The 121,351-nt window shown below is 33.4% G+C and overlaps 5 protein-coding genes and 1 long non-coding RNA gene across 18 annotated transcripts in view; 4 read left to right on the forward strand and 2 right to left on the reverse strand.

Moving 5' to 3' along the window:
* The window catches only part of LOC119632148, a 44,631-nt gene extending 36,047 nt beyond the window's left edge, over window positions 1–8,584 (reverse strand). For all 3 annotated transcript variants that reach the window (XR_005246744.1, XR_005246742.1, XR_005246743.1), the window contains exons 1-2: window positions 8,407–8,584; window positions 6,884–7,211 (exon numbers count right to left, since the gene is read on the reverse strand). This is a non-coding gene — a long non-coding RNA (uncharacterized LOC119632148). The remainder of the gene's footprint in view (window positions 1–6,883; window positions 7,212–8,406) is intronic.
* Window positions 8,585–17,465: 8,881 nt separating this feature from the next.
* Window positions 17,466–21,167, reverse strand: LOC119631530 (group XIIB secretory phospholipase A2-like protein). The gene is made up of 2 exons (XM_038023829.1): window positions 20,853–21,167; window positions 17,466–18,660 (listed from the first exon to the last, which is right to left on the reverse strand). The coding sequence occupies exons 1-2, from the start codon at window positions 21,097–21,099 to the stop codon at window positions 18,200–18,202; spliced, it is 708 nt and encodes a 235-aa protein (XP_037879757.1). The 5' UTR covers window positions 21,100–21,167; the 3' UTR covers window positions 17,466–18,199.
* A 1,460-nt stretch (window positions 21,168–22,627) lies between these two features.
* LOC119632500 lies at window positions 22,628–23,395 on the forward strand. Its single transcript, XM_038025432.1, has 2 exons — window positions 22,628–22,692; window positions 22,961–23,395. Exons 1-2 carry the CDS (start codon window positions 22,628–22,630, stop codon window positions 23,157–23,159), a joined length of 264 nt encoding a protein of 87 aa, XP_037881360.1. The 3' UTR covers window positions 23,160–23,395.
* A 1,276-nt stretch (window positions 23,396–24,671) lies between these two features.
* On the forward strand, window positions 24,672–25,253 carry LOC119632507 (cytosol aminopeptidase-like). The gene has a single exon (XM_038025442.1). It carries the CDS (start codon window positions 24,777–24,779, stop codon window positions 25,251–25,253), a length of 477 nt encoding a protein of 158 aa, XP_037881370.1. The 5' UTR covers window positions 24,672–24,776.
* Window positions 25,254–30,427: 5,174 nt separating this feature from the next.
* Window positions 30,428–71,005, forward strand: LOC119645369 (cAMP-dependent protein kinase catalytic subunit 3). 4 transcript variants are annotated; one of them, XM_038045553.1, is made up of 8 exons: window positions 30,428–30,560; window positions 39,044–39,540; window positions 59,997–60,165; window positions 61,384–61,493; window positions 61,587–61,832; window positions 61,928–62,109; window positions 65,796–65,873; window positions 70,568–71,005. In XM_038045553.1, the coding sequence occupies exons 2-8, from the start codon at window positions 39,084–39,086 to the stop codon at window positions 70,691–70,693; spliced, it is 1,368 nt and encodes a 455-aa protein (XP_037901481.1). In that variant the 5' UTR covers window positions 30,428–30,560; window positions 39,044–39,083; the 3' UTR covers window positions 70,694–71,005. The 4 variants fall into 4 exon arrangements, with proteins under 4 accessions (XP_037901481.1, XP_037901479.1, XP_037901477.1 ...); XM_038045551.1 differs by lacking the exon at window positions 30,428–30,560 and adding an exon at window positions 30,618–30,807; XM_038045549.1 differs by lacking the exon at window positions 30,428–30,560 and adding an exon at window positions 30,618–30,803.
* A 6,198-nt stretch (window positions 71,006–77,203) lies between these two features.
* LOC119631276 (serine/threonine-protein kinase BRSK2) lies at window positions 77,204–100,232 on the forward strand. 8 transcript variants are annotated; one of them, XM_038023337.1, is made up of 16 exons: window positions 77,204–77,220; window positions 87,099–87,864; window positions 92,412–92,506; window positions 94,879–95,105; window positions 95,183–95,333; window positions 95,517–95,732; window positions 95,967–96,166; window positions 96,241–96,465; window positions 97,324–97,793; window positions 97,849–98,028; window positions 98,104–98,270; window positions 98,358–98,462; window positions 99,343–99,418; window positions 99,478–99,647; window positions 99,729–99,865; window positions 99,939–100,232. In XM_038023337.1, the coding sequence occupies exons 2-16, from the start codon at window positions 87,771–87,773 to the stop codon at window positions 100,024–100,026; spliced, it is 2,601 nt and encodes an 866-aa protein (XP_037879265.1). In that variant the 5' UTR covers window positions 77,204–77,220; window positions 87,099–87,770; the 3' UTR covers window positions 100,027–100,232. The 8 variants fall into 8 exon arrangements, with proteins under 8 accessions (XP_037879265.1, XP_037879263.1, XP_037879266.1 ...); XM_038023335.1 differs by lacking the exon at window positions 77,204–77,220 and adding an exon at window positions 77,276–77,374; XM_038023338.1 differs by lacking the exon at window positions 77,204–77,220 and adding an exon at window positions 77,276–77,374 and having other exon boundaries at window positions 99,942–100,232.
* The last annotated feature ends 21,119 nt before the right edge of the window (window positions 100,233–121,351 follow it).

The raw sequence follows: 121,351 nt of genomic DNA on the forward strand, positions 1-121,351 counted from the left end.
TGTGTATGTATGTATGTATGTATGTATGTATGTATGTATGTATGTATATATGTATGTATGTATGTGTGTGTGTGTATCTTTGACAGCTCGAAATAATGAAAGCTAAGCAAACCTATTGTTACATTTTTCAATGTAATTTTTGTTTTACTTTTTGTCCTATGTTCTGGTTTTACACATATACATATATGGGAAAAGTGACAATAAGCAAAAAAGCGAATGTTAAGGAAATGGCAAACAAGGTGCGAGCCTTCCGATAACGAAAGATGAACCTACCCCTGAATTATACTTAGTGAATTCCTATGGCTTTGACGATGGAAGTGCCTTCAACCTGCCCCATGCCGATAAAATTTTGAAGCCAAACTAGTTAGTAGCGAAATACTGCAGAGTAAGATCGAGCAAGCCAAGACCAAGAATTAATATATGCTCAACACTAAAAAATTACTGCAGCAATGGTATTAAAGTCATTACGCTTATAAAAAGGCCTGCAAAGCACGAGCTATATACGAGTCCAGTGTTATTTGGCAAAACTTTCGACGCAGAACAAAAGTTGTTTGTTCCCGTTTGATTTTTGGTTTTCGTTTTTTTTTTTTTCAATTTTTTTTCTTCTCATTTCGAATTTGATTTAGAGTTTTATTAGGTAGGTTGCAAAGCTCTTCTCGCTGTAAAATTACAGTCGCACACATATATCTATATATGCATATATATGTATATACTGGCGACGCAATATTTAACTATGGTTCCGGAGAGAGGATTACCGTCAGACGTGGCGAGGGTTTATGTGCGGTGCAAGTCCTATACTAACTTAAGCTATTAATGTGAGAAAAAGAATAAAACATATATATAAGGATAAGGATTCTTCAAACTTTTATATATGTATTATTAAAGATATTGTCTGTTTAAATAAATTTATGCACTTCGTTTCGGAAGTATACAGGCATTAAATATTATGCGTTCGCATTACATGAATTACATTATATACACACGGATATATTTACATTCATATGTATGCATATGTGCGATATAATATTCATTAACGATGAACAATAAAATTTAATTAGCTATGTGCGCCTATTTTAACGCTACGCTATGGAGGCTGTTTGTTACAAGAACGTTTTCTTTCCATGCAATACGTCCGTGCATGTTAGAAGTAGGCTCAAGTTAGGCAAGAATAGTATTTAAGCTCGTCATTCGTCAGCTCGTAAAAGCCGTAAGTCTTTCTTCTTAGATAAAAAGTTCTCTCAATAAAAATTGAGTCCGTTGTTTAAGTAGCAAAGAGACCAAAATAAAAATATCAATAGTTTTAGTAATCTCACGTCAGCAGTCGATCCTGTCGTTGACGAACTATAAATTCCCTTATAGTTATCAAACTACGCAGTAAATTCTATGTTATATACGAGTCGTTCTCTTTACGAATATGTTCTCTGCAATGCCTCTGCACAGCTTATTTTGGATATTTTATCATAGTAATAACTCAAAACTGGTATGCGAGAATTAAAATGCTGCCTGCATGCCATTATGCCTGCGCCTGCCATATTCCGCTTACCTTGCTTAACTTTGTTTATTAAGGAAACACGAATCTCGATAAATGCTTGATTTAAACGAAATGCAATCGTATCCCATATTATTTACGTATGCCGAACGATTTATGAGAGATCCATCTTTTATTATACCGCTCGATATGGAATTATTTGCTGACCAATTGAAGTCAGTGTGTTCGCTTGTTTCTCTTATATCTGTCTATAGACATTTGTGTTCAAGCTATAGGCCACAATTCTCTAGATATTTGAATGCATTTTTATACAAATAAATGTTTCGACTTAGGGACGAATTCCGTTGAAAGTGTAATAAATGTAAAAATTTTTACGACCCTACCTCAGGTAAATTGCTATATTGAAAAAATCGTAGCGTAAAAAAAAAAAAAAATTCAATTCGAATAGTTGCCCAACGAAAATCATAGAAAGTTAATACTTCGACATACTAAAAAATTTATATGGAATGGGAACATTTTTCCTCCGTACAATTCCATAGAATTTTTCTGATAAGAAAATTAGGCTTTTTACAATCACAAGGTCCAAAATAGTGTTATCGTATATAAACATGCCGTGACCAGTTTGTCATGTATAAAGGAGTACTTCTTGGCCCTGACATGTTAAGAAGGTGTAAGTTTTAGTATTTTACTAGTTGGAAACAACGTGAAACAACGTTGCGGATTAAGCCCGTCCTTTAAGTAACCTAATAATTTTTTTCATTTCTTTTCTTCACACGGTATCAATAATAACATAATTTTCTCCAATATATTCTTCATGAGAACCGTTACATGAAAGGTGATCCAAAATGGGAAAAATTTAACAAAGTTAATTGAATTGTTGCGTCGAGATATGTACATTTACGAAATTATATTTAAACGCCTGGAAAATGGTAGCCTTTGGGCTAATAGATATCAGAGGGACAAGTGAATGAATAAGAGGACAGACAGGCTTAGAAAATGAAAATGTATTGGGCATGATTATATATTGGGCATGAAACGGTATGGGTCTATCGCAAAATTTCCTCAGTGTTCCACAGTCATTCACCCGCACAAACCTGAGATACCTATACCATAAATGGCACAAGGTCTATAAACGGATGGAAAATGCATAGAACTTTTTTGAGAGTAAAATATCGGTATTATAAATTTGGATCGCATAATGTTTTGGATCTTCTTTCACTTCAACTTTACGTGCAGTTATTTTTGTAAAATTTTATTTTTCATTACCATTACGAAAATCAAAGGCACTCAATGTAAATTGTGTGTATCAGAATCAAAAAACTAAGAAATTTTTGCCATCTGCACTTCCGACTGTACTTTAACTGAATCATGCGAGATCTGCAATTATCTTAGTAAAAAGGGATAGGAATATTCCTATGACAGTGGCCCCTTTTTCAGTGTCTTCATCGAAAATGAGAGAATTCCAATTTCTCTATTTAAATCTGATCCTATTGACAGATGCGCTATATTCTGGGAAATTCGTACATCAGCCTTAGAACTGGAAGCTGTCCCGAAATCTAAAAATGTCTCAATCGCGTAGACCTATTGTCCTCCAATATCTCTACTACTTTGTCTCTCAAAGTTTTTGCAAAATTTATCTCTGTTACTTGAAATCAACACCTTGACCAGAAAATTGTATCGATTACTTCACAACCAACCCAATTTCTGAATAAAGTCATATCGCAATTTTTTCAAACGACTTTGAGGCAACATGTGACAGGACGTGTCGTTATGATGTTTTAGGCCTCATGAAATTATGTAATCTTGGATCCAAACTCTTCCACGATTTAAAGTGAGAGTCAACAATTATATCCGAAACTTAGCGCCATAATGAGTGATAATCAAAAAAAAAAGAAGAAAATGCACATTTGTAGAAAGCGTCTACGTAATGCAGAAAATCGGCTGATGCATATAAATACAATTTGGCAATACAAAATGTGCGGACGTTCAACACTCTGGGGCTCGCGTTCTCCCTCAGATACCGCTGAAAACTACACTGCCTCAAGTTGAAGAATTCCATTTTAGCTAAGGTGAATTTTATGCAACACATTGCTTGGAAAGGGCATTCATAGCAAAGTCATTGCCAAACTTCTTAGCTCACAAAAGTCTATTGCCGGCGAGGATGTGTGTCGACCAAGAAAATCAAAAGATCGCCGTCTATTGTTTTTGTTTATATATTATTTTACTCAAACATTATTTTATTTATTTATTTATTTATTCCACTTATACAAGAAACTCAACTAAAACAAAATGGCAGTCGAGTTCAATTGACTCTTAAGTAAATCTTAAAATTATTTAATAATAAAACTTAGTATAAGTACAATAAAACAAATAAGGAGGAAAAAAAAAAAAAAGCATGTACACAATTAGCATAGAGCCACGCCCACAACCGATACAGGTCCAAATTGCAAGTGAACCCCTAAGCCATCGCAAACATGCATAAGCTTGGCAACCGATAATTGTTAACAACAAATTAATTTTCGACTCATAATGACAAAATCTAAGGTTAAATCAGTTTAAGTACGACATAGGTAAATCGCGCTTGTTGAGCAATATTGCTTTAATAGACTTTAAAGAGTCCGTTAATGAGAATAGATGATAGACATCATTTAGGTTCTTGCAAACAACTCTGAGCGGGTTAAACAGTTCAAAGTTATATTTGCATTGACTAAGCTTTATCAACATAAAGTACCTAGAGAAGCGGTTAGGGACATTAAAGCAAATCTCACGAAGTAATGCGGGCGAATCAATTGCACCATTTATTAATTTGATTAGGAAGGAAACCCCAAGAACAAATCTACGTTTCTCGAGTGACGGTAAGGATAACAGAAGCAACCTATTTTCATAGGGTGGAAGAGGGGAAATCGGGTCCCAAGCCAAATTCCTAAGTGCAAACAGCAAGAATTGCTTTTGTATAGATTCAATTGAACCAACGTAGCATCTATATGAAGGAGACCACACAACAGAGGCATACTCAAGAATAGGTCTAACCAAACACGTGTAAAGCCTTTTAGTAATATAAGGATCATCAAGCTCTTTGGACCACCTCTTTATAAAACCAAGAGCGGACCTAGCTTTGCTTAACGAGGACTCAATATGCAAATTGAAACGTAACCTATAATCGAATAGAACGCCTAAATCAATGAACGAATCGACGTCTTCCAACCTGTGCGAATCAATGAAGTATTGGGTACTAAACGACTTCCTTCTTAAGAAAGAAAGCTTCTTACATTTATTTAGATTTAGCTTCAGAAGATTGAGAGAGCACCATGCAACCAAATTGTTCAAATCACTTTGAAGATGATGTGATTGCGATTCTACGGAAAAAGAAGTAAACAGTTTCACATCATCAGCATACATTAAAATCTTACTGAATTTAATCACGGAGGGCAAATCATTGATGTAAAGATTAAATAAAATAGGTCCCAAGTGGCTACCTTGAGGTACGCCAGACGTCACGGGAAATTCATCCGAGGTAATGAGGTTAAACAAAACCCTGAATGATCTACCATACAGATAAGAGCTTAACCATTCAACTAAGAAGAGAGGAAAGCCAGAGGTCTGGATTTTAAATCTAAGAAGTCTATGATTAACCATATCAAACGCCTTGCTAAAGTCAGTGTAAATGACATCAGTGCGAGAACCACTAGAAAAAGCCTTGAAAACATGAGAAGTAAACTCCAACAGATTGGTCACCGTAGATCTTCCCTTTCGAAAACCATGCTGGAAAGGAGAAATATACAATTTCATGGAAAAGGCTATATGCTGAGCCACAATTCGCTCGAACAGTTTAGGTAAGACACTCAACTTGGCGATGCCTCTGTAGTTCTCTACAAGTTGCCTACTACCACTTTTGTGAATAGGAATAAGGAAAGAAGTCTTCCAACACAAAGGGAAAACACCTAAATTCAAAGACTTATTAAAAATCTTTGAGATAACATCACAAAGCTCGCCAGCACAAGATATAAGTACACATGAGGGGATGCCATCGGGTCCAGGCGAACAATTATATTTCAGAGAGTTCAATCCGTCATTTCAAACGTCATTTTCCGATATAACAAAGTTAGGAATTGAAACCGAATTAGAAATCGAATATGGATAATTTTCCGATAAATCAAAATTGGCAGTTGAAAAGTTCTGTCGGAAGTATTCCGCAAAGAGATTTGAGGATTCAAAATCATCCGAGGACTCGGAGCCATTAAAAGACACAAACGACGGGTTTATGGAGATTTTTCTTTTGGAATTAACGAACTTAAAAAAGTATTTAGGGTTAGCAAACAAGGAGGATTTAACAAACTGAAGGTATCTGCAGTAGTATTGGCGGTTGAGGGAATTAAATTTATGCCTTGCAACAGAGTAAGCGAACCTAAAATTGAATATTTGGCTTTAACCTACGCAATTTTTAAAATGTTAATCTGATGGCATTTTCCTCTGTATGTAGAAAAAGAAAAGAAAACACTCCAAACTATATGTTCAGGAATCTAATTAAAAAAAAAAAAAAATTTAAGTGCCGTAAAATGACGGTTGTCATCTTCTGCATATGGGCGGCTCTGTCACCTGCTTATGAAGTGGTAGTCGTTTCAGGGCAAGTTCCGCTTAATCGCATCGTTCACGACGATCTTTCAACCTAAGAAATTTGCTTTCAAGAAAAAACTCAAAACTGTTATTATCACCGACGGCCGACGGTTGTGTTCAAAGCTATCCGGAATCTCTCGACTTTCAGCTGGGACGCCATTAACAAGTCAGGGAATAGGATCGAGACGCTTTGGGTGCCTAATCGTATCGAGCAATTTATTGGGAAATGACCAAGCTGATCGAGTGAGATGAGTCTACCAATTTTACACCTCTGTTTATGGGCGGTATGTTGGACTTTCAGAGACAAAATTAAGGAAACAACCCTACAATACTATCGTCAGGACTACTCTGCGGTTAACATCCATCTGGCACCCAAATTATATCGCATTAATATTGAAAAACTGAACGCAAATCAAATCAAATCAAATCATTAACTTGAATCGACTTCTCCTGCCAGAAGTTATTGATTGACAAAACTTGGATTTTCGATAGGAAATTATGCATAAATTGAAAGGATCATCTTTTTATATAGTCTGTCCGGTGAACGAGTTAATACAATGTAAATGCATATTAGTTCATGTCAGCACAACTCAAATGGATAGCTTTAACCAATGGATAGCTTTAACATAATCAATGACCTGATACACGAACTTATTTCATTTTCTTACAAGCAAGATTGCGTCGCACAAGAAAGATTGCGTTTGAAATAGTTTTTCACAATTATTTTAAAAATAATAAAATTTTATTAAGACAATGCAAGCATGGTCGTAATGCACTTACCTTCATAAGACAACACCGTTAAAACAATGTCTTCGTTTATTTATTGACAACAAATTTGTTTTCTTTGGTTTTATTTGCACAATTTAACGCAGAGCCAATTATGATCACTACAAACAGTATTTGATTGTTTTCCTTTTTTTCTTTTTCTTTTTTCCTTTTAACAAAACAGCGATTTAATAATAGGGAGAAGCACGCTTACAGTTGCTGTGGTGGTTGATTATAGTATAGGTCGTTTTTTCAAACGAAATTTACATGTGTTTAAGGGTATTGTGCAGGCAACGCGATTAGCAGCAGCAGCACACAGCATAATAACACATGGCACTGCAACCTAGGAATCGCAAACATAATATTTCGAAATATATTGCATTAATTGCATGCTACACGTACAGCATATTTAAAGGGACAGCTTTAATAATTGAATGTCTAATAGATAAAAATGAAAAAAATAAATAAATAAATAAAAAAAATACACCCGCCAACGGGAAATAATTTTATTATTAGCAACAAACTCTACGCTAATTCAATTGAGAAAAAGGATCCATTTACTGAGATAACAACATGTGTTTGTGATGATGTTTTTAATAAACGCAAATACATGCATACGCATACTGATACCTATGCCCATATTATATATAATGCGATAAATATATATGTATACATGAATGGACGTGTTAAAGGTTAAGCATTTGCACGATAAGCTCATAGGATTAAACTGTATTTTCTCTATAAGTGACTAAATGTTTGAATGTATGCATCGATATACATATATATATATATGTATAGCTGGCATTTTAGTTAAGAATACAATTCGTATACAATTACGAAATGCATCACATATGCAACCTACATGCATTTTATCCGATATCTAATTATCTTAAATGCCTTTGAGGCTGACTGCTCACCCACACATACACAAGCAATCTCGCATTTATACACACACACACACACACATTTTGACACAATTTGACAGTTAGCAATGATGTGGTGATGCGGTTTATTTCGGTATCTTAATTGCCTGTTATTTTAGGTTTCTTGGATGGGTCAGTCGAATGTTGCTGCACTTATGCCTTAGTATTTACGTGTCGTATTTAAGCACATTTGTGTGTCTGCATGTCGTCAGTCAGTTTAGTTGTGTATGGTTTATAATTTGGTTTAAGTATGCAATAGAAATGTTAGTAATAGTAAGGGTAAGCGTAAAAGAGAGAGAGAGAGAGAGAGAAAGGAATAGAGAGACAGAGAGAGAGAGAGAGAGAGATAGAGAAAGAGAGAACGAAAAAGATAGAAGATGGGGCAAGAGGACAGATATATATATATATATATATATATATATATAGGCAATAAGTGCACGTTTGCTTGCTTGATTGGTAGTAGTTTTGATAATGCTTTTTATTATTAATACTATTTTTACAAATTTTTTTTTCTTTTGTTTTGTATTTATTTATCGGCTTATTGTTTATTGTTGTTTTCGATCTTTTGTATTTGCTTTTTTTGTTTTTTTCTTATTTTTTTTTGTTTGCATTTACTTGCTTTGCTTAAGCGTGCCCTGATACTGAACTTGATAAAATTGCACAGCCAACTGTCGAATCAAGTCAAAACGAAACTATTTAGGCATACGGCAAATCATAAACTTTTGTCCGACAATATTCGTTTACTCACGCAATTTAATGCCAACGTTTAGTGAATGTTGCTTTTACACGCTTCTAAAGTCCATCTTACGAAAACGTATAAAGACAGAAAATGCACACTTATACGGTATATACCTGTACAACTACATATACATAAGAACATTGTACATGTAATGGCCTTTAGATTATTATGCTTTGCCGAATCATCGAAGAGAGTAAGAGCGTGAGAGGTAGTTGACGAAATGAAAAGAAGAAAAGAAAAAAAACGTTAGCTTAACTCTACATAAAGGGTGGCATTCGAGTGCATTTTAATTGATTTTTTTCTCATTTTACTGTCTACAAATGCATGCTTGCACTAATGCATGTACGTGTAAGCGTGCGTTTAAGCACATGTACGTTAACATTTACCACCTATATATGAACGCATTTGTGTGCATTGTCTGTGCATTTGCAAAAGTATGGGTTTTTTTGTTTTTAATAAAGTTCTCTCGTGTGCTTGTCATCATTTTCATCGCCGCGCCATCGTCATTACCATCATTATCATCACCATCATCATCATCATCATCATCATCATCATCCTGTGTAAGCAGCACGTACAGAGAATTACGTACACATGCATCGCATAATAATTTAGCTGAACTCTGGTGGCGTATAAGTATCAAAATATTATGTATACGTTCTGGGACTCAATTAACTAGTTTCTCTCTTTCAGTTACTCTCTCTCTCTCTCTCTCTCTCTCTCTCTCTCCTTCTCTTACGCTTTTTAACTAACTTGTTCGTATTTTCTTTCATTACAATTTTCTGATTGCCTTAGTTGTCAGAAATGAGTATGAGTTGAGTACATTCTATATACAGCGATGTATTTTTCCGTAAGATGGACATCCATTTTTAAAATATGCAAAATTTTATGTATAGATATGTACATGTGCAGACATATATAGGTTTAACTTGCAAATAGTTTTGGAGCTAAATAATAATTTGAGTGAGAGTTTTCCTTCATTTTATGCTTTTCATATATGCTATTAGAATGAAAGTTATTAGAATTAACTTTTTATGTTTTTATTGCACCCGTTACTTAGTCAACACATATTAACATGAAAAGTATAAGAAATTTTCAATTGATTCTCTTAATACTATGTATATTTTTCTGATATTGTTTTTATTCTTGAAATTAAGTAAATCAAAAAACAATACATACTTTTATTATTTATATTACATTAATATGTACATATATATATATATTTTTTTTTTTTGGTATGTTGAACAGAGATGGACTAAGCCAATAAATTTGTGGCTTATATGTATATGTACATATATACACCTAATTGGAATGAGCGACAACCACGATTGCAACATGTCGCTTTGCCCGCGCTGTCCTCTGTCTGCTGATAACGGTGCTCTATTTTAATAAGCAATAAACTTTTTGGGTTTTGATTGGCTCCCGTCGGTATTTGACAATGACGAAATGATTGGAGATAAACGAAATATTGGCAAATTAACAACTTACCTCTTACGGAAATCTAGAAAATATTTCAAATCAACAATTTATTTGTTATTGTCATTAATCAAAGCTATTTCTATTTAGAAACAAGAAAGATGCAGCCACTATCCTTAAGATAAATCAATGTAAAAAAAAACACTATCTGTGTACAAACACATTACGCATACCTGAGATCTAGAAGCGCGAGGTCATTTAGCGGTTAAAAGTTGCACACGTCTATTTTGTCAAAGTCCAACCTACCTACATATACATCGATTACTAGATATTTCAAAATTTTATAGAAGCGACGATTTCAAGCGCAATCTCGCAGATACATGCAATAGCCGGTAGGCGTATGTCTTAAGACTATATGTCGATATAGTATACATTGAATTTTTTACTTGTTGGCCTTATGTCATCTACAAGCCTAAGCTTAAGTATCATTGTAAACTGGATCCACAATTTCTATGCAAGTATTAAAGTTAAGTTTTTTATTTATCGTCTCGGCTTCGCTTCGGATATTAATTTTAAGATTGTGACTTTCCGTGAACTTTGCTTTCAAAACAGGCCAGAGAATAAAGTCTAGAGGCCATAGGACGATTTTGATTTTAATTCTGATGCAGTTAGATATCGATAGACCGCAAATAGTTCAAATTTCATTTTCAATTACAAATTTCAATATATGATGAGTTTCCGTGCTGAGAATGATGTGATGGCCTTAATCGTTAATTAAGTTGAATTTTGTAATTTGTAGCTTGTAGATCAACGCTAAACTTAAAATTTTTTAATTATTTTGCGTAATGGGATGTGCATCGCTCTGCAAGGCGCTTCGTGTAATGTCTTCCTTGTTTGTAGTTTGCTTGATCGCGCGTCTAACATATATTGATGATGCATTATTGCGCTCGCGCGCCTGCGAATTACGCTACAGTTTGTCGAAACCACGTTCAGTAGGAATTGTCTCAAAGTAGGTTTGATTCGTTATATTCTTAATGCCTTGACTTTATTGAATAAGTCAAAGGATACGTTATGTTTAATGTGTACATTAAACAAAAAGGAGAAAAAAAATCGTGCATAACATATCGAAGGAATTATTCCTGATTGAAAGAGGAAGTTGCTCACTCACTCTCTCTCTCTCTCTCTCTCTGTTAATAAATAATAAAATCTTATTGTTTTTTGAATTCTATTTATACAGAAAAACTTGTACTTGCACTGGTCTAATATTTTTGTAGGCACTTAAACAGGGAGAAAAACTACGTATTCACGTAGATGATATGACATTTACTCGGATAATGTTCAAACAAAAATAGAAACAAAACTTTACTTTAGAAACCTAATGGCTGAATAGTTAACGTGCATGCACAGAAACATAAACATGCAGACACACGAATACAATGTGCATGTGTATGCATACTGCCAAGATCTATGTAAATTTACTTTTGTCAAAGCATCTGTACATGTGTTACATGTACACTGGCCCGTTCGAAGGTACACATTCATGCCATACATTTATGCCTTCACTTGTGTAGATATACACAAAAATTTTTTACAAAACCTAAGTGCATACAATACCAAAAAAAAGAAAAAAAAGGTAAAAAGGAAGAGAAATGCAAAAAAAAAAATGAAAACAAACAAAAAATGGGTTCTTTCTGCCTGAAGATATATATATATATATATATATATATATATATATGTACATATATAATTTTTTTTTCGTTTGTATATAGTTCCTCGTTATCTGTCATATTTAACTTACAACAAAAGCACACGACAAGGATAATGTTAATACCCACATTATTGCAAGATAAAATATACTAATTTTCTCATTCTGTTGGTAACATCCATATTGCGTATTGCATAGGTTCGAGTCCATAATCAAGTCAATTGCAATAGCAGTTAGAGTTTCACATATTGCTTCTGTGCAAAAGATCACATCAACAGTTTCTATCTTAATGCAATTCTAAATGCAAGCTTGCGGTGGTTGCAATGTAAACAAAAAAAAAAAAAAAAAAAAAAAAAAAAAAAAACCCGCAACACTTGGCATTTTGAACAAAGGACTACAAAATGACGTACTTTCCCTGAATATGTGTGGTGGAAATAATAACAGATCCAATCAAGAGAGAGTTCAAACTAAAAAAAATACTCGTCGCCAGTCAAAGTTAGAGCGAATCTCCCGTTTATATGGCGGCAGTGTTCTAATCGTGCCTTAGGTACTCAATCTCCTCCAGTCAATGATCACAACTGCGAAATATGCGTTTCATACTACCGGTTCACTGAAGTATTAACGTACTGTGGAATCTGCTGTGTTACTACATAAGCTTTTCCACGATTCGTCCATTAATCAAGCCCTCTATCAATAGTCCCATAGGGAGCAATCATTGAAAAAAAAAAGGTAACGAAATAATTAATTAGTGGATGTTTTTGTTTTTTGTGTGTTGACTGGCTATTCAGGGGATGTCTCCTGTGCTTGCGAGCACGAGTGTTATAGGTAAATATACGGAACGGTCGAAAGGAGATATGCAGATGATTCACGGACGAGTAGGTAGGAATACCGCGGTGGACATATTTTTTTTTTAAATCTTTTTAGAACACTAGCGCTGGACGTACTTATACACAAACACCATATAACCCACATTGCGCCGATGCTCGAGAGTATCGAGCAGTTTTGAACATGCTTTCGTCACCCATGACCACCGGAACTTTTCGGTACACGCGGTCGAGCATCCCCAAAGACTATTTGCAGGCTTGCGCCCACACACGTGACGACAAAGGTTTATAGTCTTTACGATCATAGTCTTCACAAACGAATTGTCTTTGGAACAATTTAAAGCTGCACCATTCGTGACATCAATAGAGAACGGTCAACTGAAGCGAGAAGAGTGTTTTTGAGATCGACATTTTTTCAACTAAATTTCCCAAACTGTTTTCATAGCAATTGTCTCAATTAGCGCGTCCTGGCGTAAGAAGAGACGCACCTTTCCTAAAAACAATCAATAGTCTCTGATTAAGATTTTGACGTTAGTTATGAATTCGACTAGAGAGTGATAAATTTTCCTGCTACCGTCTGCCTATCTAAATTTGCAATAAGTAAAGTGCAATATGTTAGATATGACTTTTCAATACCGCACATAACGTATCCCCAACAATTTTCACTCTTTTCCTTCGGATAGTTCATAGTCTTTATGATCTAGTGAAGCACGAAAGAGGTTTTCCGTTAAAGTACTACCGTGTCCCAAAATATAGGACCGGTCTAATTTTCCCTTTTTCAAATCTATTCCGGTCTCTTTTTGCGAATAGGTTCATGCTAACGGCATAGAACACTCAAGCAATTTAACAGTTTGGCCCGGCGGAAGGAATTCATAGGGCACAACACCAGATATGACAGATGTCTGTCACAGTGCTACCAATATGCAAAAAAAAAGACAATATTTTCAACTTAAATATTGATCACAGTATTAATTGAAACAGTTTTTATTAACAACAGTTTGATTTTTTTTCTTTATTCTTTCCTTTTTTGGCGAAATGCTAACCAATCACATAAAAATCATATATTTTTTTATTAAATCCCTTAACTCCTTCCTCTACTTAGTTATTGGCACGCAGATTAAGTGATTTTTCTTTGGCTTTTGTAAATTGTCAAATTTGCATCAGTCATACAGCACGTGGCGTACAGCTCCTCTAGTTACACGGCTCCAGCGAGAAGGACCGCATTTCTCTAATATAATAAGAAAATAATATTTTTCCATAATTTTCCCAAATAATTACATGATCTGTTTTTGTTCAAAAATTTAGTTTCTCCGAAACTTTGGATTTAGCTTTCTCCTTTATTTGGCGCACCTGTATACGAATAATAAAAATAATTGTGAACTGCATCTGTTCGAGTTTACCCAATAATTTACGATTCGATCCGATGCGATTCGATGCGATGCGTTTCAATAGTTACGAATACTTTCAAAGTAATCCTAATGCTAATTGCAATAATGGCCATGTGGATCTAACTATATGAAAATTCTTCTTAATAAATATCTTTGGGCACTTAGCATTAAATATTATTTTATGAACTTAATTTAATTGGCTTATAATCTATTAATATGTTGTGGTTTACTTTATATATTAAACATTCTTAAAAGTCATTTAATAAGTTATGTAAATGTTTGTTTATATGTTTTTGTCACAACGTTAGCATTATTTTAACATTTCATTGAATGCGCTATACAATGCTTTATACAAAGATATGAACACAATTAAAATATGTACACATATATATATATATATATATATATATCTATTACATATATATACATGTTCTTGTCATCCTATTTATTGCCCATAAAGCTGATAAGTTATAACCATCGATTCATTCCATCATATCCGTTTCATAAATATTTTATGCAATCGTTGCATTTTCATTTTGCATTTATGAATTCATGAAAATGCTGCTATTCGATGACAAACGCTCCATAAAAATTATGTGCAATAAAATATTTACATAAATATTTGCATTTCCATTACACTTGTACAACTTAAGTGATGTTTTTCGTTTTCAAAAATAAAATATCAAACAATTGAAAAAATCCTCGAACTGAATATTCCTTACGCATAACATTGTCGCATTGTGACACATAACTCACTTATTAGTTAACGGTGCTTTTTTTCCCTCTTCATCGTCATTTCTGATCAAAAGATCTACCGGGTTAATGGAAATAGGATTTGTACAGCGCCATCTACAAAGAGGCCTGAGATATCGAAATTAAGCCAGTTTTTCTCATTAATTTTTAGCCAACTTGTTGAGGCCGTTTTATGGCGAAGCCTGTGAAAAAGAATAAGTAAACAAACCGTGAAAAAGCCTCTTAGAGCAAAAAAAAAAACCCTGTGTTTTGTAGCCCATTTGCGTAGGGAGTGGCATTTTATGGCATTATCTTACTTGGATTCGCAAGCACTTGCAACATCTGATGCACACCACGCGTCTTTGATTCAATCTTAATTTATTAAAGGATATCGCGAAATTTACCTAAGGTTTGCATAAAATACAATCTGGAGTTATTTTCTTTTTAATTGGGTTTTTTTTTTGTAATCGTAACGTAAATAGGATAGGGTTATGCATGAAATAGAACATCGGGGAAATGACCTTCACGACCTTGCTAACACATAGGCACTTTTTTATGAACGCTCTTCATGACCATTTTGCGTAAAAGTGGGCGAATTTTTGCTAATGAACCATCGGATGTCCCTCTTTAAAAATCCAGGTTGCTGGCATAAGCTTTTGACTTTGAACACCACTGTAACAAGAAATGCAACGTTGTCAATTACTCTCTTCACAGTTGACAATATTGCGACAATATTTTGCACGAAATGGACGAACTGTGGCTGCGAAGCTTTCATTATTATTTGAAATATTGTTCAGCGATGAAAAGGCTTCGTTTTTTACTAACCCTAAACAGTCAGCTGTCAGTTGGGTCTTTTCTTGATTGCCGATACTTTACCGCAAAAATGGCGGCAAATTCAAATGTCTCGTGTATTCGGGGATACCGCATGAAATAATAGCGGAGAAGAGAACTCGGCCTCACTGCTCTGTTCTATTCCGTTCTGATAAACTGAATTTCAAAATAATTCTGCTAAAGCTATAACCTTTTGTTGTTTTTGCTTGATATGACTACTCGCTTACTTTTCTTCTGAAACTACGGAGTTGCGTGAACTCGCTGAAATCATTTTCGGTGTTAACCGCACTATTGCATGTAAGTATGATATGCAATAAGATCGCAATTCTTGTTCGTAAAAATTTTTTATACTAGGTATTTACAAAAATTTTGAACCCCTTTGCACTTAAAAAAGGCATTTATTGTGGAAAATTGTTGGGATATATATGTTAATCAAAATAGTTTCCATCGTGTTCTACAACATTTTACAATATTTTTGGCAACACGGCAACTGACCTGTAGAAGCGGTAACCAGGAGACGCCATGTCCGGTACGTATGCTGGATGTGGCAGAGCTTCCCATTCGAGCTACGACGGCGTATCCAGGACAACTCTTGCAACGAGTAGTGAAAAAAAATTGGCATTTTCACTCAATTCGTGTCGCCAGTTTTAATCCGTTGAACCCAAAGCCGACAATTGCGATATGATGGACCAGCATCACCTCTGAACGTTTGATCATTTTATGTAGAGAAAGGTCATAGGTATTTCCCATCGCTGATCAAAACTTTTGCAAACAGCTAACAGATTTGAGATCGTCTTTTCTCCTAATCTGATAATGTGGTGTTCATCAGGCGGTATTCATATGCTTATAAGCAATAAGCCAATTATATATCCGATTCGATGCATAAATTGAATGATTTGAATCGATGACGCGGAGCATGTAGCGAATTGCCAAAAATGCCCAAAATAATTGACAAGTCAATGTGGGCCTTGCTAATATGTTCCCAAATTTTATTGAATAGTATAACTATATGCGGTATAACGGCGTGAACTTTCTTCAAGTGCTACGGTTCCTATTTTATGCACGATACCCCATAAATTGGAGGCACCCTTTGTTCTCTTGTTTCCCTTAAATTAATTCTTGACCTGTAATCTATGCATTTAATAGTGATGAGGTAGATGGTCTGCACAAAGAGAACAACACAGTACAACATTACATTTGTAATGCCATAATTACAACTTGATTAACATTAAAATAAGTAGGAATCCATTCGTTATTAGCATACATTTCTTTTTATAAGAAGCAAACGTGCAGCATAAAATAAAATTAGTTAGACATTTCCTGAACACTTTTACTCAATACCCAGATCAACACCGACTCTTGGAATGATGGACATAAGGCATTAATAATTTAGCACAAATTCCTCGAGGGATATTTTTGTAATATTTCAAGCTTTGAATCGGTGCCATTTATCACAATTACGCATGTGCCGATGGTTTGTAAAAGAGAACAAGTCGCAAGTCTGGTCGCATTAGTCAGTAACACCCCCTAACGACATTACCTTTAAAACAAACCATAGGAAGTATTTCACTTTGCGCGTTAACTGAACATTCCAGTTGTAAGGAAACATCCAAGCGCTGGATGACCTATTTGCGACCGCGAAAATCAACCATGAATGACATGTCTACTTGAGTTGCAGTATACGATTATGTACAGATAGAATCGGTTAGTTGAGATTTTGATTTTTCGGCTATTGAATTGACAAGGATGAGAGGAAGCAAAGTTTGAACAAATAATTTATAAAGAAGGAATGGAAAGGACGTTTGAGACAGAGTTCATTGTTTTCCCCTTAGCCATCCCTATAGGTTCTCTTAATTCGTTCACGTTAAGTTTTTTGTAGTGTTTTTATATCAAATAAACGAAAAATCTCATACCTGGGGAATTATTATTTTTACTTTATATATTTTTTTTTTCATTTTCCAAAGTTGTTAGTTTTTTAATTTTTTTTTTTTTTTTGTTGTTTTTAATTTATTAAATTTAGTTTAAACTATACTATGTATATGTATATAAATAAATACATTTTTCGCATATCTCTTTTATAAATATTCTAAAAAATCTTCGTGCTGCTCCTTATGATGAATCGTGCGCCTACTTATATATTCCTGCCTTTATGCACTCTATAGCGTTCCCATCGTACGACAGAAATACATTGAAAATCTTATAGTAATCTCTAGCGCCCTTAAAGACTACAAATAGAAAATTTACATTAGTAATATAAAAGATATGCGAATAATAAACAACATTACATCTAATCGTTTATCGCGCTTTAAAATTGTGATAAAATAAATTTTTTTATGAACCTAATGTTATCTTATATTTATTTTAGACTTGTTGTCGATGAATCAGCACAATGCTCTTTGTGCAACTTCTGTACCCCTGTAACCACAGCTTTTTGCAGAACATGTTTGCCATGCGTTAAAATATATATATATATACAGGTACATACTTTTTTGCGTTTTAAATGTCAATTTTCATATATATATATATATCTATAAAAGCTCTATTCTATCTATTTAACAAAATGTCTAGGCTTATGCATACATATATAAAGGTTCGCTTCGTTTAAAAAGTTTTTAATTATTTTTTCTTTTAGATTAAAATACATATCGCATTCCGTTTCTTTTAATACAATGATAATTATAATTGATGAGATGAAAAAGAATTTTTTTTTCTTTCTTTTCATATGCATATACAATAAAGAATAGAATACTATTTTGATGTTATTGCTACACACATACTAAACTTCATTTGGATCTTTCCATCCGTATTTCTGTTTTTTATTCTTACCATAGTGCTTATCACCATTGCTGTGATAACTTTTATGGTAATTTTTATCATCCCTTTGTCGATTACCAGCAGGCGGACAATAACAACTACGTTGCTGGGAGTCTAAATATGATTTACAACCTAACGTCAGGGTGCCGGTAAAAAGCATTTTGGCTGCGGCTTTACATCCTTTAATCATTAAATCGCTGGCAATTGATTTCTCGTAACTGTCACAGTACTTGTAAAGACAGCGTTTAAAATCTAAATCACAGAGTTCTTTGTCACTGTTGCAGGTATCGTAGCAGATGTCATGCTCATTACAGCAAACCTCCATTTCGGCAGCCGGTAAATATTCGGTGCTTATGCGTAAACCTAACGAACCGCAACCATCGGCCGTAGGCGTATAAAGCTTATTTTGAAGCGGGCGAATATCTAAAATTAAATAAAATCAAATAATAAGTACTGCTTATTAACATAGCATCCATGCATAATGGAGTAGAAACATTTCAATAAAGGATCACAACCACCTTTCAATCACATGCATAGCAAAGACCCCGACTATCGTACAACCCGAGTAAAGGCTGACATTCAAAGAAGTAATTTTCGTCAATTGGCCACATATTCGAATCGCGTAGAAATCTACATAGAAAATTTGAAATTGTTAACTAGCAAGAACAATCGAAACGCTCATCTTAGTCTGATTTTCTTTCGATTAAAAATTCGCCCACGACTTCACGACGTTATACAAAAGAACAAACTTAATATCAAAATTTGTTGTCAGTACTCTCGTTAATATTAAACTCGTAAAATAATTAAACAGTTCATCATTCTGTCGACAATTAACAGAATATCGTTCACAGTTCGCATTTTCTTAAGTCTTAAGTCTTGACCTTAAAAAACGTTGTAGAACTCTCTAAATAGGGCCGTAGATTGTTAATTAATAGAACGCAACAATCAGTTAAAACGGATCAAAAAGAGTTGACTAGCATTACTAAAATCTGCATTTAAATAGGGCCAAGTATGCAACATTTCTTTGATCAACTATCGTATTTCACAAGAATAGAATTCGAAGCATATACGTGCGCTACAATATGATACAATACATCAAAACAAAATATATCTTCAAAGCGAATGTAGCGAGAAGATGGCAAAATGAGAGCTGAAAGAAGATCGCGATATAATGATAAGGATAGATTGATCGTTGAAGTTCTTCACTCATGTCGGTCAGGTGCTACTACGACTCTTAACAATTAAAGAGATCGCATACTAGCCTTAGCAATAGCCAATCAATTACGAAATAAAGCTAGTGCATAATATGTTCGAGATTTATGCATAAAGGCAATATTGTATGCAGGATAACCCGAATGAGTATACACACATATACATCAATTACTATTATAACTTAAATCAGGTATAACGGTTGCTTTCGAAACTAGTCCAGATATTATGAATTTAAACAAAACTTAATTGACTTAATTTTAGTTCTACACATTGGATTCATCTGGTTCATTTGATCTTATGATCAAATAACGTTTTTGCGTGAAGGATTCATGCCTTAGTTTTTATTATTTATAAAAAGTCGCGCTTAACACTTTCTACAAGACTATAGCATATTCCTATCGCTTCGGAACTCTAACAAACTTACGTAGCAATGAACACAAATTTCAAATTAGGACTTCATTTGTAGGTGCGTCAGCCTGTAGCAAAAAAACTTTTAAGAATTTATTACTAATCGTGAAATATAACCCCATCGACAAGTAAAACCAATTTCAGTTAGACTAAAACCTTTTGTAACCATTAATATTATTGTTATTAATTTTTTTTTTTTTTTGGATGTTGAGTTGGAATGGACTAAGCCAATAATTATACTCCTTTAGAGTAACCAACACAATCTCACCATTTCTGTTCAACGTAAAATGCTTTGCAGCGATGGTGAATTTTCACAGAACTAAGGCAACAACTTTTATATATATATATATATATACTGCTTTTATCAGTATATGGCAACGCTGTATACTCCCGCTTAAATTTATATTTTCATAAATTGTGTTATATATCATAACCACCAAAAGTCTGGTAGCGATTTCTTCTTGAAATTAAAAGGGATTTCGGTTTTTAATTCGATCATATTAAGTCTAAGAATTCTCAGTCTTATTATTACGGTAACGCGCAACATAAGACATGAATTGCATTCACAATTTCTTTTCCATTTTTACTGCCATTTGGTTTAGCAAATCATAACGTCTCCGAAGTTGCCGATAGCGAGCTTGAGTGCAGACCTTATTTATCTTATACAAAAACCGCTGACGGTTTGTTGTTATATTCATAACGCGGCAGTTTCACACACACCGTCAGCTGTTAATCAGTTGCTACAGCATATTTTAATATGAGCGCAAGCAATAAGAAAAAAATATAAACAATTGACGTAGCACTTCAATTATTGAAAAAAGCAAAATTGCTACGCACACATGCAACTAACATATGCTTGTCTGCTCTTATTAAGATTTATAGAACAGTTCTTGTTGCCCTTAGTTGGCATTCTATAAATAATTTACGTAATTAATGTTGCTTGTTTTTCTTAATATTGTGAAATTTTAGAAAATTTAACTCAATCAACAGTTTACCTTGCCCGCCATTGTCTGTTGGACATTTGAAAATGCATGTTTCCTCGACAGCAGCATCGAATACTTCATGGACCGTGCGGAACTTCTTTGCTACTGTTATAAGATTCTTGAACACATCACCGAATATAGCTTCTGCCGCTATAATGGCGTCTCGTAAATGTGCAAGCGTATTAGAACCATATCCGGAATATGCGTACGTTAAAAACGTTAAAACGTATATTGCAATTTTCATGTACGTCGCTTGCATTCCGTACCGACTAAAATTTTGTTTTTTTTTCTTCACTTCAACTTAAAATTTGCCAGAGATGCCGTTAGTGCGATATGAGTACATTTTTAGGATATGATAACCATTCGTTGGCAACGAAAAAGTGTTTTCTTAAGAATTTATTGAAAAACGACAAATTGGGAGGTTAAATATTTTTTATAGCCTTCAATAGCAGTATGGAAGCTCGCAATTAATTTCACACATACCAAAATAATCAGCAGCACAGGGATGTTACTGCTAACATTGATAAATATAAAAATTAATTACATTGACTATGCATTTAGAAGTGTTTATAAATCAAGAGTATTTTTAAATAATATACTATTTCAAAACTTTATGTCAAATGAAAAAAAGAATTTTTAATTTAAATTTTAATGTTTGACATATGTTACGTTGTCGAAGAGCCTTGGAGATCGTTATCTGTAAAATCATTCAAAAGCCGTTTTAACTTGTTTTCCACTAACTTGAATCAATCTGATTACGGTGGGAAAAAAAGGTCGAGATTAAATTTCTTTAGGATAGTAACCATAATTTTTCTTTTTCTAATAATTAATCTAACACAATTAGATTGGTTTCAATATTCACGTCGATTATAAAGATGTACTTTGTGCCAATTGCAGGTATTTAACAAGCATCCTCTAGATCCTCTAGCGAAATGTAAAAATATGTTAACTGGGAGCTAGTTTGATTTATCTATGTAAGCGTTTTCACACTCTACATGGCTAAAATGGAAGATAGACGGTTGCAATTTTCATTTCAATTTTTCCCACAAAATTTCATTACACTCTAACCAATATTTTAATTAAACTATAAAATATTTTGCCATTAACTAGTAATTAGAAAATATTTCTTTGGAAAGATTTGAAAATGCCTTGTTTCTAATCAAATCAAATTTCTATTTTTTTTAACTCACGCCTTATAATTTGTTAAAAGACCATGATTTTTATTCAAATATGTATGAACTTGTGATTAAAGATTTTCCCTAAGTCGATTAACAATTTAGAAAATTTTCATTAGTTCTCAACTTTACATATTTAGCGGTTGTATTCGTATGAAAAGTACAATTTCAAATGAATACAGAAAACATTGCAATCAGCAATCAGTCAGCTGCGCAAAAAATTAGTGATGGAAAACATTCAATTATAAAAAGCCACTATACAAAAGTCCACTATTTTTATGTTGTTGCTGTAAAGCCTGTACCATGTGTGGCTGTTGCTGCACTTTACAATTGTTTATTTGCTTCCATTCTTTAGAGTTGTTGCTGTTCATAATTTTGATAATTATGCGAATTTTTTGTATTTGTCAATGTCAGTTTATATATGCGCAAATTGCAAAGCGAAGGCAACATAGATTTCTGTGCTTTTAAGTGAATATTTACTATACAAAGTTAGAAAAGTTGGTATTGAGAATCTGATATATGAATTCATTCAACATTTACATGTTAATGGTATGGTGCAACTGGGGGCGAAATCGTTCAGGCTAAGGAGGCTTGTTCCCACTAATTGCACTAATGAAATATTGGCGGACCGCTGTTGAGGATATTGTTCCAGATTTTCTGCCAGAGAAATACGTGAGGTGCGCAACGAACACCTAAGGAACACTTGAAGAAGAAGTTGGAGGTCGAAGCGCTAAGTAACAGATACAAATAGAATTCTTCTCTTACCATCTAGTTATTAACTTAAATAACTTTTAGGAACAACCTGTAGAAGCCTTACGGCGTTCTAGCGGTCGTTGAGCAAAAACTTATGATTGAAAATTAGGATGAACAAAAAGAAAGTTTGGCGGAAAGCAATGCAATAGGCTAAGTTAAACGAAAGAGTTGAAGGAGATAGTGTCCAAAAAGTGATAAACAAGTATTTAAAATGCTTGAAGAAGATGAGATGATGGAAGAACTGGAACCAGAATTGGACAGTTTGGAAATAACTGACATAACAGATCAAATAGTAAATAAGTTGACCAATGATGATATGGAAGTGCCAAGGGAAAAGGACCGAATTTCCCATGAAAAACAAGCCGAGGACAATGAAAAGTGCCTGACATGAGTAGAAAATAAGGAAAAACCAGGCATTGTTGAAAAGGACGACATTATTTATATCATGGTAGCCACTAATGATAACGTTCTACTTAATCCGAAATTAAGAACACGTGATCTATTGACTGATCGAAATTGAGATGACGACTTACAAGAGGAAATAGAAATTATCACCGAGCAAGCAAAATTCTTAACTCCTTTTGATCAGAATGGCTTCGGGGATTATCAAATGCAAATCATATGTTGAAAATAATCTACATTATCATTGAAAACGTCTGAACAGAGGCGTGAAAAAATACGTCTCTTAAGAGTATTAGAACATGTCTTAGAAGATGTCTTAGAAAGCGTAGAAGAATTTGATGAAGATAATATCCCTTTCAAGAAAATGAGGATTCTGATATTGATCGTAAGAGCCTGATAAATGAAAACAATCAATATTTTGATCAAAACTTCAGAAAAATGCCGAGTCTCTTTTGCTCTGAAAGATGAGACTTTGGAATTTCATAAAAATGAAGCAGCAACACAAACGCTAATTAAACCTTTACGCGATGTGATGCCGCTAGATAATATTCCAATAATTTAAACAAAATCGACAGTTTATTGAAGAAAATCGAAGTAAATAGGATTTTAATATGGTCGAACAAATGACCATTTTCAAATTCAGAATACAATGAAGTACGTCCGTCTATCAGTCTGTCCACTTATTCATGGGCCCAACTGTGGAGTATTTATGGTGCATATTCTCTCGTTCGCAAAGGAGAATATGTCGCATATAAATTTGCAAAAAGTTTGAATATGGCCCAAAGAGGTCAAAGAACATGTTTACAACGCCTACACGTCTAGACATTCGCAATTGCGAGCAACTTTGCTTTCCTTTTTTTCAATCTCCTATAGGATAACGGCGATAGGTACAAAAGATTCGGTCGCAATCGCATATGATTTTCTTATGTATCTTGTCAATTTTTTCACGTCTCTATGTACGGAACTACGTGTATTAAATTCTTGTCGAACTTTCTTGCCAGCATTGCCTTTTGTCATTCCATGCACCCGCGCCGACATTTTGCTTTCAATATCTTACTAGAATCTTCTGTGTTTTTCTCTGCTCTTTTTATATATTTTTGATTATACAAATATTTCTTCAGATAATCGTCCTCTTCCCAATGCTTTTCTCAGTTTATGCATCTCTTTGTCTGTTTGTTCAAAGTTTGTAAATAAATCGCCCAAAATCACCTTACACATTTCTCTGTAGCATCCTTGCTGTCAAATTTAATATACAAACCTATATCCTATAACCTAATATCAACGAATGCAGCCCTGCACTTATAGGAAAATGAGTAGGCGATTGTTTTTTTTTTTGTCAATCGACTCAGTTTTGATTTTATTTTTTGGTTTACATTTTTTGAGCAACAACACTTGCTCAAAAACATGCGCTTGAAACATTTCTTCCGAAAATTTGTATAAAATTAAAATAATAAATGATAAAAGAGTCTAAATTGTTTTTCAGTTTGCATTGAAAATTTGGAGTAAGAAAACAGTTTTTCAAGAAAAATTTGTATAAAATAATGAATATTAAATTATAATAAAGTCCGAAAAAGATATATTGCTAAAAATTGGGAATGACTTCTATATGCATGGCAAATTGGCTTGGCAGATCTTTTTTGAGATACGCAAACGTTGCGCAAATTTCCAGAGAAGGTTCTTGGCGTCCCATGACGATTCACGAGTCACTAAAGGGCTCGTTATTGGAGTGTACCAAAAGGAAGGAGGCAAGGATCCCAAACTGACACCAAGTGGAGAGAAATTTGATGACCGTGTACAAGACAAGGTGACCGAGCTTGTTAAAGAATTCAATATCACCGGTGCTCTTGGTAAAGGAAAAGTATCCAACAACATCGACCAAGAGTATAAGTTGATAGCTGTAATTGGATTAGGCCGTAGAAATGAATCACGAATGCATGGAAAATGTAAGAGTTGCGTCAGGGGTAGGAGCTCGCAGCTTGCAAATGTAAGGTTGTTACTAGCTGGCGAAATAAGTTTACACATTACACGATCATATACGCTACACTTCTACTTACTTCACACGCCAATTATAAAAATTATTTAGGGCAAATTTCTCTTATGAACCGACCAATTTCGGCGAGCTAGTCAGATTCTGTTTAGAGCCCTTTAAGCATGCTACACACTTTCAAAAAAAAAAAAACCAAATATCCTGAAAGTAAAAAAATTCAAAAATTAAAAATAATAATAGCAATAAATAAGTAAAAGTTTACAAAAAAAAAAAAAAAAAAAAAAAAATACGGAAATTGTTCATTGAAATGGAAAAAGAGGGTGGAGTACGTAAGAAAGTAAGAGAAAATGAACACAAAGCAACTTATGTTGATAAAGCAGCAAAAGAATCAAGCATCAGGCAACTAATCGCTAACCTTATTAATTATCCGACAAAGTATTTCCGATTCATATTGATCCTTTTCCAATGCAATTCGGCGAGCCCGTCGTACCCTTTTTTTATCGACTCTTTGAATGCTTTTCTAGAAGAAAAAGAAGAAGAACATGTGAACAGTAAGAAAGGAAGTAAAAAAGAAATGAAAAACTTGCAATTAGTTTTCGAAGCATGTGTTTGAAAGCGGTGAAAGATTGCTACAAACTATTCAAATATGTTATGAAGAACATCTGTAATAGTTACATTATGAATACACATTTCGAAAAATATTTAAGCTAAATAACTAAATAAAAATGTACACATTGGTTATATATAATGATAAGCAGTTTTCGATAGGCATATCTAAGCAAGTTGATAATCGGTTGGCTCTTGATGGGCGCTTGAATTATTGCATATCCGTTTGTTAAGTTTTGCAAGATTGCATGCTACATCGTATGCTACAGCGAAAAGTTCTCGGCTTCTTATGTTCCTAATGCAAAACTCTTTAGGGAATTGTGAGTTTGTTTAGTTTTCAGGTCTATCCGTTCATCATAAGCAAGGTCAGTTAAAATATGCTCTTATTAATTAAACTAATTAAATATTAAAAGGATCTAGTTTCACTTTTTATTTTCCTTTACCTTCGTTAAGCATATTCCCGCTGCCAAGTGAAGGTTTAGGCGGCATGCATTAATGCAATGAAATTGATTACAATAAAAATTACTTTATTACTTTATTCTAACGAGTTAAACTTTCTCAAACTTTTCTATCTATGGCTACTAATCATTTTCAGTTTGTAGATAAATTTTACCCGGCCAATAGACGGACGGACTAGTGGAAATGTATCGCTGAAAGGGCTCAGAATTTCACGTTATTAAATACAAATGCAATTAAAAATGGAATCGTCATGAACTTACTTACTAACACTAAAAATATCGGCGTTTGTAATTAAAAAAAAAAAAAAAAAAGAAAAAATCAAGCAAGAAAAAAGCAGCGAAACGGCATCTGTGATAATTTCGAAAACAATTTCGGTTTCGTGCTTAAACTTCAATATTATCCCTTATGTGTAAGGAGTAGCAATCAAATTGCTCAGATTTGATCGAGCCTAATTAAAATTCGTTCGCTCTCAGTAGAATGCGAACGCAAGAATTGAAATTGAGATACAAATCAAAGGATACATGACGATGGGGAGGATTGAAATCGGTAAGCATCGTTGAAAATTGTGGTACGAAATTGTGAATATTTAGAGAATAGAGGCGATCACCATTTCAAAAGCGTTCACAATTTAAAAAGCGAGTTCCCGCCCTCGTTAGTAATCAGCTTATTTCGCAGGCAACTACGATGACTTTTATACGCCTGGCACAGTATCTGTGTATTTATCCATCTATCTGTCTATATATATAAATGAAAACAATACTTTGGTGGTCATGAGGGCGAACATGAACACCATAATTTTTCGTTAAACAAATTACGTAAAAAAAATTTGAATATATGTGACGCACATGATCGTCGGAGAAATTGTGTTAACGCATACAAGAATTTTTTGTATAAACTCGGGAGAGTTTTTTTAAAAGGATTGTGTCAGATGAGAATATTATTGAGCGATGACAACAAGTTCAATACCTTTTGGCTGAACGCTTTCACCATGCAATACTTCGTTCCATGTCGATCTTGCAGATGACTAAGCAAGCATGTATTTGTATGCGTTCCTCTGAGAATTTATTATTGTAAAACGCTAATGGGTTTCATAATAAAAATATTTTTTTATCTTTTAATTGATAATCGTTGAGCAGGAATTGGCTAAACCGGCAATCGAAAACTCTTAGGAAACAAAAAAAGCGATTATTTTCAATTTATTCTCCACAAGCTTGAATCGCCTAATCGTTTTTTCATAAAAGCTCTGAAAAAATGCAACATGTTTCAGTTCACGTATTCATGTAGCGTATTTACGTAGCGTTGATAGCAAGTAACTCTTAATTTAATGAGTAATTATGCCCGTAGACCTTTGCTCATCGCTTAGGTGAGAAATTTTGAAAGAAGGTTACGCTTGAAACTGGAAGCGAAATTTGATTAAGCGTCAGAATGCAACTCTGATTCATAATTTATGCAACGTGCACGTCTCTGCGAAAATTTTTTGCGAAATTTTCCGTTACAAAAAATTAACCATTGCTTTTAAATCAAAATCTATGTTACTTCATGCTTATTACAATCGCGACCTTCGAACGTTTTAACTGGCGATTTGAAAAGTTGATCTTCTGATGAAAATACTTTTTATGCGATTGTAATCAATGGAATGGATATTCCAAACTACGGTAGAGGTATATGATTATATAATTTATCTGAAAGTGATTGACGTGATGACAAGCAATAAATGGCAAGCTTGTGCGTTAGTAACTACAAAGAATACAATTTGTTTCAGAACTATTATGTTTAAAAATATATAGCAGCACGTTTAACGTACACACATCTCTCAATTATATACATCAGAGCTTACCAAACAGTGTAAAGCAGCGAATTGCTTGAAGACGGTTTGCAAAATTTAATCCGTGCTTCGGTTCGTCCGCCTATCTTTCTTTTTTCAGCTAGTCTGCTATATTTAAAATACCCATTTAAGCCAAGGTGAGAATATTGATTGCAAGGAATTCTGCAAAACTAAGAACAAAATATATATTTATACTTATTGTAAAAATGACCTATGATCATTTTTCATGGCGTCTAGGTGTCTACTCTATCCTTGAATATTCTGTGCGTTTTTCAAGCTCATTGCTTTGTTACATATGCTGGGCATACTGACAAAATTTCGCGACTTTTGTAAAATTTTTTAGCCAATGTGTCACAAATTACATACTATATACACATACAATCCTGTTTTGCTTCTTTTTTCTTTTATACGTAATTTTAATGTTTATGGTTCGCCTTATTGCATTCTTAAAACTTGAGTCAAAAAAAAAAAAAAAAAAACAAAGAAAAATGCTTAGCAGGAGCATAGCACCTTCAAAAAAAATATTGATTTGCTCAACATATTTTCCTTTTGCATCAAAAATTAAAATCCCTACAACCGCAGTACTACGACACGATTGATGCTCGACCATTTAACAAACTATTACATGTTCATTTTTTTTTATAGCAAAATTTCCGAGATATTTCTATTGAGTTATACAGTCATCGATTTACGATTTTATCGACCCGCCGTCTATCAAGAGTCCTTTTGTCGCCGCCGCTCGATTGCCATGGTTATAAACCGTCTATTTGTGATTTACTATTAAGCCACAACTAGTTACTTCGCATAAGAATAGTATAGATACTCGGCGCGACATTCTAAATCAAAGCAGAATCGATGGGAGGAGGAGATTTTCAGGCCGGAAGCCAGATCGGCAAGGTGTTAATGCATAAAATTAAACAACCAAGACTTGCACACGCTACACTCGCACCTACAACTTACAATTCTCAGCATTTCAACAGATGGCATTTGCAATTATTTGTAGAACGTCGTACTCTAAGGGTAAGCTAAAAATTGAGACGATGCAAATTGCGACGCCAGCTATGTTTCATTAACATAACATTTTCCTCTCTCCGCAAGGGAAGAAAACCCGCCATGAACGATGTATGTATCCCCTTTGCATTGAGAGAAAGTAGCAAAATTATTATCGGCTCTGGTCGATATCTTTCGTATTCACCAACTTTATCTTAAAAAGTATAAAAAAGAATCACTTCAAAAATTCAATACTCTATAATAATGGATGGAGGCGACTGATCTTTTGGAGAGAATTTTATCGTTGCATCTGTGGCGCTTTATGAGCAAGAAGAAAGAAAATTCAATTTTCTTTTCGGCTTTCGAAAATAGACGTGTGCACAGCTTACGCTGTAATGTAGGTGTGCCTTCTGACCGAGAGAATGTTCGACATAGCCAAATCCACGAACAGACAAACAGGGAGGAGAAACGAGCACATCGTCTCTGAAGCTTGATTCGCTAGATGTGTGCAAATATGTATTGATATAGTGGGTATAATGGGTACAGTGGGTTTCCTTTTCGGCGATGCATATAAAAAGATGTCTAAGCGAAATCTAGTTAGAAGTGTTTTAAGGTTTTGTAATCCAAACTGTTCAGTTATTCCGTATTTGACATGTGGGTGAAGCTGCGGGTTTAATGATTGCTAGCCAGTATTTGGCGGGCAGGCTGTGGGAATTTAAACTTCAATATTTATGCCACTGATGGCAGCTTGTTAAATACTGACTGCAATTGAAAATTCATATCCAAATGGTAGAGAGCTTTCAATTATGGCAGCTGCTCTAGATTGCAATTTTTATTAGCCAAAAGTCATCGAATGCATGTAACACAAAGGGAATCTAAGTGAACGTAAAGTCGAACGAGAGCACTTCCTTAAAAAAACTTGAAGAAAATTATATGAGATTAATTAACTTCATCGGTATATTATGCGAAAGATTGGATTTAGAGCAGTTTTTTTTTTTTTTATTATCTATTATTATGATAGAAAGATATTTCGCGAATTTGTAAATGCGAAAATTTAAGTGTATTTAACAAAGTTGAGCATCTCTGATCTGTGCATAATAAGTAAATGCGGGAAATTGTAAGCATTTAAGCTTGTGTTATGCCTCGCGCAGTATTTTCTTGTTGTATAAATTGCGAACAGTAAGAAAAACCATCGCAAACCACAAAAACAACATCAGTAAAACACAACTAACAAACTAGCAAACGAACAATGAAGCGAACGCTTAGGCCAGACAAACACTAGCCATGAAGTAGTTATAGCGATAAAATAGAAAGAGAAATAAAAATAAACATAAAAGTAAAAATAAAAATAAGAAGCCAAAGCATAATACCCAGCATCACTTACCATTCATCCATCCATCCATCCATCCAGTCGAACATTTGGTAAATAATTTTGCTGATTGTGTGTGGTGGTGGCGGCACTTTTCCATATTTTTACAAATTAGTTTAAGACGGAACGTGAAACTGCACAGTTCGTCTAATCGGTACGAAAAACAAGAATTTTCTTATAAAATAAATGAAAATTAATTTTGTTACATAGAAAGGAGGAAAATACAAAATATATAAAAAAATCAATCTTAATATTAAAATCGTTTGTGTAAAAAGCAAACTGAAAAACAACAGCTGTAAGGTTGTCATTGATAAATTGCTTCAATTCGATATGAAATGTTCGTCTCGAGCAGCTGTTTATTGAGTAGTGATATGATGTTGTGACGGTGGTGCAAAGCGTGTGTAACGTATTTTCAAAAAATTTCCTTTTAGCCGCACCTAACGCACATACCTATATATATAAATACGTGAATATATATATATATATATATATATTTATTTATGCACACGGTGGCAATTGTCGTGAAAATGTTTTATTATTAAATGAAATATAGAAACAAATATGCAACAAATTATTTGCGTGTATTATACGTATACATATATGTACATGTTTATATATATATGATATGTATAATGAGGTCTAATAATAATATAAACGTGTAGAGATATACTGAATATCGAAAAACTCATAGACGATTAACACAAAATAAGCTATAGCGACTTTTGTTTATATATGCGGCTTGGTGCATACATGATAGTAACATATATAATCATCTTCGATGGATGGATGCTTTAATAACTGTGGTTGAATCAAATTTTAGTCTTGTGTGTTTTTTTTTTTTTTTTTTTTTTTTTTCTAAACCTAATCGTATTATGTATATTGTGTGTGTGTGTGTGTGTGTGTTCTCAATCACTAACCGACAAACAAACAAATAAACAAGCAAACAAATACACACATACACCCATGCGCGCACTTAGTCACAGACAGGCACATATGTAGATGCATACATATCTCCTTCAAACACTTAAACTATCTAAAAGAAGTTAAGAGTAAATGTTTTGCAATAAACCGGAAATTCTAGATCATTAGTTTATTACAATAACAACTAACGACGAATAAGAAAATCACTTTCGAAGCCGAATCTCGATAATTTTATATCCAGGTCCAAGTTCACATACGATTTTCATTTCCTCAACATATTCTTCAGCGTTTAACTAAGCAAGTATTTAGTCTGCGTTTGCACGGTCTTTCGCTCTGTAAAACATTTACATATATTTCAACCGTAAATATGTCGAACTGAGTAGCAGAAAGCGGCAAATGTAGCTCTCAGAGCTACATCTGATCTTCCCGAGATCACATACGCCTTTTTATATCTCTCTCTTTGTTCGTCAAAACAAAAAAAAAAAAACAAAAAAAAATTTAATTTCTCTGGATACAGTTACTTAACTTTGCATGCAGATTCCGGTCGGCCTAACCTTATGTTTACCCATCTAAATATCAAATTCCGATTGCAGCCGTCTAAAGTGTACATTTCATCGACATTAATAATGCTTTGTTAAACGGAGCATCGAGCATATTCGTTATGAAACTTACTTTGAAATAATTTCCGAGACATTCTTGCGCACTGTCTCTTTATATAATGAAAATAGCTTTGTGAGTTTATAGCCTACTATAGATACAAGTTGTTTGCTTTCCCAAGCTTCCCAATGATATTGACATTGAAATGGAATTGAATGGTTGCCCAAGTTTTATCATTATATTTATGTATGTATTATTCATTCATAGATTTTGTAAAATATAGACGTGATATTGTAGTAAGATTTCGCTTGTAGATAATATAAGAAATCGTGTTAAATATATAGAAAGGTCATGGATTCATTTTTGACCTAACGATTCTTGGGATGACAAACGTCGGGTATATCTCTAATATCTCTAATCCGACTTGTTTAGCTGAATTCACAAGTTTCGATTTTTCAATTCGAATTGTATCATCAGTTAGCGAAAGTTTTGACAGGTAACGTATCTTGGTATTGGGACGACATTGTTTAGATTGTGTTTTTCGATGTTGCAAACTGATTGACTTTATTAACATGTCTCGCTTCACTGTTGGATATAACAATGGACGGCATCTAAAATAAAAACAAAAACAATAACAACTACTATAACGATGTAAATTAAAAATGTAATCTATATAACGTTCTTTGACTTCATTATGAAGTCCATGTTACCAATACAATTTCATTAGACCCTGTTTATTTTTGTTCGAAAAACTGATCATTCAGTTAGTCAGGCAAACATTCAGCCAGCAGTGTAATTATCTCAACTCAATAGACTACTAAATTAGAAACGTTTATTTAGTGTTGTTGCCGCTGCTGCTGCTAGTGGCACTCGTTGTGTTATTCTCTTGTACGTAAACAAATCATAACTCATATATTAGACGGGTCAGTTCGCCGTTGATCGTTTGCTGGTGCAAGTAAGAAATTCGAATATAATCGAATAATATAAGTCTTGAGTTAAGAATTTTTAAGAAAAATTGTTATTATTTAGGAAAAAAAGTAAAAACAATTAACAAAAACACAGATTATTATAAATTAAAGTAAATCGTTACGATAACTTAAACATATTTAAAGTGTCACCAGCTGTATGGTAGTATGAAAGCGTCTTAAGAACAATAAAAATTATAATAGCCAATCAATATCTGTTTGCTATGAATTTGATGAAAAAAAACTTATTGATATTCGATCGATACACAATTTTACATTTCAAGTGAGATTTAATCTGGGGTCTGGGGTCATTTAGGCGCCTAATTGCAAATGCATCGAACATGTTTTATTAATTTTGTATTTTTTGTTCCCCGCACGTCAACTTGAAAAACTCTACTCAACTAAGTAAGAAGAAGGCTGTACGAATATGAACTTATATATGAATTTAGTTCAGAAGTTATCTTGCTATCGTGTTTATTTTAATTTAAAAAAAAAACGGAAAGACCTACATTTTTATACTCCATAGCATTGGACGGGCGTGACTGATTTTTCCTATTTTCAGAATAAAAATTCAAATCTATATGTCGTGTGTGTTATAAATCTTGTGCACATAACATGGAAAGCAAAGGTACTCACAGTTTGTGACGCATACGACTGTGGGCGTTGTGGGCGTATCCTTTGATCGATTTAGCTCGTTTGCAAGTTCTTTTGCAAATTTATAAGCGATATCTTCGTTTTTGCAGACAAGCACAGACAGCACATGCTTAGGTGCATTACGAAGCTGATACTAGCTAAGAATATAATATTATATAGGGCTGGTTAATTTTTCCCATTTTTGTACCGATTCTATAGCATCACCTACAGAATATGCGTTCTGCTCTATTTTAGAAGTAATGAACGAAAACGGATTTATTATTCGTTTTGAAGAAAGGGAGGTGTTCTCAACTTGCGTGCAAGAACTCTCAAGGTTTCTGCCAAATTTAAAGCCGTTACGTGATTTTAATCACAAATATATGTACTTTGTCGGGTCTCTGCAGCTTCCATGCGTGACGGATAAAAGAATATTTTAAATAGATTAGTGAATCCATTGCTAAACTCCTATGTACATGTGTTGATGTCGACATTTGATGTCATCTTATTCAAACCGATTGCCGTTTGAATCTTTCCAACTTATTCGTCCTTCGTCACTGTGGATCGATTTAACACAACCATTGTTACGATATAAACACATGAACTCCTTACTTTTCATTTCCTTTTATTGAATTGAAAATTATTTTATTAAATTTCTTATCAAAATTGATAACGCGTTCTATTCACAATGACGGGGTTAAGCATAACTCGGAGTATGGTAAATTTTCTCGAAGTCTGTTTCAAATTCAATTAAACAGAAGTGTGAGATGATTGCCTTTTAATATAAACGCTGAGTCTAGGTAGAGATTCATGGCGAAAGTCAAAGATCGACATATCTCAGCTTTAAGGTTAGATGATAACGGGCAAGACTGCATAGATTTAATACTCATGCGAGCGGAGAAGGACGTGCAAGCGAAGTCTATCGCAACTTGACTACGCTGTTATGCATAGAAGCAACATTGAGAAATCTCTCAGACTTTTGTTAATTTCAGGCGTGTTTAGGTTCCTTACCGAGAGCAATAACTTGTGTGTTACTTATAAGTCGTACGTTAAAATAATTCCAGTAATTTCTAGTTTTTTGCATGAGAAAGAGAAAGAAAGCAAGAAATAGAGAAGTGGCGGCCGGAACATAGTGGCTGTGTGCCCGATCGGTAAGTGTTATGCCGTTACCGTCAGAGTATTTGCTATAGTTACGATCGAAGTAAACTCTAGCGCACTGAGATTTGAATTCGCTAACACTCACTTGATAGCTCCGAGTTTCATCTGCTCGGCTACTCATGCAAAATCGTAATATTCAAGGATATAATAGAAGGTTATATGGGAAATTTTCTATTTGTTGATTTATCTCGAGCGCTTTGTAAAGCAGAATCATGTACAGACGTGATTGAAATGGCTTCGGGACGTCTTATAAATTTGGTGGTGATTTACTCCAACGTGCGATCTTATACTCGAAAATTTGAACTTGGAGCAACTATCTTATGAAATGCCATTATTTTATAGCATGCGAGAGTTTCAATAGCAAAGTCGCGCTTCTAGCAAATATAACCTGAATCTTAAACTTCTCGAACAGATGGATTTTCTCGCGGCACGTCGGTCGGGTGTTCATAAATGAATTTTATGTATTCTCATAGTTTAACTTAGCTGACAGTCGCGTATTTTATTAAAATTTTTGGAAATTTTGAATTGACTAAAATAAAATAAAAACACTTTTTTTTCTGCGATTTTGGCCACAAATACGAATTTTGTATTCTATGATTGCTTGTATGATCATGTGCGAGTCAATTATCATTAGCAAAATTAGGTCATAAGTACTGAAATAGAACGTTGTCATGTTTTCAGACGTCTATGTACATATGGCGCGGACAAAATTTAATGGAAAACATTTTTCATTTGGACACATCAATAAACCATTGAAAGGGTTGACATCTCTAAAAAACGTAAATCAATATTATTATAATATAATTTTAATATCTTTTTAACTGCCTACGAATAAATTGCCAAAGTTGACTGAACGTTCTCTTTGTAAAAGACTGCTTAATTCTAATAACTCAAGATTCTTATCAGAAGAAGCAGGGCTCAAATTATATGTACAAGTGAATGTGACAATGTGTGTGCTGTTATTTGAAACTAGGCGACACAAGTCGAACAAGCCGAACGTCGCATTGAACGTGAGTTCACCACGCTAGAAATGGTGAGGAGAATCGACAAATTCATATAGGATGATCACCAGTTGAAAATGCACGTGCAAAGCGATATAATAGGTCTTTCAAAAACTGCTCCTGACGATATATTGAGTAAAAGTTTCAATTTACGAAAACTGTATACCCGATCGGTGTCAAATTGCTTTATAAAAGAACAGCTACAGCTATCTGAAGGTGTCACAATAGGACATTTGGCGTTGTTTCAGAGAAATGTAATTGATTCATATCCGCATAGGGGTAAAACGAGTCTATTACTTCATGCCTAAGATGAACGAACTATCGATATAATAAAGTGAAACAACGCGATTCAGCTCCGAGGAAGGCAAAAGCACTTCCATCGGTTACCATGATATGATTTTTAGAGAATGTCCTGCAATGGGGACATTTCCACTGATCATATTCAAGTGAATATCACCGGCATTAGTCAAGCGAACAACAAACAAATCTCGCAAATTAACAAACATGGTGGAAGTTATACTCGATCGGAGCTTAATCTCTTTTCAATGCTCTCCGCTGAGTTTTCAATGATAGGTAGTTTTGAAAATTACCATACACTTCCTCTGCACCTTATCCACCACACATCGTGTTTTGCAAATGCGGTCTTGGAAAGAAAAAATTTAGGATTCAAGTTAACGTTCTAAACGAAAAGGTTCGCAATATTGAAGGTCATCACTTTGCAAAAGTTTTACTCAAACTTATCAACTTAATCAAAGTGTAAATGGAGAATATAATCCCAAAACCCATTAATGCGAGATATATATATATATATATATATGTTTTTAGTCATAACGCGGTCATGACATGTGTGCAACAAAGGCCCAAGATGATGAATAGCTTTAATGGTAAATGGTAACTCAAGCTGGATGGAATTTAGTTCTCACTAGAATTTGCAAATTTTTGCAAGATTAATTTAAACTAAATGCTTGATAGAGGTGCGCACATGTAAAAGATGCGCAAATGATTGATTGATTACACATATGCGACTCCAAAGATTATGGCTTTAATAAGTAGGCGCGTTAAGGGACAACGCTACGACCAGAGCCGCGTTGCAAAAGAAAGCGTGATTTTGAGCAAGAAGTGAGAGAAGAAAATAGTTTTGAAAAATATTGAAAAGTGACAACAGCGTAGCCAATGGGCCTTTGCCTCCCAGAGTATAACTCGTACAAATATAAGTTGCAAGGACACATTTTCTACGTTCCACTAGACAGCAAAGTATTGAGGATGTTTTCAAAATATTAATTATTTTGCATGATTGGCGGGTAATTGAAAAAAAAGTTTGATTGATTTTCGGCAAAAAGAAGGGAAACGCGTTGTTATCAGATAATGTGTAAATTAAAATTGACCCTTACCCATTGCTTTTCAATGTGATATTTCAACGATGTTGTAAAAAATTCGAATGAAAAGAATGTGAGGTCTTCGCGTCTAATTTGACGCGTGTCTTTATTGGAATACACAATTTTTTTCTCTTAATTTTCATTATTATTTTCATCATTCTTTGTTACCATAAAACTGCCGCCTCATTCATTTTCCTCAAACGTTTTTTTGCTAGAGTCTGCGGCCTTTACTGAATCTGCGAAAGACAGAATCCGACATTTTACACTTTGTGTGATGCGAAAAAGACGGCGGAAAATGCCAAGAAAATTCACAATTCTGCAGTCGAACGGATAATTAACATTGATATCTACGTCACGCATCATTTCTTCATTTGTTGACGGGAGCACTGACTCCTTTCGAAACGCTTTCACATGAACACTAGAATTGGATTAGGGAAGTTGGAAATTAATCTCTGCCTCTTGTCTGTAACCTCGGCTAGCACGGATTCGACTGATATAGCTAGACCTTTGGGAGCGTTTACGAAGGCATATCGAAATTTCAAAGGAAAAAAATGATTTTCTGAACAATTTACAGAAGCTCTTGCCCTTAGTTAGTGGAATCGTTATTCATAGTAATTTATGTCGGGTTACAGTAACTTAATCGGCAATTGTTTTGCATCCCTATAGGCATCTAGAACTGTGGTATGCAACTTTGTTGATTACTTAGAGCTTTTTCAATTCCATTTGATTTTCTTGGTTCATTTTACAGTCCAGTCAGAGCAAATGACTCGTAATAGTTGCACGTAAGAGTCCGTCTTTTGTTTATTCGCCCGCATAAGTTTCCATAAATGAAATAAGTTTTTTTCACTGTATATTCGCTCATATTGCTGTCCGCGAGAATAGATTTCAATTAATTTTAACAAAAACCAAAACAATATCATCGATCATATACCACAAAACCGACATCTTAAGTACATGTACACACATGTTTCTATTCTAAATATATATATATATATATATATATGTATATATATATAAAAGAGAAAAATAATAAAAAATGAAAATAAAATTAAACCAACCAACCAATATATGTTTGCATATATATACTTTATGTATACATGTTTAATTATAAATATTTTTGTTTTCCATCAATCAGTACATCATTATTCAATTTGGTTCAATAGGGTTGTAGAGGAACTAGAGCTCGAGATAGAGAAAGATAGAGAGAGAGGGGGAGAGTGAGGAGAGAGAGAGAGAGAGAGAGAAAGCATAACCAAGGTCGTCATTGCACTTGACATAGGTCGCACCGTTAATAGAGCGCATTTGATTGGCAAGCGATGAAATACCGATATGTACATTGCATTTGAACATTAGCAACGTATTTATGCACTTGAAATGTGGTATCAAAGGTTAAAGTAATTGGGAATGTTGATGTGTGGTTGTGGATGCTTTAACGCGGATACCGTAATAATTTGTTATTTTTTTTTTTTTTTTTTTTTTTTTTTTGTTTGTATTTAGTAAATAAATCGACATTTGACTTAATTGTCTACATTGCTGACCTTACTGTTAGTATCAATTTCATATGTGTGCACATGGTATATAAAATCTATGATAAGCTCGCCGATGTCATAAAAGCCCATAGAAAAATTCTAATGTACTCTGCTTATTTTTGCATTATGAATTTTGTAACAAATTTACCAGATACATAATTATTTTATTCGTCTAATGGTCAATCAATTGATATTATGAAAGAAGAGAGGCATAGGGATTATGTATGTTTACGTAGTTGAAAGGACTAAAAGTAGATTAAGTGGACGGGGTCGAAAGACTTTTTTGTTTAATTTTTTTTTTTATTATTACTTTCTTTTTTTTTTTGTTTTTTTATTGTTTTATTGTTTTACTCGAGAGAAAATCAATAATGTTTTATATAAGTGTGCGTATGTGTGTTTGTGTGCATCTATGCTTTAGAGCTATCGTTACATGCGTTTACTTTCGCTCTTTTTGTTACAGATTTTCTTATTTGTCATTTAAAATCATCTCGTGTGATAAAATGTCAGCTGCCACTTGTTCACGTATACGTACGACATCAACAACAAATTCAAATTTGAATGTTGTTGCCGAGACTACAGTAAATGTAAAATTGTGTAATATGGCTTGCAGTTTAACGAGCGGTAATAGTCTACGATCCAGTGAATCATCGGATCCCTTAGAATCCGATTATAGCGAAGACGCCGATGAAGAAGAGCCAGAGGATGGTGAAGATATAAAACACGAACATAACACTGACGATAGAGAGAATGATTACGATTATGACGAAAATGCTGCCGAAAATGAAGAAGACAATCAGAATGATGACGATAATAATGATGACACTGATGATGGCGGCGAAGATGTCAATGAAACAAGTAATGAAGGAGACGACAACACTGAAGATAATAGCGATACCGATACGGCAAGAAGTCTTAGAATATACAGTTTGGATGATTTCCAAATAATAAAAACTGTAGGTGAGTCTTACGATATCCCTTACGATGTTTTATCTCAATTATATTGTAACCCCATATATATATAGTAATTGTTAAAAGAAGAAATCCAGTGTTTGCTTGTTGTATTGAAATTGACTTGCACTAGATCGTTTTTGCGACAATTTGATATAAAAGTTAACTGCATCAAGTGGATCACCTCTTTGGATCATATTCCATCACATTTTAAACTTCTGACGGGAGAAAGCACTTTTTATAGCACCAAAGTGTACTTTTATGACGAAAATAGGTGAAGAATAATGGAGGAAATGTAGATTCAGTAAACTGGAAACGCGTCAGTGCGCTTAGTCAGTTAATCAATCAGTAAACAAGATAAAATTATTGGTATATTATCACGCAAAATAAATGAAGACTTTAATTAGTTGAGACGGTGCAGTGCGTTTAATGATCGGCATTGCCCGACTGTAAGTTGTCGACTTGTTTTTAAAAAAATAGGGTTATTAGAAAAAAAAAAAAAAAGAAATAAAAAGAAAAAGAAAACACAAGTTTTTCGGTTATTGATTGATTTTAATCATATCTTGTGTTTATTTCGTTCAGAATTATTTTGTTTACATTAAGTGATGCATGATGCATGATGCATAATGCATTTGTATGTGTGCTTATGTATGTGTATAGGAATATAATCCATTTCATTTTACAAATTTGTATTAAAATTTTCCGCCTCTATGCACACACATTTTCTCAATGCCATACAAAATTGTTTGATTTTTCTTCGAAATCGTAAAAAAGTAGAAAATTGATTACAAGAAAACATAATATTTCATTGCTTCAAAGTGCTCGCAGATATACACATTCATATATGTCGTAGATGTATTTACATGCATATCTATATATATATATATGTAAATGTAAATGTGCAAATGTATAAACAGATATACATTTTATAAAGACATTGGTTTATGTTCGTGTTCGTCGTCGGTCGATGCAGCTATTACTTTTACTGTTGCTGTTGTTGTTGTTGTTATTGTTTTCGTCATTTCTGTTGATGTTTTACTGTCTTAAATACCATAAGAGCTTGCCGCATTAAATATTAGCAGTAATGAGTCACAGTAACGATCGCTTTTCCTTTTACGAATTCTTCATACATTTATTTTTATTTGCTTGCTATATGCTCGGCTTTATATAGTATAGGCTTGTCTATTTATGGATTAGCTACATAACCGCCTTAAAGTGTGAAAATTACTTTCCACAAAAAGTACAAATCTTATCTGTTGCACGTAGATACACGGAGAAAAATAATTTAAGTGCAAAAATCAACTGTATTAACTTATACGACAGCAGTACATTACACCTGATTACAATACAGTTAGTTATTCGATTCGTAGTGTCGAATGCTATCATTTCGCGAATGCAGCAGATTTCAAATCGTGAACATATCGTTATTACAATATCTTAATCGTTTTCATTCGTTTCTTTCATGTTTGAAGTTTTGAAAAATTGAAATTTTAAAGCTAATCCTAAACGTTCTCAATATAACTATAGAGTTCTCAATATAACTATGCAACGATAGAGTGAGCGAAAAATTCATCTATAACTAACAACTTTCAAGCGGTGGCAGAAAATGTGAATTTATTTATTCCAATTAAAATTAATCAAAATCCTTGAGGATTTGGATATCGCCCAAAATCGATTTTATATTGAATGCATGCACAACTTTGCACTTCGATCACTTTTTGCCCCACCCACGTATAAGGGGTGTGGAACATTAAAGGAATTCGGAAGTCTATGCCAACGTTTTAAAAATACCATAAGTTCCTCGAACCGGGAAAGAATGAATGAAAGGAAAAAAGGTGCTTTTTGCGACTTGTATATGTTTTTTGCTGTCAGAAAGGTCAAAAGGCATTGCAAATTGAAACAAAAAAAAGAAAAAGGAAAGATAGATACAAAGATCTTTCGCTACTACATCTAACATCACCATCTGCGTCCATTAAGTGAAGGCGTCAAACCAATCGAGCCGGCTCGTCGTCAGTTTTTTCGTGCAATTAAAAATTAATCACACTCTCTTGCATCAAAAAAAAAAAAAAAAAAAGGGAGCTTTGGGAAATGATTTATGCATTTTCTTTTCGCAAAGAACACCGTCTCGAACCGGGAGCCACGGTAAGCAGCACCTAGCTGTGATAACTACTAAGTTCGGACATAATATTTTGAATTATTCCTTTATATTACATAAAACATTCATGATTTCATTATTTGTTATTAGTAAAGAGCTTTTCGTTTCCTCTTAATTTTTATGCCAAATCTGCTTAAGGTCATTGAAGGCAATTTCAAGTATTTACATGAATTACTTCCATCACATGTTAAGTTTCAATAATTTGACATAGAGTTCAGAGAATATATATTTTTTCATTACTGGCTACAATTATACTACTGGGTCCAAGCAAAAAAAAGGCGAATTTGCTTTTAGTCCGTAAAATCGTTGTTCTTTCAAATCAAATTTCACTTTAAAAATATTTCTTGGTAACAGTTTGCCCTGTTAAAATCGCCTTGATTTTTGAGTGACCTTGACGCGGTTTTTCCGCTCTTTTGCTTGCCTTTTGGGTGATATTCGCTTGATTGATTGATCCTTTGTTTCCGGGTCGTATGCGCAGATCTAAATCCCGTCTCTCGTCGTAATCGCTGATGAACTTTAAAACAATTCCTTTGCTCAGCACCAACATACAATGTAAAAATCGCGGAAAGAATAATTGTTTTATTTTTTTACTTATGTGTCGTACAAAATCAAACGCAGTCGAAGCATCAGTGATGTTCATGATGTGAAATGTGGCACAATGATTGTGTCTGGCATAGTGCTACCAGAATATGTAACATAAATAAAAAGTTTTCGAATTATAAGCAAACTCACCACATTTTTCGGACACGATGTACATTCAGCCGTATTAAGCAACACTCTTAAGATTAACGGTTTAAACTGCGCAAGCATAGAGAAGATCATCGCTTGAGAGCAGGGCAAAGTTAATTGTTCCTTTGCAATTTATTTCGTCTTCAAGTACTAATAAGCGAACTTCGGTCCAAGTGTGTTACACTGTGCCCTTATGGCCAAGAATTTCAATCAGAAAAGCATGGAGCAAAGGCAAAGTAAAGAGTACACAATTTTAGGCTGTTAAAGCTATTAAAAGCGAACGCAAGCCGAAGTAACTGTATATGCAGCGTATTATAAGGTATGATCTACTACACTGAGATTCGAAGTCGCGATCACAGACTTGGCTGTCGCGTGTCTTATTCCCTGGGCTGTGCGGTAAGCCAATATTGTCTTGAAGTCTCATCTTTCCGTTTGATTTTCTAGGTAATGTATAAAGGTCTCGTACAAAAAGAAATAAGAATTTTAGGTAAGAAGGATTAATTCGTGCAAGCAGAAGCATCAGTCAATTTACGGGTTCGATTATGTTTCTGTCGACGTTTATGTTAACTTCAATTAAGTGCAATGAGAAGTAAGTGAGAGAACTATTATGGAGGAGGGAGTGGGGATGGAATAGCAAGAGGACGCCGAAGGACTTGCATACTTGCATACTCTATAGTACAAATGTATATAATTGCGTTTGTGTTTTTATGCTTGTATGTTTTTATTGCATTATTACATATGCATATACCGTGCGTAGGGACCAACGTTAAGGTGACGCTCATATATCAAAAGATTTCTATTAATTGAAGGATTATGTCGATGATTCTTAACATACTTGGATGGATTGTTCTTCATAAATTACGGTCAACGTGTTTGTATACTTTTAAGCATTTTGTAGGTCAAATACCAACTTAAGAATAATAAATTAATCATTTACAACCTTAATAGACCTATGAATGGATAGATTATGGTAATAAATGTTTCAATGGGCGCATTTATGTCTGTTTAATCAAAGCAATAGCAAATGTATCGCGTACAGTGAATGCTTCGTTTCGATGAATTTGCTTTTAATTAAATAATTTTATATTTGCCATGAATGAATTCGTGAATGCCTGTATACGCATATAGTGACTATGATCATATATATGTAGATTCTTGCAACTTTTTCCAATGAACCAAATTGATATTTCGTAAACTTGAACAACAATTTAAGAGAACTGTGTAATGGTTTTTAATTTTTTTCGTTCGGTTTTTTTTCTGCATTTTCTTGCCTCTTTCAAGTATAGACGTTAATGAAATAATTAGTAAGTCATTGTCATAGCGTATTCAAAATTGAAAAGACGAATAGAAGAATTACAAAAAAAAAACAACATATAAGTATATGTATGTGTTATTAGGCAATTCTTGCCGTATGTTTTCCATCGCAAGTAAATATTTAAAAATCACAATTTTTCGTGCATTAGTTGGTCGATTGCTTATATTTTGGATCGGGCTGCGTTGCCTACTTTTAAAAAAGTGAAGTAGTTTTTCCATTTTTTTTTTTTTTTTTTTTCTCTTTTGAAAATATCTTTCCGTGTAATTTAACATTTATTTTTATATTAATTTCAAATGTTTTTTGTTTTTTGATTTTTAATATTTAAGCAATCATTCAGTGTGTGACTCCTATATAAGCAGGCAGGGTAGTGGCTGTAGGTTAAGGAATAGATAGATAGTTGTTGTAATGAAATAAGGTTAAATTTCTGCTTCATTTGTTTCTGATAGTAGTAAGTTCTTAGAAATTGTGTTTTCGGAATTATCTCGTTCGATATGAAAATACATCTGTGTCAAAGTGGATCTTCCTGTATCTTAGTTTGAAAGTTTCAAAGTGCAATTAAGCAGAGAAAGAGCGGACAGGTGAAGTCATAAAACCGATGAATTGATACGCGGATAAAGGAAGAAAGGAACGAGGAAATTAACGAGCGAGTAACCATAATAGATGCGCACATATGAAAGCGGAATTTCAGTATAGAACCTACACGTTCATTGAACAAAAATGATGAAAATAATTTATTCGTAACATTGGCTGTTCATCGTTGCTTATGCATATTTCCAATCAGTCTAGTAATTTGCGAATGCCGCGCCAAAAAAGCTTTCAACTCTTTTGGGGGAAACCGGTCATCGAGCCATCGGCCATTTTCCGTGTTTATATATATTTTGCATGCGAATGGTCCATCGATGCGAGCAAGTGGTAGTGAGAAAGTGGAGCAAGTGGAGCAAGTTCGCAGTTAAGTGCTTCCAACGTCTTGTAAAATGGTTTCGCAGTATGGATATGGAACGGATGGCATATAAAAAAGTTACTTTGGATTCACAGCGTTTCATTGGACTTTGACAGCTAATAACAAACTAAATTCTTCCGGTCCCAGCAAACACAGACTGTCGGCCTGTGATTCCCAAAATGAATCCATCTTGCTTCGCTAGTCAGAATAGGATAGAAAAAAGGATATGTTTGTCGATGAGTGTATTTAATTTGCCACAACACTCGAGGTTTTCGCTGTTAGAAAAGGTATTGTTGCGATATATGTTGGTATTACTACTGCTTATTATTGCCAGATGTTCGAACTAAAAAAAAAAGAAAAAAACACCACGTCAAGCATTTATTGCTCTATATGAGGTGTCAGCGACATCTACGGGCAAATTCCGGTTTCATATTCACATGCTTGGTAATGTCGGCCAGATAAATGTATCGAGGCGAGGGAAACATTTATGGATTGATGTCCAGTTATTCATAAGATTTCGAGTCAAACTATGATTTGCAATATGAAGCGTTCAATGCGTGCAAATGTTATGAGAAAATTAATGTAACTTTATTAATGTGTATAAAACTGGGCGGAATTTGCTTATCAGCGCACTACCAAAGCATAATGAAAAAACAAATAAGCTATTCAAGCTCACTTGAATTTCACATACAGCAAGCGTTATTTGTGGTATGTATAAAGGGTGTGCCAAAATAAGCTAACATTACTTTCGTTTGCTGTAGTGTTTGCAAGAGAAATCCTCTTTATCATAAGCGACAATAATTTTGCTTTCTTATAAAAAGTCGTAACACGAAGGTTAGATGAGAGAGAGAAAACATATGATAAATGTGTGCTCCGACCTTGAGACTTTTTTTTTTTTTTATTCTTTGTTGACACTTCTGATCACATTTTCCCAAATATGTTGAGATAGATGCTATTAAATGCCGAGAATTTTCCATTGCTTTTGACATATTAATGCCGATAAGGTCTTTGCGATGGCTCCATGGAAAACAAACATAAGACGCACTTTCCTGTGTTGTATTAATTTAAATTCACATATTCACGCACATTTTGACGCGCCCTGTTGGAATACCAGGTTAGGCATCAAGCGAAAATGGTTTTTATCATTGATTGATTTACTGGTTGAAAAATTCATTGCTTGTTTGTGTGTAGAGCTTCTAAACAAACAATATATCGGGTAACAGATATGGGTAATTATTTCAAATGTTCTTAAAAGTTACCATTCGAAGCATATCTCTCGGTGTGTTTAAGTTAGGCGATCGATCTAGCGCTGGTGTTGCTCAAATACGTTTAAAACTTTTGTTTGTTTATTTATTTATTTTATTTATTATTTTTTTATGAATTTGCTCAACTTGCGAAGCTATCTGTTTAAATGGCTTAATGCCAAGTTTTATCATATATATATATATATATATATATTTTATTTATTTTTTTTTTTTTCTCTACTTAATAATCTATTCGTCTTTTGCTTTTCTTAGTTTTTTGGTCTTGCGTTTGGCCAAAATGTCACAAATTATGAGATAGGTCGTATGGCTAAGGAGGCGTGCATATGTTATTTTTCATGTAATTTTGTCAGAGGATTTCTTAGAAAGTTTGACGACACAAAAACACACACATTCGCACACACATGCACGCATATACACTTTGTTTGATTTTTGATTTGGTCTGTGGCCATATGTTTATCTGTTCGTTTGTGCGTCTATATGCCGGTCTTTCCGTCTGTTAGTTCTCTTTTATCTATTTGTGCCTTTGTCTGCACAACTGTTCATATATCCGCTTCTAATTGGAACTATAAATGTCTTTTAAAAACTTCAATAAATGGTTGAGAACTTAAAGCGTATATCTTCCTTGAAGACTTTTCAGTTGTATTGACGAATGGTGTACAAGCCGTAGATAATATTTCCAAACCTTCAACGGGTACCCGTGCCCAATAATAAAAAACTTATAACCGTAAACCATTTTCGTCAAGACGATATATATATATATATATGTCAATATATTAATAAAAAATGTTGTAATTAGTTAGTCAATTTTGCCATTATTATTAATTAATTAATAAATTAATGATAAATAAAAAGCGAATAACGATACTATAATCGGGCATGGGCGACCATTAGACACTCTACACCATTGCATTTAATTAATAATATAGCAAAATGTGGGCACATGACTCCTAAATTTAGCATACTAAACTTGCTTGACAGAGATTTTTTTATTTTCAAGTTGTTTCCGTCACAATAAAATACGACAAATTAGGCCACGTCGCCATAGAAGGGTTTGATCTCTTGTGAATCTCTATGTATTGTACGATCTAAAAAATAGATCAATGGGATCCAAATTCCCTACGTTTAATTTACTAAGGACATATTGCAATCACAAATTATTAAAAATTAGTTCTTTTTGACATATAAAGTCTTATTTTTGATTAAAATCTTAACGTAGCCTGAGATCCTAAAAGTGAATCTGCGTGGTAAAATTATTATTGTGAAGGAATGAATTTTCATCAAGAAATATTGAAAATTTTGCTTTTTTACAATAAAGATTCCCAAGGAACATTTATATGACAAGGTATTCGAAAAATTACCCCATACGATCCAAAGTTTTCATAACAATTTAAAATAGTGAAATAATATTACTAAGCGATTTTTGTCGCGAAATTCTAAAAATTACAATATGAACAGTGGTCAAACAAGTGGTCCGATCCGAATTATTTTGAATAACGTTCATCCGTCAATAGGTTCAATAGAAGAACAGGTGAACAGACAGACAAACAAATTTACATCGATTTAATAAATGGGTTTCTCTCAAGTTCTTCTGGGTGTTACAATCTTACAAACCTACTGTACTCTGTACCACAAGTGGTGTAGCATATAGATCGGAATGTTTTATTAATTAAGTTAATCGATTAGTAAGGCGCACAGTAATAGGCATCGAATAGTGCTGAAATCAAATAGTTTTGCTGAATAAGAGCGGGGTTAGGTAATCGTTTAACAGATTTTTGCTTTATCTATTGACAGATTTATTAATAAAATAAGTAAAAGAAGAAGTGTACGTTTTCGTCTTGAACGTAATTGGTGTCCAGACGGAGGCATTTACGCGTAATTTGCTTTCACAATTTTAGTAAAAATTTGTGTTAAGAATTTGAAATTGAATTTTTGTGTAAATCAAATATTATTTGTGAACAAGACAAATTTACTAAAACTTTCAGAACATTTTCAAGGCTTTTTTCAATATGAATATCTATGCAAAACTAGTGAATTCTTTAGGAGATGGTAAGAACTATGCCGAAAATGGATTCACAAAAGATAATCCGTCACAGCAATACATATTCTATGTTGCACATTGCTTTAAAGTAATGTTGAAACAATTAGTAGCAAGACTTTTCAGAGTCAAATTTAAATTTCATTTATGAATTTATTAAAAAAAAAATATATATATATAATTACTTTCCAATTTTGCATAGGTACATATGCATATCGTATTGATTTTTATTATGTATGTAGGTACGCGAGATTCGAATCAAATTCAACTGAATGATGTTTTCTCTTGCTTTGCTTTTCTCAATTTGAAAAAAAAAAAAAAAAAAAAACAAAAAAAAAACATTCGCCTTTGGGGATACGAGCAAATATTGTGAACGTCTGTTAATGCATATAAATATGTCACTTGATTATACGTATATAGTAAAAAAAAATATTGTGAAAATCAAACCAGACATTCCGTCGTCATTAATTTGTTCAACTGACATACGACAATAATAATAATAATAATAATAATAAACTAATTTCAGTAAAATAGAGAAAATTTATGAAAAATTATGTTTGGAAATGTAATCTTTGTATGCAATGCACATGTAATACATCTTTTGTATTATTTTATCGAAAATAGGATAACGCACAAGAAGAAATGCCTTTAGGAATGGACGGCTTTTAATAATCAAGAATGTGTATGCATATGAATATGTACAATTTATAAGATAGTATGAAAAGCTTAAAATCCTCAATAGAAATATGGCCTGAATCGACTGTTTCCATTTTTTAACGGTACTCTACAATGACCCATAAAATATATGTACTTTGCCATTTTTTTCAAAATGTCTTGAATTTGCAATCTATGCACAATTAAACATTAAACAAATGAATTAACAATTTAAAAAAAATCCAATAATACACCATAATAGTTAGTTGGGTGCCAGTTAATTTAACCACCTACCTAAACTTGTTTAATTTTCGCCTTCAGGTTTTCAATATGGATTAAGGGTATCAGTAATGTGCCTATATGAAGGGAAGATTTAATATGTTGTGTCTTCTCAATCTTCTTACTTGATAATTATCATCTAATTAGTTTACGGAATATAAGTATGCAGGCTTCTTAATCTGTTTAAGTAATTACTGTCAAAACCGCTTTTATTTCACCTTAAACTTGGAGAAGATCAAGATCGGGACGTAAATTGTGATTACGCACAAGTCAACCGTATTGTAGGCGCACCCTTCTATTCGATTTGGCTATTTGAATACAAACGTACGTGCCAGACTCCCAGTACGAATTCGATATTTTAATTTTTGTCACCGGGAGAAAATTTCCCATAGGCATTTTCATACACGGACAGACGGACAGACGGACATTTCTAGACAGATTCAAGATCAAGAACTTTACAAATACTTTATAGCTATCCGCCTGAGTGGCCGAGTAAACAAGAGTCTCGACTAGCAAGTCAATGGTCGTGGGTTCGAATCTCAAGTGCGGTAGAGTTTTTAATAAAAGCCGATAGCCTTAGATGCTAGTGCTTTTAAGAGTTTAGTCTTAGAATTTATTTCTGTGGCGAAATTAATAATAATAATAGTAATAATACTTTATAGCTTCGGTGAGGCCACTTCATCCAACATTTGTTGGTTTGCTTGAATGCAGAATTACTTTTACATTTTGGAGATAAGTTAAAATTCTGGGAAAACTCGCCATATTGCACTGCAACCGAGGCGATAACGTTTCGAAAGTGTCGTAGGAGAACTCGTGGTGTTTATAGCGAACGTGCTCTATCGAAATCAGCAATGGCCATGTCGTTGACTTCTTTGCGATCTGGAAAATGCAACGCTAAGCGCTCTGCCGTCTAACCGTCCTGCTCTGATCGAGCGATAGTTCATAAAGTCGATAAAATTCTTCAGAAAATTAAATAGAGGCTGTCACATTTCATCCTCCGGCATCGTTGATGAATTAGATATTGACCGAAAAATAATTTTGAACTGTATTCATAAGGCTGGAAACAAGAAGAAGCTTATTATTTGGAAATCTCATGAATTAACAGTGAAAGAATTGATGGAAAGAATTTCTATCTGGCAATCGTTGTTGAAGGAAAAAGAATCCGAACCATAGTCGAATAGAGATTGATAATGGACTATGAAAAAATGTGGCAACACATTTAGCGAGGTTTGAGAAAGCTCGGTGTGGAATATTTTCATGCCTTCACAAAAATAATGCGAATCTTGCCTCTTCCAGTAGCTATTTGCTTCGCTCTCTTTGTGCAGCTTTTTTAATGCTTATATATAAAGCTTATCTCAAAAGACATGTGTGAAAATCAGTTGATTGGCTTTTTCGATCAGAGTCCCACGAGTTCTACGATAATGAGTTTAGAAGAAAAATTGCACAAAATTATCAATTAAAATGGCACATAATTGGTTGAATAGAATTTATATAATATACAGTGAAAGTTCCTTATTCGCGCTTCCTTTATTCGCGATTTCACTATTCGCGGATGCAAAAAAATGCGATCAATTCCCATATTCGCGGCTATAAATTTCTCTAATCGAGGTTTTTTTTGCGAACGTAAGCAAACAAAATGAAAGGAACTTTATTACTTAATGAATAAAGTATTGTTGTGAAAATCCCAAATTGCCTAAAGAGGGAACAACTAAATGCACATTCGCATGCAATTCAATTGATTTTTTTATATATTTGATTTTTTTTTTCAAATTTGTCACCTAGGAACGTATCCCCTATAATCCCATATAAATTACCATTCCGTATTCACGGTTTCTGTATTCACGGCATTTTTATGGAACGTATTCCCCACGAATAAGGAAGTTTTACTGTATATTAAAAATTTGTTTGACCTTGGGGTGAAAAAACGCCACGAGTTCTTTCCTTGATTTAGTATAATGCCTGATTATATCATAGCAATTATATTAATAGTGAAGCTTAAAAAGCCATGGTCAGGCAAGGTAGCCTTTTAAAAAACATACTGTACTGCGTCCAATACAATTTATCTAAGTGTCTTCGTCACAAAATATCAAAGTTTGTACCTTATAGTTTTTGTGAGTGCCCTTATATAGGGAGGAGCACAAAACGTAAACTTACGTAGTCCAAATTTATAACGGTATGTTGTTATGAAAAATCACTATCTTGCAGTAATTGTCAACTTGTAACAATAAAACTTATAATTTTTAACAAGACAAGCTTGTTTTTATTACGAATGATTGTGTAGTGGAGAGGGAGCCGAAGAGATGATCTGACTTCATCGAAAGTTCTAAAATGTTATCTTTCACCGATTTTTGCTAAAAAAGGATAAAAAATCGCACCTTCTTTTTTATATATAAGACGACTTCTTCAAAACAATTTTCCATATGGGGGATTTATCGTAAAAATAGTTCGATTCAATGCATTTTCAATACCGTCCGCCGTTGAGTCAAAACATGTTGGTGTATCACATCTCGTCTCAATATCTCAGCAAATATGCATACAGACATACGAAAAAGAGTGCCAAACTAATAGGTAAAAAAAAGAGCAGTCTATCTGAATTTTGGATTCCGATTTTATTATAGATGGAGTAGGGTATAACAATAGCGATAATAAAAATAATAATAATAGTAATGATGGTGATGGTGATGATGATGATGATGATGATGATGATGATGATGATGATGATATCAATAGTAGAAAGTACTTACATAAAATCGTCTCCTGCGATCGCTATGAAAATCTATAATTCATCCATCCATTTAAACATTGCCTTGTCCACTGTTTGCTGATGTCGATTAACTTGTTTTTTAACCACTTGAACTAACAACTTTTGCTATCATGCAACAATTGAAAAACTTTGCGCAAGTATAATACATACAAACATAAGCAATTATACTTACAAAAATACGTACACAGTTGTCATGGGCTTTGTTGTAATGCATCATTATCATTACCAGCAACATCGTAATGAAATGATGATTGAGATTAAAAAAACTTGTTTAGAGCAAAAAAAAAAGAAAAGAAGAAGAAGTGAAATTCACAAATGCATATACCAGAATCGTTCGAACTTTGCATCGGTATATTGCCCCAACGAAAGTCATTCGAGTCTTAGGTCGAAAATGTAGACAGATTTAGGATTGTCCCGAAACCTATATATGATTTTCTTTCGCTAATATTGCTCAATAAGTCGATAGGCTAAGTAAGAAAAAACAATTTTTTTCCTTCAAAAATCAGTCTGACGTTTCTCTTACATTTCAATGTCTTTTATGGCGATCCTCAATATACGCTTCGGTCTCTGCTACAGCCTCGTAATTTTAGCCTAGCGCATCCGTTTGACATATGCAAACCCTTGCTACCCTTGTTAGACGTCGGGAACTCGGTCGATGGGCCAGCAATTTGTCTTTCAATTCATACCGTTAGTTTTGCAACTGTAGTCATCGACATCTCTTGCAATTCCACTTTTCGATTGTGGAGAAAAAGTTAATCATTTCCTTTGGGCGTTCAACGTAATCGGCACCATATACAACGAACTGTTGTTCTTTTTGGCGGAGAAGAGTTGCCATTGCAACTTTTGGATTTTTTTAAAGACGACAGTTATGTGTTTGTCGCTGTAATTATTCATTGATGTGACATTTATATATGTGTATGTATATAGTAGTAGGCTTGTCAAGTCATGCGACGAATTTATTAAAAGTTTGAACGATTCATTCTTCAATATTTATATTGCAGTTGATCTTTTTAATCAGTTTGCATTTGATCGATATCAGAAGACTTTGGTCGATTAGAGCGGGGACGAAACTCTCTCCCATGAAATATCGTGAATCTTCCTCGATGCACTAGTTATTGGCGAATCCTGTATCGATTTTTTCTTTGCTTTAATCACTAGTTTTTGCGTATATGAAGGTGTGTCCTGTCCACTCTTAGTGAGAATTGTTTGAAAAGAAAAGTTGCCAGAACTAAATATTTTTCCATATTACTTCATTGTAATATTTCTCGAATAAGTCTCATGAAATGCTCGTTTAACTAAAAATAAAATAGCCCTAGGTGGGGTCGGATCTCGTAATGCGCGCTATTAAGTTCCTCATTATTCTGTATGTAATTTTAGAAATTAAAAACTATATATGTATATATATTTTATAGGGTGTTTCTGGTTACCCCGTACATCTCTTGGGCCCAATTTAATTGATTCTCGTAGTTAAATTGTCGAGAATAATTAGAGAAAACAGCAGATATCGAGTTCTTTTTCTAGACAAAATTTCGAAGCCATAAGGCACAATACACAGATAGAAAGATGAATTCCGCTATTCACGCTAATCATATCTGTACACAAAATATGTTTATGAGGTTATAGACGCACGTTCCTATGCCTTATAAACCCTTGGGAACTTTTCTTGTTCACATTTTTAATGAAATCTAATACACTTTCGCTATGTTAGATGTAATATTGTGTATTATATTATATATACATACATATATCATATCGTAGTAAGCGTTGAATAGAAAATGATTGAAAGCAAAAATTTAATTGATTCTGTTCATATATGAAATATATAACAATTGTCTACATTCGAGCTAAAATTTGCTAGAACCTTTCAAGTTAAAAGTTCACTCATTTGAAACATTGTTTCCAAATACTTGAAGTTTTCATGATTGATATGCATTTCGAAAGGGCTTCCAAAAAAAGGACAGGAGACAAATAACTCTGATGAGAGATAAGCTCACCATTTAATAAAAACAAGGAATTACTACTAGATGTTCAAAGTCAAATCATAGACGAAATAGGCTTCGTCTTTTGGTTTCGGTCTACAGTTAAAGACACCTGCCAATTAAGTTATAGAGATGAACATGAATAAGCATGTCTTCGGAATTAGGCCCAACGGATGTGTTTAGGCCCTTGAAAGCATTTTCGCTATATTCTCTTGTCTGACTCAGAGTGTTGCGCATACTCCTTTGTTGGGTGGACATAGGACTTTCTGACTTTTTTTACAGAAATCCTGATAATTAGTGTAATGGAAAAATAAATTTTTACACCTTGCATCATTTGCGTTCGTGTGTACGTACGTAACATCTAGATCGATTAAGATAAGTCTACCTTTTATTATACTGATCAATTCGGAATCAGTTTCGGAATCATTTTAGTCTTGTCCAGGCCTTTGGCTGTCTGATGCTGTGTGTGCTTTTCACTTTTCAATCTACACTTTTTAAGATGTTTGCACAACATTTGATACACACACACACATGCATAACAGTGCCCATATTGTATTGGACCACTTTTACGACCATTCTTCTTATACCGTCCTGAAGTCTTTTTACAAAAAAAAAAAAAAAAAAATTGTTTTCAATATTTCCCAATAAAAACGTTTAGAAACTAGTACATAGGCCTATAAAATAAGCATAAAATATTTGGATGGGATCCATTCCTACGGAAAGTAAGCCATTGTAAGAATAAAAAAAGCATAATTTTTAGCACTGTATGATGAAAATTAGTTCACAATACACATTAAATGAAATTAACTGAACAAATTTGATGGGCTTAAGATAAACCCATCTTCTATTATGCCGATCGATTCAGAAAATGATTCTAATCTTGTTTCTCCATATTTAATTGTGTTCAACCTAGGGGTCGTAATTTTCGAGATCTTCTGAACAAATTTGGATACATTGGGTACGTGTTTTGGCCTAAAGATGAATGGTATTGAAAATGGTTGGCGTTGCAGCAGTTTTTCGAATACTTCTGATCCAATACCCTATTCTGATACGTCAGTATAAAAAATCATAGTAATTGGTTGTAGAATTTTCCTTAGTAACAGTATTACAGCTTAGTAACAGTATGTCGCCATTCTAAATTGGTGTAAAAACTTTAAATCGTATGGGACGATTTTTTTAACATCTTACCATAGAACCGCTCCTACGGAAACTGAATCCTTATATGGTAAAAAAGTCTAATTTTGAATACTACTTGATGAAAATTCGTTCATAGTAACAAATTGACATAAAAATTAATCTTATCGAATTTGTACGACGCCCGTATACTCTCGGCAACCCAACCGATATAGGGGTCCTAGTGACAACTAAGGAAGGACAACGACGAAGCCTAAGTTATGCTTAGTTATAACGGGAGCAACTGAAAAATAATCAAATCTTTGAAAAGTAAATTATTTTTGCTGAAATTCCATCACGTTTCTTCTTTGAGCATCTCCCTATAAAGACGGCTTAAATGAAAATTATGCGTTCACGTAAGTGTATCGTATAATTATTGGTGTATTATTAATTAAGCGAAGTACAGGTTTTTATTTTCAAATTTTGTGGCAGTGATGCCAAGTTGGAAATGCAAGTTCCGTATAATGGTGTGCTTTTCTCGAGTCCTCTACCCAAGTTATTTATAGAATATGGCGAAAACACCAATTTTATAAAATGTAGACGAAGAATTTTGCTCAAATTTTAAAAGCACATTTTTTTTATAATTTTGCTTTAGATTAATTTAAACAATGATCATCATCAATATTTATATTCTCATAAAATGAACAAAAAATTGTTAAACACATTTATGTGAATGTACTTGCTACACTCCCATGTACATTATTTACGTAGAATTTTATAAAAATGTTCGCCCTTATTTATTAAATACACAATATCAAAACCGCCGAGACGCATAAAAACATCTACCCACATGAATTAAAAAAAAAAAAGAAAGAAAGAAGTACAGCGGCGAGCAAAACTTTAACACTTGGTTAGTCGCTTTTGTATTTATGCGTCCATGTGTATTCGATAAAACTTATAAGTAGTAAATACGTGCGAAATTCACTTTCTAAAATCGTTATGATATATTGTTTAAATGGCTGATAACGGTCCATAAAAGTCCACATTATGAATGAATGATTTATTTGTGCTTTTCTATCAATGTTTTTTCTTCAAATATATTTCTGTTACGTTTTTTTTTATCGAATTCAATTAAATTCACTCGAATATTGGAGAGAAATCGTTAATTCAAAATAAATATGTTTTGATAAAAAAAGCGATTTAAAATAAAAAAAATTCCTATAAATCAACGTATCATTCAACGTATCATCTATTCCAGATGACTATTTCCTCGCCCTGGAACTCCTTGTTGCCAGAGCACTTCAACTTTTGAGAACATTATGATGAGAAGCGAATCGGTGCTCGAAGAGTTATGAATAATGTATTAAATCGAAGAAATAGTGTAAGATCTGATGAAGACAATTCTCGGGATAGGGCTGAGCGTAATTACTTTTTGCTTAACTGCATTAGTTTTTATTCGTCGTTTCAGCCCCGGAAACCGTAGGTATTCGGCTTTAATATAAATATTACAAGCTCACCTGGACTGCATTGCGGTTTGTGAGATTCTGACATCGCAACACCTCCACTTTTCATCACCAGTCACAATCTAACAGCATCTCCCTGCGAAGCAAGCAGGAGAAGTAAAATTTTGTCCGTGAAGCTTTCCACCAAAAGGGTGCAATCGCGTTTTTATAGCATTTTTCAAGTCCGAAAGTTAAAGAAAAGTTAAGCAAAGCAACAGTCTTCCTTCAAAGTCGCGTTTCGGTACAGTAGTCTGTAGGTTAATCCCTGCATCAAAACAGTAATGAATAACTTCAAAAAAGTTCGTGCGAATATCAAGTTCTGCGATAAGCTAGATGATGATCTATAACCATTGTGCGCGCATATTGTGCCGTAACGATTGACGTACTAAATAATCTGCTAACTGCCGACAAGAATTGAATATACTAGGAAGAGCCGCAAGTTCAAAACTTAGCTTCCGAGTAATGACTTATTGCTTGCTTTTAAAACTTCAGCAGCTTTAGAGAATTTGAAATTCGAAAAATTTAATTAATTAATGGAATTTAAAATTGGAAAAATATTATTAACAAATTTTGTGTTTAAAAGAAAGAAGAAAAAGTCTGGAAAATAATACATACACGAGCACCTACTATTCAACCGCTGTAGATAAGCTTAGTCTATTTTCAAAATGAAAATGTTTTGAAATTAATTGACGAATCATACGGCAGCAGTTACTGAGGCTAAAAGCTCTCAAAGATCCAGATTTCGGCTAATACAATTATATTAATTTCGTCTAAAACGTAGATCTTTTTGTCATCTGGCAAACATTACTGTAGAGGAAAATCTAACCGGACTCAATGGTAGCTGGTTAGTAGAAGTACTACAATATAGTAATTGGTGAGAGCATGGTAATCGGGTCATGCCAGTTGATACGCCCGATAACTATATATCTTGAAGAAAGATAGTCTGGTACTGGCTAACCTTGACGGTATGGTAGAGTGTAAAGGCAAGAGTGGCGTATTACATTTTTCGGAATACAAAGCGCAAAGTAAGGCTAAAGGCTTTGTAGACTCATTTAAGCACCTGACGGGGGTCAGGAGCCCGCTCGCAGGGGTTGTGATGTGCCAGGAAAGTTCGCTGGAAGGTACTTCACCCTTGCGAGGCCCCCTTATTAGAGGATTGTCTCTCCCCACCAGGGGATGATCACTCAACTTAATTGAGTGCCTATGGTTGTAGGCAACCCGTCTGATTAAGGCATCAAACCAGGTGTAGACGTTAAATCCACAGTGCGATCTGGCAAACTGCTTTTGTTTTGTTTTTTTTTTGAAAATAAACAAGTTAAAGCGCTTTATAGTCGGGAAACATCAACCGTTAAGTGCCTTACTATCTGCATCATACACGCTATAAAACACGAAAGTGAAGCTTTGTTTCCTTTTCTTTGTTGTCTTTTCTTTTATAGGAATTAGCTAAAAAGTATTAACCCTACTAAATGTAATAAAAACCTTGCACCTGTGCTCGCCATAAAATCACAATCACAATAATTACAACATTTTACAATACAAATAAAAGCTTACTTTTCACTAGAAGTAAAAATATACCTTTATGGTCCAAACTTGGCATAGTCAATTTACATGTCAAATTACTCGTTATTTCGGGATAGTGTTCATCATTAAACACAAAAATGTTCACTTAGTTACCATATAAAGACTTTGTTTTAAATAAAAATGTTTATACGGGAAGGCGTCAGAGTGCTATTGCTCCAGTGATAGTAAAAGTTGAACATTTTTTTTTAAATAACGCGGCGAATAGCCGTAAAATGTCTTCAAATTATCACAAATGTTGCGATTTGCAGCTTGAACACATAAACCCATGAACAGACATAATGCAGACGGACGGATGGACAATTCTTAAGTGATTCAGAATCAGTGATTTCGAATCTATTGATATAACCAAGAATGAGTCTAACTGAAATCGTTTTTAAATGCGGCCTGCATCCATTTAAGCTTAATATGCCTTTACCTACACCTATGTGGTGTAGAGTATAAATACCAAACTGTTTCAAAAGTAGATATATTTTGTTTGATATAATACTGAAGATAAAGTATGGAATGTGGTGGGTACCTTATTAAAATGTAGATTTCATTTTTGACTGAGGCTTCAGTTCAGTGTTGCTGAATATTCTTGATGCTGCATAATAATATAATAATTACTTGGTTTTTAACTGATGGATACAATGGTACATCAAAATATTGGCATTTGTAATAAAATGGGATCCAATCTTTTACAAGTTGTCACCGCATCAACTAAAATTACTAACGTAATCCTTAATATGCATACGTTTCCTAAGTGACGTTGGCTGGATTTGTTTGACAATCATAAGCCACTTTCAAGCATCGGAATACCGTTTTTCTGCTTATTTTCCATTTATTTTAAATTTATAATGGAATTTGCAAAATTTTTATTATTCCGATAGATAAGCGAAGGAAATTATAAGTACACATATCAGGAGTGCCGCACATGCTAATTTACTTATTATATAATTCAAAGACTCAAGCTAAGTTACAAACGAAATAACGAACTGAAAATGCACGCATTTCGTAGTAGCTAAAATGCATACAACAGAAAATTGCCATGCATAATATTATTATTTACATAAATATATGTTTAATATACAGCATGTAGTACATATTGCAAATAAGTGCACCATACAAGTTGACTCTGCTTAAAGCCATCTATTTTTGCTTTTGCTTACGCGTATATGTGAACGTTTGCTTGTTTCTGTTTATGTTAGAAATTTCGTTTTATTAGCTGAATTTGTGTAAATAAAACTGAATATTGACAATGATTGTTCCCATAAAATTAGATAAAAAAAAAAAAAGGAAAGAAAAATTGCTTGAAAAAACGAGATATATTTTCTCGTTTACAGTTCACCGATCTTTCGTTGACACTTTTTTCTAAATTCATTTTTAGGGAATTGCTTTAACAAATTGACTAAAGGCGCGAGGTATAACAATATATAGAAATGCCGATCTTATCAATCAAAGTGAACTCTTCATCTTCAATTTGATTTGTTACGCGGTTACGATCTCTTCATTTTCTGAATCATAATAGTCTTTAAAGAAATTAAAGCAGTGAAGCAGGGGAAGTACAAAGTTTAGAAAATACAAAAAACTAAAGCTTTAGCCCACATACAGACCTAACCAAGGTGGGGTTGTCGGTCAAGTGAAAAACACGGAAACTAAGAATGTGTTCAGTTCTTGTCTTCTTGAACCGATTGAGGTTATGCAAGTTTGTAGGCGATATTTTCATTTTTGTGCTACGGAGAATATTTGATCGTCAAAAAGACGGTTCAGAATTTTTGATGCTGATCAAAAATATTTATGGGGTCTCTCAAGCTTCATTCCGGGTATACGAACATTTTGACAAAACGAATTTACGCCTCATCCTCCGGTAATGAGTGCAAAAGGAAAAATGTACTTGCGGTCCTTGGGCTCTAAATTTGGACTTTATTCACAATTCAAAGTACTCGAAGAAAGCAAATTAGCAAATAGCGGCAATAGATGAGAGAGAAAACAATGCCGAACTGAGTGAGCGAAGATGCAAAAACAATGTTTTTTTAATTGTGTAAATAGTTAATTCTTCCTTATGTAGCAAATATATGCTTAGTTAATAAATCATTTCAATATGTTTTTAATCAAACTTGATCTGAAGAGATGTATTTTCATTCTTTTTTTTTTTTGTGTTTGCGTTTGTTTTAGGTACGGGAACATTTGGTCGCGTGTGCTTGTGTCGTGATCGAGTGACTAATCAATATTGTGCCATGAAAATATTAGCAATGACCGATGTTATACGTCTAAAACAAGTTGAGCACGTCAAAAATGAAAAAAGCATTTTAAGTGAAATCGACCATCCCTTTCTCTTAAATTTGTAAGTATTCAAGCGTCAAATCATTTCTTGCATTGTGCTATATACAATATTCAACAATTTTTCGATTTCACAGGAAAATCGAGATATTCGTTGAAGGTCTTTTAAAATGCATATAATTTCATGGAGTATAAGATTTTTTTCAAATAAAGATTTCCTTCACGTTATTCCAGTTACTTAAGTGCTTAAGGGTCTTTGCATTCCTATGTCGACTATATGTCTACGTTGTATTTCTTATCCAAATATTTCTACGCCGAAATTATTAATTAAGCAGTTAGTGAGAAGGGAAAGAGAAAACATAAACAAAAATGTAGGGATGCTAAAGGCTGATAGTTTTATAAGCAGAAGGGCCAAAGAATTCTACTAAATTTGCGTTTGAGATGAGAAAGTATTGAGAATCAGTTTTGATTGCACTTTATATACTTTGTTCATGTGCCAACATTTTATATATATTTGACTCCTCCAATTAGCCATATTAAGCCTTTTCTCGCATCATCTTCTTCTATTTATTTAACGATTTTCATCGATATTTCGATTATTTTTTAATCAACTTAATAATTGTTTGGCGTTGATTTGATAATGATGGTTATACCAGCAAAGGCTAAGAGCAGAGATGCGATCGATCGCCCACAGAGGAGACATTGGAAAAGATTAATATCGCTTAAAGGATTTCGCTCGAAGTGGAAGTTTTCCCATTTCATTCTACGCCATGATCCTTCTTCCATATGGGCGCTAACCTTTTCTTCTAAAATTTTATGAAAACAGAAGAGGGATTTTTTGCAAGTTTGTTGCAAATTGTTAAAATTTTTCGTCGGACACGACGGACACATCAGCTATGAAAACGTCGACTAGGCTAGGACTAGGTTGGAACATGTTGAAGAAGTGCAAGTCATATGAAGATATATCCGATTGGCGCCAACCTGAAATTAGAGGGCATTCTTAAGAGCAGTGTATGGTTGCGGCGACTCTTTGCCCATTACGTTATACGTTTAGCGAGCATGTGATGATGACTAGGCGACATAACGCACAGTTAGCAACGGAATCGATTTAATGAAAATGAAATCTGCTTAAAGATGGCCTTTAAGAAAAGTATCAGTGGTGACCTGTTGTATATTTAATGTAATTTTCACTATTCTTTAGCTTTATTACGTACATATATTGTAAACTGATCGTTATCTTATACGCCTTCACCTATGTGCATAAATTCCTATTTATTTTCAGAGAATGGTCGACAAAAGATAACTGCTGCCTGTATATAATTTTCGAATACGTCTGTGGTGGTGAATTATTTACATACCTAAGAAACGCTGGTAGATTTAATACGGAAACCTGTAAGCAAATAAAACAACAAAAAAAAAAAAATATTTTTAAATTGTTGCTATTGTTTGCGCCGCTCATTGAAATGCATTTATTTATTATTACAGCGATCTTTTTTGCTGCTGAAATTGTGTTGGCTTTTGAATATTTGCATTCACTGCAAATAGTTTATAGAGACTTGAAACCTGAGAATGTATTGATTGGAAGGGATGGACATGTTAAAATTACTGACTTCGGTTTTGCAAAGAAATTAAAGGATCGCACTTGGACACTATGCGGCACACCAGAGTACTTAGCACCAGAAATTATACAATCTAAGGGACATAATAAAGCTGTCGATTGGTGGGCGTTGGGTACGATTCTTCCTTTCTATTTTTCAATTTTTTCTATACTATATGTCTGTGAAAACTATCAAACAATAATGATAAGTGTTTGTTGCATATTATAGGTATACTTATCTATGAGATGTTGGTGGGTTATCCGCCGTTCTACGATGAAAACCCATTCGGTATATATGAAAAAATTCTCGGAGGAAAAATTGACTGGCCACGTCACATAGATCCTATAGCCAAAGATTTAATTAAAAAGTTGCTCACGCACGATCGCACAAAACGCTTGGGCAATATGAAAGTAAGTCAATTGATTATTTATATTTCCATCAGCATCGTTTGTTTCCTTCAAAGTTATATCGAAACGCATGTCTCAACTTGGCAAAATCTATCGCAGAATCCCGGTTACAAAAATTATTGAAAATTGCTAGTATTGTCGTTAAAATGGCACAAAGGTGATTAAAAGAGATTTTCATGCTCTTGAACCAATTGGTTCAAGCGTTCTAATTCTGGCAATAAGCGTGCAGGTGAAAGTCTTGTGAAAAAAATTCCCCGCATAGACTATTCCTCTGTCAATAGTGAGAAGTGACCAAATAATATAAAAAAATTATTCAATTTATATGCAAGAGTTATATTTTGCCGATTTGGTGTATAATCATCTCTGTCGTTTATAGTTCTAAGACGTAGTCCGCGAAAGAGTAAAATCCTTGTAGAATAAAATTCCGTAAGGGAAGCCTTTAGCATGGACTTACATAAGTGCTATCTACCACCTTAGAAAAATGATCAATATATTTATGTTAGAAGAGGTTCTAGTGGTAGCGAATCATAGCATATACGCTTTCAAATATTTCAAAGATATTTTTGTGAAAAAATGTTTTAAAAATAACTATGGTCCGTGTTCAAATTGAGTTTCTTTGCTTTGTACGTCACATTTATCATTTATTTATCTAATCTTCATAAGCGCAGAGCGTGTGCAATTAGAATAAAAAAAAAAAAAAAACGAAAAAATTATAGTTATAAATAACATTTCACAAATGGTCCATTAACAATTCATTTATGTATAAACAAATTTAAATAATTATTATTGCGAAAATAAATATAAACTGAAAAAAATTAAAATACATAAAATTGTATTTATATATACATGAATGATTAAAGAAAATACTAAATTTTCGTTTACAAGCCTTCAGGCATTACTTCATAGATGCATGAGGAAACGTAGTAGGTGGTACCCTTGGCAAGATTAGTACAAATTTAAAGGTATCTGCGCAATTTTCAATCTTTACTATTCCTAATTCTATTTTTGCTTAGTACCATATCCAGGCATGTAAGTGCTGTTTATAGCTCTATAGTTAATTTATGGAGATTTTTGCGCAATCAAAACATTTGCTTCGAATATATTGACAATTGTTCAGCGCTACTAACATAAGTACGATTTTTACATCTTTTTTTATACTAGATTTCCTTTCATAACTAATCACATATAGGACTTCGCTCTTTATCGATAAGACAGTTTCTCAGTAAGCTGAGAACGGCAAGAAAGCGGTATCGATTCTTTTGATGAGACTTTAATTTGGACTCTTTGGGAGATAACCTCAAAAGTTCCAGTTGTTGACTTCGCACTTAAATTTGTTTTGCATAAATGTATCTGTTCAATTTTACCACAAATCACACATGGGATTGTACCTATTACCATAATACGTCTACTTCTTTTTAGAAGAATTCGCTCTAGCATTATGAATATATAAGCAATAAGTAAGGGTAGGAGGTTTGCATTGCTTTTCCTTGATTAACTATCATTATACATACACTCACACATACGCATACACATATTAATATAAATCGAAGTGCACACAAATATGTATATAGCGTACGTGCGACATCGCATAAAAAATACGTCATTTGCCTGCGCTAGAACACTTCAGTTTGATCGTCAACAATAGACTAACCGTAAAACAACATATATAGTATACTGCAGCTGAAGCGATTGCATCAATCTACACGGTGGTCAACCTCGTTATATTGTATGTAAGCTTGGTGTGTCCTGAAACGCTCGCAGCAGTACACTGGCAGGGATATATCGCTATATCGCTATTTCTACATCGATTAGTTCGAAACCATTTGGCAGAAAGCGGCCCTGGCAATCACATGAGCGGTGCTGATTAACATCTTGAATGAGATGAGACGCGCAGTATCCATGATAAGAGCAAAAAATGTCAGGAACAAAGAAACGTTCTTAACAACACATAACGAATGCGTGGAGCAGAGTGACGAAAAGTAGACTTATGCTCTTGCTCTCTCGGAGAGCTCACGATATTCTTGATTTGTTACGGTTGCTTTCCAAAATACCTACATGGGTTCGGACTTGATACAGTATTGTGATGCCAGGACTGTGCGGACGTAGAGGAAAATTTTAAAAAGCATAATAAAAAAAATCGAGGCTTGAAGAGTAAGCTCTAAATACAAAAGTACAAGGAATTATGGCGGCTGAGGAAAGGAACGAATAAAAATAAGTAAAGGGAAACCATCAATGTTTCGGCAGAAAAAGTCCACAGAACGCCATTAGCCCTTTTCTAATATTGAAAGTATTATCCAATTCACTGGTCTTCCAGTCAAAAGCAGTCAGGAAAGTTTTGTGTCAGTCGTGGTGGAGATTGGGCTAGTGTGAGTAAAATTGAAAGTTGCAGATGATGGCTACTGGCGTGGACCAGCGATGTACTTACCCTCAGTTCACATAACAAATACACACACGCATACTTACAGACGCGTATATAGCACATATATGAATTAAAGCTTTTTTTCAATATTTTTTTATTTATATATAATAATGTAATTACGAGACCTTATTCTTAATTGACAGCACCTTAATTATAAATAATTAACCAAAAAACATTCGACAAAAAATTTTCATTATTCTTTTTTTCATTCTCGCTTTGACGATTTATGCGTGTACCGCGTGTGTTCTGGAATTGATTGCAAAATTCGTACAAAATAGTACATAACCTTTTCAATTGTTACTATTAACTTGTAGTAAGTAGCTCTTTTCTTAAAGTTCCCTTGGATCGTGGGATATATTTCACCACTCAGACGAATTATTTATAATGCCACTGCAGTGCAAAGAGAATGCTGTTTATTTGCGTGAAGATAAAGTGAGCGTAGGGTGGAGCGATAGAGAAAGTACTGCTTCAATTGACAAAGTCACTGTTCGCAAAGGCAAGTGAGGCCTAATTAACTTTTTGCTCGAAACGAGGAATTTGCTATAAACGTATTGAGTAGTAGAGGTAGGTTAGTGAGAAGGCAAGACGCTTTAGTGATTTGCAGTTTGTCGCACGAATGATTTAGAAAGCGAGGCGATTACATTGTTTATCTCAGTTATGCTATGGAATTGACTACCTTGACTACCTTTTATAGGTACGCAGGTAGATTTCAATTTCGGAATTTGTTTTTTTTATGGCATAGTCGGGCTTGAATGGCTTGTCCGGCTTGAATGTTTCTTGAATGTCTACAGTATTGGTCGATTTTTTCGACATGGGTGACAATAAAGAACATGGAATTTCGTTTCGGTGCAGACAAAGCTACAACTAAAGTATTACCTACGAATTTTTAAAGTATTAGTAATTATCTAATCTTGGGAGAGTTTGAATAGTGCTTTTAGTTTCATTGGTTATTTTCATATTGGATGACAGTTATAGGCCTTCCCCTATGCTTTAAAGTATTGACAATTGTCGACGCCGGCTGTTATTAAATTCATTTCATAATCACTTTGAGTATTATTTTTGTTCTTTTTTATTATTTAAGTCTAAGCAATTAGGGAGAGTTGCAGTTAATAATTTACCCCGGTATGTGAATAACAATTAAGAAAAAAAAAAAAAAAGAAGGAGCTAAGTGATTGTAAATAATGCCGTAGGCTTTGCATACATCTTGATTTCTTACTATGTAAATATATATTAATTGAATATTTAATATGTTTTTGTTTTGCAATTTCAGAATGGGGCCAATGATGTTAAAAGACATCGATGGTTTAAGAATCTTGTATGGCTCGATGTCTATCAGAAACATTTAAAGGTACAGTAAGCTATACGACACAGTATTTACAATTTCTAGTTTCTGTTTCATTTAAATAACATCTGTTAGGGTACTGCTTACAATTGGTTTACGGTATAAGTTTTGTTAGTGTGCTGTCTGTTTCCAATAGCACGTTTCTCTCGCATGTTGCTACGTCTTATTGTTTGATAATTTCTGATAATTTGTGATGAAAATGCATGGAAGAAATCGCGAAGAATTTTCAATACGACCTAATATAATTAAGTTTAAGTAACTCACGCAACGAACTTTAATAAACCACTGATTGCTGGCAAGTAGTTCTCGCAAATGCAATAACTTATTTCTACTAGAACGAACTGAAAAAGTAATTTAACCCTATCAGGGCCACACATCCACGCTTTTACCGAAAACAGAAAGAAGAGTAGTGAAGTGTCCAGAGATAAAGAAAGAATTCGTGGGTTTTGTAGTGCAGAAGCAATTTTGTTTATACTTCGCTCAGATAAAGCATTTTTATTCAAATCAGCTCAGTTCAGTTTAATACACTATAATAGTGTGAGTTTTTGTTGGGACAATGTATATTTTGTCTCAACTAAATTAATAATTTTTATAAGACAATTGTTTGCGTTTCTGAGAATGAGGTTGCACGAGCATGTTTATGGCTAAGAAGGTCTTCATGTCATATTTTCTACATTGTAATTATATATATTTATCAAATTAGTAGACCAAATTTAATTATAGTGGCTGGGCTTTGAGGTTTGTACAATGGTCGCGGCGCATACGGGCATGTATGGGACGATGTAATTTTTGTGAGTTTGAACCTTTCATCAGATCATAAAGCGGAACCGGTTCAGTCTGTCCGAAGGCAGCCTTTGCTTCGAGCAGTAAACTTGTTTTCATTACAAGCCTTTTAAGAAAGTTGATTTTTCTTTTCATACGAAGTTATGGCCTAGTTGGCAAGTTGTAAAGTAGTTTGGGGTAAAGGCGTGCTGTGTTTAGAGATATTTGTCTTTTATACGTTTCTGAAGAACAAGATATAGACTTAGAAAATATAATTGCTTTCAATTTTTTCCTTATCAATATCGCCAAAAAAGTCCGTTTATGAATTTATAATCTTACCATGGTCTCATTATCTACAATTAGCAAAAAGTCGACAAAGACATCTCGGCACTTGTGTTCATCAAAAAATTTAAGCGTTAAACGTGGTTTACAATTTTTCTCAATCTGTCCGTTTGTTAGATGAAATTATGATTACATTCTCAAACGTTCATTTTCATCAATTTTGCCTGGTAAAGGTTTCAAAATTATTAGCAAAATTGATCCGACGGAATCGACCACATCAATGATATATCATTTCCTTTTTTTTTGCTGCCACATAACACTTGCTGCGGTTTGTGCGGATGTATGCAGCATCCAGAAAGACTTAAGATAGATCTATCTTTTATTATTTCAGAGTCCTATTGTGAATCGATCTTAGATTGTTCTCTGTCGCTCTATTTATCTTGTTTTCTTATGTTCAACTTTCAAGATTGCAATTTTCGTGATATTTTGATGACACCTGGTACACCGACTATTTTTGGTCCAAGGACGAACATAATTGAAAATGCTTCGAATCGTACCACTATTTCAATCACTTTCCATATAATATCTTGCCTTGAAAAGTGGTTATATGAATAAGTGGTGTACAGTGTTCAATGGTGGGCCCTGTTTCGCTCTACTATTTTTACTTGTTTACAAATACAAGTGTGAAAAAGAAATTCTGTGGAAAATTTTTGTGGACAGAAGAAAAAGCATCCATTAGGCATTCATTAAAGTATTAGAAAAAAAATTTGTTTTGAAAAATTTTACAAAGTGGCAACGCCGCAATCATTCTGTATAGACATCTTGGGCTTTTAATCGACATTCTTACATCCAGTGAAACATGTAGGGCTTTTTAAAAAAATTTATTATCGTGTAATTGGAGAACGTTTGAGTGAAAATGTGCAATTTTCGACTAAAATGGGCGTTCTTCAATTAATAACAAATGGTTCGAATGTATCGAAAAGATCGTATGTGTTTCGCCAGAGAATATTTTGAAGATGCAGTAAAAAATTCGAATGAAAAATATGAAAACTGTTTGGGCAATGCTGCATGACGATTTCAAAAACTGTGTTTTAAGACAAACACGTAAAAAATTTGTTATTCATTTTTTCTATTAGTCTACGAGTCTTGGAATATAAAACTGCTTTTCCAAGCCCAAATATTCATTGTCCGTTGCTATGTCCAACACATTTTCCTTACGCAATATCCCGAAATTTCAATGAAAAAAGTGTTTGCGGGTAAAGAATTTTTTCCCACCTATCGATTTTATGAAAAATTTACAGTGGTCTACCTACGTCTGACGTATGCTTATTTAACTATCCATCACTATAGTGCAAGAAGGGACGTTGTAACAATTTATCGGAGACTTTTTCTCACTGAGAAGGAATCGCTGGGTATGAAAATGAATTTTACACCATAGCGAATGATTACTACTATCACTATAGTTGTTCGTTTTCACAATATCGGCAATGAGCAAAAGATTTGAATCGGCTTTAATCGCTCAATCATAGCAAGCAAAACAGTTATTATTGTTAATTAAAATTATAATTGTTCAAAATAAATTCCTTAATAAAGGAGCGGCATTGACAATCTTGTGTAACAAGAGAACGGAAATTCCACGCAAAATTTTATACGAGACTTAATAAATTTTCCATAAAGGCTAATTTTATCCAAATATATCTAAATTTGATTGAGTTAATTACCTCAAAAGTCATATGTTATTTGAAGATATTAATTTAATTTAAATATGTTAAATTTATAAATGTATGAATTATGTTGAACAAAAGCACCTGAAAAAGAACGAAAACTTTGTAAAAGTTCAAGCAAATGGCCATTGGTAAGGGTCAAGTGGAATTTTGCCTTCCACGATCCAATTTACTTTGAGTTTATACAAGACCGGATGATACTCCCATACTCCCAAATCCGAACTCCAGGAGCTTGGCAAGTTAAAGCGAATTGTAGAAATCAAAATGTTTACGAGGTTAATGCATTATCTCACTTAATAGAATACGTAGAAATTAGATATGAGGTTCATTTATGCCCTTTTCTCAAGCTCTTTACAAGCCAGGCGATCAATTGTTTTCGGTGCAAGTACCGGATAAATGAAAAAATGATAAAATTGCAATTAATTGACGTTAAATATGATCGTCAATAGTTGATGCATACGGTTAAATTAATAATTTTCCCATCAATAAAACAATATCACTGCGAACCGATCAAGAATCGTTAGTTTGGATTATGTAGTAAAAATCATTATTTTTCAGTCCCGTGCAATCAATACATGTTCAGTTCTATCAGCGCGATTGCACAATTTTTGCGTAATTAACAATACGTGAATTAAAATCGTTAAATAACAAGTCAGAAAGTTATATTCGGCTGGGGCCGAATCTCTTATATCCACCACTATGCAAATCTTTAACGCTCCATGCTCTTATTTACGTCCGCAAAAAAGTGATTGGGATAATATTTGTTCCTTTAGTTCGATCTTTTAGTTCATTCAGTAAAAGGTTTTTAATAAAAAGAAATTTATGCACCATGTCGGGACGCCCATCATAATTAATTTAGAATTAACAGAACCAGCTTTGCGCATTCTACTCTTCAAGTCCTTTTATTTGATACCCATATCGACGGTATTATTAAGATAAAATTAATCCACCAGGTCTACAGGGTCTATCGTAATCGTTTTAGAATTAACGCATTCTTGAGCCTATGGGGAATGTACAAACCGGTTTTATACGTTTGGTCTTGTTTAACTTACGATCAGCAAGCATAACTTATCAGTTTGTGTGGACGCGGTCGATTTATTCCATTTTTGCATGTAAATAGTAGAGACTTCCGAAGAGTAAATGTAGAAGCTTTCGCCCATTTATCTTTCATAGTTTGTGAGTAATAAGCAAAAACCGTCAGTTGCGTTACGTGCTTTGGCCATTTTGACCCATTTTCAATACCAACTTACGCCTAGAATCTTTCAATGTTTCTATCGCATTTAAAGTCGGTATTTTGATTTGTGCGTCCCGAAGAGCGTCAACACTCAGACAAGCAGATGAACAGGCGTGGCTTAATCGATTCACAATTTCCACCCAGATCAAGACTATATATATGTTATAGGGTCTCTGAAGCTTACTTTTGGGAGTCGCAAACATTATGACGATACAAGTGTATTCCCATCTTTCGGTGGTGCGTATAAAAATCATTTCGCGTCATAAAACATTGTAAGTGTACATATGCAACTATAAATATAAATTGATTTCATATGTTTTCATTTTACATTTGATATAATTAATCATCATTTTATAAAAATTGCTAAACATTTCTCTCCACGTAAAGGCATTTTGCTCCGATCTTATGAGCAATTGCTAATAATAACAACCTACACAAACAACCTACACAACAAATAATATTTATTTTTTTATTTGAATTTGCATCAGAAATGTTTAATATAAATAAAAGCATTTTTTTATTTAAGTGCATTCACACGTGGCTAACGACGTGCAGCATGACGTAGATAGTAAAATTTGTTAACAAAAATGGAAAGGACCATTCAAATATTGATATGTTAATAAAACAAAAAAAAAATAAAAATAAAAAAACAAAAAAAATATAAAAAATATTTCGTTAAATTTTTTTAAACTTTTCAGGCGCCCATTGTACCTGAAGTTCAAAGCGAAGGTGATACCACTCATTTTGACGACTATCCTGAAAAGGATTGGAAACCAGCCAGATCATTAGACCAATCGGAATTGCAGTTGTTTATTGACTTTTAATAGCTTTGATTGCTTCGGCGGTTATGATATTTATTTAGTTTTTTATTTTGTTTTATAATTTTAAAAAGCCGATACGTGCTTGTTATTACGGCTTGCACTCGCCTAGTGCGGCTAGTAATACATTAGTCATCTGTGGGCGGGCGGAAGCGTAAAATTTGTAGAAAATTTGTTTTAATGTTAAATTTTATTTGTAATTAAATTTGTTTTATTGTTGATATTTCTAATTTATTCTCATTACCGCACGTCGGACAGTGCGTCGGTGTTCTATTGTACTATTAGAATCTCGGCCTGCAACTTTATGCTTAGAGTAGTTTACTTTAATACTAAGAGAATTTATTTATGAATTTAATAAATTATGCTCTATTTACAAAAAGTTCTTGTAATTTTATTTAATTAATTTTTGTTGGTCTTTAGTTTTAAACAAAAAAAAAAATTATCCTGATTACATCAGTTAACCGATCATTACCATTTTTATCGCTGAGAATGTGAGTATGCGCTCTTAACGAACTCTTTAACACACACACACACACACACGCACAGTTTTTGTTTAACGATTTTAGTTCTCTGTGACGCGTCAGCCTTTGTCCGTTGTCCAATTTAATTATGCTCAAATGCTTTAATTGTTGACAAATCAGCGAAATGTGTGCAACGAGTTGTCAATTCCTGATCCTCAGCTTAGAAAAGGGTGAAGGGTGAAGTGGGCAGAATCTCCTTATAATAATTTTTATGAGCGTAAATAATTCTGATAGCATGGAAAGTGAACTATATATGAATACTTCTTGTTTCTTGATCCCTGAAGGCTTATGTTTATGTGTTGTTCGTAAAGAATCGTCTCTGAAATCGGGAAAATTGAAAACTAAAACGTTCTGTAAACTCTATTTCGAGGATAAGTATGATGACCAGGGGGAGCAATGGATCCTCATATATGCCTTTTGATGTGTTAGGCAGGGCGCAAAGTCGCTTGAGAAAGGTATAGCAAAGAAAGGTGAGTATGGTGGCGATATATCTTGTTCTTGTAGCGGAAAAAAATTTCAATTTTTGCGGATCACGGCTATCAGCTAAATGAAGAATTTGTACAAAAATGGAAAAGATTTACTAATATTCGAATAAATTGCTTGGAACTTGATCAGTTTCAATTCATCGAAAAAAAGTCGCTATACTCATGTGCCGCTAATATATCTTGAGATTTGGCTTGAGATATTTGGGCTTGAGGAAAGCGCTTTGAAAGTTTCAATTCAATTCAATTTAGAAACATTGGGGTTTGAAAATTTTAGTGTGCACACGGCAGGGCTATGCATGTAAATTTTTTATCTTCACTTGCAATTTATGTCTGCAGACTTATTAACTAAAAATATCAGTAATACGCGTTCAAGGCTATCTTCGAAAAATCGAGTTTTTGAAGAATTCAAAACTTTCAACATCTTACACAATCAATAGCCTACCAAGATAGATCATATATTTGAGAGTTTAGTGACTTTGCTAAATTATAATTAACAGCAAAAGTACGTGGGATAATGACGATACGGAACAAGCTAAACGCGAAGCTATGATCACAAAACCAAAAAAAAAAAAAAAAATAAAAATAATAAAATCAAGTTACTGCCACCAACTATCAAACACGGAAAGAGTGCAATGTGGATATCGAGTCATAAGAACTTTTGGAGACGCTACGCTACTCTAGTTTTTTTTATAAGTTTAAAAGTCTTAAAGGACACTGAAATCTGTCAGAAAAATATGCTTTCGTTGCCATGTTTAGCATCCAGATCCAACCATGCGTTTCCCCATGCACACTTTCCCATGTACGTAGTCCACTAAATTAATTGCACGTAATCTCCCTTCACTTTGTTTTATTATTCTCTTGGATAAGTTTTGCATTTCGTAAGGAGTTCTTTTATTCAGATAATTCACGAGTCGATAAATCCCGAACATGGTAATGAAATTTTTGAGATTTCTCTAATAGTTTTCAACGTCCCCTAAGACATTGTCAAAGGACTGTTTCTTTTTTTCATTTTTCTTGTACATGTTTGTATTTTTTTCTTTTGTTTAGTGTTTTCACAATCGTTTTGTTACTTTTCCACTACCGCTCAATTATCAATTACTTTAGCGAAGGCGCGAAGCAACTGAAGCGAAGATAGCTCAGTTTTTAGCAAAGTCAGACAGCAGATGTGGACAACGCACGGTGGGTTAGCTTCATCCTAGTATTATTTCATTTCAATTTTAGATAGCTTAGGTTTAGTTAGCACAGTGTAAAATATGGGAAAATTAATAATTTTCGTCAATGGATAGTTGGTTTATTTGAGCTATGAAATTCCACTATTATCTGTACATTCCGCTAGTAAGATTTAACAGGGATTTATGAATTGTATTTGTTGAATGGTCCAGCAATGCAAAGGGTCGGGAAACTGGAAGTAGAAGATTGATATCATTCTTAATTAATGATTATAGATGAGATAAGAAGATGGTCGCTTTCTGCTTTGTTCGTGCCCACAATAGACAATTAACTGCAAGTTACAGCCGGCGTAATGGACATCGATTTGAAACATGGCATAAATGTTTCCTAGGAGCACATACGAGGTCGGAGCGTAAGTAAATAATATGTCAACCTTGAAAATAAATACAACTCTCTTTCATACGATTGTTCCAAGCACCCAGCAGAACCGAAGAGCAGAACCGAAGAGTCCTGTGTTATAAACGACGCTTCATAAATTTAATAGAATAGAGTCAAACTGTGAGCCCAAATTTGAATGCCTCCAAAACACTGCTGTCGCAGTGGACGCATAAGGACAATGACGAGAAACCCCTCTACTTTGATGGTGTCAATGTAGAAGAGATGGGAACCCTTTTTGTTTTGGCCATGATAATACAAAACGATACTCATTGAACAGAACATATATTCAGAGTTTTGAAAGATGCTGTCCAGGGCTTCGATTTTTTTAAGACGGGTGTAAAAAAATTTTCACTGCAACCAATACTCGTACAATTTACATCATGTATTTCCCGCCAGAAGTAGAGAATAACTGGCTTGTGTGGGTGGAAACCTCAAATCTTGTTTAGAGCCGCTCGACCGTATGAACTTTCGACTTGCTTGGAATTACAAGGAGCAGGTCGATAGCTACCATATTTTGCCCAACGTTAACGCTGCTGGTAATAACTTGGCGAAATTTTTAAAAAATTGAAGATCAACCTTCCGTCATCATAATTGAGTTATTGAAAATTTGACAAGCAACACTTTTAGTAAAGACTAAAATAAGTTGGAATCAAAATTGATTATTTTCTGTACGAACTCCATGGACTTAAGCGTTTTACAGGTAGCGCCTTTCGTCTATAAGCTGATACAACTTTTATTTTTTTTATTTTTCTTGCAGCCAGTAGTTTCGACAAAAATTTACTATTAAAACGCCATTATATGTACCGTAAGATAATGCGAGATATAATTTTAAAATTTCTTAGAATATAGATAGTTATAAAAGTGTCAGTTGTTAGAATAGAAACCTTTATGATCTAGTTGAGCAGCTAATCAAGGAGGTAATGGAGTAGTTAGTCGAGTGGCTGAGGGATTAATCGAGCAGCTAGTCGATCAACAGATTGGGTAATTAGTTGAGCAACTAATTGAGCAGCTAATCCGAGCAGGTAATCGAGGTAGTTAGGGCACGTTATTCTTGCATCCTCCCGGTATTCTCCCCTTATTTTATCGCTGTGTTTGGGAACACTATCAGTTCTTAACAAGCATGCTAAACGGCAATCTCAACATTACTTCCGAAAATTCTTAAACGATTATGACGCGTCTACGTCGATTAGTACTACGACGCATGATGCGGACCAATGGCTCGCATTAGATTACCTTAGATTTATCAATGGAAGATAGGTATAGCACAACTTTTTTGTCGATTTCGTAACATCTGCTGATGTCTGATTCCGTAATGCGTAAACATATTTATGACCTGATCGTACGGAAACGGCTTCGACTGAGTGCAATTCTTCTGTAGGTTTTGTTTATCAAGAGTAGTTAAGTATAGATTATTTTTAAGCTAAGCAATTTTGATGTACATTAGCAAAATTTTATAAATATGCTAAAATTTATTAAGATTTTGTAGGACACTAATCTTTTACACTTTGAAAGCACTCTAGGTTCTTCAGATCATCGATATTGCTTACATTTTCTTCGCCTGAAGCTGGTTATGCAATGAAAACTTCCACTACAATTAGAAACCATTCCTCCCCTTGCAAATTCCGCCGTATGATTAGAGCATTCCGTTGTTTTGGATGCTTGGAGCCGCCCTGCGATGTGGTCCTTATAGACCTTGGCCTACATGATTGAGCTGCACATTGTTTTCAATTCGCCGAATGCAAAGTACAGCTGTACAAACGAAAAACAATCGTGTCAATCAAAATATTTAAATTTCCTCTTTTTGACGACTCTGTCGCGTGTATTATCGAAGAGCTTTGTAGAATTTTTATTTAATAGGTGATATGTAAGGTACCGCTTTCGATATTTCTTGGTCGACGTATTCAGATTTGAAAGCAAAACTTCATCTGCAATAATAATATATTCGATGGACTTTTTGACATAGAGATTTTCAACTTCTTTCCCTTCGCTTCTTCCGTCATTTAACTTATAATCCTTGTTTCGAGCAACTTTTTTATTCACGTATTCGTAATTTTTATGGGATCCATTATCCGTAGAGACATTGTCACCGGCATTGTCAACATCATCATGAACATCATTGTTGACTTTTCTTCTTAGTTTTTGGTTTTTATTTCTTAGGAAATTTTATAATTTTTCTTACAAATTTTTGTTAGCAGCAGATACTTTGAATATTCTAGGATATGTGGAAAAAATACATTATCTGAAAGAAGCTTTTTTTTGAAATTTTTTCGTCCAACGAAAACGAATTCGTGCTGAGAAGTTGCAGTATAATGTCATACCGGGTGATTGTTACATCTTCGAGCACTCTGACAGACGTCTTCAGAAGGTGTTAATGTTCATTTAAAAGTATTTTCAGACAAGGTTACGTTAGCGTAACTTTATTGACACGACCATTAAGCAGATATTAAGAACGAGCTGAAAGCTTTTAATGCTTCCGTTAGGAAATTAAAAGTTTGCTTCAAGTTTTTTGGATTGATTGTTAAATTGTTACTTCTTCTCAGCGTTTTCTCCATCGTTTTGCAATATGTAAGGTGTGAAACGTGCGATCATGTCTTTGACAGACGCGTCGAACGAGACAATTTCGAGCAAAAAAATCATCGAGGAGTAGGAGTGAGGAATAACATTTGGAGGGGTATTTTTATGATGCTGCTGCAATTGAAGACTAAAATAAAAAAAAATTCTAATAATAAAAAAACATGCCCATAAGACATGTTAAAATTTTCAATTCGTTTTACCTTAAAATACGATTTTCGATAACGGCTCGCAGTATAACGCCTATTTTTCATCCAAATTTTTTGCAGTACTTGAAAACTAAAGATACTAAAGAAACTAATATATCTTCAATGAGTTAAGCTTAATAAAAGGAGGTCCCTTCTCCGAACGTAGATTAGAAAACTATTATATATTCATTTTTTTTTTTTTTTTTTTTTAATTTTAAATTAGAAGCGCTTACACTGCGTGCGGCAAGGCGCTCTTAAGCGAAATATAATACCAGAGCACGCTATTTTTTAATACTTCTTCAATACATTCATCTTTAAACATTTACACATTTAAATACACGCCTACTAACCTTCCCGAATATTATTGTTTTGATATCTTGCCTTCCAGCTACAAAAAATTGTCAAATAATCCCTCTTTTTGTCTATTGCAGTCTCCTTCCTATTTCAAAAAAAAAAAAAAAAAAAAAAAATGCAGTCATATTTAACATTAGAGCGAAGCTTTAGTTTCCGATTTATATTTGGCGATTACAGAGAAAATCCGGGTATAACCTAAACGCTACCGAAAAAACTGCTTCGAATTATTATTTTCTGGAAATTTACTCAAGTTTCGCTGCGGAAACGTGTAAAGACGAAAAAACATTCAGAATATGCGCAAAACTCATATATGTCAGTAGTCAGTTATGACGATCTTGTTTGTCAGTGTGCACTCAAGTCTCGGCTGACGCTCATCTCGTCGAAATAATCTCAGTTTTAATCCTCTCTAAGGGAAAGCAAATCCAATTATTTGCCATAAAATAAAAAGCTCAAATGTTAGCGTAGTTTGGGATGGTCCTTGTTATTGTGATTTTTATTAAACTGCAGTTTACTGCTAGAGTAGGCAACAAATACTGCTTTTTTACGCAGACACTATGCGCAGACTCCAATAGAAGCAAGAGAGAATTAAATTTAAATAAAAAAAAAAAAGAAAAAAAAGAGAAAGAGAAAGAATAAATGAAACTAAAAAGAACGTCAATTGAAGAAGTTTTGTATGCACCAGACTTGGTAAAGTGTCGTAGTTACCCTTAGCCGTTACACCAGCCGTAAAAGATTGTTTTTTTCCCCTTTCAGTTTTAACTCATTTGTCGCATAAAACACTTGTCTGTCTGGAAAAACGCGCAAGAGTATGTTATGTGCAATTTAATTAAAAATTGAGCAAAATTATGAACAAAAAAAAAAAAAAATATATATATATAAAAAATATAAAAATTAAAATATAAAAGAAAACAAATTATTTAAACATGCATCAGATGGCCAGGAGATCAAACATACGTAAATGTAAGACCAGGGGATCAAAAGAAATGCTTTGCTTACCAAAAATTTTGAGACATAAATGAAACAAATAAGTCGCATTTGCAAAAAAAAATCGGATATTTTGCGTTAATGAAAAACGGCCAAAAAAGAAAAAAAAAATAAAAATAAAAAAAAAAACCCGAATAAGAGAATAGAAAAATATGTCCGCTTCAAATAAAAATATTTTATAAATAAATTGATATATGATAATTCATATACACACAGTAGAATAATGTAATGATTATATTCATATGTGAAAGCGGAAAGCGTTTAAAGAGATAAAAATCGTTAAAGAAAATTCATATATAATGATAGTTTAGCGTAAGGAAAATTCGATTGGAAAATTAAGTGAAAATTTTTACGGCCATCGAAGTGAGTGTTGGCACACAAATACATACAGGAGACTACGTACATGCAAAACCTACACATCGAACTTACGTTAATATATACACATATACATACATCCATATATACACAAATACACCAATAAACAAATGTACAAATACGCACATATACACTCTTATACATTGATACATTCGTACAAACAATTTTTGTATTGTATCGATTTTCAACCAGACCAGCCGTCACTAATATATAGCATCGTGACCAATAACTGGAAAACGCATATCTTTTTCGAAAAATGTTGTACCGTTTGCTATTTTATGAGATTTTCTTTTTTTTTTCTTACTTTCTATGAAGCGGAATGAACACTTTTGAAGATGCATACGGATGTCGTAACGTAAAAAAACAGTCTTAGTCATGAGTCTTGTTAAAATGATTGGTAGACAGTGTTGCATTACAATTAGTTTTCTCATTTGAAAAGATGAAAACAATTTAAACATATATACATTCATATTAATCGCTTGTTAGTGTAAGTGCTTTAATTCAAAACTTCAAATCCTTACGCAAATAGCATAATAAGCAATCCTTCCTACTCCTACGAAAATTAATTGATTTGATGGCGATGAGGGCAGAAAGAGGAAACATTAAATTATATATACATAAACTATTAATTAAATTAATTTAAGAAAATTATATATAAAATTGTTTCGCACATCATATGTTAAAGCTTTTTTAGTTTATGTTTTTGTTGTTCATGTTTGTGCAAAAATATATATATATATATATACAGATATATAGAAGTGGTTGATTCCTCCACAGACGTACATTTATGTGCACTTCATATATACGTATGTATCTAAACGTCAAAAACAACCCTCCATTATATACTTTAGTTTGAATGATTATTAATGTTTTCAAAATATTCACTGGGTGTGTTGGTTACTGGCCTGTACGGTTCGTCCTCTCTTGTAAAACTTCCGCTATATATTGCTATTCATTACCGTTACAGTTCATTTGAATTGTTTACTCTTACAGAAGTCGTGAGAATGCAAAAAAAAAAAAAAATAAAAATAAAAAAATAAAAAAATAAAAAATTAAAAAATAAATAAATAAATAAATAAATTAAAAAAAATAAAAAATTTAAGGAAAAAAATTTACGTCATGTGAAATCGTACACATATGTCAGCTCTTAAGGCTTGCCACGAGAAGTGAGCAAACATTCCTTTGCATACATACACACACACACACACACACACAAATATATATATATATTGTTGGACATCCAGTATCTTTTCCTTTTTTTATTCTTTGTTTCGTTTCTGTCGTTTTATCGTTCTTGACAAATTGTGATTTTTTTTAATATTTAATCAAAATACATATTAGTAAAAATATTTAACGCCCAAACCATAAAACCAGAATTCGTTACGTCATCTTATTAATAGCTGATCGCATTACGTTTATAAAGCTTTGCCACACTTTACCTATTACCAGATAATCTTGGTACAAGAAATTGACGATTCGTATAGGTTTTCCAATGAAATCCACGAGCCCCACCGATATATCCTTTTGTTCAACGCCTCGCTGATAGAAGGAATAGGTTTTTTTTTTTTTTGGAATTTTTCTATCCACCACTGAAGGATGGGGGCATACTCACTTGGTTTTTTTTCATAATTTACGTAAGACCCGAAAGGAGGCTTCAACGATCCTATAAAGTATATATGTTCTTGATCAATGTGAAATTCTGAATCGATTGAGCCGTGTTTGTCCGTCCATGTATCAGTGTTGTTCATGTTGTTGACACTCTACTGGTGGCAAAAATTAGGATATCGGCTTCAAATTTGGTAAAACCATTGGAAATTTTTTCACGCAGGTTGGTATTGAGAATGGACCAAATTGGTCCGAGCAGAAGCTCGCAATGAAGCGTAAACTGAACGTAGCTTCGTTTTTCCTACCAAAAATTAGTGGGGTTTTCCCCGTCAATCCGAAAATTATAAAGGTTAGAAGGCTGCTAATTTCCACATTGATGCTACGAAGCACTCTACCCCTGACGTGCAAAAATGGAAAACATCCGCAATGCCTACACAAAATTGCAAGCGATTAAAAGTCGTTTTTTTTTCACTTTTTTTGAGGTTCTGTGCGTATTTATCATAAGGCACACAAGTTCGAGTTTTAAAAGCTACTTTATACACTCCTCACATGAAGCTGTATTAGGCGCCCAAAAATGGGTTATTTCCAAAATCACAATCGTAGATACCGCGACCTGCTGGATTAATTTTTTCTTAATAATACCAGCTGTATGGGTATGAAATAAAAGAACTTGGAGAGTAGAATATGAAAAGCGTAGTGATGGGTATGCGAGATTCGGCCTCCGCCGAGCATAACTTTCTCACTTGTTTATATATGCGCGCAGTTTTCATTAATTCAATTACGTTGCATACCTTTTGTGAATAAGCGAATGCATATCATCAAGATTTTTCGTGATTTTCATTTTCCTGTTTCGATTAGCTTAGTAACATAGGCCGATAGGAAGTAAGCATGCAGGCGTTAAATAATTTGAAAGAGAGAAACCTTCGATATCTGTAGCAATTTTGTGATAAACTTTATTTTGATAACTTTCGCCACTTGAGTGAAGTGATACGCCGAAGAAATTTCTTTCTTTTCGATTCCTTTGAACATACGAGTATGCTTGCTTAGCATGGTACGATACTCGTCAACGTTGATTGTTACGATCTGACATTATTCTTTAAAAAAAAAAAACACAATACGTTACGGTGGCATTCGTGAGAACGTGAGCTGCATTTTACTCGGCAAAAATTGGGTTCCATTTCTCCCTTCGGGTAGATCAGCAAAATGCTACAGGCCCGCATTTAATGTATTTAATAAGCGATAAAATTCGTGGGCGCTTAAGTTCCGCAACGAGCAACGCTCGATTGGCTTCAGTACGAACGCCCAGTTGCTAAGAATGATATCACAAACAATTGCAAAATTCTTTTCGTTTCTTGCCCTTTTCACGGGAGGGTTACGAATTGTGAATAGGAATTCGGGTTTCTTTACAAGATGTTCTGATTGTTTGCTGTTAAAAATGTTTACAACAATCTGGCTCAGATAAGCGTGTAAGCTTCTCGTGACAATGGACACGAACTTTGATTAAAAGTTTGGATAAATTTCATACGTGCTTCTAAAACATGTACCGATCTACGATTAAGGAAAAATATGTAAAAAAAATACCACAAATCGGTTGTAAAATGCTCAATAGAATCGATTGAAGTTGCATTTCATTGATGTCAACCGTGGCTCGATTCACTAGACCTTAATTTAGGGTTTCACGTTCAAGATTTATTACTCGCCATCATTTAGTTGCATTTTCCAGCGCGCTAAACAGGAGGAAAAACGCCTCCGGCTATTTGTTTTTGTTTAGCGACCAAGTCCACTTCGCAAGAACTATGCTACTTCCACGAAGCATCGATGGTTAATAGCTTGCCATGGACAATTAATAGAATTATTTGGTACATCATAATACGGCGATTAATAATTCGCATGATTAATTAAGTAGAAATTGTTTTTCAATTTCACACAAATTCCATTTTATTCATCCCCTAATCTCCTTCAATCAGCTTGTTTAACCTGCCAATGCATTTAGAATGATTTCTCAAGAACCTCCGAATACCGTTCAGTTTCGGTAGCGACTTCATAATTTGCTTTTTGAAATTTTGCACGCAGACTCACTATTGGACAGACATAGCCGAACTTTAGTTAATACAATTTTGTTAGTGCGGCCATTGACTTGCAGTGCTGTCCCTTTGTGCCATCATAAGAAAACGAGATAAGCTTTTTCATGCTAAACGTTTCATTCGAAGTAGTGAATACCCTATCTTTTGGTAACCTTGGAATCTCAACTATCACTTGCGTAGCTTGTGATTGAACGATGTTGTCGCTTAACAAAAACCACTTTTTATATTGTTGTCAAAGTAAGAAAAATAGTTTCATTAACACCACTATATGCCGTAATGACTCATCGAACTGGCATGAAATGTTAATAAGCATCGTTTGACCTCCTAAAAGGAATATGGATTTCATGCTACAGACGATATCAATTTTCTTGTCGTAGGAATTTTTAATCGATATGTTAGTGCTTGTTATACGAAACCGGCTTACACATCTGATGCGTTTACCATATACCTTTCTATTTAACTTCTTATTTAATTATTTACCGGCTACAATTATACATTTCAGCGCTATATATGTGTATATGTACATTAAACTTAATATGCGTATCTCAAGAGAAGATCACTACTCAAAAGCAAAGAAAAGTTCACTGTTTCATTTACAGGATAAACAATTTCTGAGTATATATACATATATATATATATTTTTTTTTTTTTTTTTTTTTACAGAATTACTTTTTTATTCCACTTATACAAGAAACTCAACTAAAACAAAATGGCAGTCGAGTTCAATTGACTGTTAAAGTAAATCTAAAATCAACTTAGGCCTAAATATTAAACCATGATATCAATTAGAGAAGCCAGCAGATAGGGTAAAGTAAATAGTATACAATATCGTAGGCTATCAATCAGAAGACGAGTCAGCAATGGTAAAGTAAATAATGCACACCATCTCAGACTTAAAGTATTCAAAACCAACACAAGTCCAAGTAAGTATATATAGTATGTAGTTACTTATAAGGTATGAGCTACCGCACTGAGATTCGAGTTCACATCCCCTGACTTGGCAGTCTTGAGTCTTATCTCCTAGGCTATGGACTCGGACATGCGGTGGTCCAGCATAAAAAACCAGCGGATAATATTTTTGGGCAGTATACGCAAATGTTGCGCGGTAGACGGTATAGTATATGTTAGTGTTGGCGAAAAGTAGTAGGACTGCTCTTCGATTATCATAGGGCATTGAGAAATACTTCTGCCGGATGAAACTAATAGCAAGAAATTTAATTTTAGCGGTTAACGTGATTTACGTGAACGTGTCCGCCAACTTTATCGCACGCAACTCTTAGTTTTCCACACTGCATTAATCTGGGGTTCCAGTGTGGAGCGAAGCGACACGGCCGAATTGAAACATTAACTTTCTTAGATGATAGTAATGAAGCCCAATCCCATTAAATGCCGAGGACAATGACATGAAATTTAACGCAGATGTCAATTAGGGCAGTTGTTGAATGGAAAAGCTTTCCATCTCAATATGAATGGAATAGTAAAAGTAAGAATGGCATATCTTTCGTTAGTTAGCATAAATTACTATTAAACTAAGATAGCTTTAAAGAGCTATTTCTAGTACTACATATAATATTTATTTATTGTTAAATTGAATTTTTGCCTATATATAAAGCTAATAAATGTTTGCGCGAAATTTTAAACCATTACCTGTTATAGAAGAATATATTGGAATTTTCGTTTGTGTGTGTGTGTGTGTTAGTAAGCATTTATCGCAACGATGTAAGATATAGTTGAACAAAAATTTCAGTTTTTTAAAGTGAAAAATGCACTGAATGAATACGAATTTGCAGTTTTTAGTTAACTAAATTAATCATTGAGAAGCATCTACTCAAGCCTTGTCACTAATTACGTGCACATTTAACTTTTAGTTTTCACTTAACATCATATCGAATATGGGGATAATCTATAAAATCTAAGTGATGTGTAAGAGCAACACATATACCCATCAATGTGTAACAGTCGACGATGCCTGGACTGCGATTGGGTTTCTCAACAAGCTTTTGCCAAGCTTTTGCGCAAAAGATTTGTCAGCAACATTTGTACATACACTTTAACAATATTCGTAGACCATAGCTGCCTTCGGCTAATGTTAAGCAAGTATTGTTTGTCATTCTCTTTTATCTTCTATTCGATGACAAGTGATCTAAAAACATATTCCAGCAAAAGAGCTTACGTTTTGTATGTTTAATTAAGAGAAAAACACACAGTATGAATATCCGATACGGAAGCAACATTTAAAATGACAGTACAATAAAAGTCAATTATCGCTAGTAATTTGTGCACCAACTGTGACATCATGCTGACGCGTACGCAAAGCTTAAGGTTGCAATAGGAACGCATGAGGCTATCCTATCACTATCCTTTTGTGAATATTCCTCAATCTACTGCTGTGCATGATATTCTCGTTTACGATTATGAGTTTGAAAATCTCTTCATGATAAAAACAAAGATTTTTCTTCGAACTGAGAATAATCGTCGCTCCTCTTTTCTTTTAATCCGCATTTCCGTATCTATTTCGTAATAAAATCTTATGAGATATGATAAAAACACAACTCTATCGTCCATGTCTATATATGAATAACTAAAGCACTCTTATCGCGTATATTATATTATTTGAAGCACAAAGGATGGAAAAATTTTATTTTTGTTTGCATCATCAAGAAATGCTCATTTAAGATTTCAATAAAACGCACATTTGCTACATTTAATTAATAAACAAAGACTATATTCCGTAATTGGCGCAATTCTTCCATAAAAATGTACTTGCGTTAGCTAAGAAAACGAAACAGCCTCAAGAGAGAATCAAAAAATCCCGATTGATAGTAGGTGCGCTAATAGATGCTCAATTAGCAAAATCCATTTTCGATTCTGCAATTCCCTTGGAAATGTTTTGATAGCATTCGCTCTTTACACAACGATGATCACATCGATGATGCCCTGGACGATATATTAGACACACTGTACATTTTGCTGTATTGGTCGATTGGTCGCAAATAACTTCTTATTAGGAAATTTATTATGTCCTTCGACTTTATATTCACTTATCATATGTTTAATATGACATGTTGGCATTAGACGCAGCATAAATAAGTGGACACTTTTTCCTGTGGCGTTCTTGCTTCACGCTTGTGTGGACATGTTTTTCTGATTCTGTTCGCTTCGTTTATCTAATTCCTAATATTGAACTAAATAATTGGTTTTTTACCTTGTGTGCAGCATTTTTGACAGCAAACATTCATAAATTAAGTAAAAAAGCCAAAGTCAAAATCCTGCGAGAAATATTTTAAAGATTGAAGATTGATTTCTAAAGTCAGTGTACGATATATAGACCAGAAAATTGAATATGTTTAATAATTTATGGCCAAGAAAAGCAATTTTGGATGTAAATAAAATCATTTTGATATTCTAGTATATCTTTCAAAAAACACTCAGAACTTTTTTCCTGCAAATCTTTCAGCATAATGAACCTTCTTCGCCATCTACATCTCTATTCATTGAACTCTCGTTCGTTTGTGGTAAGGACTCTGGCATTCGGCTGTGTGCAGCGAACAGGATGGCTTGAAATAAATCCATCTCTTTCTATAATAATATATCAGTCGATTCAGAATTATTTTCTTGAATGAGTTCAGGCATATCTGTCTTTTTTTATATAGGCACGGTTGAAAATGTATTGGGCTAGATCTTTTTTACGATTATTTCCTAGGTAACATCAAAATAAATTAAAAAAATAAATGAATAGGATATGGTTGCAGTGCTTCTTGGTATTCTAAACACAAAGTTAGGAAATTTGTATAGCATGCGAGCATCTCTTCAGAATTCTCTCCTATAATAAAAGGTTTTTGGCAAGAAATTAATTTTTATATATAGAGGCAAAGTCGAATTTTTAGTAATTTATGATGAAAATCGGTCTAACCTACCTATTTAATATATCAATTTACTGTAGAAAATTTCGATTATGTGGACCCATTTTTTTCTAGGTTTTTTTCTAATTTTTAATGGCCAAAATGAATGAAACATACTTTTAAATGAAGTAATGTAGATTATATAATAGCCGACAATACATTTACACCGATTTCCTTTTCTCAATCGTTATTCGATATATGATGATACTTCTTTTGAAATTTGCTCCGACTTATTTGTTAACCGGCTTATTATCGGGCTTCATGTGCGCCACTTTGCTACATTTTGCTGAAAAATCGAATTCTGTTTTCTGCTGTTCCGAGAAATGCCCTTTTATTCATAATAATCTCGTCCCTTATTGACATGGAAACATTATTATGTTTGTTTGACGATTCGATTCATTTTCCAGCATTTATAATGATTCGTTTATCGGGTCTATAATCTCTAAGGCTTGCTGAATATGATCGTAAAGACTATGAAATTCATGATTAAATTACAAATTGTTCAGGAAAAGGAAACGAAAACGTCTTGGGCAAAGAGATCTAAAAAAATTATGAAGCAATTCGGCGGTATCTGCTTTATCAAGTGTTCGGCTACATTGGGATTGTCGGAAAGAGGAGATATGAAATATAGATTTTCCAAGTCATTCTCAGTAATGTGCTAAAGCAAATTTAAAGAAAAGTTAAGTTACAAACTGCTAACCTTATCGTGGAAATGAGAATTCAATTCCGATGAAGGAAAACACATGAATAACGTAATGTTAAACAATTTATTATTATTTCTCAATTTGATATCATGGATTGTCCACTTAGCTTGTTCATTAAATCGATTAAATGTTTTCAATTGACATAGTATGATATGAGCGACGACTGTTTTATATATTAGTTAGTTTGCAGGAAAAGGAAACAACGCAATTAATATGTATGGACATGACGGTACATATAACTCTTGTCGTGGCGATGATGCGTATAAAAACGAAACAATAAGTTGCTTATGCAGCAGAGGCATCGTCAAATTAGTTGTGGAAGGTAGCTAAGCAAGCGAAACAAATGTACGATCAATACATAACATGTACAAATGCTTCTATATATGTACATATGTATATATGTAGGTTTTGTATGTGCAATGAATTTGGGAATTGGTTTTTTTTTTTTTTTTTTATTATTATTTATTTATTTATTTATTTGTTTTTATTTTTATTTTATTTTTTTTTTTTTCTGTAGAATAGCAATAACAAAGAACATGTACAACTTGATTTATTTCGATAAACACCATATTTGCCAACAACTCCATTTTATTATGGTTGTTCTTGCTATTATTGCCTCCATATAAAGTTCATTTTATTTCGGTAAATGCTTTTATGCTCTTATGTAGACTGCAGCCAAAACCATTTTCTTTTTTGAATTTTTTTTTTTTTTGTTACTTTTCTGACATCACAACAATGATTCTATTCATAATGCATATGGATAGGACCTCCATAGTGCTCTGCGTTATCTACAACTGTCGGAAATTTTACACAAAAGTGGAGAAAAAAAAAAAAATTAGAAAAAGACATGAATTTGAATTAGGCCAAAAAAGTAAATTTTGTTAAAAAAAAAATAGAGAAATTCTTAAAATGAAATGACAAAATTTTGGTTAAAAATTTTAATATCTTTGATAAGAAAAAGTCCTTTAAATTATATTTCTTTTTTTCTACCTTTTCGTCGAAAATAATGGCAAACTTGTTCGGTTTTCAGATTATGTAGAAGCCCCGCTGCTGCTGTCGTTGCTGCAATTATGACTTTTTGATAAGCAACATGCATAGGTATGCACGTTAAAGAAATTTTCTTCATTCATAACCATTTGTGTTGTTCGTAATGCTATTAACAACCGGAGATATAGAAAAGTTCATTAATTCTAAAAGTCCCTAGAGTGAGAGTGAGAGATAGGATTAAGAAAAGATATCAAGAGGAAGAGGAAAAGTAAAAAAAACGTGTGAGAGAGAGAGGAAAAGAAAGAAAGAATGCAAGTGTGATAGCGGAAGGTAGCGCACAACGTAACAATAACAAAGAAGTTTTATACCAAAAGTGATTAGTAGATAAATTTAACCCAATTTGCCTTTAGAGTAAAAAAGAAAAAAAAAAAAAAAAAAAAAAAAAGGAAGAAAAACAAGAAACCTTACCGACCGACAATCGAAACCGATATTTTATAATAATCAAAAAAAAAAGAAAAGAAAAAAGGAAAGAAAAACAAAATTATTAAAGGAAAAAGCAAAATTAAAAAACTCAAGACTACGTACATAGATATACACTTAAAGATATTTATGCATATAAAATAAGTATTGGGGTCAACTAACCCTATACTAAGTCAAAGTGCATGGAAATTTTGTGCAATAGTGTGAACGTGGGTCACCCAGTCAGACTACAAAAATGCAGAAGGAAAATAATACAACAACAACAACGGAAAATTGCCAATATGTGGGGCCATACCGTCTCGAGAAAACACTCGGCAAAGGACAAACTGGTATGTACAATAAATCTGTCTACATCTACATACATACAAATACAAATATATAAACATACAGATAAATATGCACATACATACACCCGGCATGCAATATATACGTTCGTATATATGTAAATATACATATGCATATGTTTATATAGTGACTAGTTTCCTGCATAATTTCGATTAAGTTTACAAATTTTGATAGACGAAAGCAAAGTGGAAGACGCTTTTTAAATGAGTCAGTCAGTTGAGAGCAAAAGCATGCTAGCAATAGCAAAACTTTATTCTAATTTCAATTCTAAAAAGGGCAAAGTATGCATCACTATCAATATAAAAAGTGAGCAGACATTCTCCTCCTCAGCGCTGAATAGGAATAAACGTAGTTTATGTTAACCACTGTTATATCATCAAACAAGTATCGGCTTTATTATCGGCACATGATTTTGGCTTAATTTAACCATATCTTTACGTCCGTTTGTTTTTAATTGGTCTATTGGTATAACGTTCACGACTGAGATGGCGAGTTGAAACTTTATTCTTTGATATTGCTTACGACTAATATTGAAAATGGAAAATTATTCGTTTATAGGCTAACCAAAAATACAAAAAAACAGAACAGAACGTTCTAACGTTCGATCTGTATGAGATATTTAATCTGGAACAGATATTGACTAGGTCCAAATTAGTGATCCACCCGGAGGAAGAGAGAAAAAAGAAGCAATACTTGGAAAACTTTAACTCAGCAATATTTTGCAGCAAATCTATCTTTAGTAATTGAAATGCGTTGGTATGCAACTTAGGTTAGAATTAGATCCGTTTTGACACCATGTATGCATGGATATGATATTTTTGCTGCAAAAAAAAAAACGGTTGCAAATGTCGTGAAAAGTCACACGTTCGGTCGTTAGAAGGCAAACCTTTATTAGGCTTGCATTGACTTTAAGACGAAAAGAAAGCTTGGTTCCTGACGAAAGTTTTCGTGGCCACCAAAGCCAAGATGGCGGAGAAGCAAAGGTTAAGTGGCTCGACTTCAATTGCCTCCTCGTAAATCCTGCGAAATTCAACGTAAACATGATTTCGGTTCGCTGTATGCTTTGCCAGTCGCCATTATAACATTTGTTCGTACACTCGGAAATTGTTAAACTAACGGAAATGCCTTGAGGTTTCGCACTGGCGTTCTGTCCCCCTGTCACATCGCCCCCATACGCATTCTATAATTTTGACCTTCCTTGAACATAATTTTCACCTTTTCGCTGGTAATAGCGGAAAAGTACGCCGAAAACGCCGCTTTCGACTTTCCATATTTGGTAAGGCAACAAAAGAAATCTTTTGCTCAGAATCAAACACAATTTTTCCCGCACAAGTATTAAGATATCAGCTAACAAATACAGGAAGACAGTGCGCATTAAATGTGAAAAAATGGTGAAATGACTTCCCCAACAACAACAATATTGAAAACCGTACAAAATATAAAATATTTTCGATTGATAAAACAATAAAATCGTTTAGTGTGCCCGCAAAGAGACTGACGCTGGGTGCGACTGTCAATAAAACGTGAAAAGGTTCTATGTATAGAGACGCAGAAGAGGTTTATACGAAATGCGATATCTTCAAATAGTTTACAAACTGGCCCATGTTTAATAAATAATTTTGTGCCTCCGGGGGTTCAACCCTAGTTGGGAAATCATTCTAGCTGTCTGGCCTCGAATAGGCAAAGGAAGGCTGATTTAATAAAAGTTTTCCAGTTTAGTCATTTTTGCTTATTCTCTCTCGGCAAATTCATTAAGAAACGAGGTCACTATTATTGTGGCAGTAAATATTTACTTTGCTTTTTTCTTGTTTTTCAATTGCTTTTCTTTTTAACGTAAAGCAATGGAAATGTGCCATAATATATATATTTATATATCAGTGATCGTAAGGATTGGTGTTAATTATAAACTCTTCCCTTCAAGGCCCGATTTTGAGCACAACACTATTCATCAATGCAACACTTAAGCTTATCTAACGATTTATTGATTAATCCACTTAATGAAATTTTACGTCAAATTCGCTCTGGTGTGTTAATAAATTTTTCTTCTCCATTCACAATATTTTCGACGCGGCTTGGCAAAACTTTCTAAATTTAAACATCATCATCTGGCATTAGAATACTAAGATATTTCGCATTGTACTGATTAACACAACGTCGCATATTAATAAATCCTTGCTAAGGGTATTGTCGTTAATAATTTGCAGCAAGAAATATATTTTCCCACTGTTGTAAGAAAACTTGAAAAGATCCGCTGTAAGGTAAATAAATTTATCGGCGTTGTCCAGTTTGGAATGCAATGCTTTTAGAAATATGCTGACACTTTCTCGATGATCAGACTCTACATGAATTCAAATACCGGATATATTAACTCTGAGCGAGTTTGAGTATGCAGGACTAAGAGTAATTCGGGATAGATACAGCTTTCATTATGTTAATCGACCCAAAATCACTTATTCAATTCTCTTAAGCCCGCCTGCTTATCCTCATGCATTATAATAGATGTAGAGTTTGAAGTACGACGTACAGGTCATAAATTATGCCTTGCCTCCCTACAATATTCTAAGCTAGCTTTCTATACAATTTGCAACCACAATTATAGTAGCATGGCATCTACTCTCTTTTTTAATTTTTGTTTTTGCATAGACTGGAATCGCTTATCCCTCAAATGACGCTCGTTTTAAGTATTGTACATACGATGAATGTTACACTTGAGAACCGCAACTACTTGAATTGTTAGAAGATAATGTCAATAGCATTACAAGTAGTGCTGATAAGGCAAGATGCGTTTGCGACCCTTTTTGTTGTTTTATGCACGAAATAGTAAAAACAAAGGGTGAGACGAAGTGAGTCGTGGAAAGATTTTCTTGCTTTTATTTACTTAGTTAACAATAACCTTGGGCAAGTTTAGTCATATTATGTAAATTATTTTATAACTTCTAAGAAACTCAATGTCTCGATATTCTGAAAATAGTCTACGCACTATATAAGTAAAATGTTAATGATGTTAATGATAATTAAGGCCGTATTAATAGATATATCGTTTAAAAGCATCGTAATGAAATTGCAGGCTTTCGGAATAATCCCAATTTAATGATAGCGGCATTTATTGTATAGCTAAACTAATCACTCAACTTACATTAACATTTTACTTAATAAAGTTCGCCAACTACTTTTACTTTTATTGAGAATCATTATCTAGGAGAGGGTGCGAAAAACAAATTTTTATGAGGTGCATATAAAACGAGGGCCATTTTTTATTTTTCTCGAAAAATATTTATTTTGTCATCTTCAAAGTAATCTCTCTCTTGAATAGGCTTGTGCCGGCGCCTTTTACAATCCTCGAAACGCTTCTGATAGCGCTCCTAGCGATGCGGTCTGTAACCCCTTAGTCGTGGTAAGACTTCGTCCGTCCGTCCCTTCATGTGTCTTTTACGGTGACTGAGACATGATTACGGTGGTGTTGTTTTTAGCCAGAAAAGTGTGAGTGTGCCTTGCAATTGCGGAACAAACTTCGTTGCCGAACATCCGGATCCATGCCTTAAACATCCGAAAACATTGCATAACAAAAATGCAAATTTTCCACATCCATTAAATAAATAAAAAACTGTTAAGACTATACCACTGACGAGTAATATTTTTTCTTTTTTCTATACAACAAGCTTTGCGAACTATTTTGTTGTAGGAACGGGCGGACAAATAGGTTTAGATCGTTTCGTAAAAAGATGCTGAATCGATTGACGTCATTAAAATTAGTGAATGTGACAGTCCCATACATACACTAAAACTTAATAATATGCTTATCACAGGTGTGACACAGGGTATAAAAACTGTAAAATGGATAAGATGTTGTTGAGACATCCTACAACTAATGTACAAAAAGCCTATTATTCATGATAAGTGTTTGTGTATATGTACTTATGTTATGAGTTTCTCGTTTTTCTTATTTCTTATAAAATACAAAGCAAACTTATTTTTATTGATTCCAGATCCGATATAATTTTGAAAATAGGTCTTATGCTTGCATGCACTACAATGCGATCCATACGAGCCGACAATAATCCAAGTTCTCTCTACTAACTGATTGTTTCATAGAAATTGCAAGTTATACGTCCGCTCTTTTTATACGAAAAATGCCGCCAGCTTTAACTCTTCTAATTTTAAGAGTTAACTCACTTGAACCTAATATCCTAAAATCCTCAATCCTTAACAATAGGCATAGCACATGAAGAAACAAACTTCATATATTCTAGAAAGTTCTACAATCATTGAGATATTGTAAGTAAATGTGGCTGTGTTCTTCCCTCCTTCTGTCTATTAATCCCTGACATACTATACTGAATATTGAGGTATTTTCAAAGACCGAGTTCAATTTAAGCTACAGCTAGACTTGGTTGGGCCACTATCAACATTTGACAGTTGAGAACAGATAATGATTTTATAAAAATACAAAAACTTTTTCAATTTCTTTTCAACTTAATGAATAGATTAACTTATGTAAATCACTTTAAAAGATATTCTCATTTCAATATAGGTCTGGTTAAATTGGGTGTACATTGTGTTACTGGGAAGAAGGTCGCCATTAAAATCATAAATCGCGAGAAACTCAGCGAATCCGTGTTGATGAAGGTGAGTACGAATAATGATGTAAACAATTAAACAAATGCAATTTCGTTTGTTTCTATATCCGTGTGGATAAAATGATTGCATTGAGGTCATCTTAGATGTGAAACATAGCTGCGTAAAATCGTATACAATCAAGTCATCTAAAAAGGCGAACATTTAAACACAGTGCATAGCAAATGTTAAGAAAAAAAAAAAAACTTAGTTGTTACTCATGCTGTCTTGCCTTTCAGAGGCAATTTTTTTGTTTTTCTTTTTCGTACATGTCACGAATATTTTCCTATTTAAAGACAGAAATTGTACCAGAAGAACTTTGAGAACTTGAAGGATGTGAATAGAAAGGCGAAAGAACCAAGTGCGATAAGATATCCGAGTAAGAATGGATGAACAATTAATTCTATGAAAACGCCAGAAGTAGGATTGAGAAAAGGATGTTGATAGAAACTTATAAACGGACAGACGTCCGCATGTGCCAGCAAACACAGGTAGAAATAAGCGTAAAACTCCTATCAATAAATACAAGATTGAAGCAAGGGGTCTGTTAAAGTATTTACACAATTGTTTTATTGTCGCACGGATGTACGGATAAAGAGAGATACAGATAGAAATATAGATGAATTGATGAGTGCTATGGTAGAGGTGTGAGCTTACGGACACAGAGGTATATATATGCCCCGAGGGATGCACAAACAAAATCAACTCAAAATTATATAATCGGCAAGTAAATTTCTCTCTTATGGTTAGTTGTTCTCGAGTATTTAAAGTATAGGAATAGGAAAACTGTTAGCAGAACCTTGCGGAATCTTTGGGAATAAAAAGTTTAACCTATTGCGCGAATGGGACGAGAGCACGAAAATTCTTTTAATATTTTATACTATATAATGTCGTTTTTTGTACGATGATTATATCGCATGTCATTGAATGTATTGAAGATTTAGCGACAAGCTAAGATGTTTACTTGTTTCTGAGCATTTGTGTTATTCGTATGTAACCAGTGAAAAAGAGGCAAACCATCGTTTACATTTAATACAGTTCATGTGCTTTCTTGGTCAGAGAGCACTGTGCTAGATATCAACAAATGAGTACGAAGAATAGACGTCCTTTCATATCCTACATACGAGTGATTGTTAATGCATTGTACATAAGATATTTTTGATGTTTACAATTTTTATATTTGCGTGTAGGCATAATTTCTGTTGTTTCTATTATTTCAAAATCACTTGTAATTTATAAAAAAATAAAAAAAAAAAAAAATAAAAAAAAAATAATAATAACATAAAAAAATAATAATAAAGAAAACACGCAATCTTGTTGTTGTAAGTCTCACCTTGTCCCCTATATTTCGTCACGTTCCTATTGTCCGCATAAATTTGCTTTTAATTGTGATTCGAAATTTCTTTTGTCACACTTGTGTTGACTTTCTTTCTCACACACTCTCCTTCAATATGCATGTGCTCAAATATACATACATACATACATACATACATACATACATACATCTATGTTTATATATAATATGTATATATGTATATATGGGTATATACAAGTGCTTAAAATAAATGGATTTAATTCCACTTATGAGCACCACGTATATAGCACTCTATAAACGTTCATGAGAATGTGCACATATCTAGCCACTTAGCTGTGTAATTAGGTTGAGAAGTTAATGTCCTTTTGAAAATCAATATCATTGCAAGTGCCTTCGGTTTATTTATTAGTAAGTATTACTTCTTATTCCAAGCTTTCTTAAATAGGGAGTATTCAGTCAAAGACTTAACCTCTTTTATACGCACCACCGAACTATATATGGGTATATTCGGCGTGCCAGAATGCTTGCAGTATTCAGATGGAAGACTCATAGACACTATAAAGTGCAAATAAATTAAAAGCAAATTTTTCTGTGTCCGTTTGTCTAATGTCTGTTTTAAGCATTCTTCGATGAGGCTATCGATTTTAAATTTCTAACATAACATTGCAAGTTCTTGCACGCAGCCTGATATCGAAAATGGGCCAAATTAGACAAAGGACAAGTTCGCAGCATAATATAATTTGGGAGCATAACTGTTTTCAATAGCTAAAAACAAAAAAGGATTAAGCAAACTGTGTTTTTACTAATACGAACTCATGCTCAATGCAATAAATAGAACGACACACAATTTACCCATACATCCTGGGGCTGTATGCAAAGCATGTACAAATATGGGAAAAATCGGTCATGGCAAATATTATAAAATATCGGAATTTTATGTTGTGCTGCTTGTTTGAGTTTAATTTTTGTTAAGATAAACGTGATGGGTGTAAGAGATTCGGCCACGATCAAGTATAACTTTATTTGATTTATTTTATTTATTTTTTTGTTCTTATTTATATGATTTTAGGTGGAACGTGAAATAGCTATAATGAAATTAATCGATCATCCGCACGTGCTTGGGCTGAGTGACGTCTATGAAAATAAAAAATATTTATACTTAATTTTGGAACATGTTTCCGGCGGTGAGCTGTTCGATTATCTAGTTAAAAAGGGTCGCCTAACCCCAAAGGAAGCGCGTAAATTTTTTCGGCAAATAATCTCAGCTTTAGATTTTTGTCATTCTCATTCCATATGGTAAGGAGCGTGGAGACAACTCTTAAATAGCTAAATGATTCAACTATTCATCGATTTGAATTGTATTTCAATTCCAGCCACAGGGATTTGAAACCTGAAAATTTATTATTGGATGAGAAAAATAATATCAAAATCGCAGATTTTGGTATGGCATCGTTGCAACCGGCGGGATCAATGCTGGAGACATCGTGCGGGTCTCCGCATTATGCTTGTCCCGAAGTCATAAGAGTACGTTAAACTTTTTCACATTTTTATTATTAGGTTTTTCACTCTTTCTCTCTTCCAACTGACGGTAACTTTATCTATATACACAATTGCTGAGAAAAATGAAACATTTCAACGGCTTAAAGTGTTTATTAAGTGATTTTTTTTTTGTTTTTTTTTGTTTTTCGTTTGCCGTTTTAATTTAAGGGTGAAAAGTATGATGGCCGTAAAGCGGATGTTTGGTCTTGTGGCGTCATCTTGTATGCTTTGCTTGTTGGCGCATTGCCTTTCGACGATGACAATTTAAGGCAACTATTGGAGAAAGTTAAGAGGGGTGTGTTCCATATACCGCATTTTGTGCCACCCGATTGTCAAAGTTTATTGCGTGGCATGATTGAAGTGAACCCTGATCGGCGTCTAACGGTGAGTCATTTATTACATAAAAACTCCATTAATGATTGTAATGTCGATGTTATTAATGCGATTGCCGACAATCAGCGTTTAAGAATATCGTTCGTACCTTCTTGATAGATGACGTAATGCAAACATAGATTTCCTTTTTTCATTATCGATTATATGTTTGCAAATATTAGCGTAAAGTTTAATGTTGAAAAGCGAATTAATATATTTTATTGTACATTTTTATTACATATATAGTTGGCGGAGATAAATCGCCATTCTTGGGTTACAGCCGGTGGCAAGGGGGAATTGGAATTAGAATTGCCGATGATGGAAGTTGTGCAAACTCACGTTATACCATCCGCTTCGGCAGTGGATCCTGATGTACTAAACGCAATTTGTTCCTTAGGTTGTTTTAAGGAAAAAGAAAAACTAATTCAAGAACTATTGAGTTCAAAGTAAGTTAAAGAATCTACTTCGCAAAATGATTGTTCTATTTAAATATTCGTTGCAACAAATTTATTGCTTGCAGTCATAATACCGAAAAAGTCATATACTTTTTATTACTGGATCGAAAACGAAGACGTCCAGCTTTAGAAGATGACGATGAGATTGCCCAGAAGTCACGCAGTGAACTGGACGCTATTGATCCGCCCAGAAAACGTTTAGATACATGTCGCATTAATGGCACAAATTCACCGAGCTATGGACAAATATCAGAAGGATCTCCGTTAACACCCAGAAGACAAGCCTTTAAGTGAGTGCTCTCGAAATCTTATTATACTTGTTCCGGTATTTAGAATGTCTGCAAAATGCTTATTAATCTGATTTAAATCACAAACATTTTGTGTTCTGTAGTTTAATGTATTCTGTTGATATCATCGGGCATACATACCAACCGCAATAACGCTTGAATTATAAAAAGTAATTTTTATTCGGAAGAAATTATTTCATAACTTGCTAGAGGAAGAGTCGGGCACGCCGTTATCGATAAATTGTTTCGGAATGTTTCTTATACTATGAAGTCTGCGTCCCATTACAAATGTTTTCGTTTTTTTAAGTCCATCTGTTTACAACTAAATCATATATTGCGTATGACTTTTAAAGAAAAAAAAAAAAAAAAACAAAAAACAAAAAAATTAAAAAGGAAACGAAACAAAACGAAAAAGTACAAACTTTATAAAATCGATACCAAAATACATGGCTTACCTTTTCGTAGCTTACGAGCCCTGACCAACTATTTATAAACGAAATATTCGCGATAGATTTCGAAGATTTGTTTTCGATTGAATTTAGTTTCGTTTTATTTAAACAAGCAATAAGAGGACCATATAAGCAATCAACTTCTTTATATCATTTATATTAAATGTTTATTATTAATATAAAAGCAAGAATATCTCTTTGTATACTTTTTTTTATGATACACAAAACATAATTGTACTACGTGCGTATACATATATATATATATATATACATATATAATATATCATGCATTTATTTCGTTTAATTTCATGTTGTTACTGCCATTCGCTTGCCACTTGTAATTGCTTTGTGATCTCATATCACGTCATATACTGTCATCATTATCATAAACCCCAAAATTCCGCAATAACAGCTTCCGGTCCTACAGTAGTACGCGCAATCATCAGCGACGTTCACCTACTTCGGTTTCCTCGATGCGTTCTTCTTCATATCATAGCCCAACCAGATGTAATTCACCAATTAACTCGGCTCAGCAACAGACCAATGCACTGTCCAGACCATCGTCTCCAGCTTCCTCATCAAATCACTCGTCCAGACATTCCAATTACGGGGAACGGGAACGCTCCAGTTCAGTGCATCATCCACCCGGCAGTAGAACGTCATCACATTCATCGCAAACTTGCTTAGAAGGCATGCCAGCAAATGAAATTATTGTAAGAGAAGCGCGTGAAAGACGTGAAATGCATAACGAGCGCTCGTCTACAGTTCAAACAAGTTGTGTACCGGGTAATCCAGCTGCCAATTCGACAACGGTACATCAAAGAGCCAATTCGGGGCCAACAATTGCAATTAGCATGTTTCACGATCCTGATGCCAATAATGGTGAGTGGAGAGATTCGAATATTAAATGAGTGACAGAGGAATTCAAAATTTATAGAGAAAAAATTATTTATTGCAGTTATGAATCCAACACCGTCACCTTTAATGAACAACAGTTCTGCTGCCATGCCAGGATCACCGTGTAATGCACCCGGTGGACAACTTTGGAAGACAAGACTTACAAATATTAAAAATAGTTTCCTTGGTAGTCCACGCTTTCATCGAAGAAAACTTCAAGGTACGTCTGTCTAATTGTCGTTCTTATATCAAAGTTGTGCTAATATAAATAATTTTTTTTTATTTCTTTTTCTAGTTTCCGCTGATGAGGTTCATTTAACGCCTGAATCATCGCCGGAGTTGACAAAACGCTCTTGGTTCGGTAATTTGATAACGACTGAGAAAGACGAGACTTTTACAATATTGGTGAAGGGTAAACCAATAGCCACTGTAAAGGCTCATTTAATACACGCCTTCCTGTCGGTACGTTGCTTAAATATTCAATACTCTAAGGAAATTCACTTCACTTTTATATTTATTTTTATTTTAATTTTTTTCTATATTCGCTAGATGGCCGAACTATCGCATAGCGTAGTATCGCCAACTTCATTTCGTGTCGAATATAAGCGAAACGGAAATGGTCCAGTCATGTTCCAGAGACATGTTAAATTTCAGGTAAACTATTCTCGTTATTAGCAATAGTTTAGTCCAACAAAAATACTATTGCTGCTATAATGTGAAACGATGTGAAGCTGCAACGCAGTGAAATCGTATTAAAGGCATCGATTTTCCACTTAACCAACGTTCGTACAAAAGTGTTTCGCGACGAATTATAGATAGTTCGAAACTTCAAAATTTTTTAATGCAACATCCAAACACCTATTAGGATATGAATGCTCATCACTGCAGCAATGTGTTCCCAATTTAAATAATTCTACTCCTTAGGAATTGAGATAAGCCATTACACACACACTACTTTATTGAGTTAGTGGGTAATTTAATAGAGAAATTGCATAGTGTTCGCATTTGTTATATGTACGGAGGGGTTTAAGTTAAAATTTTTACTCGCTGACATTTTAAAGTCAAGATCTGTGACATCTGAACGTGAGAGCAAAGAATTTTTCGTTTTGATGTATTCTCCATTTTTATTTCGTATCGTAAGTTGCCAAAACGTGACGTATCGCGTAGGCCGGAGGAATGTCGCAAGCGACAATGTATAGACGACGCGACGAGAGCTATTGAATTTGTGAGATTTTCATCTTCAAGATGCTTCTTCGCGATTTGATCGATCAGTGACTACTGATAACGGTTAAATGAAGATTTTAAATGAAACCCGATCATATTCTACGAGTAGCGGACATCGCCGTTAATATTTATATTGATCATACAACTACGATCTGAGGCTCCAATGTACGAATTATTTGAATATATGTAGTATAACGACCGGCAGAAATGCGGACGGTTAAAGAAGCGTCTTTTTCTTTTTTTTTTTTTTTTTGTTAAAATTTTTTCAGTCGCTTAGAAAGTGAAAGTGCAATTTTCTTATTATTTTCAGGTTGATATAAGTGCTATTTGTAAACAAGGTGATATAGCTGATATGCTATTTGCTCTGACGTTCACGCTATTATCGGGTAAATAGATTTGAAGTCACTCTAAGAGAAATTCGTACGATTGCAAACTTTAATTGCAGGCAATATAAGAAGATTTCGACGTATTTGTGAGCATATACAGTCGCAAGTATGTTCAAAACGATTTCCAGGGCCCAGCAGTCCACCCACAGTTCCCACAGTAACTCAAGCGGTGTCGGAGAGCTCATCATGTGGTTCAGTGTCCAGCGAAAGGTTATCGTATAAACGACAGGTAAAACCGAATGAATATTAAAACTTAATCTGATGATCATTGAAAAAAAAAACAACTAACAATTTTTTCATTTTCCGTTAGCCAATGGAAAATGAAATCGAAAGTGATACAATATTTACATACAAATCTGGTAATAGTCGACGCTCATCTGCCACAAATAACAACAATGCCAATTCAGTGGATTTAAGACCTAACAGTCCCATAGCTTTACGATCTAAGTAAGTTTGTTACGTTTAATTGAAAGATTTTGGAATGCATTGAGATGAGTGTTGAATTAATTGCTTTCATTAGTAGTTCGGAAACGGGTGAACAAGAGAACAGTCGTGAATTGCAGACTGAACGTCAGGCGACAACAATGTCCGGGAGTGCAATAGCATGAGAATTATTTCTCTGATTTGGTTGCAAGTTTTCCCAACATTATAATTACTACTACTACGTTTTTCGTATACTTAACGATGTCTTCGAATGTCGTTCTATGATAACATAAACTATACTACTATTCCTAAAGAAATAATACATAACTTACCTCTATACACAAAACAAATACATACACATACATACACGCACACGCAACAAACAAACAAACATATAAACAAACAAATACATACATACATACATACATACATTCATATATACATACATGCAATCATACAAAGCCACGCAAATCCACATACAAATACTTATTCAAACCAAATTGTACTACTTAATGGAAGCAATAAAATAGAAAAACAAAAACAAGAAAAAAATATAAATAATAATAAAAAAACAACAACAACAACAACAGCAAGAATAAGAACAACAAAAATTACAAATACGTACACCTTCAGGCGTTAAAAGAAAAATTTATTAAAAATATGTGAAATTATTGCATTTAAAAAAAAAAAAAAAAAAAAAAAAAAAAAAAACAAAAAAAAATTAAATGAATACAACCACAAAAGGTAAATGAGAGACGTTCGAGAATGAGATGTGAGAGCGGAAGTGATGGCCAAATGAAAACAAATTAAATTATTATACGAAGAATGACTGTTACTCCGCAGCCTACACTGCATGCTTAATACGCTTGCTTCTCTATTTCCTTCATTTCTTATTTTACGCATACGTACATAGATACACGTAGATACAAACATACGACTATTTGTATTCTTAAACAGATCGCAGGTTGTTTTTCCTTTCATTTTCTGACATTTTAAACGAAAATTTACTAATTTTTAGTTACGCTATATGAGTTTTTTTTTTTTTAAATTAAAAAGATAACAAAAAAAGGAAATTTAAAGAAAAGAAAAACCAAAAACTACATTGTTGCCGCCGAGCCGAAAAACAACAATAACAAAACAAAGAAAAAAAAATGCTTGAATTTATTCTAAACCAAAGTCAGTGAAAATTTTCATATACATATAAATAAAAACTTAATGTAATTATAGGATATAAAAATAAAAAAAAAAAAAAACAAAAAATTATGAAATGAACTTAAAAATACTCAAAATATTTAAGAAAGAAAAACAAAAACGATAAATGGATAAATAAATAAATAAATAAAAGAAAAGAAAAGAAAAAAAATTAAATTAACAAGAGAGAGTATACATAATAAATTATTAATTAAAAGCCGAAAAAATAAAAATTATTTTGCAAATTATTTTTAATAAGCATACACATGAGTACATATTTAAATAAACGTATAAGAGTGAAATATAAATTTATGTATGTAATACTCATATAATTTTCTTCTTTTTATAACTACTTTATGCCTTTTTGCCCCGTTACTATCAATAAAAGTTAGGAGTAATTATTATAATACTGTGAAATATAAAAGCAAACAAATAGACAGATAGACCGACAGACAGACAGACAGATAGACCGATAGATACGAAAAATACACGTTCAGCCATACCATAATGTTTTTTTTGCACTTAATACAAACTTTTACGTTCGAGAAAACACTGCAACATACGCATCTAATCTTAATACATAGGAGATGCGGTTTAAACCAAAAGTTCATGTTCATCGAATTTGCTTTACTCTTTAGTTGCTACAGCCAGCCATTGTCTCAATTAATTGCTTTCTACTCAACTACTCTTTTGGATTGACAAATCGCAAGTCCTAGCTCGATAATCAGAGATTAGGGATTAATTGTTGAACGGTTGAACGATTGACCAATTTTGAAGTATAATAAACCGATCGATTTAATTACTTATTCTCTTTAAGAATCAGGAATTTCTTAAGGAAATGATTTCAAATGCTTTACTTACTTTAATTTAAATGCATAACAGATACATATTGATGTAGAGATGTTTTTAGGCCATTAGCGCATGAATAGCGCATAAAAATGAATTAACTTCAAATCAATGCTTGATATGAGATATTTTTTGAGTAGCTTAAAATTGTTAATAAGAAGTGCAATCAGATGCTCTATTAAAGGTTTCGATATATATATATATATATATATATATATATATATATATACAGATATTCGAAAAATTATTCTTCCTCTGTTGATTTATATATATTTTATTAATCACTTTTTATACCCATCGCCGAAAAATGATTTTTCAAAACGCTTGCAATGCCCATCTAGAAGCTTCAAAGTTTATATATATATTCGTGATCACCATCAAATTCTGAATTGAATTAAGCATTCCCATCTGTTGGTCTATTGATCTGTCCGTTTGCGTATAATCTTTTGTAGGCACTCGCTTGGCTGCAAAAATGAAGTTAGCGACTTTACGGTAGAAGGTAGTACAGTACGATAGAAACATTGCGAGCTCTTTCATGCAATTTAATAGTGAAAACCGGCCGATTTCGTTTTCCAAAAGTTATAGAAGATTGATTTTTCGCTCTTCACTCAAACACACTACAGCAGATAAATCTATAAGGATTTGAGCGTACACACTACGAGTGATGCTTTGGCACTTGTACAGAAATCGGGACAATTTACAACTTCTACCCAATATTATAGGGTATCAAAATTTCATTTTTTTTCCACTACTTTAATAACGCGGAGAATCGAACTACATTAACCCCATAAAGTATCAAAATTCTTGGGCAGTTTGAAATTCCGAATGCATCCAAGCATGTCCGTCTTACTTGTTTTCTTTTTAAATTACTGGTTTTAACATGCGCTTATGTGCTTGTATGTGTAATATTACAATCTATGCTACATCTATATTATACCACAAACTATAGTAAATTATTTAAAATTTTGATTGCACGCATTATAATGATTTGATGAAAACTTGATTTTTCTCTACCGGCCCACCTTTACATAGTGTCAATTAGTTAAATAGTTTAATTATAATATTCATAAAGAAAAATGTTTACGTACATTATGTGTGCACAATGGGTATGTACGCCTGCTTTTACCATCAAAGGGAAAATATTAAAAACTTGATATAAAATTTAAGCAAGATTTTCACTTGACAATGCCCAGCTCCCTGCTTGGAAACTAAGATATTTGATAGAAAATTTACTCCCAAAAAGGACTTTTCGTCGAGGTTTTCTTTTTTTTTTTAATTTCAACGTACTTTTAGTATTGTACTGTTTCAAACCTTTACTTGGCATATATTAAAGTTTTCCATGGCCATCATCCAAAATTTGGTAGAGGTATGAATCGTGTCCGTATTCGATCCAAGGACACGTATTATCTTGAGGCTTTGGCTTAGTTAGGCTGTTTCGCCGCCCCACCCCCCGCCCCGCGCCCCTCTCCCATTTATTCATTTGCACGTTCATTCGCTAACGGCCTATTTCACAGTTCCCCATCCCCATCATCCATCCGCCTAGCACTCCTTCTTGCAATAGGTTACGCATAGGCTTTGTTATATATCTATCCATAAGTCCGTCTAATTTTTATCCATCAACTCCATTTGCCCATCTATCTGTTTATCCGTTTATGCACATTTCTATGTACCTTTAAAGTATATGCATTCATTACTTCACTTATCCTCTCATCCGGCGTATTTCTGTATCCATTTATGCATGTTTTCATTTATCCATTCCTCTGTTTATCAATGTGTCCGCATCTAGCCATTTATACTTCTTTTTATTTACGCACTCGGCATATTATTATTGCATTAACCCTATCCATAGTTGAAGTTTTCAAACTGTCACATGATTCAATTTTGCATCTCGACTAGAGAATTCAATCTGATTAGATTAGACAAACACACATTAGCGGGAAAGTTGCAAATACGAGATATATTTGTTATGTTAGGAATGAATTCTATGTTCTACGTATATACCGATTTGAAATCTGTAATAACTAATATCAAATGTGAAACTTTCTAATAGGTGGTCAGGGTCGATAATTCGTCGTCTTAAGAATGGGTGTACATTTAGTTCATTCGAAGACTATTCAAGGATGAAAACTTTGTATTTGATCCAATTTCTAAACTTGGGCACTTATCTGAATAGCAGTAGGGTGTAATAAGAAGCAAATAAGTTATGATGTTTTGTTCCGTGAATTAAATTAAATTGAAAACCCTTTCACCTATGCATCAGGTATGTGTGGTCTTTGTTCAATGAATTGTAGTGCATTAAGATGTTTTAATTTTCTTTTTTTTTTTTTTTTTTTTTGTGCTGATTACAATAATTGAAAATGTAATGAATAAGCGAGAGAAAAAAATAGATTTATTCCTTCGGTAAATCTAACAGAAGCCGTCCACTTTTTGCAGAAAGTTCTTCAAAACAATTTTCATTCATTTCTTTTCAAATTCAATTGAAAAACGATATTTATTTTCTTTTTTTTCTTCTTTTTTTTTTTTTTTGAATACTTCGAACAAATTATTTCAGTTATAAAACGGGCATACAAACACAAAAACAAACACGTAACTGTTATTGCAAAGAATTACCAAAAAAAAAAAACAAAAAAAAAACAAACAAAATAAATAAATAAAAATAAAAATCAGACGAAGAAAAAGCAAAAAAAAAAAAAACCGCACTTTGAAAATTTATGCAATGCATGTCTGAATAAACTGCAATTTAGAAATTAAATGAAAAATATTGTAAAGCAATTTAGGTTTTAAACAAAAAAAAAAAAAAAAAAAAAAAAAAAATAAAACCAAACAACACACAAGAAATACTAATAACACAATCAAGAATTAAAGAATAAACAAAACTTACATAAGTAGTTAAATGAAATTAAAGCGATTTGCAGATGTGCAATAATCAATGGAATGCTAGAGAAACACTACCCCCCAGGGTCATTGATATCGAATAGCTCGTTTATGGTTTTTAAATTAACTTTCATATCCACCACTACCACCACCACCACCACCAAGAGACACAGTTAAGCATAATACACAAAGTTTTTTCCGTCTTTCCGTCCGGCCATTTATCTAAATTCTACTACCAGTCATCAATGCAAGTAAAAGTGAAAGGTAAATAACATATAATATAAATATATGTGTACAAAGGCTTACGAATGAAGGCAGCTTAATAGCATAAAAACAAAAAAAAAAAAAAAAAATAACAACTTTATTTTAACTCAAAGGCATATTAAAAACGAATATTTCAAAAAAAGAAAAGGTATAATGTCTGAAGACAGAAGTTATTGAAATCCCATTTGTATTAGAATGCGAAAGACTAAGTTACATTGCGCTAAGTTACATTGAAATGCGAAATGTCTTGAATTTTAGGTGGTAGGTATTTAAGTTACGCCTTTAGGCGTTTATAGCTTTCTTAAGTGTTTCATAAATAAAAATGTTAAAGTTATAGTTGACTAAAAGGAACGATATGTACATAAAAATTCATAATTATCTCGAGTTTATGTGAAAATTTTTAATTTATTTGTAGTTAGTATTATTTCGATTATACACACCAACACAAACAAAGACACTTTAAAGATAAAAAAAAACAGAAAACAAAAAAAAAAAAACAAAAAAAAAACAAAAAAAAACAGAAAAAAAAAAAAAAAAAAAAAAAAGAAAACGAGAATCAAGCAAACGAGTTAAGTTCAAATAATTTATTAATAAAACAAATCCCAAAAGTACTATAAGCAAAGTTTCTGCGATTTTTTATTTGCACGAATCAAACTCACCGACTGTCGTAAGGACTCAGAAATAAATAAAAAAAAAAAAGAGAAGATAATCCGATTTGTTAGGAATTCGTTATTGAAAGCCGACTTTAGCATTGGATATTCGACGAAGCCAAAGGCGGATCGAGTCCAGTTGGGGTTCCGTAAAACCGAAAACTATCGATGGCGCAAAAAAAAAAAAAAAAAGGAAGAAGAGGAAAGAGAAGAAGATACAAAGACTATAAGACAAAGTCAAGATATAGGAGTTTGCACCAGAAAATTGGCCTCTGGTCTAAACGAAGCTCACTTTTATTTCTTAAATGAGTTCAACTTCGCTTATAATCAAATGCAAACAAGATAGCATTTTCAAAAAGGTTTTTTTTAAGGAAATTCTAAGAAAGACAATCAATTTATAATTTTTTTGTAAGTTTAGTTATAGGAAACACGTTTTCTCTATAACATAGGGAAAGCAATAAGACCACGTTTACGTTATTATGTACTATTATTGTGTACATAAAATGTGTTGTCAATAAGAGTCCAGCGCTTTAGTTTAAATTTAAAAAGACTAAAATGATTTTTCTGTATAAATATTGCGGACTATCTTATGAGCTGTTATCGGCATTGTTGAATGATTACAATCGCTTTGACCAACGCATCAAATATGCTATAATTCCTTTTCTTTTTTTCTTGTTTATTTTACTTCACAAACGATTTACCCAAAAGCTATAAATAGACCCTTATCCTATACGTTATAAGTTTTGAAACAAAGACACTTCGAAGAGACTTCAAAGCTTTACAGAAAGGCACATTTAACTTTTTCACTCCGCGGCCCTGAAGACAAACGACATATTCGCTTTGTTAAAAGGTTTGCAATAACTGAAGAGAAGTACACATATTTTTGATCAGCAGTAAATTCCGAATCGGCTTAAGCAGCCCTTCTGCCCCTTTCGTTTCCGGTAAGCACTCCCCTTGCCACAAAATGAAAATATCGCATGCATGTCCCCCATAAACCTTGTGCGTTATTGTACGCGGCTTGTTGCTGAAAATGGCCTCAATAGATTAAGGAGTACACCTACAGTAGAGCATAAAGTGAGAGCATATCCCTTTTAAAAGGCAAAAAAAAAAAAAAAAAAAATTTAATATTGCGCTCATTACCCATACAAGCGGTAAAAATAAAAATTAACATAAGGGTGATACGTATAAAAAATACAGCCATAGCGGAAAGATTTGTATTGCAAACTGCTTAGCAAAGATTTGTTTTTAATTCATTCCTAAAATTTAAGGCACATTTTTAGTGTGGTTTTGAAAATGTTAGTCATAAAGTGAATGTGTTCAAAAGGAAAAATTCTAAAAATCCAACGATGATGTATCCGCGTTTTATATCCGATTGCATAGAACGTGCCTTTTATTGCTGTATGCTTCGTAATTGCATAGTTAAAACTTTATTTTTACTTATATGTTGCTTTTAAATGTTTTTCATCAACATGCCTCCAAAAACTGCAGACAATTCCTTAGAAAACTGAACTGAAAGGAAACCTTATAGGATTTCTTCCATGATTTCGCAAATCTTTTCTTTAATTCGTTAAATGAAAATATTTACGCGTTGATATATATTATATTAAGAAGAAGAAAAGGAAGAGGAGAAGGAAAAAGAATAAGAAGAAGAATATTAAATCATATTCTCAGCGAGAAATTATATTCGTTTGAAGCATTGATTCTTGTCCTCTCATATATGTCATATGAAAATTCCTTTCTTACGAATTATTCGTAATATTTTTTAATTAAATTCGTACCACACGAACTCCTATGAATTTTATTTGTAATGGCGTGTATTTCATTAATTTACAAAGTTATTTAAGCTCAATTATTTTCAAAGTCCACAAAATGTTATTTACATGGGCGTGGGTACATGATTAAATCAGTTGAAAATCGTAGGCTAATCAACGCGCAACCCTGTACTTAATGGGATCATGCGATAAGTGTTTTTGAATGCTATAATCATTGTTATACAGTCAATGTACACTAAACTGTCATACATTGAAGGCCGATATAAATTAAAAAAAAAAAAAAAAAAAATAGCATAAAAGATTCAAAAAAATATATTTTTCTCTCAATAACTAATGATATGTGCAACACAAACGATTCGTAGAAAAATTTCTAAAATATTTATGGGCATGGTCTTGCTGACAGAAGAATTCAGTCCTTTCAGTTTCTCCTCTATCCCGTATTAATTGCTACTAGAAGCTAGCAAAAGTTTACATGGTACTAAAAAAAAAAATGGGCGTATATAAAATGTGAAGAAGAACGGTAAGAGATAGAATTGTTGAACCATAGGATCCCTGCTTTAAATGATTAGGGTTACCATAGTCTATTACGTCTACTCATGAATACCTCGATTTGTTAAGCCATTCAAGAAAGGTTTGCAATTAAAGTGGAATGAGTTTAATGCAGCTCGTTTCTTATAAATGCGGACTTCACGACGACTTCATCTACACATTTGCCGTAATTTTATTAAAAGTTTTTATAAAGAGTTTCGTCTTTTTTTGATATACACTAAACGATAGTTAACGATAGTAAAATATTTTGAATTCAAGTCCTTAAAAAAAAAAAAAGAAGAAGAAAGTAGCAAAAATAAGCAGATAAATCGCGACTAGGATCTGTATGTTAACAAATGATGCGAAGTTTTACTTTATGTAGGGCTTAATCAACTTTACGTATATTTCTTAAATAAATAAATTAAATGAGTTTTTCTTCGTTTACTTTGCGAGTTAATAAACTTTTTAAGCACATCATATACGCATTAAATATGATAAAGTATTGAAATGAATTTTGTACATAAATATTAGTTAAATACAAATCTCATAAATGTTAAATTATCTATATTTACATTTAAATATTATCATTTACGTTGCCATACGTTGCATACATATGTTATCATATCCATAAAAGCTTAATTTTATTTAATATGTGTGTGCGCGGCCATTAAATTAAAATCGCAGCAAACATATGCAATTATATGTACATAACATAAAACATAAACCATTGTGCATTTACATATACATACATATATATTTACATAAATATATATATATATATATATATATAAATATAATAAATATATATAATAAATATATAAATAAAATATACATGGCTATCGAATTGGAGAAAAAAGTAAAAAAAAAAATTCGCAAAAGTTAAGAAAAAGTAAAGAAAGAAACGAAAGAAAACGATATACATATATATATATATATATATATATATATATATATATGATAATCCATTTGTATAATTGCAATATTGAATTGAAGTAGCTTAAGTTAAAATGTTTTAATAAGCAAAACAGACATTTAATATGCAAAATAATTACATATTATTTCCATTGTTTCTATTCAGAACTCTTTGCGCTCTTGCTTGCTTGCGAGAAGTGATATTATTTACCAATGACACAAAAACAATAATTATAATATGGGTTTTCTACTCCGGGCTGCGCTAATCGACTTTTCAATTCCAATAGTTTAGACGCCTTCCAGATTAGCTGCGACATGATTATGCGTCGTTCTACGCAACCGGCTCGTCCCACAGGTGATCGATTTTATCAAATTTTCTCAAACAAGCAATACCGTGGAATCTTTATTGACACATTAGACATGAAAATGGTGGTGAAATTATGGGTCAATTCATGAGCACACTGTGCTACGCGACAAGGTGACATTTCTAATGAGACTATAACTAATTCCGTTAGAATAAACAAATTATAAAGTTATAATCGGGCAAAATCGATTACGATATCTAAACCAATAAAATTCGAGCAAAAGCATACCATAGGAATTATGAATGATAGACGTCTAAAAAACGATGTCATCAAAGAGCCTCTTTTAAGACGTGATCCTAAACGTGACACATATAGGAATTTTGTAAACTAACCTCTTTTTGTTCCTTCTCTCAAAGATCCTACTACTTGTCGTATATTTTCTACGTAAAATATTAAAAAAATTCACACTTGGTGCCATATAAAAACTACCTTTTTGACAAAAAGCTTTTTATATGGGCAATTGTCCGAAAAATAGACCCCTATTTGGTCGAAATTTAGCACACCTATTTTATATGTCAAGCATATATGTCGAAGGAATATATTTAATTGAAAAAGAAGATGGAGCATTGGATGGATGCAAGCATTGCATTCCATTCAAAATTTCAAGATCCATTTATTAAGCCATTATGCTATTTTTGAATGGTTTTTTTTATCGTGAAATATGAAAAATTGCATAGTTTTGTCGTGGAAGGGCTTATGCGATAACAATTAGGACGATGTTCCGAAAAATATTTCTTGGACCAAAATACTTGAGTCTATCAAATTGGATTAAAATTTATTTCAGAAAACTGTTTTATGTAAAGATACATAGATTAGATAGACAGATGGACAGATGGACAGATGGACAGACGGACAGATATGCTTAAAAGTCGTTTTAGACTCGATTTCCGAATCGAATGCTATGTTAAAGAATCGAGGTATCTCAAGTCCTTCGATATTTTTTTATGTACGTAAACGTGTTAAACTATTTGGCGTCAAACTGGAGTAAAAGTTGAAATTAAATGCATGCAAATAAATGCTCTGTTTAGGCAATAGTTGTAAAGTGCAGCAATAGTTATTTATTTGTTTTGCTTATGTGAAGTAGTTGTAATTTAGTTTCGATTATCTATACAAAGCTTTTAGGGAGCAGCTATTGAGCAAGGATCATATCTTTGTACCTTATTTGACATTACTGTGTCGCAATCCTACAATCTAATGCAAGCCTAAGATATGTAAAATAGAATTTTTATACTAATTCGCATATACATAAATGCATATTTATATACATATTTACATAGGCATGTTTAATCGCCAAAGCATTGATAATAAGCTTAACATTAACATAATCAGCTATCGTTATCATTCTAATATCACTTTCATCATCATAATGATCGGAAGGAACACATATTACACATATATGTACGCGAAGTCGCTTAATGCAAACGTTTTTCAATTTTTATTGATTCCTTTTTTATTTGCAAAGCGAAGCACAATAAGCTATAAGTATAAATACGTATATATATTTATGGTACTGCACCACACACACACACACAAGCGAATAGCTCATTACACATGTAAAGTATTGTATACAATATTGAATATATTTTTCCCATACTCATAAATATTTTTATACTAAATTAAATTAAAAAGAGCAAAAAAACCATAACCAAAAAAGATGAAAAAAGATGAAAAAAACAAAAAAAAAAAAAAAAAAAAACAAAACAAAACAAAACAAAAACCAATAAAAACTATCGTATTAAAATAATTATTCGTGTCGTTGAGATCGTTTGTCGCTCCGCATTACTTCTTAATCGTATCATAATTACATCAATCTGTATGTATTTAAAAAATGGAGGAATAACTAAATAAACAAAACAAACAAGAACCAGAACAAACAATAAATAATTAACTAAATATTAAATCGAATTATGTAATAAATGTATCGAACACGAGTATATATGCGTACACCCGGCACACGTACAAGAGAATATGATTCAATTTTATATCCATCACTAGAATGTGATATGCAATAGTAACTTGAACACTTCCTACGGCATAGACGTAAGTGAGAATACAATCATTGGAGATTATGCACAGTTTGCATGTAATATATGTAAACATGGATAAGTCGCGAAATATTTCGCATTACACTGTACCGTCATTGTCTGTCCATCGGTCCTTAAGTTCAATTCATTTTATCGCGATCTGCGTTGTAATTCGAGTAAAAAAAAAAAGAAATCAATTATTGCCAGAGGGTGAATTTATCAATATATATATATATATATATATCACAAAGAGAAGAAAAAAATCATTTCACCGATTAGGGCACAATAAATGCAAGGATGTTAATATATTGAAAATTTCTAGCGCACTAATAACGTGGATGGATTAGCTCAATAATTCGCACCATCTTTATAAAACAATGTATTTAGTTTTTAGGCACAACATAGTTTGCTCAGCGTATAGTCAGATTTCGATTCCAAAGCAAACGGTCAGGATAGACTACATATGGGCCGATTAAAAAACTTTAGTAAAAATTTGTGATTATTTTTACGAATCAATTAAGAATTTTACAACTTCGAGTTTATATCTTAAATGATCACCGGACAAGATTCAAACTCATATATTAATCTCGCCGATTCAATTTATACTCACATGCACTAACATTTACGATTGATTAACTAACGCTATCTCTTTTATTAGGCAAACGACTTTTATACTCATTATCTATTAATTGCACTGAATACTGTACGAAAGCGGTTCAGACGACGAATGACGTTTACTCGGAAATCTATACGAGTTTTTGGGTGAGCTCTTCCACTCTGAAGCTTGCATCTTTAGACGTTTGCTTGTCGTTGAAATGACATATGACATTTTATATGTAAAGAAATCGTTATGGATTTTTCACAACAACACCGTTGCTTGTTCTGCAAGCATTAGTCTAGTTTTGTCACTAAAAATTCTTCAAGTTGCAAAATTTTTGAAAATTTTTGAATAAGTTGTTCTCTGTGTTCAAGTGAAAAGAAGTGTTCTGGCTTAATATGGGGTAAAACGGCACATAATGAGTAATAAAAAGTGGATACAATGGGATATAAAAAGTGCGAAACGCAATGACTCCGGTTAGGTGGAATATTAATATTAATGTTAATAAAGCCAAATGTCCTTGGCATTCTTATTTAATGGGATTGAATGGAAGTAAGTAGTGTATTATGTTTTGTTTCACGGTAAGAAAATCATCGCCCAATAATGATACTTAATTTCTGATGATGAAAGCAAAATGCGTGCAACTCGCTAAAATGCATTATAGGTTGTCTTGTAGGGTTGGATTGAATAGCAAAGTTCTACAATTCATCTTTCTGATGAACACCGTCTACAACCGATGAGCCACTATTTGCTTGAGAAACGCCTCCGTTTCCACGACGTTGCTCCCAAAAAAAAAATGCACAAACGATCCGTTACTGCTTCGGTATGGTATTTACGCACTCGCAGAAAGTTAGGAAAAATGCTTAGCTAGATATGAATGATATTTTGAATGAACTGTTTTTTTTTTTTTTTTTTTTTTTTTTTTTTTTTTTTTTTTTTTTTTTTGTATGATGGATCTCTTATTGACGCAGCTCAGAGAGAAGTGATAAAAGAGAAAGAAAGAAAATAATAGGGAGGTGGTGGTCACTTCCTGGTCGATATATGCCCAGTCGGGAGATGCTATGCCTTTATTGGCTGACCACTCACTACAGCTACGACCAAAGAAAACTCTACCGCACTGGGATTTGAATCGGCGAACATTAACTTGATTGTCGCGATTCTCATCTACTCTCCTCATGCTATCCGTGCCGGTTTTTTTTTTTTTATTATTAAAGGATGTCGTCGTTGGCTTGTCTATTTGAATGAATTTATGTAAAATTGAGACTGCTTAATATCTGCACATATTCGAAGAGACCTTCTGCGCCAATTACGAAGTGTTACAAGTGAATCGAAAAGATTGTTACTATAATTAAAGATTTGAAGTTAAAAGAAATTTTTCTTATATATATTCGTTGTCGGGCTTACTTGCGCATACACGCATTGATACTTTCAGTTACCTACAGTATTTTAATGGAATTCCTGTAAATATTTTATTTTGTATATACCACCAGTCATATACATAATGAATAAAAGAGTCCTAAGATCAATCAGTTTTCCGCTTGTTTTCGTTAATTTATTTGAAAGTATTTGGAAAACTTCATATAGAACAAGAACAAAAGGGTTCTTTTTCAAATTCCTTATATTTCGATCGAAAGCGATTAAGTAAAATCATTCTATCAAAAATAATGCCAAACGATAATTGGCCGATAATAATGTCTTGTGTTCGTAGCGGCACAAAATGATTCTGTCATTAAAAATGTTTATACTTATGAAGCAATAATAGGCATCGCTTTGCGAATGTTTTCACATCCCAGCTGGTGGGTACCTAGGCTTCTCTTTAAGACGAATTGAATTAGTTGAAAAATTTTTATTTAAGAATTTGTTAAATACTTCTAGTTTAGAATTTAATTTGCACACCAAAAAGAAAGAATATTTGAAAAGTGGAAAAAAAAGCGAAGAAAAAAGAAGAAAATAATGTAAAATGAACAAATATTAATAGTAAAAATTAAATAAACAACACTCATAACATATAGATATTAAAAAGAAATTATGGACGATATACAAAGAATAAATAAAAACAGAAGATTACAAATTAAAAAAAAAAAAAAGGAAGAAAAAAAAAAAAACTAATTAAATTTCAAATATCGTATGGCTTTTTCTTTAACATTTGAATTAAAGCAATTTTCCAAATTCATTTTTCATTTCAAATTTTAAGTTAAGCTAAGTTGGGGTTAACGCGCAAACGCCCCCGTGTGGTGTACCACAATAATACAATCAGACTGTCAGATGATTATCGCTGCATAATGACACTTATTATGTTTCGCATGCTTGAGCTAAAGCATGGCTAATAGTCAATCAATTTTAGAGAGTATCTGAAGATTGGATTATTTCGATGCTTATCGCAATCGTTTAGAATGGTATGGAAAAAAGACGCGTAACATGGATAGATTATTTTCCTCGAATTTTCGAACTTTTCCCCAATTACTCAGAGAGAAGTGTGCCTGTGTTAAATGAATACCTGCTGTCTAAACTCTTGATTTCCAGGTTCTCTAATACACTCTCGGATGCCTTTAGGAAACGCCTCGATATGAGGATGAGCCAGTGTGGTCTCGTGGACACGACCATTGATTGGCAAAGGGGGGTGGAAGTGATTTCGAAGTTTTCAGTACTCAGTGTCGATTTCGAATTTGGCTGCAGAACTCTATATAATTTCTCTGTCATTTCGCAACAGGTAAAGTTTTTTTTTTTTTTTTTTTTGTGTGTTTGACGATTACCATAAAACCGATGCGTTCGAGCGTGAAATCGTCGAACAAATAGAAAGAAGAAGATTGTTTGAGCAACGACGAGATTTTTGTTTTGCTGGATTTGCCGATTAGTGAAAAAAAAAAATAGTAGCACATTTATTATTACAGGAACACATGCCTGTAACATACGTAACAACTTTGAGTGTATTTTTCTCGAAATACGATAAATCTACATGTTTCACGCGAAATTGATATTATTTTCAAGCTCGCAAGATTTTTTATGAACAAAAGATTCTCTTCTTTCGGTCTAAAATTGAAATGAGCATCCGCCATCTCCTTTGGCTATAGAGATGAAAATTAAATGCTTGCGTATTCTTTTTTTGTTTTTCTTTTTTCTTTTAACGCGTGGACCGCAAAGCACTCTCACTTAAGAATGCCTCGTAAAATTATAATTCTTTTTTTATACCTTAATATGCGGTCAAAAATTGTGAAAAATAAAAGGACGTTATTAAGCCATTCCAGTGGTTGCCACACTTAGCCAACCTGCGTGTTATCGATGCACTACAGTATTTCACTAATCCCAACATACTTAGAAGAGCATTAAATTTATCAAATGTCAGTAGTATAAGATGGAGGTGCCGTCCTCATCTAGCTATTGAACTCTTCGTTATGACCTATAGCGATAATAGTGCGCATTCCTATGCACAGTTAACCGATTAATGTTGATGGATATAATGTTTCGCTGTAGACATCAAAGACTGGTGCCAGTTGATTAAAATCTTGATTTAATCGGTATTAGCACTCAATTGGCGACCGGATCGGGAAGCAGCATTACCAATCTTAGTGTTTCTTACTTTTCAAATCTAAGCCTAACGATAGGTTCGTCTTTGTTTACCTTCAATGGTGAATAAATTTTCTTCTTCTTTGTTTTTTTTTAATTTCTTTTTGAATTTTTATAAAGAATCTCGGTTCGACTGATCAATGTTGATCACTTCAACAGAGAACTGCCTCCGAAAGTACACACACACGCGACGCTATTTTCGTAGTGACAAAACGGGTCCTGTTAAGATTTCATGAGAAATAATTGGAAGAAGCCATCAACTAGACATTCGTAGGAGCAGGAAAGGTGAAAGGAAAGGTAGGGTGAAAATCAACTAAAAAATAGAACAAAAAGTAACGTTCGAACTAAATAAGAGTAGCTTTACTTACGTGAATTTTACGCAATTTGCAAGGGGTCTTAACGTCCAAGCACTTAGGTATACGCAATTTTTCTTTCATTTTTAAAAAAGTCGCCTATCGTAGCGCATCTTAGGGCGCAATTTTTTCATACTGATTAACCAACTAACTATAATAAAAACCATAATACCAATGGAAATAAATTTAAATACACACATACACATACACACACAGACAGAGAGACAACATCCATATAGCACGTTCACAAGAGCTCGAAACGGTAAGGTACAGCATAAGAGCCGCTGCATGAAAATGTGCAGACTATCACAAAATACATAGATGCTTTAACCGAAGTAGGTCGTAGAACCACGCAGTTCATGGAATGCGAAACGATGGAAGGAAGAGAATGCTTCATTCAGCAACCAATTCAAAGATCCGATGGGCCTGCTCGTTACGCTGAGGGAAAAGAACGCAGAAAAACATAAATGATGGAACAACAAAAAAATCTGACAATCAGGAAATGGTCAACATTGCATTGAATGAGAGCTAGAAATAGATTGGAGGGCGAAAACCCGCCAAAGGAGTCTCGATAGCGTCCAGCCAAGTGCCTAAACAGAATTGGATCCTAATTCAATGACACAATAAAAAGATCAAGCCAAACAGAAAGAAATACTTGCCAAAAGGTGACGTGACTTATAATGGCATTTTGAAGATAGTTGAAAACGATGTTGAACTCCAAAAATCGAAGAAAGTCTCATTCGAAAATTTGGAGCAAAGTAAAAGAAAAGAAGGCAACACCGCAGGTAAGTAGTTGATGGGAAAAGTACTTGAGCAGGCTGGCAGTGCCAAATGTCGAAGCGATAAGGTGAAGATAGAGCTTAAAGAGCTAAATGAAAACGCAACAACTGACAACGTCATATCATCTATTAGCAAATCGGTCAGCAGCCTAAACATCTAAAAAGACATTGCAATCTTTATTAGGAAAGCAAATACTAGTACATACAACATATACATAAAGCTGCCAAAATTTCGAAACAGTAGCTGTTGCAGTCGCTGCAGCTACATAAGGAGAATGCTGGTAGGACGCGAAGTGAGGCTGGACGTTAAAAATTCCCTCAACTTCGCCAAATGGCAAGATATAGTCAATGCAACGGAAGAGCACGGATTACGAGATTACTTAGGCAAAAAACTCTTGTATGGATGATGCTAAAATGGACGACGATTAGATGCATACACATATAAACATGTATACGTGTATACGTTATAACGCAACGTGCATATGTAGATATACGTGTATATATACATATGAATGTATTTAATCATATATGTACGTTGCCTATACTCTATTTATGCGTACTATATACACGATTGGGTGGGTCTGCATGTATGTATGTGTATATATATATATCCGCATGAGTAGTCGGGTAGGCAACTGGTCGCGACTAACAACTCAATGGCCCCGGTTTCAAATCTCAAGTCTGATAGAGTTTTCAATACAGGCGAGTATATGTTTTGAGGCGTTCAGTAGCCTTTAAATCCATATATTATAAATTTATTTACATAATATATTGACAATAAATAAATAAGTAAATATATGCATTACGCTATATGCTATGAAGATATTTACGACAGGCTTGTTCTCGTTTCATTAACCAAATATTCAATTCAAACCAAATGTACTTCAAAATCTTGCAATTGTGTTGTTGCGTTAGCTCCTAAGAAACAGTTTCGTTGCATGAAAAGTTGCGTGTACCTATCCGATACACGTGAGCGTTTTTGTTGTGCATTAGTACGATCAAGATTTCGCTGTCAAGATAAAATACTTTCTTTCTTCTTGATGTTTGTATATATTATACACATTGCTACAGAAGACATAATCAGTATAAGGTTGTAAAGCTCAAGTTTCACCCTAAATTAAAAGATAATAATTGTGGTTTGCTCTCAAAGTAATAACGCTTCCGATAACATGCGATTCCTATATTTTCATTTCGATAATTTGATTAACATCAGCCTAGGAACACATTTGCCTTAAATGTTAAGTGCGAGACAAGTTGTTTGCTTTAGGCATTAAGGCAGTAATAACTAATAATGGAGAGTAATAGAAAGAAGAAGAGAACAAAAATATGCAGAAAACGAAAACGACCGAAAAAAGAGAGAGAGAGAGAGAGAGAAAAGTTGATGACATCACAAAGCTTTTGGGAAATTTTACATATATGTTGAAGGCTACTCTTAGATTTTGTTAAGGTGACTGTTTTTTTTTTTTTTTAAAGGAAACTTCAATTAAAGTAAATAGAATTTTTTCTAACTAGAAGGTTGCAATTAAAAAGAAGCAAACAACATGACAACACATCTGATGTCATAGTTGTGCATAATTTAATTATTACTTTTGATTAACAAAGCGTTCGAAACACTGTATTTGGGAAATTTTCCTCATTATCCTTAGAGGACATTTCTCGTAACTCAATAAAATATTACTAAGCGAGTTTTCCTTTATTATATTGCTCATCGTTTGGCTTCCCTACGGCTACTTCTTTATCTATTATGTTGGCTTAATAAACATTAAAAACATATGTTTTTTCAGCTGTTTAACTTAATAAGCGGATGGTTTTTTCACTTTTTTTTCTTCTTACCTTATATATATACATTTTTTTTTTATTTTATTTTTTAATAAGCTTGATGTAAGCTTCATATGTTTATCATGCGGCAAGTTATAGTGAAAAACATAAACAAATCAACATTGTTGACGCATTTAAAATTTTTTCTTTTTTTTTTTGGGGGTTTTTTTTTTTTTGGGGGGGGTTTTTTTTTCGGTTTTCACTATAGATTTATTGTCGATGCCGAAATATTACCGTTAAGTCTATGGTACGCACATGTTGAATTTCGTGGTGTTAAAGAATAACGGAAAGGAGAAGAGACCGTCAAAGAAATGAGAATTTCATTGAGAGATATTCGTTTAGAGCTTAAAATTTAGCAAAGCCGAAAAGCTCTTCGAGGGATATTTTCTGTGTTGAAGACATACTGAAAAAGTTTTGGTTAACATTTGTAGCGAGAAAGTAGCGAACAGTAGCGAAAAGAAAATTGTGCACTGAGCACTGCATGAAATGGAAAATTTTGTCATTTCACTTTTTAGTTCGGAACGGGTTTGCAATATAACAGCACTTAAAAAACGGATAATTTGTTTTATACACTTTACTTTGTGTATATATGTACATATATTTATATCTATATTTATATATATATATATATATACGTACATATGTATATATATATATGAATTATTAACACATATATATAATATTTTATATATATATATATATATATTGTTCATCATGCACACATATTATTTATCTTTTCGTTGTTACCCTTCGGCAAAATAAAACAAATATATTGACAATAAATTTGTACAAAATAAAAAAAAAAAAATTGTTTTTCAATTCGCTAATAAGCCATAATGTCTTTAAACGTAACTGTTTCCCCATAAATTAACCAATGCACAATAAGAAAAAAAAAGAGATAAATTGTCTAAAACATTTAAAGTCAAATCGTGAAATCAAATCAAGTGAAAGAAATTGCTAATAATATAATAATTTTGTTTTTTTTTTTTTGGTGAGTTTTAGTTAAGAAAAAATTCAGCTACATACAGACAAGTTGTTTGAAAGTCCTGCTTCAGGCGGTTATGTAAAGTGCATGCAAAAAGTAAAAGAAAAAAAAAAAAAAAAGAAACACAAGAAGGAAAGCAAGAACTTGCCATTAAAACTTCCTTGTGAAAAAAACGAAATAAAAGCAACGAAGTAAAAAGCCATTTAAAAATAATAATAAAATTTGAAGGCAGGAAACGAAAATAAAAACGAAAACAAATCATAGGAAAACATATATATATATATTTATTTACATATATATAAATATATATATATATATATATATATGTATATATCGTGCAGTAGTTTGAAGATCCCCTTGTTTATGAAACTGCTAAAAATAGAATGTGTGCCAAGGCTCTGATTAAAAATACAAAAGAAAAGAACCAAAAACAAAACGAATCAAAGACAAAATCACACAAATCATCAAAATCGATCGTTGCCGTACTTTCTACTGTTTTTACTCTCTCCACTACTATTACCACTTGTACTAGTACTACTACTACTACTACTACTACTACTACTACTACTACTACTGCTACTACTAATACTACTGCCACTACGATTAATACGTATGCATAGCCAATTTAAATGTGAGTTGTAAACGGAGACCGAGTGAGTAACAGCGGAAGGACTCCATCGACAGCACATGATTCATATAAAGTAAATTGTTGCCTTCATAGTCGATTTTCAAATTCCGTTTTCTCTTCCTTTAATATTTTTCGTCGTTGTTGTTTTGTTGTTTTGAAAATACTATTGACGTCGTTTTTCCAAAGCCACAGTTTTGAATACAACTACGTATATACATTAAATATTACCTTTACATATAAAGGTCTTTTAACTTCATCGAAAACAAAAGAATAAAAATTCAATTACGTGTGTGCGTGAGTTAGATTGTACTGTATCAAGGTCCCGTAACCGCGACCCATATTTAACTTTTACTAAAATTACAAAGTACATGCAAGGCTCTACAAAATATATATAAAGAAAGAATTTTAAAATAAAAAATAAGAAAAAAAAAAATAAATAAATAAAAAATAAGAAAAAACACAGAATAAAAGAAAAGAAAACCCAACCAGAACAACAATTCTGCATAGTTGAACCACAACACATAGGTCTATTTTTCTACAAATGTGAACATGAAAAGTATAAAACAAAGTACAAGCGCATATACACGCATACAAACGCACGCAAAACCCCAACAAAACTACAACCAGTACATTAAAGCGTACATATACACTCTTAATACATAATGTGCCCACTTATAACATTGTTTATACAAACATGACACAAGCAGACATAAACACATTTACACGCATTCACACACACACACACACACACACACACACACACATACACATATATATATATCTATATATGTAAAATATATTAAACATTCACTAACATATTCATTATACTTATAAACTAGTGTCAACATAGCTACAGTTTTATTATTCGTTCCTTTTCTTCTATACAGTCATCTATAATCCAAACATTATCACATGTAGGCGGGCACACTAAGTTTATTTGAAACAAGCATATATATGTATAAATTAATGTGCTACGTATTAATATACCAGAAGTACTAATATACTTACGATCAGCCTACACTACTTTAAGTGTACTATATAGATATATATATATATATATTTTCTATAATTTAAAGGGATTTTTCCCAACATTTTCTTATTATACTCAATTATATTACTCATACGTCACGATGTTGTTGCCGTTACTGCTGCTGTTGCTTCGTTCGTGAGTGCGCCTCTCTTATAATTTATTATTAAAACATGCAATTTATTGAATTTCATTACAAGAAATCACTAAACTCATAACGAGTGACTGGCTGGGTGCTATCAAATGTTCGCTCTAAGGGGCAGATTAAAAAAAGTATTTCTTTGATATGTTTTTTTTTTTTTTTTTTTTTTTTTTTTTTTTTTTTTTTTTTT

The sequence above is a fragment of the Glossina fuscipes genome, unplaced genomic scaffold, assembly GCF_014805625.2.
Source record: "Glossina fuscipes isolate IAEA_lab_2018 unplaced genomic scaffold, Yale_Gfus_2 1, whole genome shotgun sequence".
NCBI classification, from domain to species: Eukaryota; Metazoa; Arthropoda; class Insecta; order Diptera; family Glossinidae; genus Glossina; species Glossina fuscipes.

Bases quoted from the DNA above. Each gene is read 5' to 3' on its own strand.
- LOC119631530 (XM_038023829.1), bottom strand. From the start codon at position 21,099: ATGCAAGCGACGTACATGAAAATTGCAATATACGTTTTAACGTTTTTA. The intron at 18,661-20,852 runs GTAAACTGTTGA...ATTTAATTTTAG, and splicing joins AACAGACAATGGCGGGCAAG to ATATTCGCCCGCTTCAAAAT.
- LOC119632500 (XM_038025432.1), top strand. From the start codon at position 22,628: ATGAAATATTGGCGGACCGCTGTTGAGGATATTGTTCCAGATTTTCTG. The intron at 22,693-22,960 runs GTGCGCAACGAA...GTGTCCAAAAAG, and splicing joins CTGCCAGAGAAATACGTGAG to TGATAAACAAGTATTTAAAA.
- LOC119632507 (XM_038025442.1), top strand. From the start codon at position 24,777: ATGCATGGCAAATTGGCTTGGCAGATCTTTTTTGAGATACGCAAACGT.
- LOC119645369 (XM_038045553.1), top strand. From the start codon at position 39,084: ATGTCAGCTGCCACTTGTTCACGTATACGTACGACATCAACAACAAAT. The intron at 61,494-61,586 runs GTAAGCAAATAA...TTATTATTACAG, and splicing joins TAGATTTAATACGGAAACCT to CGATCTTTTTTGCTGCTGAA. The intron at 62,110-65,795 runs GTAAGTCAATTG...TTGCAATTTCAG, and splicing joins AACGCTTGGGCAATATGAAA to AATGGGGCCAATGATGTTAA.
- LOC119631276 (XM_038023337.1), top strand. From the start codon at position 87,771: ATGCAGAAGGAAAATAATACAACAACAACAACGGAAAATTGCCAATAT. The intron at 96,167-96,240 runs GTAAGTTAAAGA...TATTGCTTGCAG, and splicing joins CAAGAACTATTGAGTTCAAA to TCATAATACCGAAAAAGTCA. The intron at 98,029-98,103 runs GTACGTCTGTCT...TTCTTTTTCTAG, and splicing joins TCATCGAAGAAAACTTCAAG to TTTCCGCTGATGAGGTTCAT.